General features: G+C 44.2%; 2 protein-coding genes across 3 annotated transcripts; both read left to right on the plus strand.

The window, feature by feature from the left end:
* The first annotated feature begins 58,374 nt into the window (after positions 1-58,374).
* Positions 58,375-120,833, plus strand: LOC141091346 (retinol dehydrogenase 7-like). Of its 2 annotated transcripts, none has more exons than XM_073576885.1 (6): positions 58,375-58,522; positions 60,555-60,883; positions 76,332-76,590; positions 91,603-91,766; positions 99,068-99,310; positions 120,316-120,833. In XM_073576885.1, exons 2-5 carry the CDS (start codon positions 60,571-60,573, stop codon positions 99,286-99,288), a joined length of 957 nt encoding a protein of 318 aa, XP_073432986.1. In that variant the 5' UTR covers positions 58,375-58,522; positions 60,555-60,570; the 3' UTR covers positions 99,289-99,310; positions 120,316-120,833. The 2 variants fall into 2 exon arrangements, with proteins under 2 accessions (XP_073432986.1, XP_073432988.1); XM_073576887.1 differs by having other exon boundaries at positions 58,404-58,515.
* On the plus strand, positions 67,383-69,838 carry LOC141091345 (uncharacterized). The gene is made up of 2 exons (XM_073576884.1): positions 67,383-67,782; positions 67,887-69,838. The coding sequence occupies exon 2, from the start codon at positions 68,487-68,489 to the stop codon at positions 69,498-69,500; it is 1,014 nt and encodes a 337-aa protein (XP_073432985.1). The 5' UTR covers positions 67,383-67,782; positions 67,887-68,486; the 3' UTR covers positions 69,501-69,838.
* Positions 120,834-122,488: the final 1,655 nt, after the last annotated feature.

Below are 122,488 nucleotides of genomic sequence, written 5' to 3' on the forward strand. Positions count from 1 at the left end.
CTTACCAGCTGAGTTTCAAGTGGGGGAGAAAAAAAAAAAAAAAAAAGGTGGATCAGTTCTGAGTTTAATGAGGCAGCGTCCTGCTCCCGTCAGCGCGCAGGCGCCTGTATTAACTGACGGAAGTGCCATGGAGTTGCCCTTACTAAGCATCTATTTCCACTGCGCACGCGCCCAAATGTTTTGCCAAGAGTTCAGTACTTCCTCCTCTACTCAGTACTGAATCAGTAAAGGTGCGCAAGCACAATGATCTCCAATACACAGGCGCCTGCAGCGGCAAGAGGAAAAAAAAAAAATTCTCAAGCAGCGTGCGGGCGCCCAGGAAGGATCCTTCCCCTCAAGGAGACCTCAGGCCGATGAAAAATGCGACTTTATTTGTGCACTCAATATCACGGCGCCCATATTTAATAGCGCAATCGTCCTTGCTAAGAGCACCATAGGGATATAGAAAAAATCATATGTCACATCAGTACATCCAAGCGCAGGCACCAAAACTTAATGCGCTAAAAGCGCTACCATAAGGTGACGCATAATGTGAATAAGGCCACAATTTAATGTGTCAAAAAGTGGTCTAGACACTGGCACAACATGACAGTAATAATAAACTTTATCTATTCACTCAATATCACGGCGCCCAGATTTAATTGCACAATTGTCCTTGCTGGAAGCACCATAGGGATATAGGGAAGATCATATATCACATCAGTACATTCAAGCACAAGCACCAAGGCTTAATGCGCTAAAAGCGCTACCATAAGATGACGCATAGTGTGAATAAAGCCACAATTTATTGTGTCAAAAAGTGTTCTAGACACTGGCACAACATGACAGTAATAATAAGCTTTATCTGTTCACTCAATATCATGGCGCCCAGATTTAATAGTACAATCGTCCTTGCTGGAAACACCATAGGGATATAGGGAAAATCATGCATCACATCAGTACATTCAAGCACAGGCACCAAAGCTTAATGCGCTAAAAGCGCTACCATAAGATGACGCATAGTGTGAATACAGCCACAATTTAATGTGTCAAAAAGTGGTCTAGGCACTGGCACAACATGACAGTAAAACTATATCTGTTCACTCAATATAACGACGCCCAGATTTAATAGCCCTTGCCAGAAGCTCCATAGAAATATAGGGAAAATCATATATCACATCAGTACATTCAAGAGCAGGCACCACGGCTTAATGCACTAAAAGTGCTACCATAAGATGACGCATAGTGTGAATACAGCACTTAGATGTGATAGCACAATTTTCCTACTCAGGGCGTCATAATAATGCAAACTAAAAGGGGTACCGAAGGGACTTTGGACTACCACCATGATATTCCAAAAAGTGAGCTGCTACAGACGTGATCTGTTTTTCTTTGGTTTTATCAACTCTAGCCGTGGCTATATTAGAGAGATGTTGTTGGACTCTCCTGCGCAACTCTTGTGTGGTTTGACCCACATATACCTTAAACGGATCAACCTTCTCTTTAGTATTTTCTTTAGTCCTAATTTCATCCTTTAACCGAGAAAGGAGAACCCGGTCATGCTCTATTTTGTGGCTTACTGTAGTTGTTAGTCTTTCCTAAACGGAGGCACATTTGGATTATTATTGATTATGGATTCAAATACCAGAGAGTTAGCTTGGGGGAAGCAATTGACGGATATATTTGATTCAGTGGATACTGTTTCTGGGATTAGTGCAATAAATGATGACGGTTTTTTGGGTTTAACTTCTGACATTACCAATCTGCACAAAAGTCTTACTAAGACATTTTGGAATGTCAAAACGCTAGAGGAGTATAAGAAATTAAATTTAGTACCTCGAGGATTAAGGGTGCAGATCTTCCCTGCTTGGGAAGTAGCCCCAGATTTTAGGACAACATGGGAACAGGGCCTTCAAAAATGCTCTTTTTTACTTATAGACATGTTAATAGAGCATGACCGGGTTCTCCTTTCTCGGTTAAAGGATGAAATTAGGACTAAAGAAAATACTCTTGCTACCTATGACAAAAAAGAGAAGGTTGATCCGTTTAAGGAGCGATTAAAAGTGAACATAGATAAATTTGAAAAAGACATCATACGAGGTAAAAAGTCCAAATTCCATAGGGATAAAATGGACTATGAGGATCAGAAGGCGTATAGATGGACACATCATGGAAATAAACGCAATAGAAGTGGTTATAAACAACAGACCAAGAAAAGGGAGGAATTGGTAGAGAAGTCCAACTACGCCTCTAGCGATTTTTTATCCTCAGACACGAGTGACCGCGAAAGCGGCACAGACGGTGCAGAAGGAAACACACCAAGACGAAAGAGGAATATGGGACGATACAGAGAGTGGTCACCGAGTTTCAAGCGAGTGACTCGACACAACAACCGACGATGATGGGAGAGCATAATCAGCAGGGGCCAGAACAAAACATGGCATTGGGTGAGTTGAGGATCATTAATCTCACCTCGTATGTGTTGTCAACGATGGAGAGGTCAGTACTGTCAAAGGGTCTTACATTTTCACCCATGAACATGCTGGATAAGTTTGAACTGACTAAAGATCTTTTCCTCTTTTGTAGGCAGCTGACTTTTAAAATGCTATATCAAAATCCGTCAAAAATTAATGATGTACCCGATAATGATAGGCAAGTACTTCGGGACCTCCTTGATCTCTTGGAAGAAAATGAACATAATGATGGGAGGCGAAAATTTACAGGTAGGTTGCCTTCTCAGGCAACTCCCTCATTTGCACTCTTCCCAGCCATACAAATCTTCTTTGAGAAGACTAGTAGAGATATTCAAAAATTGAAACTAGATAAACACGGTCATAATAACTTTTCGAAGGGAGAGAGGAGGGCGCTATCTGCTCTAAGGAATAATGATACATTTGAGATCAAGCAGGCTGACAAAGGGGGAAACTTGGTCCTATGGCCTAAGGATATGTATATGGATGAGGCCAGGCGGCAATTGACTAATATTCAACATTATCAAGCCCTTCCCTCTGATCCCACAGCGATTTTCAAATCTCATCTAGATAGATTACTCTGTAGGGCATATCAATATGGGATAATAGATAAAAAAGAGAAGGACTTTCTAACAGTAAAACATCCAGTAGTACCAACATTTTACATGGTGCCCAAAGTTCACAAATCCCTGCAAAAACCACCTGGGAGACCGATTGTGTCGGGTATAGGAGGATTATACGAAAGGTCATGTGCATATGTTGACTTTTTTTTGCAGCCTATAGTACAGGGACTGGACTCATATATCCGTGACTTGGCACATCTTATCCAGTGCCTGGAACCCTTGGAACTTCCAGACCACATCCTTCTGTCAACTTTAGATGTCGAGGCATTATATACGAGCATAAAGCATGACACAGGTATTTCGGCGGTAGAGTATTTTTTGGATTTGTTCTCAACAGGGCACAGGGGACATGATACCTTTGTTTTGGATCTTTTGAGGGAAGTACTTGAAAAAAACTATTTCATTTTTGATAGAGTTTTTTATAGGCAAGTTTCGGGTACCGCCATGGGTGCCAGATGTGCACCTTCGTATGCGAACCTGTACATGGGATGGTGGGAAGATACTCAAGTGCAGACAAAATCAGCCTTCCAGTGCCACTTGCATGGATGGTACCGCTTTATTGACGATATCCTCATCCTATGGACAGGCTCGAGGGTAGAATTTGATTCTTTTGTTGAGGAACTTAATAACAACAGCTGGAATATACGCTTAACCTCCTGTGTTTCCAACAGCTCGGTGAATTTTCTTGACTTGAAAGTCATGATTCAAGATAATAAGATAAGCACGACACTCCATCGGAAGAGTACAGCGACGAATAATTTTCTTCACTACAAGAGTTTTCACCCAGCCCACTTGCGTAATGGGATCCCGAAGGGGCAGTTCTTATGATTAAGGAGGAACTGTAGTCGGCTGGAGGACTTCCAAAAAGAATCTCGTGCTCTAACGGAGCGTTTCCTGGAACGTGGTTATCCACGAAATACGGTGTCCAGAGCGTATGAATATTCAAGGAACTGTACGAGAGAAGACACCCTGAGGCCTAGGGTAAGAACTAATCTAGGCACAATAAATTTAATAACCAAATTTAATAACCAATGGGGTGATGTTTATAGAATTTTGAACAACAATTGGGATATTCTTTGTAGTGAGAATAAACTAAAGAATTTTATCTCTGAGAGGCCTAGGATGATAGCAAGGAGAGCAACAAACCTTAAGGACTACCTTACGAATAGCCACTTTAGACGCTCCAAAACTAAAATCAGATGTGGTAATTCCAACAAGGGATCATTCCCTTGTGGTAATTGTACAGTATGCCCACTGATGATTGTGACTAGGGGGCTCTCAATACCAGGTATACCTATACAGGTCCAGTCTAGGGCATATTTCAATTGTCGTTCGCGCAATTTGGTCTATGCACTGGTTTGTGGTTGTAATAAGGTATATGTGGGTCAAACCACACAAGAGTTGTGCAAGAGAGTCCAACAACATCTCTCTAATATAGCCACGGCTAGAGTTGATAAAACCAAAGAAAAACAGATCACGTCTGTAGCAGCTCACTTTTTGGAATATCATGGTGGTAGTCCAAAGTCCCTTCGAGTCATGGGGCTGGAAGGAGTTCAGATAAACATCAGGGGAGGTAAAATTACAAATGAGCTATTGAGACATGAAGCCAGATGGATCTTTGAACTCAAAAGCTTGGCTCCAGGGGGTTTAAATGAAGAGCTGCTGTATACAGGGTTTTACAAAGAGAGTTAATTTACTATCTTCTTATCTCCTTTGATGACCAGTTTACAGTGGATCTAGAAACACTGATTCCTCCCGTAAACCCCCAGCCCCATGACGTTTTCTTTTCTTTTGTTTTGTCTGCAGGGCTCTAGGATTGGGATCCAAATCTGGGGGAATATCTCCTGAAAGATACGTGATGATGAAGTTGATTTGGACAGAACAACTACCAACTCGTTACATCTTGGATAATATTTGGACATTTAAGACTAATTGTCTTGTGATGATTATGTTTCTTATTGATGGTACACAAGTTGTGGTCTAGTCCTTGTATTATATCGGAACTTCATATGGATGGACCTTTGATACTAAAATAACGCATGCTTATGTCTGACTCACATGCTCTGTGTCTCAATATGTCGGTCATCAATATCTACAGGAGAATTTCGTGTAGATGGATAGCTTTTTTAAGATTAGCTAAGTAACCCTGTTAGTATATTTTTGAGAAATTATTCTGTATCTATATGGGGTGATATCAGAGCCTGGTTTCTGAGTGATTTAAAGTATAGGAGTGTGCTTGAGTTCATCAAGATAAATTATGAACATATAAATACATAGATTTCATAATTTTATCATAGTGAACATTATTTGCGACTGAAATATTTGGGGGTACCCCTTTTAGTTTGCATTATTATGACACCCTGAGTAGGAAAATTGTGCTATCACATCTAAGTGCTGTATTCACACTATGCGTCATCTTATGGTAGCGCTTTTAGTGCATTAAGCTTTGGTGCCTGCTTGAATGTACTGATGAGATATATGATTTTTCCTTTATCATTATGATGCTTCTAACAAAGACGATTGTGCTATCAAATCTGGGCGTCGTTATACTGAGTGAACAGAAAAAATTTATTATTACTGTCATGTTGTGCCAGCGTCTAGACCACTTTTTTTTTTTTTTTTCCTATACAATAAATTGTGGCTGCATTCACACTATGCGTCATCTTATGGTAGCGCTTTTAGCGCATTAAGCTTTGGTGCCTGTGCTTGAATGTACTGATGTGATATATGATCTTCCCTATATCCCTATGGTGCTTCCAGCAAGGACGATTGTGCTATTAAATCTGGGCGCCGTGATATTGAGTGCACAGATAAAGTTTATTATTACTGTCATGTTGTGCCAGTGTCTAGACCACTTTTTGACACATTAAATTGTGGCCGTATTCACACTATGCGTCATCTTATGGTAGCGCTTTTAGTGCATTAAGCCGTGGTGCCTGCGCTTGAATGTACTGATGTGATATATGATTTTCCCTATATCCCTATGGAGCTTCTGGCAAGAGCTATTAAATCTGGGCGTCGTTATATTGAGTGAACAAATATAGTTTTACTGTCATGTTGTGCCAGTGTCTAGACCACTTTTTGATACATTAAATTGTGGCTGTATTCACACTATGCGTCACCTTATGGTAGCGCTTTTAGCGCATTAAGCTTTGGTGCCTGTGCTTGAATGTACTGATGTGGTATATGATCTTCCCTATATTCCTATGGTGCTTCCAGCAAGGACAATTGTGCTATCAAATCTGGGCGCCGTGATATTGAGTGAATAGATAAAGTTTATTATTACTGTCATGTTGTGCCAGTGTCTAGACCACTTTTTGATACATTAAATTGTGGCTGTATTCACACTATGCGTCATCTTATGGTAGCGCTTTTAGCGCATTAAGCTTTGGTGCCTGTGCTTGAATGTACTGATGTGGTATATGATCTTCCCTATATTCCTATGGTGCTTCCAGCAAGGACAATTGTGCTATCAAATCTGGGCGCCGTGATATTGAGTGAATAGATAAAGTTTATTATTACTGTCATGTTGTGCCAGTGTCTAGACCACTTTTTGATACATTAAATTGTGGCTGTATTCACACTATGCGTCATCTTATGGTAGCGCTTTTAGCGCATTAAGCTTTGGTGCCTGTGCTTGAATGTACTGATGTGGTATATGATCTTCCCTATATTCCTATGGTGCTTCCAGCAAGGACAATTGTGCTATCAAATCTGGGCGCCGTGATATTGAGTGAATAGATAAAGTTTATTATTACTGTCATGTTGTGCCAGTGTCTAGACCACTTTTTGATACATTAAATTGTGGCTGTATTCACACTATGCGTCATCTTATGGTAGCGCTTTTAGCGCATTAAGCTTTGGTGCCTGTGCTTGAATGTACTGATGTGGTATATGATCTTCCCTATATTCCTATGGTGCTTCCAGCAAGGACAATTGTGCTATCAAATCTGGGCGCCGTGATATTGAGTGAATAGATAAAGTTTATTATTACTGTCATGTTGTGCCAGTGTCTAGACCACTTTTTGATACATTAAATTGTGGCTGTATTCACACTATGCGTCATCTTATGGTAGCGCTTTTAGCGCATTAAGCTTTGGTGCCTGTGCTTGAATGTACTGATGTGGTATATGATCTTCCCTATATTCCTATGGTGCTTCCAGCAAGGACAATTGTGCTATCAAATCTGGGCGCCGTGATATTGAGTGAATAGATAAAGTTTATTATTACTGTCATGTTGTGCCAGTGTCTAGACCACTTTTTGATACATTAAATTGTGGCTGTATTCACACTATGCGTCATCTTATGGTAGCGCTTTTAGCGCATTAAGCCTTGGTGCTTGTGCTTGAATGTACTGATGTGGTATATGATCTTCCCTATATTCCTATGGTGCTTCCAGCAAGGACAATTGTGCTATCAAATCTGGGCGCCGTGATATTGAGTGAATAGATAAAGTTTATTATTACTGTCATGTTGTGCCAGTGTCTAGACCACTTTTTAACACATTAAATTGTGGCCTTATTCACATTATGCATCACCTTATGGTAGCGCTTTTAGCGCATTAAGTTTTGGTGCCTGTGCTTGGATGTACTGATGTGACATATGATTTTCTCTATATCCCTATGGTGCTCTTAGCAAGGACGATTGCGCTATTAAATATGGGCGCCGTGATATTGAGTGCATAGATAAAGTCGCATTTTTCATCGGCCTGAGGTCTCCTTGAGGGGAAGGATCCTTCCTGGGCGCCCGCACGCTGCTTGAGGATTTTTTTTTTTTTTTTTCTTGTCGCTGCAGGCGCCTGTGTATTGGAGATCATTGTGCTTGCGCACCTTTACTGATTCAGTACTGAGTAGAGGAGGAAGTACTGAACTCTTGGCAAAACATTTGGGTGCGTGCGCAGTGGAAATAGATGCTTAGTAAGGGCAACTCCATGGTACTTCCGTCAGTTAATACAGGCGCCTGCGCGCTGACGGGAGCAGGACGCTGCCTCATTAAACTCAGAACTGATCCACCTTTTTTTTTTTTTTTTTCTCCCCCACTTGAAACTCAGCTGGTAAGAGTGATTACTAATTGGATAGGTATATATAAAGGATCTCAACAGAACATTACACTGACCTTGAGAAAGACACATCACTGTGTCGATACGCGTGGGTTTGGGGGTCCCATGTAACCTACCCGGTAGCTTGTTCATCCTCAGAAACCAGGTGATATCATGCTAGGGAAAGGGACTTGTTAATGTATGTTTATTTGTGTTGGCAACATGATAAGTATTCAATTTTCTATTTATGGCATATGTAGAATTTCTATGTAACCATAGTAGTTATTGATAATATGGTATTTTTGATCCAAGGTCATGATTGTCATTACAATTGATTTGATAGACCCTAGGTTATGGTAACTAGCAGATACCTGGCATCATACTGAATGGTTGGCCTTGGGACCCATAGTATTTAACTATTTATCAAAATGACCCATTGTCTTTGTTTTGTTATCAGTGTCTGATTGTTCAGACTTTTTAATTGTTTTTAACCCCTTCACCCCCAAGGGTGGTTTGCACGTTCATGACCGGGCCAATTTTTACAATTCTGACCACTGTACCTTTATGAGGTCATAACTCTGGAACGCTTCCATGGATCCCGGTGATTCTGACACTGTTTTCTCGTGACATATTGTACTTCATGGTAGTGGTAAAATTTCATTCAAATAACTTGCGTTTATTTGTGAGAAAAATGGAAATTTGGCGAAAATTTTGAAAATTTCGCAATTTTCCAACTTTGAATTTTTATGCCCTTAAATCACAGAGATACAGCACACAAAAAACTTGATAACTAACATTTCCTACATGTTTACTTTACATCAGCACAATTTTGGAACCAAAATTTTTTTTTGTTAGGAAGTTATAAGGGTTAAAAGTTGACCAGTGATTTCTCAATTTTACAACACCATTTTATTTTTAGGACCACATCACATTTGAAGCCACTTTGAGGGGTCTATATGATAGAAAATACCCAAAAGTGACACCATTCTAAAAACTGCACCCCTTAAGGTGCTCAAAACCACATTCAAGAAGTTTATTAACCCTTTAGGTGCGTCACAGGAATTTTTTTGAATATTTAAAAAAAAATGAACATCTAACTTTTTTTCATAAAAAAAATAATTCAGGTTCAATTTTTTTTATTTTACCAAGGGTAACAGGAGAAATTGGACTGCAAAAGTTATTGTGCAATTTGTCCTGAGTACGCAGATACCTGATATGTGGGGGGGAACGACTGTTTCGGCGCATGGCAGAGCTCAGAATGGAAGGAGCGCCGTTTGACTTTTTCAATGCAAAATTGGCTGGAATTCAGATTGGACGCCATGTCACGTTTGGAGAGTCCCTGATGTACCTAAACAGTGGAAACCCCCTACAAGTGACCCCATTTTGGAAACTAGACCCCCCAAGGAACTTATCTAGATATGTGGTGAGAACTTTGAACCCACAAGGGCTTTACAAAAGTTTATAACGTACAGCGGTACAATTAAAAAATCATATTTTTTCCACAAAAATGATCTTTTCACCCTCAATTCTTATTTTTCCAAGGGTAACAGGACCCTAAAAATTATTGTGCAATTTGTCCTGAGTACGCTGATACCCCACATGTGGGGGTAAATCACTATTTGGGCGCATGGCAGAGCTCGGAAGGGAAGCAGCGCCATTTGACGTTTTTGGCTGGAATTGAGATCGGACACCATGTCGCGCTTGGAAAACTCCTGATGTACCAAAACAGTGGAAACCCCCCACAAATGACACCATTTTGGAAACTAGACCCCCTAAGGAACTTATCTAGATGTGTGGTGAGCACTTTGACCCCCCCAGTGCTTCACAGAAGTTTATAATGCCCGGGCGTGAAAATAAAAAATTTGTATTTTTTCCACAAACATGATCTTTTAGTCACCATTTTTTTATTTTCCCAAGGGTACCAGGAGAAATTGGACCCCAAAAGTTGTTGTCCAATTTGTCCTGAGTATGCTGATACCCCATATGTGGGAGAAAACTACTGTATGGGCACACGTCGGGGCTCGGAAGGGAAGTAGTGACATTTTGGAATGCAGACTTTGATGGAATGGTCTGCGGGTGTCATGTTGCCTTTGGAGAGCCCCTAATGTACCTAAACTATTGAAACTCCCCACAAGTGACCCCATTTTGGACACTAGACCCCCCACGGAACTTATCTAGATGTGTGGTGAGCACTTTGAACCCCCAAGTGCTTCACAGAAGTTTATAACACTCGGACGTGAAAATAAAAAAATCATTTTTTTCCACAAAAATTATATTTTTGCCCCCAATTTTTTATTTTCCTAAGGGTAACAGGAGAAATTGGACCCCAAAAATTGTTTTGCAATTTGTCCTGAGTAGGTTGATACCCTACATGTGGGGGTAAAACACTGTTTGGGTGCATGGCAGAGCTTGGAAGGGAAGGAGCACCATTTGACTTTTTCAACTCAGAATTGGCTGGAATTGAGATCAGACACCATGTTGCATTTGGATAGCCCCTGATGTGCCCAAACAGTGGAAACCCCCAATTCTAACTCCAACCCGAACCCCAACATGCCCCTAGCCCTAGCCCTAACCCTAGCCCTAACCCTAACCCTAACCCTAGCCCTAACCCTAATGGAAAAATGGAAATAAATACATTTTTTTTATTTTATTATTTTTCCATAACTAAGGGGGTGATAACGGGGGGTTTGATTTACTATTTATGGCAGTTTTTATTTTTGGCAGCTGTCGCACGCTAAAAGACGCTTTTTATTGTAAAAATAGTTTTTGCATCACCACATATTGAGAGCTATAATTTTTCCGTATTTTGACCCACCGGGTCATGTGAGGTCTTATTTTTTGCGGGACGAGTTGACGTTTTTATTGGTACCATTTTCGGGCACGTGAAATTTTTTGATCGCTTTTTATTCCGATTTTTGGGACACAGAATGAAGAAAAACCAGCGTTTCATGAATTTCTTTTGGGGGGTGCGTTTACACCGTTCCGCGTGCGGTAAAATTGATAAAGCGGTTTTATTCTTCGGGTCAGTACGGTTACAGCGATACCTCATTTAGGTCGTTTTTTATGTTTTTGTCGGTTTTATGCAATGAAAACTATTTTATATAAAAAATAATTATTTTTGCATCGCTTTATTCTGCGAGCTATAACTTTTTTATTTTTCTGCTGTTGATGCTGTGTGGCGGCTCGTTTTTTGCGGGACAAGATGACGTTTTCAGCGGTACCATGGATATTTATATGCATCTTTTTGATCGCGCGTTATTACACTTTTTGTTTGGCAGTATGATAATAAATCATTATTTTTTGCTTCGTTTTTTATTTTTTAAGGGGTTCGCTAAAGGGGTTAACTAATAGGACAGTTTTATAGGGCGGGTCGTTACGGACGCGGCGATACCTAATATGTGTACTTTTATTGTTTTGTTTTTTTTTATTATTTCCAAAAAATGGATTTATTGGGGGAATATTTTTTTTTTCTAATTTATTTGGCGATTTTTTTTTTTTTTTTTTTTTTTTTTTTATTATTATTTTTAAAAAAAATTTTATTTTTTTTTTTACTTTATTAAATAGTCCCAGGTGGGACATCACTGTCCTGTGACAGATCGCTGATCTGTCACATCACAGATCACTGTGACAGATCAGCGATCTGACACAGGCACTGCAGAAGGCTTCCTCATGCCTGCGCTTTGCAGGCACTGAGGAAGCCAGCTTCCTAAGGCCCCCGTCGCCATCTTGGATTCGGGGGCCTGGAGGAAAGGAGCCCCCCGCAGCAGCGCTGCACATTGCGCTGCCGTGGGGGGCTCAGGGAAGCACGGAGGGAGCCCCCTCCCTGTCGATGCTTCCCTTTAACTCCCGGGACACCGCGATCATGTTTGATCGCGGTGTGCAAGGGGTCAACGTGTCGGGGGCGGTCCGTGACCGCCCCTGACACATTGTGCCGGGTGTCAGCTGTGATAATCAGCTGACACCCGGCCGCGATAAGCGGCACTCACCACGTGGGCGCCGCTGATCGCGCCCGACGTACTATCCCGTCCATGGGCATAGGGGCCCAGGTCCCATGGACGGGATTTACCGTTGGATGTCAGGAAGGGGTTAAACAAAGTGTCTGTTTGTTGTGTCCATTAATAAAATTGATACTTTTTGATTATCATATCCTTGTGGTGATCCCTATTTGTGTGCATATACTTTTTTTTCTTTGTGTTTTCATGTCAATCCATTTATATGCACTAGGTGATCCCACCTAAATTGACATTGTGGATGGTGCCCGTTTATTCTATATCTTGTCAGCTAGCGATATCACTGCACAGGCACGAGATTTTGTTCAACTATGTGGATGAGGCCAGACGTCATCCACATCAGTCACGGCTGGAGGACAGCATTTAGCAGGGAAGATGAGGAACAGGAGCTGCGGCAATGCCATTCATCGTACCAGACAGTTCGAATTTGCATACCTTGCTGGAGCATTTCTAAAGTCTTTTTTTGAGGGAAGTACAGGGGAGTGAAGACATAATATACAACTTTCTGAAATGCAGCACAGGAGCTGAGGAAGGTGATGGTATTGGTTCAAATATGAAAAAAACTGGTGACTTGAATCTATATCCTGCTTTTTTTTAAAAAGAACAGTTCATCTGCAGAAATACTCTGTACCATTTCCTCCCCAAATATAAAATTTATCTTTGTGTCCCAAATGTAAGAATAATATACTATGCTCCCTAAATATAAAATATGATACTATGCCCTGAATATAAAGTGAATAAACTGTACCCCTAATATAAAATGAATATACTGTACCATTGAATATATAATATACTGTACCCCTGAATATAAAATTGAATATAAATTAATATATTGTGTCTTCGAAGTATATCAAATATAAAAAATATGAACACTATGCATTTTGAGTAAAAAACATACAGTATACAGTAAAGAATGTTTCCCCAATTTAAAAAAAAAACTATATAGATTGTGCCCCCTGAATATGTTTATATAATATTTATGCATATACAGTATACTACTAGATGAAGAGCCAGGAGTTGCCCGGGCATAGTAACTAACTGTGGTTAGTTATAGCAAATAACGGCGGCAGTTAAGGGGACTTATTCCTCCTTCACCTCATGCTCTTTCTTTTTACTTAGCCTCCTCCTGCACCCCATGCTCCTTGTTAATATACAGCTTTTCTCTGCAGCACAGCTTTTATATACACACAGTGGCAGGCAGCGTCACCGGGCAGACAGCGCTGCCCGTCCCCTGCATGCCAGCACTGCCCCATCACCTCCATACCAGCACTGCCCCCTCCACTCCATGCCAGCAGTGGCCCTCCGCTGCTCGCAGGTCGTTCCCGTTAACCCCTGTTAGGCCTACAGGGACCCGTAGCGGGGCATGGCTGTGACTTGCGCCTTCTGCACAGGTTTACGCCTTTTCCTGCTGGCGTACATGATGTTGGTGTTCATGTTGCTGCTCTTCTCCACTGACAGTGGGGGCTCCGCTTGTGTGTGGTGGGTTTCTTTCCTCCTTTCTGTCAGGCCAGCAGCTGGTGCACAGATCCAATCCCGGGTCTGGAGATTTTCTGGGCTTTATGTCGCAATCATCACATTGGTGGCGGCGAGCAGTGCAGACAGAGTGAACCTCCAAAGAGGAGCCGCCCCTTGCCACCTGCTGCTTTTTTCCTCTCTTCCCTGCCTGAATTCTCAGTAGATGCGAGATCCTGGGTGGCTAAAGGACTTGTGATGATGTCATGGCCATGTGACCAATCACTTGCTTGGGAGGAGAAGTCAGACGCAGGGCTGTGCTGGTGCTGGAGTAGAAGTGTCAGCTCGTGTCACAGAGCAAGGTCTGACATCACATCACTGAAGAAGAATAGTAACCTCGTATACATGGGATCAGAGGGTCCCTGCAGCAGAGCTGTGTGTGCAAAGTATGTGAGGCCAAGCTGTGTGTCACAACTGTGTCGCTGGACCAGGGGCTCTTTCCCTGTGGCTATGTGGAGTGGCCGGGGCTCTGTGGAGTGGGTGTGGCTTCATACATACACACACACATACAGTTGTGGCCAAAAGTATTGACACCCCTGCAATTTTGTCAGATAATACTCAGTTTCTTCCTGAAAATGATTGCAAACACAAATTCTTTGGTATTGTTATCTTCATTTAATTTGTCTTAAATGGAAAAAACACAAAAAGAATTGTCCTAAAGCTAAATTGGATATAATTCCACACCAAACATAAAAAAGAGGGTGGACAAAAGTATTGGCACTGTTCGAAAAATCATGTGATGCTTCTCTAATTTGTGTAATTAACAGCACCTGTAACTTACCTGTGGCACCTATCAGGTGTTGGCAATAACTAAATCACACTTGCAGCCAGTTGACATGGATTAAAGTTGACTCAACCTCTGTCCTGTGTCCCTGTGTGTACCACATGTGCTCACGTTGCGGATTCTACTACTTATTGATGCCTCTCCATTATTAACCGGGCTTAATGTCCCCTTCCAATAGCAAGGTTACCCCATATCCCACCACTACACAGGAGTGGGAAGAGAGGGGCTAAGTGCCAGAATTGGCACATCTTAGAGATGCGCCATTTCTGGGGCGGCTACGGACTGGTATTTGTAGCCGGGGGGGCCAATATCCATGGCCCCTTCCTAGGCTATGAATATCAGCCCGCAGCTGTCTGCATAGTCTTTCTGGCTATAAAATATACGGGGACTCCACATCATTTATTTTTTTTGGGTCCCCCTATTTTAATAGCCAGTAAAGGCTATGCACACAGCTGCGGGCTGATATTCATAACCTGGGAAGGGGCCATGGGTATTACCCCTTTCCCAGGCTACAAATATTGGCTCCTGATCGTTGGCTTTCTGCCCCTGGTGCAGAAAATTGTGCTGGAGCCCATGCCATTTTTTTTTCCTCTTTTTTTAAAATTTATATGGCTATATATCTTTAGATATATCTATGTATATGTCTATAGATATATCTATGGAAATATCTCTGGACATATTATGCTTCAAACATAAAGATACCAAATGAAAATTTATGGTGAAGAATCAACAACAAGTGGGACACAATTGTGAACTTAAACGAAATTTATTGGCTACTTTACATTTTTGCAAATTCAAAAACTGAAAAGTGGGTCGTGCAATATTATGTGGCCCCTTTACTTTCAGTGCAGCAAAGTTACTCCAGAAGTTCATTATGAATCTCTGAATGATCCAATGTTGTCCTAAATGACTAATTGTTCTGTCCTCACTAATTGAAGCAGACTTCATGTAGCTTATACAGGCAGCTAAACCGCTATACCGGGGTCCAATAAGGAGACTGTAGGTTGAATCTGTATTTTATTGAACGTTGTGGTATATTGATGCGGTGAAACTACAAACAAAAACATATATATACACTGAGTCAATACAGGGTACATCAGGGATACATATAATACATAATACTGAATCAACATCTGCACTACTAGCTGAGGAGGGGAAAATTAACTAGGCAGGCTAATATGGGACAGAGATTAGATACCGGAAGCATGTTTGCTTACCAGCAATGCTGTCACAAGGGGAGAAGAGAAATGAGATGCTTCCAGGATGCAGGTTGAGAGAAAATGGATAACTGGAGGGAAAATGGGGGCTGGACTAAACCATAATCCTTTGCAAAACTTACCAGGGTGCCTTGCAACCTTCCCAGAATACATTGTGAATGGAGGGAAAATAGAAGGAAAATGAAAGTAAAATAGAATAACACTGCGGTTATGACTCTGGCCACTAGATGGAGCCAGAAACAATGAAAATATTAAATCTATGGAAGAAACTGAATATTCTGGATATTCACTAGTAATATTATCAGATAGACAATCAAAGATTATGAATTAAGTGTCGGAGGCAGAACACTCCCCGTCTGGCATTAAGCGGATGTCACTATTCTTATTCTCCGAAGACAACAATAGGACCAGCTCAGTTACTGGTCTGGAGAATGTCTTAAGTTCATTCCCTTTGGCCATCCTAAGTTAGACTTTGCGGACTTTGCCATCCTTACTCGGGAATGTTGCAGTCACTAGACCAAGTGGCCACTGGTTCCGACGGGCCTGACAGTCTTTCAGCAACCAAGGACGAGGTCATCAATCTTCAGATTAGGCCTGGTAGATTGCCATTTTGTCCATAGCTGCAGGGTAGACAAGTACTGTTTGCACCACCTGTCCCTGAAAGTATTTGCAATACTTTGTACCTGTGTCCATTGGCGCTTGTAGACGTCCTTAACGTTGAATCCTCCTGGAGGGGCACTGGATAGTCCTGTTTTCTGGGTGAGGAGAGTAGCTGGAGTCAATAACAAGGGATCCTCAGGGTCATAAGGGACTGGAACCAAGGGCCTTGCATTGATTATAGCTGCGGCTCCTGCCATGGAGGTGGTTAGGCCTTCGTGGGTAAGTCTCGCTGCTCCTTCCTGAAGAAGAGTGGAGTCAAGAATTCTCCATACTAGACTAATCATTCGTTCCCAAGATCCACTCATGTGTGAGGAGTGAGGTGGGTTGAATGACCATGTGCAACTTTGGTCACTTAGGAACCTCTCGAGAGTCTTGTAGTCTAGATTTGAAGGTATTCCCAATTCTTTTGCTGCACCAATGAAGTTGGTACCTCTGTCTGAACGTATATGTTTGATAGGACCACGGATGGCAATGAAACGTCTCAAAGTTGGTCAGCCATCTTTTGGGTCTGAGTCGAACCATGAAGCTTACAGCAGGCGTGGCTATGTAGCTGAGGAGGACAGACGCGTGCTGCAAGAGCTCCTGACCATCCTGCCTCTATGTTGGATTTACTGCCTGTCTACCGCGACATACCTGGCAGCGCTTGGAGTCCCTGGGTACCGGGACCCCCCTGGAACTCCGCTGGAGGGCGCAGGACGGCTCCGGTGAGTTTGAGACCTGGAAAACCAGGGCGGATGGCGGGGCCCACACGAGGCGGCGGCCATCTTGGATGCACGCTCTATCAGAGGGAGCAGCTGCATCCAGCTTCGAGCACTGCAGCATCACCAGACAGCAACCTGTATCCTGCGGAATCAGGGGGATATGCGGTGAGTGCCCTGAAAAATGGGCCCTGCATTACCCCACCTCTTACTAATAGACTCACTGGCCTGTTAGTGACATTACTGTGGGGGAAATTGCTCTCCCTCCCACCACTGCTGTCTCTGAAGGTGGATCTCTCCCCCCTCGCCATAAGAAGCCTCAGTGATATGGTGTTTCCATGTTTCCATCTGCACAGATTCTGCTCCCAGGCTGTAATTAGTAAACCTGGTTCCTGCTGTGTATATAATTGCAGTGGAAGGAATCCTGGACTACACATTTCTAGTAACCCTGGTGTATCTCACTGCTCTTAACCATGAATCGATCTAAAGGACCGACGGCAGCAGAAAAACTAAAGGAATTTGTCAGACCCGACCCTTCTGAGAGTGCGCGTTTTCTAAGAAATAACTATTCACAACCTCAGGGTAAAAATCATCCCTCAGGGGGTGGAGAGGAGACTGAGGAGGAAGAAATGACTCTTAAACAGGCATCTGAACAGTTGATGCAGGCTATCTCCCTCACTAGGACATCCCTGATGGAGAAAATAGAAGATGTCTACACTGAGGTGGGGAGACTCCGTCAAGATATGCAGGCCATGAGGAGACGCATCACAGGGGTGGAGACAAGAGTGTCCCAGGTGGAGGATACCATTACGCCAATGGAGGCCAAGTTAACCAAGGTAGCGGACTCTGTGAACACCTGGAAACAGAAGGCAGACGACCTAGAGAACAGAATGCATCGGAATAACATCCGTGTCATCGGTCTGCCAGAACGCTCAGAAGGTCAGCACCCTGAGCAGTTCCTGGAAGGCTGGCTTAAGGCCTCTCTGAGAGATGAATTCTCCTCAGTGTTCGCTATTGAGAGGGCCCACAGAGTTCCCACAAAGCCTCTGCCTCCAGGAGGCCCACCTAGACCCTTCCTAGCACGTCTCCTCAACTGTAAAGACAGAGACACCATTCTACGCCTTGCAAGACAGAAGAGTCCCATCAAGTTCAACAATGCTGTGATCTCAATCTTCCCGGATTTCTCCATGGAACTCCAGAAGCAACGTGCACAATTCATTGACATCAAGAAGCGGCTCAGGGAAAGGAACATTGTATACTCAATGATTTATCCGGCTCGACTTCGGATTGTCCACGGGGGTTCCTCCTGTTTTTCACGGATCCAATGCGCCTACTTTCATCTGGATCCTTTAACTACAGGCTTAATTGGAACTCTCCTGGTGAGCACTTAGATATCAACAATACCGGACACTGCGCTCAATGATGGTATCCCCTTGTTTACTTTTCAATAGGGGTGCGGGACCTTGCTCCTATACCGTTAGATTTATGTTCTGTTTTCTTTTTTTCAAAAGCTTTAGTTTTAGCTTTAATTGTTACTTAGGTAGAATTTGCAGCCAATGGAAGTCCTGTTATCTATGTGATGGCCCTGAATTCTACTCGGGCATCGATGCGCAACATGTCCAGATAAGTGGAGATGAGTTCTGAATTAATATGCATGACATGGAATGTGAGGGGTATCAAAACCCCCAGGAAAAAGATTAAAGTATTCTCACAAATCAGGCACTATCACCCTCACATTGTGGCTATGGTCGAGACACACCTGACCAGAGATACAGCTCGGAACGTACAAAAACCGTGGGTTCAGTGGTCTATACACGCATTTCACACCAGCTATTCCAGGGGAGTCTCACTACTAATACACAAGGACGTTAGATGGGAGGTCCGGGAGGCCCGGAGAGATCCTGAGGAGCATTTCATATTTGTGTATGCAGTGATCAACTCTAGGAAATATGTTATTTTGTGTGTTTTTAATCCCCCTCCAGCTGGTACGTCAATTCTCCAGAAGTCATTGAGTTTTGCTTTGAATTATCCGGATGCAGATGTCATTTGTATGGGGGACTTTAATCTGGTTATGAATGGTCGCCTTGATAGATTGAGACTGGAGGATGGGATACATAGTGGGACCCCGTCAACAGCTACATCCCAACTGTCACAGTTTATAGAAGGTAGTGGATGGCTAGACCTATGGAGAACGCGCCACCCCGAGAAGAGGGAATATACTTGCTATTCATCCACTAAGCGTTCCTTATCTCGCATAGATTACATTTTTGGATCCAGCGGTCTGGCAATGTGGGTAGATAACATTGAGCATGGTAGTAGAGGGATTTCAGATCATAGTCCAGTCATTCTTAAACTTAAATATGGCCCACCAAGTAGTAGGATAGTATGGAAATTAAACCCTTTATGAAGCTTACAGCAGGTAATGCATTTGTAGATGACACTACTGATGAGTTTCTTTGCACCAACAATCCACAAGCCAGCAGTTCTGATGGCTCTTTCTGTAAATAGTCTTTATTGGTGTTTGACTAGATTGTGGTAGTGTTGTACGATTAAGTAGGCAACATGACATTTTCCGGGAATGATAAGAGGGAATTTCTCCTCAAACTCCATGCTAGCTTCTTTGAGTCGGCCTCCTACTCTCAACAGACCGTTGATGTCGATGAATGGGTCGAGTTTTCTCTATGCACTGCTCGCTGGTATTGGAGCTTTGTTAATGAGATATTGGATTTCCACAGAGTAGGTTTCTCTCTGAACTGTGGAGATGATGTGGTTTCTGGAAGATTCCAAGTTGGAGGCAACATAGGTGTTTTTACAGAGATGCCAACCTTTACATTTTTCTGTGTCACAAGCTCTGGTGATCTTGAATGAGCGAGCTATATGACTTTGGCAGGTAATGGCTCGAGTAAGTGACTTCCAACCTGAAAATGTATCAAATCTGTGGGATCCAAGCTGGATAGTAGAAGTCATTGTATGAAGTGTAAACACCTGAGGGCGGATTTCAGCATCTGAGTCCTCTCCCACTAGTTCAAAGGAGTCCGGACAACGTTCCTCAGTGTACAATAGTTTTGGTCCTGAGAGCCATGTTGTGCTTCCTAGTTGACTTGCGTCAACTGCTCTAGTCGCATGATCTGCAGGGTTTTGGTCCGTGGGAATGAAATACCACTGTTTTGGATGAACTGATCTCCTAATTCGTAGCACTCTGATGTTGACATAAACATAGAATCATCTGGTTTCATTGTGGATGTATCCCAGGTCTGAGTAGAACTTGGCTTGTGTCAGGTCAATATCCATCTCGGATGCGATGAACTCTGCTAACTCAATGGCTAAGACTGCAGCACAAAGCTCTAACCTTGGTATAGTGTGCTCTGGTTGTGGAGCAAGTTTGGCCTTCCCCATAACAAATCCAATGTGGCTCTGACATTTAGAGTCTACAGTTTTGAGATAGGCAACAGCAGCAATTGCTTAGACAGAAGCATCTGCAAATACATATAGTCTTAAGCTTTGTATTTCTGTAGACTTCACAGGGGTATATGGTTTTGGAACATTCAGGTTGGAGAGGGCTGCCAAAGAGTTCTTCCATACTTCCTTCTGGATTCTCTTATCAGGTGGTAGAGGTGCATCCCAGTCAGATGTTTCCTTAGTTAAGTCTCTTATTATGGCTTTGCCTTGTATAGTAACAGGAGCTGTAAAACCCAAGGGATAGTACAGGCTGTTGATGGTAGACAGGACACCTCTGTGTGTGAAAGGCTTTTCTTCCTGGCTGACCTGAAATTTAAAGGTGTCTGACTGTAGATTCCAGAGAAGCCCAAGGCTGCATTGCATTGGTGTGGGGTCTGACCCCAGGTCCAGGTCTCTGAGACCGTTACACAAGTCTTGTGAAGGGAATGCTTTCATGAGTTCTTGGCTGTTTGAGGCTATTTTGTGAAGTCTGAGGTTAGAGAAAGCAAGCAACTCTTAGGCTCTCCTGAGAAGACTGATAGCCATGCCTTCAAATGAGACTGCCATCAGACAGTCATCAACATAAAAGTCTTTGTCATGATCCCAGTGCAGGTTTTGGCCTGCACGTCAGGGGTTAATGTCTTGAGCCCAGTGCAGGCTTTGACCTGCACACCTTGGGTTAATTATTGTGGCCTCTCTTTGGTTCAGGGAGAGCTTCTTATAGCCCTGGGAAACTCCAATCCCCGTCAGTTATACTTTTGCCTTTGGCCGAGTGTGTTGACCCCTGTGTGCCTGTGCCTGTTCGTTGTCTTCTAGCTTGCTTATATGGTTCTGACCCGGTTCTGTCCCCCGTTGTGAGTTTGCCTGTTGATTCTGTACTGTGCTACCCTCTCTGTGAATGACTCCTTGCCTGTGACCTTACTATTCTTTGCTCGCCTCTCTTGTACTTTGCAGCTATCTCCGTGTATGACTCATTGGCTACATCCTGACTCCCCGTTCTGTCTATCCTCTGGTTTTGTCATGCTATCTCGTGCTTTGACCCCAGCCTGTCTATGCCCCATGGTAACTTTGTCCCGTAGTTACCCTGTTAGGAGATTTCCTGCAGCTCCTAGCTCTCTGAGGCTTAGGCCACGCCCACAGCAGTCACGTGCTTTAGGTCCTGCTGGTCTGAAGCACGCAGCTTCTCTGCTGCTGCCTGCTCCACAGGTATCACTGAGCACAGTTTGTCTTACTCACGACACGCGCACTGGTTCAGTGAGCAAGTGCAGTGCGGTGTTCCTGACATTATAACTGACCGTGAACTTTTTTTTTTCTCTCCTCACTTCTGCAGCATGGACCCAATGCATGCTTTATCTGAGTAGGTGAAATGCTTGACTCAGTCGCTGCAGAAGCTACAGTTGTGGCCAAAAGTATTGACACCCCTGCAAATCTGTCAGATAATACTCAGTTTCTTCCTGAAAATGATTGCAAACACAAATTCTTTGGTATTATTATCTTCATTTAATTTGCCTTAAAAGAAAAAACACAAAAAGAATTGTCCTAAAGCCAAATTGGATATAATTCCACACCAAACATAAAAAAGATGGTGGACAAATGTATTGGCACTGTTCGAAAAATCATGTGATGCTTCTCTAATTTGTGTAATTAACAGCACCTGTAACTTACCTGTGGCACCTAACAGGTGTTGGCAATAACTAAATCACACTTGCAGCCAGTTGACATGGATTAAAGTTGACTCAACCTCTGTCCTGTGTCCTTGTGTGTACCACATTGAGCATGGAGAAAAGAAAGAAGACCAAAGAACTGTCTGAGGACTTGAGAAACCAAATTGTGAGGAAGCATGAGCAATCTCAAGGCTACAAGTCCATCTCCAAAGACCTGAATGTAGCTGTGTCTACCGTGCGCAGTGTCATTAAGAAGTTTAAAGCCCATGGCTGTAAAAAAAAAATGCGCATTCTTGTACAATACTCAGGACTAGTTACCAGATAAAAATATAGTGGTTTATTTGGATTCTTCCATCAAAGAAAAGATTATTACAGAAAAACATAAAAATAGGTGAAGAGATTGTCCATTTGTTCATAGCAAGGCAACATGTATTCTTCTTTCTCTGGGATCCCACATGGCAAATGGCGTCTGTCTCTCTTGTTACATATCAGCTGTCCATTCAATGCTATGTCCGTGCAGAGATGACATCCTTGCGTCTGTGTCTCATGATGGGGAGGGAGCAAGAGCGACCCCTAGAGTAAGCCCCCACCTTAAATATACATCTTTCAAAGCACGTGGTCTCCACATATGGAGTTGTCCTTTTCCATGAGCTAACCTTACAAAAATAGCCTATGTAATGTCAGCTAAAGCAATGTACAGAACTGCGTGTAATAAGAAATTATCAGATTATTAATATTTAACAATTCCCCCTTTTGAGGGAGTCAGATATTAATTGGAACCCTCAAAATATAATGAGATATTCTTTCTTCTTTCCTTCTTCTTTGAAAAAATAATTTAATATCAATAATAATATCAGATTATTGTTATATGCACTTAATGATGTGAATTCATGTTATGGTAAGCCGTGAACAATATTCATATAAAATATGTATAATTATACTTCCCTAAGTCTAAATTGAAGCACCTCAGGTCCAGTCATCATCATCTGATGTCATCTGGTCTTCATTTAGATGTCTTCTGTCTTCTTGGTTCTTTTAAAAACACAGTTTTTCTATAGCATATAGATGTTGTAGAAATCGTGTTGTGTGTCAAGTCAAAGTCCATAAATTCAAATGTTGTTAAGAAAACAAAGTCTATAGATGAAATGCAGCTTTAATATCTGTGCAGTGTCACCTTTAAAAACCTGGGCTTACATTGGCTCGCCTTGGATATTTCTGGAATCCTCCATCGGTACTGGTCTTTGAACAGGTGTGACGTCTTTGGTCAGCAAAGCAAGGGTTAAAATGACTCTTCCTTGCTAAACATAGCACCATTACCAGTCCTTAGTCCTAATGCACAGGACACGTGTCAGGGTTGTAGCTTCCTGACAATTACCTTCATTGTTCACCAGCTTTACAGGTGATTGGAAACCACTGGAACTTGATAAAAACGTGATAACACAGTTCATCTCAGCATCATAGGATCATCGTCCTCTGGTTGTCAGGTTAGACATTTTAATTATAACTGTCAGTGGTGGATACTGCACTTGTGACGGTCAGTGGTGGATACTGCACTTGTGGCTGTCAGTGGTGGATACTGCACTTGCAATTAACACAGTCTATTACTCAGAAATCATAGCTTTGTTACCTTCTGGGACTTCTGAATAGCGTTTTTCTTCTTGCAACTGGTAAGAATCAATTGAATTTAGAAATATGAAAAGTCTTTATTAACGTAATTTCAGTATCTTGCTTGAAGTCTTCATTCCCTATTCGATACCAAATCTGGTTTCCTAACCTATAATATCACAGCGTACCATAGCAATCAGTAATATCCATATAATTATTATCAGAATTTGTACCGTATATGGATTTCAATGTTTGAAATAATAAACCAATAATAAGTGATAATACATTATTAACCACATTCTTCATGTGATAGAACAATTTTTTTATGTCATAGGTGTAATTACCTTTTTCAACCCATAGGTGTCAGTGTGTTTTATGTAACAAGTGTTTTCATCTCTATTAATAAAGAATTTATTTATTATACTAATAATATGTAGGAATGTATAGCCATGAACCAAAATAAGAATATATGAATGAGTGAATGAATGAACTTGAAAGAATTGTTGTATATAACTCAGAATTGAAACATTTTCCTTTGTAATGGAACCATATCATCACTATATTTAATGAAGCAATATTCTCATGATAGATATTACTTTATTAAATATTGATGGGTTTTTTTCTTGATTGACACAAAAAATAAAAATTTAACATTAAATAAAAAATAGAATAATAAAAATTGAAAATGAAGAATAAAAATAAGAATAAGGCCTTTATGTTGATACCAAATGCAGAGTAGTTATGTCCTCAGTAACGTATACCCTTAATATTTCCATGATCTGGATTATTTCATAATTGTCATAAACTTGTGTTACCAAAATATTCAAATTAAGCAACTTTGCATGTAATATTCTTCTTAGTGTAAAGAAATGACTCTTTATAATACTTCATGTTATTATACCCAATACTTATACCCTTGTACCTTATTTATATTTTTTTCTTTATTAAAATGTGTGAAGAAGAGGTATTAATCAAATATGATGATGTAGTCAGGATCAAAAACATATTTCCCCTTAATACCGAAAAATATTGTTTTATGAAATAATTCATTTATCAAAACGAAAATTAAAAATAATTAATTTATAAATTGTGAATATTATACTTGCGTTATACCATTTATTTGTCTGAAGATGTGTAACCATTAAAATTAATTTGAATATCATAAAATTATCCTTTGGAAAAATTAATCTAAATGTAGATTTTCTTAATAAACCATTTTGATGTGCGATTGCACTTATCCACAATTAACTAAATCAATAAATAATTACTAAAGAAATATAGAAATATATGTTGTGCAGCATTAAATATCTTAATATTCTAATAATTTAACTGATCTGTATATTTCTCCTAAAGACAAAGTTTTGTTTTTTTTTCTCTTGCATACAGAATCCTGAGGCTTCACATACATCAAACATATCACATTACTCCTAAGCAGCTGTTAAGGGCTGGCGGAACACACCAAATAATAAGATGGTGTTTAGGTGCGTTCGCAGCCCGAGGTCCACCGTGCAGATGTGTTAACTGCTGCTCGGTAATGGCGGACGCGATATGGCGGTGAAATAACGGCACACACGGGGTTAACCTCATCCAAGGTGTACCGAGGCGAACTCTTATGACTTAGAGCCGCACTACCGCAAATAATAGATGCCGTAGCCTGTTTTCGCTCAGAGCTCGGCAGAGTAAGCGCTAGCGTAACGTCACAGAACTCAGCCCTTAGCAGGACTGAAGTCCCTCTAGACCGCTAGCACCCGGCACCGCGACTGCGATACCAACAGGGATCAAATAAATGGCGTGTGCAAGTGTGCAGACGGCCAGTATGCACTGTGGCCTACAGGCTAGCCACTAGCAGGCACTGACTCAGTCTCTAAACCCTAACAACAGACGTATCAAAGGGTAGGGGTTTCATAATGAGTCAGACACCAGATACATGCATCCATCATCATACACACCAAACTATTTGAGTCTATCTTAGCGCATGGCCGAGCGGCCATGCGAACCTTTTATAGCCGCAGGCGTCCGTGATCCTCCTTGCTTCTCGGATGGGCCAATCCGAACACGAGCAGGACCTGAGCACATAACCTTTGATCTCCAATGGGAGATCACTCCACAGGCATGCTCAGTGACCCGACATGAGGACTTAGTCCCTGGAGGATCTTGCTGCTGAGCAGCATGCGTTGCCAAAGCTGAACCAGGGGTGGCAGCAGCAAGCAAACCCACGGAGCTGGTCTGGACAGAGCGCCGGGACCGACGAGTTTGCTGAGCAAGCTCCTCTGCGGCTGGGGAGGAATGGGAGACCGTCGGAGGCAAGGCTCGGGATTCCCGCTGTGCAGCGCCGGAAATCCGACGCCTAACATTACCCCCCCCCCTAGGGCCCCCTCCTCTCTGAGCCTCGCTCCGCTCAAACTCCGCAATGAGAAAAGGAGCGTGGATATTCTCCACCGGCTCCCAGGTCCGGGCCTCTGGACCATGACCCTTCCAATCCACCAAGTAAAACTTTTTGCCCCGCATCACCTTGCATCCCACGATGGCATTGACCTCAAACTCGTCAGACGACAGATCTGATGTTCTGGCAGCTGGCTCAGAAAACCAGGACATGTGAACTGGCTTGAGGAGAGACACATGAAACATGTCCGAGATAGCCAAGTGTGGTGGAAGGGCTAGACGGTAGACCACAGGATTAATCTGCTCGAGGACCTTGAAAGGACCGATGTAGCGTGGTGCGAACTTAGCGGATTCCACCCGCAGCCTGATGTTACGGGCAGAGAGCCACACTAAGTCGCCAGGGGCAAAGGTCAGAGCAGGGCGCCGGCGAGTATCAGCGGAGGACCTCATTCTCTCCTTGGAGACCCGGATAGCATCCTGTGTGCGGTCCCAAATGTCACGTGCTTCCACCGCCCAGTCTGCCACCCTAGAGTCGGTGGATGACACGGGCATGGGCACGGGGACGCGCGGATGCTGACCATAATTTAAGAGAAATGGGGTCTGACCGGTGGAATCGGCTACCGCATTGTTCAAGGCGAACTCCGCCCACGGCAGTAATGATGCCCAATCATCCTGCCTAGCCGAGACAAAATGTCGCAGATATGTCACCAGGGTCTGGTTGGCTCTCTCCACCAACCCATTCGTCTCGGGATGATAGGCCGAAGAGAGATTTAGCTCAATGCTGAGCAGAGAACAGAGCTCTCTCCAGAACCGAGAAGCAAACTGGGGACCCCGGTCGCTGACAATCTTATCCGGCATGCCGTGTAGGCGGAAAACATGTTTAATGAACAATGCTGCTAGGCCTGGTGCCGATGGTAGCCGAGAGAGTGGTACTAGGTGCACCATCTTGGAGAAATGATCGGTGATCACCCAGATGACGGTGCTGCCACTGGACTTGGGCAGACCCACCACAAAGTCCATACCAACCATCTCCCAGGGCCTGTCCGCAACCGGCAGAGGATAGAGTAACCCAGCGGGCCGCTGCCGAGAGGGCCGATTCTGGGTGCAAGAGACGCACGCCTGAATATAGTCCTTGACGTCACGGGCCATATGCGGCCACCAGTACGTCCTCGCCAGTAGTTCAGTGGTCCGTTTGATCCCGAAATGACCTCCCACTCTGGACGAATGAGCCCACGAGAGGACCTCCGGTCGCAGATGGACAGCGACAAAAGTCTTGCCCGGAGGTACAGACTCAAGAGCAATCGGAGCCACGGTCCTCAGGCTCTCCGATGGGACTATCAGTCGAGGCTCCTCCTCCTCCTCTGATGACACCACAGAGCGAGAAAGAGCATCGGCTCGGACGTTCTTCTCCCCGGAGAGAAAATGTAGTGTGAAATGGAACCAGGAAAAGAACAAGGACCATCTGGCCTGACGAGAATTCAGCCGCTGAGCCGTCTGCAAATAGACCAAATTTTTGTGATCGGTGAACACCTGGAAAGGATGGCGAGCCCCCTCCAGGAGATGTCTCCATTCTGAGAAGGCCAGCTTCATTGCTAGCAACTCCCTGTCCCTGATGGAATAATTCCTCTCCGCCGGTGTGAAGGTCTTGGAGAAGAAGAAGCATGGGTGCTTCCGACCTTGCGAGTCCTTCTGGAAAAGGACCGCCCCAGCACCGACGGAGGAGGCATCCACTTCTAGAATGAATGGCTTATCTACATCAGGGCGATGTAGAATGGGAGCGCTAGCAAAATGGGACTTAATGGAGGCAAAAGCCTTGGAGACAGTCTCCGACCACAGTTTGGGGTTCGCACCCTTCTTGGTGAGGGTGACCACGGGTGCAACCAAAGTTGAGAAATGGGGAATGAATTGGCGATAGTAATTTATGAACCCCATAAAGCGCTGCACCGCTTTGAGAGAATGGGGTTCCTGCCAATCCATCACCTCCTGTAGCTTGGCAGGATCCATGGCCAAACCCTGGGCTGAGATGATGTAACCCAGGAAAGGCAAGGACTCCTGCTCAAACACACATTTCTCCAATTTGGCATAGAGGGAGTTGGCCCGCAGGAGATCGAAAACTTTGCGAACATCTCTCCGGTGGGAGTCAATATCTGGAGAAAAAATAAGAATATCATCCAGATAGACTACTACCGAGGTGGCAAGCATATCCCGGAAGATATCGTTCACAAAATCTTGGAAGACGGCTGGGGCGTTACATAGCCCGAAGGGCATCACTAGATATTCATAGTGCCCATCTCTGGTGTTAAATGCCGTCTTCCATTCGTCCCCATCACGGATGCGAATCAGGTTATAGGCTCCCCGCAGATCAAGCTTAGTAAACACTCTCGCTCCCCGTAGCCTATCAAATAGTTCCGATATCAGGGGCAGAGGATACTTGTTCTTAACGGTTATGGCGTTACGTCCCATGTAATCGATGCACGGACGTAATTCCCCATTCTTCTTTTGGACAAAGAAGAATCCCGCTTCCGCCGGGGACACCAACTTCCTAATGAATCCCCTTGCCAGATTCTCCCTGATATACTGCGACATGGCCTCTGTCTCTGGGAGAGATAGGGGGTATACTCGACCCCGAGGAGGCTCAGCGCCGGGCAAGAGGTCAATAGGACAGTCGTAAGGGCGGTGCGGCGGAAGGATCTCCGCCGCCTTCTTGGAGAAAACGTCTGCATACTGCCGATATGGCTTGGGAAGCGAGGAGAGATCTGCAGGAACCTCAGAAGTAGCGACCTGAATGCAGTCCCTCAGACACCTACCCTCGCAGGACTTACTCCAAGCGAGGATTTTCCCCGAGGACCAGTCTATGTGGGGAGAGTGGGCCCGTAACCAGGGAACCCCTAGGAGGACCTGGTCGATACCTTCTGGCATCACAAGGAGAGACAGCATCTCCTGATGAGACGGAGACAGTGAGAGTCTCAGTGGAGCCGTCTGGTGGGTGATTTGGGACGGGAGTGTCGCCCCATTCACCAACCTAATGGTGACTGGCTGAGGTAGCAAGACCAGAGGGACTGCGTGTTGTTGAGCGAAGGCAGATGACATAAAGTTGCCCTCCGCCCCAGAGTCCACGCAAACCTCCACCATCAGAGTGGAAGACTCAAACTCTAACGCCCCTTTAAACAGGAGCTTGGAGGAGAAATTAGCTGTGTCTAGTAGGCCCCCTCCGATAACCACTAGACGGGGGCGTTTCCCGGCCGCTGTGGGCACTGGTTAGCGTGGTGCCCAGTCTGCCGACAACGGAGGCAGACTGGGGGTACCCGCACGGACTGGACCCTGTGCGGGACACCTCCATGGCCTCTGGAGGCTCAGGCGGTGGGCCGAGGGGTTCCAGCGGTCTGGCAAAATTTGGAGTCAACTTATAGCGTTGGCGGGACCTGGAGCGCTCCAACCCTCGCTCAGTGAAGCGAACGTCAATCCGGGTGGAGACTGTAATGAGCTCCTCTAGGGTGGTGGGCACCTCCCTGGTGGCCAGGGCGTCCTTGACATGATCAGCCAGGCCTCTCCAGAATATGGGTATGAGCACCTTATCTGGCCACTCCAGCTCAGAGGCCAGAGTTCTGAAGAGGATGGCATACTGGCTGACCAAAGACGAACCCTGGGTTAGCGCCAGCAACTGGAGTGCCGTATCATGTGTGACCTGAGGTCCCAGGAACACCTGTTTCAGAGCGACCAAGAAGTGGGTGGCACTCTGTACCAGGGGATCCCCACGCTCCCACAGTGGAGTGGCCCATTCCAAGGCCCTGCCCGACAGGAGGGAGATGATAAATCCCACCTTGGCCCGCTCAGAGGGAAATCGTGTAGCCAGCAGCTCTAGGTGAATGGAGCACTGACTCACGAAACCCCTACACGAAGCACTATCCCCTGAGAACTTCTCAGGCAGCGGGAGGTGGGACAAGGTCGGGGCAGGACTGGCCGTGGAGACACGAGCGACAGCCTCTGTAGCTGCCTGAACGGCGACCAAGGTAACATCCGCAGCTGAGGTGGAACGCTCTAGCGCTGCCAACCTACCCTCCAGCTGCTGGATGTACCTATGCAGTCGTTGTTCATCCGCCATTATCGGCCAGACCCTGGCGCTAAGATAATGTTAAGGGCTGGCGGAACACACCAAATAATAAGATGGTGTTTAGGTGCGTTCGCAGCCCGAGGTCCACCGTGCAGAGGTGTTAACTGCTGCTCGGTAATGGCGGACGCGATATAGCGGTGAAATAACGGCACACACGGGGTTAACCTCACCCAAGGTGTACCGAGGCGAACTCTTATGACTTAGAGCCGCACTACCGCAAATAATAGATGCCGTAGCCTGTTTTCACTCACAGAGCTTGCCAGAGTAATGGCTAGCGTAACGTCACAGAACTCAGCCCTTAGACAGCAGGACTGAAGCACCTCTAGACCGCTAGCGCCCGGCACCGTGACTGCAATACCAACAGGGATCAAATAAATGGCGTGTGCAAGTGTGCAGACGGCCGGTATGCACTGTGGCCTACAGGCTAGCCACTAGCAGGCGCTGACTCAGTCTCTAAACCCTAACAACAGACGTATCAAAGGGTAGGGGTTTCATGAGTCAGACACCAGATACATGCATCCATCATCATACACACCAAACTATTTGAGTCTATCTTAGCGCATGGCCGAGCGGCCATGCGAACCTTTTATAGCCGCAGGCGTCCGTGATCCTCCTTGCTTCTCGGATGGGCCAATCCGAACACGAGCAGGACCTGAGCACATAACCTTTGATCTCCAATGGGAGATCACTCCACAGGCATGCTCAGTGGCCCGACATGAGGACTTAGTCCCTGGAGGATCTTGCTGCTGAGCAGCATGCGTTGCCAAAGCTGAACCAGGGGTGGCAGCAGCAAGCAAACCCACGGAGCTGGTCTGGACAGAGTGCCGGGACCGACGAGTTTGCTGAGCAAGCTCCTATGCGGCTGGGGAGGAATGGGAGACCGTCGGAGGCAAGGCTCGGGATTCCCGCTGTGCAGCGCCGGAAATCCGACGCCTAACAGCAGCTGCTCAAACACTCAGTCACTGTCACTCAGACTGTGTCACATATAAGTTTAAGCCAAATTATCCCACATACAGAGGTGTGATGAATACATGTATTTTAACCCTAATTATCAATGCGCATTGTAAACTATTAAATTTAGTATCTTAATATTTCTTTGAATATTCCCCAAATACACATAACAACATAAAAATATATGTTGAATTAGCTATACACTTGAAACTTTAGGCCTGGGAAAAAAATTCCTTTGATTTGCAAAAGCTGAGACCCCTTAAAATTCTTTTCACTAAGGCTATAGGGACATGGTATACTCACCTGCTGTAGTTTGTCATGTCAAGCCATGCAGTAAAGGCATACACACACAGAACACATTTAAAATGCAGTTAGTTATATGAATATTATTTAAGTGTTAAATGTATAAAATCATGCAATTATTACAACTTCCTGTGTAAATAAAGGCATAAATCCTTGTAAGAGAATTTTTCCCAATTAAGTCCTGCTTTGAAATGAAAATTCTAAGGAAAAATAAAAGAGAAGGTTAATATCATATTCATAATTCTAAATATAATTACTGGAGTAGATTTTAATTTTCACTAAAAAATACCATTCTACAATCTCTACTTCTACAAACACTCTATATATACTGTATGAATATGTATATCTACAAAACTATAGAACTACAGAATTATACTCTATAAAATAATTACATATAACTGACTAATACATTGTGTAACACTTTTACACAACATTTAATTACATTTTTAACCAATTCCTAAACCCATACTTATTTCCCTGTAAAATATGTCTTGAAATATTTTTGCTATTTTGAAATTAACGGATCCTCTGAGTAGCTCAGATAATGGACTGTTCAGCTCACAGTTGAAGTCACTCTCCACCTGCTTCTGTCCGTCAGATTCCGATGGACTCTTCAGCTCACAGCCAATGGTCTCACTCACCACCTGCTTCTGTCTGTCAAATTCCGCCATCTTTTTTACAGAAAGATCAGAACTCATCTTTACATACGGCTTATAACAAATATGTGATTTTCTTCGTTCTTCATAGATTTGATTTTGGGGAAAACTCAATTTAGAAGGCTTTGATACAGGCTTCTGATAACATTTTACTTTGCCTGTCTTCACAAAATTAGCACGATTTCCTTTCCTTTCACGATTCTCGTGTTTTCTGGCAAAATCAAGGGATTGCGCACATTCAAATAAAGAATCTTTTTGTGAGGCAATAACACGAGATGCAGGATTTAGAAACCAAAATTTGGTTACAAAAGTCTTTATGAGGGACTGTGTTTTGACATTCTCACTCAGCATTCTATACAGGCGTTCATATATGGACATGAATGTAAAAGTGCATTCCTTCCGACCAATCCTTAATTTTTGAAGAATATCAATATCTGGATAATTTTCATTTGATGCACAAAAAATCAGAATTTTTAATCTGTCTTTATCATTTAAGTTCTCATGTGTTTCACCAGATATCTTTAAAGATAAACTCCTAGCAAAATTTACAGGAATCCACATTTTAAACACCAGATTTATTTCCTCGTTAGTTAAATCAAATTTGTCAACACAGCTTTCAAAAACCTCAGAGTTTCTACAAACATGGATTTTGTTATCATATGCAGGAATGATTTTCCATATTTTTAACAAATTTTTCCTTACTTTACTTCGGAGTTGGACCTGGGAGTCGTCTATTTTTAGTGGTCCGTCTTTCCCTTCTACAGCATCTACATCAGTTCTGAAGTCTCCTCCTACTTCTTCATCTTGTTCCACATCTGCAAGGTCACCTTGAATGGCTGCTACAGACACTTGATTACAGTCTTGTTCAATCTCCCTAACTTTACAGCCAATCTCGGGAACATCTGCACAACAATCATTTTTGGATTTCTCTGACACAGATCTATGAAATATATCTACCATCTATAGAATATTTTTTAATTTCTCTATTGAATGACACCAGCTTAGAATCTAACTTCAGATTTTCCACTTCACATTCTGCATATAAGCTGAGCCATAATACGTCCAAATTAGACTCGTCTACAGACTTAAATTTCAATTTACTCTGCTTAGAAAAAGAAGTAATGACATCCATTTCTTACCTTGAAATATCTCAGCTTGTAGTTCCTTTGATGGACAACGCTGGGCTCTTGTCTTCACACGTCTACCTTCAGCACGTCTGGCACTTGTAGTACTTCTCAATCCATCTGGCAATTCTTAGTCCTCACTTCTATGTTCTGTCTGATTCTTGTGACTTGTCCATAATAATGGAGTTTCTGATAACTTGCACATATGACGTTAGCAAAGTTCATTCTCCCTTTTGGGCAAGTTGAGGGAAATCCACAAAAGTACAAAAATTCACATCTGGCTGGCTCTCCAATGTAAAAAAATGCGTATTCTTGTACAATACTCAGGACTAGTTACCAGATAAAAATATAGTGGTTTATTTGGATTCTTCCATCAAAGAAAAGATTATTACAGAAAAACATAAAAATAGGTGAAGAGATTGTCCATTTGTTCATAGCAAAGCAACATGTATTCTTCTTTCTCTGGGATCCCACATGGCAAATGGCATCTGTCTCTCTTGTTACATATCAGCTGTCCATTCAATGCTATGTCCGTGCAGAGATGACATCCTTGCGTCTGTGTCTCATGATGGGGAGGGAGCAAGATCGACCCCTAGAGTAAGCCCCCACCTTAAATATACATCTTTCAAAGCACGTGGTCTCCACATATGGAGTTGTCCTTTTCCATGATCTAACCTTACAAAAATAGCCTATGTAATGTCAGCTAAAGCAATGTACAGAACTGCGTGTAATAAGAAATTAACGGATTATTAATATTTAACAATGGCACTGTGGCTAACCTCCCTAGATGTGGACGGAAAAGAAAAATTGACAAGAGATTTCAACACAAGATTGTGCGGATTTTGGATAAAGAACCTCAACTTAGGCCGGGGTCACACTGGCGAGGAATACGGGCGAGTGAGAGGCGCTAAAAGCACGCATTAGACATGGACAAATGATTCTCTATGGGGTCACTCGCACCAGGCGTATATTTCTCATCCGTATCCTACGCTCCATGCCAATCGCAGCATGCTGCGATTGTCAGCGTACTACGCCCATAGTACGCCAATGCAAGTCTATGGGCTCGCAAAAAATACGGATTACACACGGACCAGACGTGTGACCTGCGAGCAATACGCAGGTCTTTTGGCTGGTGACAGGAAATGGGCCAATCCATCATCAGGAAGCCTAGACATGCAAATGAGCTCAAAAAGTGCTCCAGACATCCAGGGAGTACGCCTCCACGGAGTACAGCAGCAGCATGGCGTCCACGTACATAAATGTGGAGATGCTCATTGTCCTGGTGCAGGAGCGTCCCAAAATCTGGGACCAACGCGATGCAAATTATGCAAACCGGGCAAGAAAGGAGGCATCATGGAGGCGCATCTGTCGCCAGATTTACCATGACTTTTGTGACCGACCACATGAGGAGCAGCATAAAATTCGTAAGTACAACGCAAAACATGAGTAACCTTAGCGCGCAACAAAAAAGGAATATAGAATCAGCACCCCCCCTTCCTGTGCATGTACTTTTTGCCTCATGAGGCCGTTAGATTTGGATGTGACACGTGGCTTCACACAGCCATAATTTGGGGTTAGGCCACAAGCTCCTCATACTCCTAGACAAAATAATTATTAAGTGTAGCAAAAGAGACCCTGTGTATCTGCCCAATTACATATGCCACCATGGGTAGAAAGCACACCCCAGAAGGCCCCATGCCTAGACTACTGGTAGAAAATGTGACCTCTCAAATATGTGAATTTGACAATATTTCCTGTCACATTGCAGTGGAAGATGTGATGAAACGCTGGCGAAGCATCCGGGACCAGTACCGCCGGGAACGCCAGCAGTGGTCCAGGAGTGGGGATGCTGGATATGTAAAAAGGAAGTACATCTATTATGACCGGCTCTCCTTCCTCACCCCAATTCTGGATCTGAGACCGTAAGTAGATACCTCACACCACATTACACAAATACTTTACAGGGCCAAAAATATTGATGTATTTTTGCCTCTGTTCTATTTCATAACAGAACTCAATCCAACCTTACGGATCGAGGAATGGCCTCAGAGGCAGAGCCCATAATAGATCCTGTAGGGGATGAGGTGGTTGGCCCATCTTCTCCCCCTACAAGAAGGATGGCAGAAGATGAGGCATCACAGGACAACCCAATGGCTGCCCAACACACAACACCACCAGGACGGTCTGCTGCTGCCCCATCACCCATCCTGGAAGAGCCGGGCAACTTGAGCAGCAGCCCAACTGGCCAGACCAGGGCATCCCCACAGGCTGCTCTTACATCACGGCGAACACGAAGAAGGCGCCAGGTCACTATTCAAGAGAGCAAGACCAATGTGGACACAGGGGTGCTCAATTATTTATCAAGAGTAACTACAGATGATGGGGAGGAGACCTACTCACGTAGCCTCACCCTTTATCTCCGTGCCCTTAGCCGTGAGGTCAGGCTCCGTATTAGGGGATGTTTTCAGATCCTGCTTGATGCAAGCACCCCCCCCAATACCCCATATGAGTTATTCGAATATCTGGAGAGGTGGCAGCTCTCCCCCCAAAATCTAATGCGCATGAGACCATCCACACAGATGCTTGCTCAAGCAGGGTCCGAACATCCCCTAATACGTGGACCTACACCTCAACCCCTTCCTCCCACTATCCAACCTTCTATTCAGCAGCCACAAATGTCAGCCTCTAGCCAACCCCACCAATATGGCCACTTGTACCCACCCAGTGTTGGAGGCTGGTCCCAACCTGGTTGGGGACGATATGGCTATCTTGGTGGGTATGAGCCACGTGCCTACCACAGCCAACAAGATGCCCCTCACCATCATCATTACTCTGGCCAGTATCCCCAACAGGCCCAGGAGGCAGGACAATTCCAGCATCATGGGCAACAGTATGGCCCCACACAGGGCGACGTTGGCCACAGTGTCCAGCAGCACCCACAGGCTGCTCTTCCACGTTCCCCTTCCCCAACCTATGAGGATTTATAAGTCTGATGGCCGTAGATGTCCAGTGCGGTTTAACTGGTGCTCCAAATACAAAGGAAAAAACAGGTGTTCTCCATCACCAAACTTTGTTACCTAATTTAACATTCTAATTTTTTCACAATGTTTTCCAATCATATTAAAGAATCCATCATGACAGGCAAGGCTACCTCACGCCTTTCAGACAGATATTACATGTGTGTACAAGAGAGAACATTTCAACGCGCTATACTGTAAAGTCAAATGATGAAAATACACTACTCACTTGCTAATGCCTAGGAAAGGCGTGCTGGCCTTAGTGAAGTAGTCACCTTTTTTGCTAGCAATCTATAGTAAAACAAATCAAGGCAACCAGCCTTCAGAATATCACGCTCTCTTTATGTCTTAAGAAGTGAGTTTTGTTTTTTCATCCTTTCCAGTATAGCATGGTTAAATATTCTCTGTTCTACAGACAGGTAATATCTGTCTGAAAGCCGTGAGGTAGCCTTGCCTGTCATGGTGGAATATTTCTATGATTGGAAAACATTCTGAAGAAACGTGAGTGTTATCTTTTAGCATTAATTTTGTTGATGGAACTCGCCTATTTTTTTCCTTTCTAGTTTAATAATCTCATGCAGCAATGTTGTTATTGCCTAATGTTTTTTTGGGTTATGTTATGTAATGTTACTTTTCAAAAAAGTTTAAGAAGGCACAAAGGGCCATTTTGCCCATTGCCAAAATGTTCTTATGGCAATATTATGTTTGCCTTTAAGCAACCAAAAAAAAAGACAAAACTAAAAATTTGTCTACTATAGTTAACGTCTCTGTGTGATTTTTCAAAAACCCTGTCAACATACTAACATACACTAACCAATGCAATGAAACAGTTATAGAATCATAAGGGGTTGAGTAATATATATTTAGACACACTTAAAGAAACAAATTATAACATAGACACAGCATGCTCTTGCCAAGAAGTTGCCTCCTCAGGTGAGATAAAGTAATTAGTGAAAATATCACGCACTTTGAGGCCAGAGAGTGGTCTACATTGAGGGTTCATAGGTGGTCTCACCCTGCGCACATTGTCCGGCCTACGCACAACACCATCAGAGGAGGAACAATCATGTATCCTGGTAAAGTTATGCAGAACAACACAGGCTTTCACAGCTTCATTCACATTTTGTTCACTCAACTGAATGGCAGACTGGAGTACCCGCCATTTGGCACAAAGAATCCCAAAGGAACACTCCACCAGTAGCTTAGCACGTGATAGGCGCAAGTTAAAAATTCTGCGCCTGTGGTCAAGGTTGCGCCAGGGATATCGCCTCATGACATTGCACGATAACTGAAACGCCTCATCTGCCACAAGGACATAAGGGACTGATTCTTCAGGGGAGCCTGGTAGCTGGCGTGGTGGTGGTAGATCCAACTGGTTGGTGCGTAGCCGCCGAGCCATTATGGAAGTATTGAAGACTCGAGAGTCTCCCATCCTTCCATAGGCCCCAATGTCAACAATTATAAACTTGTATTGAGGGTCTACCAGAGCCAACAATACAACAGAAAAGTATTGTTTATAATTGAAGAATTGGGAACCAGAGTTCGGCGGCTTACGCACCCTGATATGTTTGCCATCCAGGGCCCCAATACAATTTGGAAACTGGCAGTCCTCCTCAAAGTCCCTTGATATCCTCAACCAGTCTTCCATCCTGGGCTCGGGCATGACCACTTGATGGAGTTTTGTCCAGATTTCTGTACATGTAGACGTCACTATGCCTGAAATGGTTGATCTTCCAATGAGAAACTCATGGTGGAGGGCGGCATAAGACAGGCCAGTGGACAGGAAGCTGTAGAACAACATAAATTGATAAGTTTAGAATGCATAAAGTCCAAAAACATCAGTTACATGCCGACCAAACTTGGTAGGAATTGAGATAGAATAACACACACGTATTTGGTTGCACAATGACTAAGTGATATGCAGGACATATTAGAGCTAACATTCTGATGTGTAAGTTGAAACATATTTGGAGTAAGATGAGTGCATAAAACTTTGTCCAAGAAGGCAAAAAAACATACTTTAGCACACACATTATGAACATAGAGAATGTCGTTGTGTAGTACATACCGTATTGTGAGTAGAAGTCGCTCCTCTGCAGATATCGCTTTGCGCATCCTTGTGTCCTGAAAGGTTATCCCAGGGCGCACTGTCTCCAAGAGTCGATCAAATGTGGAAATGCTCATGCGACAGTACTGGTAAAATTTCTCAGGATGCTCCTGCAGAGAAGAATAGAGGCGGTGAAAATGACCTCTTGTGAGTCGTTGCCTCAAAAGTTGATGGACCCACATGCGTCTCCTCCTCCGCGGATCCACTATCACTGGGTATGGTTGGCCAAAGCACCGTGACAAAAGCCAGTTAAAGAGAACCTGCTCAGTTGTATTGAATCTCAGAAGGTACCATCAGCTAAATTGGGACCAAAGTTCATTGGTCCGTACGAGATTATGGAGATAGTCAACCCAGTGGCATAAAGGTTGCGTCTCCCCGCCTCCTTAAAAATATCCAATGTGTACCATAAATCCCTGTTGAAACCCATAGGGTATGTCAAGGAGGATTCCGAGTCTGTTGTCCCTCCAGTGTTGGTGGAGGGTCACTTGGAGTATGAGGTCGGACATATTGTGGACTCTCGGTGGGTGCGCCGCTCCTTGCAGTACCTGGTCCACTGGAAGGGATATGGACCAGAGGATCGCTCATGGGTCCCTGCCCACTCTGTACATGCAGATCGCCTGGTTTGGGCTTTCCATACCAAAACCTGGGGAAGCTTGGGGGTCCAGAGGCCCCCCGTTGAGAGGGGGGGTACTGTCATGATCCCAGTGCAGGTTTTGACCTGCACGTTAGGGGTTAATGTCTTGAGCCCAGTGCAGGCTTTGACCTGCACACCTGGGGTTAATTATTGTGGCCTCTCTTTGGTTCAGGGAGAGCTTCTTAGAACCCTGGGAAACTCCAATCCCCGTCAGTTATACTTTTGCCTTTGGCCGAGTGTGTTGACCCCTGTGTGCCTGTGTCTGTTCGTTGTCTTCTAACTTGCTTATAAGGTTCTGACCCTGTTCTGTCCCCCGTTGTGAGTTTACCTGTTGATTCTGTACTGCGCTACCTTCTCTGTGTATGACTCCTTGCCTGTGACCTGACTATTCTTTGCTCGCCTCTCTTGTACTTTTCAGCTATCTCCGTGTATGACTCATTGGCTATGTCCTGACTCTCTGTTCTGTCTATCCTCTGGTTTTTTCATGCTATCTTGTGCTTTGACCCCAGCCTGTCTATGCCGCTTGGTAACTTTGTCCCGTAGTTACCCTGCTAGGAGTTTTCCTGCAGCTCCTACCTCTCTGAGGTTTAGGCCATGCCCCCAGCAGTCACGTGCTTTAGGTCCTGCTGGTCTGAAGCATGCACCTTCTCTGCTGCTGCCTGCTCCACAGGTATCGCTGAGAACAGTTTGTCTTACTCAGGACACGCGCACTGGTTCAGTGAGCAAGTGCAGTGCGGTGTTCCTGACAGTCTTTTTCTATGAATTGTCTGACATCTGTGTAGGGAAGGTGACCTGACGGACGGACTGACTGGTCAGATTTCAAATGGGAAAACAGCTAGGAAAGTGTAGGTGACATGCAGTACCTTGAACTGACATTAGAGGGCAGGGAGGAGTGTGAGCATAGGACTTGACATCAGCTTAGGGCTAAGAAACCGTTGGTCATGGGGGCGGAGTTATAGGGAACCAGGAAAGTTATAAATTTGACAGGAGGGTTCCAGAAAGTTCCAGTTCCCATGGGGAGCTCAAGTGACGAGGAGACTGTGACAGTTGTGGCACTGTGAGGAAAACCCAACCAGGGGGACTGAGGAGAGAGAAAGTCAGGGGGGTGGTTCTGATACGAAGTACCGCAGTAGAGACGAGGCTCCGGGTGTTGGACACCGTGTTTGGAACGACGTGTGACCAGTATCATTACTGTTGGTGTACAGGCCTACGGCAGCCACAGTGGCAGAGCTGTCAGAAGCGTCACAGAGTGAAGAAGGGGATGGTATATATACGTCCCTGGAGAAAGCACGGTGTCCCCTTGTGTACTGTAACCGGAGTGCTGTGAAGGAAGTGCGGTGTACTGTGAGGCCGTCTGGCGGACGGCGAGAGAGAATAAACTTGGACCTGTTGCACCCGAAACTTGCCTCCAGCTTGTGTCTGTACGTCACTGCGTGGTATACAGAGGGACCATCGCCCAGCCCACGACTCTACATCTGATCCGTATTCTGTTTCTCCTTCTTGAGCTGACCTTTTGAGTCCATAAATGGTGACTGCAAGTGAAGGCCTATTGCCAAAGATGTGCACTCTCATGCGGTACTCTGTGACCTCTTTAGTAGGATCATTGTCTCTATACCAGAAGAATCTTAGGAAGTTCCTGTCTCTCTCTCACAAGGAAACAATGGAACATTTGCTGAATGTCAGCGATGAAAGCAATGGAATCCTTATGGAAGCGCATAAGTACTCCCAGCAGTTTGTTATTGAGGTCTGGTCCTGTCAGTAGAACATCATTCAGGGAGACATCATCAAACTTAGCACTGGAGTCAAATACCACCCGGTTTCTTAGGGTGGTATACTCCGAACATGGGTAGGAACCAACATTCTTCAGAGTCTTTGAGAGTGGGAGCTGGTTCTGCATGACAGTTCTCAAAAATCTTTGACATGAAGGAGAAAAATTGATCTCCCATCGTTATAATGCCTGATTTCTGTTGTTCGGTAGACGTGGTCTGTGGGTTCTGAAGGGGAGCGGTGCAACCTAGCTGTTGGTCTCATCTTTTACGAGTCCCTTGTCCATTACCTCTAAGAACAACTTGTCCTCTACCGATATTGCTACTTGGTTGTCTTGCTTAGTTCTCTGGAAGACTGTGCACCCCAACTGATCCTCATAGCTTCCTGACACCACACTGCTGTCATGAGTAAAGTCTATTAAATGATTGGGTAGTTCCTTGACATGGAACTCGTTGTTGCAAGGTTGAAACAGAGATGGGCGTCCTTTCTCCAATGTATTTGTTTGCATACTTGTCATAGAAGATAGGGCGTGCATATGTCCCAAACATACATTTCCTATTATGACCCATCCTAGGTCTAGCCTTTGGGCATAGGGAGCATTGTGGAGTCCATTGTTGTGACTTCTCACTTTATGAACCTGTAGCATATCTCTTCCCAACAGCAGTATTATCTATGCCTGATGGTCGAGTTCCGGTATAAGATGTGCTATGCATTGTAAGTGAGCATGATGTATTGCCACATCTGGTGTAGGGATTTCAGATCTGTTGTCTGGGATCTGATTACACTCGATGATTGTAGAAAGTGGTAGGCAGAATTCTCCGTCTAAGGACTCAATTTGGTAGTCAGTGGCTTTCCTGCCTGCTGTTGTCACAGTACCTGCACATGTTTTTAATGAGTAAGGAGTGCTTGGTCCTTTGATGTTGGATAGGTCAAAGAATGTTGATCTAGCCAGAGATCTACTACTTTGATCATCCAAGATAGCACGCCCCACTTTTCAGTTTTTGAATTTCCACAAAAATTTAAAATAACCAATAAATTTCATTCAACTTCACAATTGTGTCCCACTTGTTGTTGATTCTTCACCAAAAATTTACATTTGGTATCTTTATGTTTGTGGGAAAAGGTTGAAAAGTTCCAGGGGGCCGAATACCTTAGCAAGGCACTACATCTATCTATATCTAACTTGCCCATATCTATCTATCTATCTATCTATCTATCTATCTATCTATCTGTGTGTAGTGCACTGTGGGTTGGACAAATGTAAAAGAAGAGGTTGGACAAATGACATCACAAGTCCTTTTTTTTGTTAAATAATATATCTTTACATAGCTTACAAAAACGCAGACAAATCCGCAGGCCAAACCGCACTGAAAAAAAGCATCAAAATCGCGGCAAAAACGCACCTGCGTTTTCTGCCAAGAGCTGTTTTTTTTTGTGTAGAAAAAAACGTGGGAGAATTTGCACTGTGTGCACATACCCTAAGAGTGGCTCTACCCATGTGAGGGAGCCTGAGACATTTTCAGTTAAGAGCTCTACCCTTTGACCTCTCTATGGCACAATGTATGTTTAAAAAAATTGTGGCAGAGATGATGGCTCATATTAGGGAACAAGACACACTGATCATTCCATATCTGGGTGATTATTTGATTAAATGGAGGTCAGTAGAACCATGCAACACCCAGATTCTAAGAGTCAGGACTATCTTAGCAGAGTTAAAAGTACAAACCTTTCTAGGTCTCATACTGGACTCAATAACCCAGAAGTTTTATCTTCCAGAAGAAAGGGAAAGGAAGTCCACCTGTGCACAATCTAAGTTTCACATGGTTCAGTATATACACACCTTTTCTTGCCACAGAAGCTGCAACATCATTAACCCCTTAAGGACCTGGGGTATTTCCGTTTTTGCATTTCCATTTTATGCTCCCCTTCTTCCCACAGCCATAATTGTTTTATTTTTCCATCAATATAGCCATGTGAGGGCAAGCTTTTGAGGGACGAGTTGTACTTTTGAATGACACCATTGATTTTACCATATCATGTACTGGAAAACAGGAAAAAAATTCCAAGTGCGGTGAAATTGCAAAAAAAAGTGCAATTCCACAATTGTTTGTTGGATTTTTTTTTACCATGTTCACTAAATGCTAAAATTGACCTGCCATTATGATTCTCCAGGTCATTATGAGTTCATACACATGAACCATGTCTAGGTTCTTTTTTATTTAAGTGGTGAAAAAAAATAGAGTTTGCATTTTTCGGGATCTGGGGCTTATTTTTTGCATGCCGATCTGATGTTTTCATTGATTCCATTTTGATGTAGATACGATCTTTTGATCACCCGTTATTGCATTTTATAGCAATATTGCAGCGATCAAAAAAACATAATTCTGGCGGTTTGATTCTTTTTTCGCTACGCTGTTTACCGATCGGATTAATTATTTTATATTTTATATATTGATATATCAGGCGGTTCTGAACACAGTGATACCAAATATGTGTTTTTTTATTGTTTTATTTTGTATGGGGCCAAAGGGGGGGTGAATAGAACTTTTTTAAAAAAAACATTGTATTATTTTTAAACTTTTTTTTATAGAATCGTAGAGTTGGAAGGGACCTCCTGAGCCATCTGGTCCAACCCCCTGCTCAAAGCAGGATTCGCTAAATCATCCCAGACAGATGTCTGTCCAGCCTCTGTTTGAAGACTTCTATTGAAGGAGAGCTCACCACCTCTCGTGGCAGCATGTTCCACTCATTGATCACGCTAAGGCCGGGGTCACACTAACCTGCGCAAAATACGGTCCGTAGTTTACAGACGTAATACGGATGAATGACCCCTAAATAGTGCTCTGTAGGTCATCCGTAAGCAAGGTGCGGTCGCGTTTTTTGTTTTTTTTGTCGCATGTGAGCATCCGTATGTAATCCGTATGGCATCCGTAGGCAATCCGTATGGCGAGATTTTCTCGCAGCCTTGCAAAATGGACATTTAAATAGTTAGTAGGCCTCAAAACCGTTAAATCATTAGCCTGACATGTATTTATTGGCTCAGGAACAGGTGGCAGCCTCCATTCTGTCCATTTGTCACCTTGCCTTCACTAGGTGTGTTGCTGTGGTATGTGCAACATGGCAGACAGTCTGACTTTCAACACAACTGAGCAGGTTCTCTTCAACTGGCTTTTGTCATGGCGCTTTGGCCAACCATACCCAGTGATAGTGGATCCGCGGAGGAGGAGACGCATGTGGGTACATCCACTTTTGAGGCAACGACTCACAAGAGTTAATTTTCACCGCCTCTATTCTTCTCTGTGGGAGCATCCTGTCAAATTCTACCAATACTGTCGCATGAGCCTTGCAACATTTGATAGACTCTTGGAGACAGTGCGCCCTGGGATAACCTTTCAGGATACAAGGATGCGCAAAGCTATATCTGCAGAGGAGTGACTTCTACTCACAATACGGTATGTACTACACAACCATATTCTCTATGTTCATGATGTGTTGGGCAAAGTTTGAATTTTTGCCTTCTTGGAGTAAGTTTTAGGCCCTCATCTTAGTCCACATATGTTTCAACTTACAGACCCGAATGTTGTGTGGAATATGTACTGAATATCACTTACTCATTGTGCAAAGCAAGATGTGTGTGTTATTTGCTCTGAAATCTTACCAAGTTTGGTATGTATGGACCTGTTTGTTTTGTAAATATGTGCATTCGACAATCATCCTTTTCTGTTGTTCTTCAGCTTCCTGGCCACTGGCCTGTCTTATGCTGCCCTCCACCATGAGTTTCTGATTGGAAGATCAACCATATCTGGCATAGTCAGGTCAACATGTATTGAAATATGGACAAGACTATATCAAGCCATCATGCCCGAGCCCAGGATGGAAGACTGGTTGAGGATATCAAGGGACTTTGAGGAAGAATGCCAGTTTCCAAATTGTATTGGGGCCATTGATGGCAAACATATCCGGGTGCGTAAGCCGCCGAACTCTGGCTCCCAATTCTTCAATTATAAACAATACTTTTCTGTTGTATTGTTGGCTCTGGCCGACCCTCAATACAAGTTTATAATTGTTGACATTGGGGCCTATGGAAGGACGGGAGACTCTCGAGTCTTCAATACTTCCATTATGGCTCGGCGGCTACGCACCAACCAGTTGGATCTATCACCACCACGCCAGCTACCAGGCTCCACTCAAGAATGTGTCCCTTATGTTTTTGTGGCAGATGAGGCCTTTCAGTTAACACGCAATGTCATGAGGCCATATCCCCGGCGCAACCTTCACCACAGGCGCAGGATATTTAACTTGCGCCTATCACATGCTCGGCGACTGGTGGAGTGTTCCTTTGGCATTCTTTGTGCCAAATGGCGGGTACTCCAGTCTGCCATTCAGCTGAGTGAACAAAATGTTAATGAAGTAGTGAAAGCCTGTGTGGTTCTTCATAACTTCACCAGGATACATGATTGTTCCTCCTCTGCTGGTGTTGTGCATAGGCCGGACAATGTGCGTAGGGTGAGACCACCTATCAACCATCAACGTAGACCGATCTCTGGCCTCAAAGTGCGTGATCTTTTCACTAATTACTTTATGGCACCTCAGGGGGAACCTTCTTGGCAAGAGCATGCTGGATCTATGTTGGCAATGTTGGTTTGATGTGTCAAAATATATATATTTCTACCCCTTCTGAATCTATGACTGTTGATTTGATTTGGTAAGCGTATTTTGATATGGGTTTGGACAATTAAGACAGAGACGTAAAGTGTAGTTGCTAGAGTTGAGCGACTTTTGGTTTTTTAGGGTCGCGTTTCGTTTCGTGAAACCCGACTTTTCCAAAAGTCGGGTCGAGCAAGATCGTCCGATTATAGGGAAAAGTCGGGGTCGTCCCGAAACACGAAACCCAATGTAAGTCAATGGGGAATAAAAGTCGGCAGTGAGAGGAGGACAGGAAACACACCTACAGTGCCCATTTGAATGCCAAAAGCATCAATTCTTCTTACTTAAGCTTGTCAACCTTAATTAACTTCATCATACAAGTTACGCACTGAAAAATGGGGGTTATTTGGCTAAAGTTGTGGGGGGGGCTGGCTCCAGGTTTTCATGTGCCCTGGGCGAAAGAGCGCCCCTTTAACACATACCACAACTCATCATGCTCCGATACGGCAGAGAAATAGCGGTATAGTACAATGAAAAATACTTCACTTTTTACATCTCATGACAAGGCCCATCTATTTCTCCATACAGAATCATTGGTCCCATATAATGTTTGAAACAGTATATGATGAGCTCCACATAATGCTACAGTATATGTTGGTCCCCATGGATGAAGCTCCACTGTCTTATGGGCCCAAATAATGCTCCAAACATAATGGGCCCCATTTCTAATGCTCTAGTGTATAATGGGCCCTGTAAATGCTGCTCCAGTGTCTGATGTCCACCTTTGGAATGTTCCAGTGTATGGTGGGCCCCATCTATCATTCTCCAGAGTATAGTGCTCCCCAAAAATTGCTGTCCCAACATTGAAAACAATCAAATAAGTCTCCTCGCTAGGGAATCCCTGTACTAGTCTGGACTCCTCGTCGTCCCCATCTTCCATCTCACTGCACAGTATTTCAACCTTGCAAGTGCTGTGATCCTGAGCAAGCAGGGGGGGGCACACTCGTTGGCGACGGCACTGGCACAGGGCCTCTGATAGTACGGTGGTGTGTCTGATGGCGGGTGGGCCGAACCTGCACTTTCATCTGCAGCTTCCTCTTTGTCACCGTGTAAGATGGAACTGTATATGGGAAGGGTAACCTGAGTTTCATCAGGGTCAGATTCAGGCCGTGTAGTGTGCGAGGGGAATGTAGTGGTCTGGGTCAATGTACCAGCAGATTCATCGAGCAGTGGCTGGGCATCAGTGCACTTGTGTCGCCCCCAGGAGTACGGTCGCCACAGTGGCATTACCTTCTTCCTAGGGAGTGTGATGTCATGCTTGGGAGCAACGAAGGATCTCTCTAGCAGGTTAACTGATTGGGCGGCGTTATTCCCACGAGTCATGACCCTCCAAACAGCGTTCATGAAGGCAAAGTGTTTGTTTTAAGTGGGCAGTATGGTTGCAAAGCTGAACCTTAAAGGAATGTCCAGAAGGGCACCACCAGGAGTGGAGCCTACGGTTAAATTCGACTCCACCTGGGAAAGCTCAACCATGCCAGCTACAGAACAGATGCACACATTGCAAGCTTAATTCCGTTAACGAACGAGACTCCGTCATGCCCCGCGGTCCGAGTCCGGCTTACTAGAGGGACACGTGAGGCTCTGGAACATGAGATTGGCCAATAACTGGTGTGTCATGCCCTTACATGTCCGTGGCTGCATGTGCGCTACACTGAAAAGGCCAGCGTTTGTCGCTTACAGGTGCAGATAACCCGCTGAACAACGTTAGTGATGGGGATCACTGATTACAATTATTACCCGCGAACAATGATTTCCCAGTAAGTGCAGGTCAACTGCAGTTCCGGAATTAGGCCTAACCGTCATTCCTGAAAAAATGAAAAACTTACGTGTGCAAACCACAGGTGCTGTAGCTTGCTTAACAGCTCGCCAGCCGTTCTCACGCCCAGTATGGATTACACGTGATTGCACAAAGGTTAGAAAGGGTACCGTATCCCCAGATAACATGTATGGATAGCGTACACATTCAAAATATATGTCTCAGGAGGCAGGCTCAGAGGGTGTTAGGCCCAGTATGGATTGCACGTGATTGCACAAAGGTTAGAAAGGGTACCGTATCCCCGGATAACATGTATGGATAGCGTACACATTCAAAATATATGTCTCAGGAGGCAGGCTCAGACGGTGTTAGGCCCAGTATGGATTGCACGTGATTGCACAAAGGTTAGAAAGGGTACCGTATCCCCGGATAACATGTATGGATAGCGTACACATTCAAAATATATGTCTCAGGAGGCAGGCTCAGACGGTGTCAGGCACAGTATGGATTTGACGGCCCAGATTACACAGCGGAGGAGCAGGGAGAGGTAAAGATTGCAAATGCTGGGGCCCTGCCCAAGCAAGGGGGGCCCACTCGTGGGCGTCGGTACTGGCACTGGGCCCCTCATAGTACAGCGGTGTGTCTGACGGCGGGTGTGCACCACCACCGTCAGACACTTGATTGCACTATGAGGGACCCTGTGCCAGTGCCCGCGCCCAAGAGTCGGCCTACCCACCTGTCCAGGGCAACGGCACTCGCACGGTGTCGTGCGCTAGGTGGTGACCCCGGCCATGGGGGGGGAGGCAGCACAGTTAGGGAGTTTTAGAAAGTGGCATATGTTGATGTTGGACATTCAGCTGATGCAAAAGGCGAAATAGGTCAAGTCCCAGGAAGAGGTGGACCAAAGCAAGCCATTTTTCTGTCACCCTATGTGTCATCAGGGGAAGGTGGGACAAAATCCTTGGAAACCCATGCATGGTTCATTTTAATGAAGGTTAGATCATCCACATTTTGGGTTGACAGACGGGTCCTTTTTTCTGTCAGGATTGATCCAGCTGCACTGAAGACTCTTTCCGATAGCACACTTGCAGCTGGGCAAGCGAGCTCCTGTAAGGCATATTGTGCCAATTCAGGCCAGGTGTCCAGTTTAGCGGCCCAATAGTCAAAGGGGAATGACCTGTGTGGGAGAACATCGATATGGGAGGAAAAGTAGTTTGTAACCATGGTTGAGAACTGCTGTCTCCTGTCACTTTCCATCGATGCAGTATTACCAGTTGTGTGAGCGGTATTTGAAAAATCAGTCCACAACATTGTCATGAAACCCCTGTCTCCAACGCCACTTCTGCTGTGTGCACCACGAACACCTCTGCCAAGCTGCCCCCGGCCCGTACGGCTCGTGTGAGAACCATCACCGCTGCTGTGTGCTGGGAATGCCTCAAGCAACCGATTTACCAGAGTTGCTTGTTTATTAGCCAATATTAGGTCAAGGTTCTCCTGTGGCATGATGTTTTGTAATTTGCCTTTATAGCGTGGATCCAGGATGCTGGCCAACCAGTAGTCGTCATCGTTCATCATTTTGGCAATGCGGGGGTCCCTTTTTAGGATCCGCAAGGCATAATCTGACATGTGGGCCAATGTTCCCAGTGTCAATGATGCACTGCGAGTGCTGGTTGGAGGAGCACTTTCTGGCAAATCCACATCCCTCCAGTCACGCACAAACCCTGTACCAGACCTTGCCACGCCAACATTTTCACTTGCCCCACGAGATGCATCCTCCTCCCCTAAGTATTCATCCCCATCATCATCCTCCTCCTCCTCTTCTTCCTCCACCTCGTCCAGGAGAGGTCCCTGAGCAGACAATGGCTGAATGTCATCAAGGATTCCCTCCTCCTCTTCCTCCTCATCAACATTGGCTGCAGACGCCTGCTCCTTAAGGTGCGTCAAAGTTTGCATGAGCAGACGCATAAGTGGGATGCTCATGCTTAGGATGGCGTCGTCTGCGCTTACCAGCCGTGTGCATTCCTCAAAACACTGAAGGACTTTACAGAGGTCTTTCAGCTTCGACCACTGCACACCTGTCAACTCCATGTCTGCTCTCAAAGTGCCTGGCCGTGTATCCTCCCACAAATGCATTATGGCCTGCCTCTGCTCGCACAGCCGCTCCACCATGTGCAGGGTGGAGTTCCACCTTGTTGCAATGTCGATAATGAGGCGGTGGTTGGGAAGGTGGAGCAATCGCTGCATCTTCTGCATACGAACGGAGTGTACAGGCGACCGGCGGATGTGCGCGCACAGTCTTCGCACCTTCTGGAGCAGGGCTGTTAACTCCGGATAATTTTTGAGGAAGCACTGCACCACCAGGTTCAAGGTGTGAGCCAAGCAAGGTATGTGGCTGAGTTTTGAAAGGGCTATGGCTGCCACAAAATTACGGCCGTTATCACTAACTACCTTGCCTGCCTCAAGATGTACACTGCCCAGCCATGACTCAGTTTGTCGCTTCAAGTACTCGGCCAGCACCTCGGCGGTATGTCTGTCGCCCAAACACATCATCTGCAACACAGCCTGCTGACGCTTTCCACTAGCTGCTCGATAGGGGGACACATCGTGTGCAACAGTGGCAGCTGCAGATGGAGTGCTCGTACGACTGCGCTCTGTGGACGAGCTTTCGCTTCTGGAGGAGGAGGAGGAGGGTGGAACGCCTACAGCCAACTGTTTCTTATACCGTGGGCTAGGCAGCACTGTCCCACCACCGCTGTCCCCTGTGGACCCTGCATCCACCACATTAACCCAGTGCGCAGTGATGGACACGTAACGGCCCTGGCCATGCCGACTGGACCATGCATCAGTTGTGAGGTGCACCTTTCCGCTCACTGACTGCTTGAGTGCATGGACAATGCGGTCTTTCACATGATGGTGGAGGGCTGGGATGGCTTTGCGAGAGAAGAAGTGGCGACTGGGTAGGTCATAGCGTTTTACTGCATAGGCCATGAGTTCACGGAAAGCTGTGCTTTCCACCAACCGAAAGGGCATCATCTCAAACGAGATTAGTTTGGCAATGTGGGCGTTCAAACCCAGTGTACGCGGATGAGAGACTGAGTACTTTCTTGACCTACTCATAGTGTCTGGGAGGGTGAGCTGGACTTGAGAGCTGCATATGGTGGAAGTAGCGGTGGACAGGGCGGACTGAGAGAGGGTTGATGATGGTGATGGAGTTGGTGTTCTTTCTGATGGCCTAGAATCAGTCTTTCGTTGATATAACAGTGGGATTCCCTGACTGCTGTGGCCTTGCAACGACACCTCAACATTTGCTGCTGTGCTAACCGGTGGGCTTACAGTGGGGGAAACAATGTAGCGTTGATGACTACCTTCGTTGTGATCAGTTGCACATGTGGCACTTGAGGTTTGGTGTTGTGTCCACGCTTGCAAGTGCATGCTGGTTAAATGTCTAAGCATGCAACTGGTATTCAAATTTTTCAGATTTTTCCCTCGGCTAAAGGTCTTTGCGCACTTCTTACAGATAACCTTGGCCTGATCATGAGGATTTTGTTCAAAAAAGTGCCACACTGCACTCTTCCTACTTTGGCAGACATTTTGCGGCCTAGCACGCTGTGATCTTTTGACCCTCTGGACAAGCTGTCCAGCAACTCTTTTGATGTTTGGAACCTGTCTTTGGAGTGCTCCGGGCCTGCCAGATAACAGCTGTTGCGATGTCGATGTCTGCTGTGGATGCTCCTCATCTGAGCTATTGGAAGCAGCACCCTCTTCCCCCAATGGATGCCAATCTGGGTCAACAACTGGGTCATCCATCACCTCCTCTTCTATGTCATGTGCACCTTCCTCTGTGTCACCGTGTATGGTGGTATAGTGTGCGGGAAGGGGCACCTGAGTCTCATCAGGGTCAGAATCTGGCTATGTACACTGCGAGGACAATGTAGTGCTCTGAGTGAATGTACCAGCAGAATCATCCATCAGCGGCTGTGCATCAGTGCACTCCATGTCAGATTCATCTTGGCCTGGGTAATTCACCATTTGACTTGATAATCCAGGCATGGTATGTGAAAACAGCTCCATGGAGTAATCAGTAGTATGGCCTGTGTCATCCTTCAATCTTGGTTGGGGTGAAGGACACAAGGAAAGGTGTGGTTCATGAACATGAGCCTCCAATGACGACTCAGTGCTTTTACTTTTTACAACTGAAGAAGAGGAGGCGATAGAGCTGGAGGCTGAGTCAGCAATGTAAGAAAACGTTTTCCTGATGCTCTGGCTTTAAAAGCGGTTTGCCAACTCCTAGAAAACTAAGCGTTCGAGGCCTTATGTAGCCAGACGATGACGCAGGCTCAACACCTCCTGCATTCGGTCCTATTTTGCTCTTGCCACTACCATCAGATCCACCACCAACACCATCATTACCAGCTGCCAACCCCCGCCCAATTCCACGGCCTCTTCCACCAGCCTTCCTCATTTTTGGTAGAAATGTAGACAAAATCCAACAAACTATATAGTATGTAAAACAAGGTGTCTATAGGACAGGGGAGATTTTGAATTTCTGCACACACTTTTGGACACTGGACACTTTTGGATTGTGTGAGGCCCACTGATATCTGAGCGCTATGTGACAGGCTCGATGGCACAGCTGTGACCTAAGTGACTAGAGGATAAGTGAGATTTTGAATCTCTGCACACACTTTTGGACACTGGACACTTTTGGATTGTGTGAGGCCCAATGAATATCTGAGCGCTATGTGACAGGCTCGATGGCACAGCTGTGACCTAAGTGACTAGAGGATAAGGGAGATTGGATTGCTTTTAAAAAAGCAGTTTGCGGAGCAGTGGGTAAACAGCAATGCCAGCCTGTCAGGAAGCCTTAGAAGGCAGCCCAACAACCAACACCACTGATACACCACTATATAGCCTCCCCTTGCACTGCACACACAGTGACTGGTGTGTTGTGCAGGCCAAATCGCTAGCAGCAGAAGCAGTTTTTTGGTCTTCTTCCCTGCCTAACGCTCTCCCTACAGAATCAGCAGCAACCTCTCCCTATACTGAGATCGTCAGAAGTAAGATGGCGGTCGGCGTGCACGCCCTTTTATACCCCCTGTGACGCCCACCAAAGCAAGTCAATCACTTGCATGCCCTTCTGAAAGATGGTGGTGACCCGTGCCTATGTCATCACGTTGCCCACAGTGTCCGTGGATCCTGATTGGCTGAAAAAGAGCGCAAAACAAACTTTTGAAACGTGACTTTGGCGCGTAAGTCGCCGACCTCATCCTAGGGTCGGGTTTCGTTTCATGAAACCCGACTTTGCCAAAAGTCGGCGACTTTTGAATTTTTTCGACCCGTTTCGCTCAACTCTAGTAGTTGCCAAATTTTTACTTTTGGCTTTTTTTTGTTTTTTTTTTTTAGTTTGTAAGGCAAACATATTCTTGCCCTATGAAAAACTTGGGCAATGGCACAAATTGGCCTTTTGGCATATTTCAACATTGTTGTTCAAACAAAATTACAAACATATCCTACAACATACATAGTGCAATAACAACATTGCAACTTTACACATTTGTAATCCAAAGTAAAAAAGAGTAGTTATCCATCATTAAAATGAGCTACACAAGATAATACTAACATTTATTCTGAAGGTTTTCAAATCATATTAATAAGCCACCATGACAGGCAAGGCTACCTTACGCGTTTCTGACACATATTACATGTCTGTAATAAACACAATATTTCACCGCACTATACTGGGAAAGTCAAAGGATCAAATTAGAAGACTGACTTGATAATACATAGAGAGAGCGTGATGGTCTTGAGGCTGTTTGCCTTGATTTTGGAATATAGTTAGCTGGCCTAAATTGGACTAAGAGAATATGGACAGCATGCCTTTTCTATGCATTATCAAGTGAGTACTCTATTTTGATCCTTTGACTTTGCCAGTATAGCCCCGTGAAATATTGTATTTTTTACAGACATGTAATATGTCTCAGAAACGCATAAGGTAGCCTTGCCTGTCATGGTGTCTTAATCATATGATTTGAAAACCGTCATAAGAAATGTTAGTATTATCTGTTTTAGCTCATTTTGCTGATGGAGAAAACCTCTTTTTTACTTTGCCTTGGGATTTTAACCACCAGTTCAAACACACTGGACATCTCCTCCCATCAGACTGATTAAGAACACTCATGTACAGTATGGGTTTACTAATTCCATGTTTTTAGCCACTTATAAATTGTGGAATGTTGGGGAAGGAGAAGGTGGAGGAGCAGCCTGTGGTTGCTGCTGGCTACTTTGAGCAACATCGCCCTGTGTGGGTGCATACTGTTGCCCATGCTGTTGGTACTGACCTTCCTCCTGTGATTGTTGGAGGTAGTGGCCATAGTAATACTGCTGAGGGGCATCTTGTTGGGGCGGGTAGGCCCGTGTCTCATACCCACCAATATAGCCATGTCGTCCCCAACCAGGTTGGGACCAGCCTCCAACACTGGGTTGGAATAAGTGGCCATATTGGTGGGGTTGGCTAGAGCCAGAAATCTGTTGCTGCTGTTGTGAAGGTTGGGTAGGAGGAGGAAGGGGGTGAGGTGTAGGCCCACGTATTAGAGGATGTTCAGACCCTGCTTGAGCAAGCATCTGTGGGTGGTCTCATGCGCATTAGATTTCTGGGGGAAAGCTGCCACCTCTCCAGATATTCGAAAAGCTCATATGGGGTATTGGGGGGGGTGCTTGCATCAAGCAGGATCTGAAAACATCCCCTAATACGGAGCCTGACCTCACGGGAAAGGGCACGGAGATAAAGGGTCAGGCTACGTGAGTAGGCCTCCCCCCCATCATCTGTAGTGACTTTAGATAAATAATTTAGCACCCCGGTATCCACATTGGTCCTGCTCTCTTGAACAGCGACCTGGCGCCTTTTTCGGCCTCGCCGGGATGTAACAGCAGCCTGTGGGGATCCCCTGATCTGGCCAGTTGGGCTGCTGCTCAAGTTGCCTGGCTCTTCCAGGATGGGTGATGGGGCAGCAGCAGATGGTCCTGGTGGTGTGGTTTGTTGGGCAGCCAATGGGTTCTCCTGTGATGACTCATCTTCACCCATGCTTCTTGTAGGGGGAGAAGATGGGCCAGCCACCTCATCCCCTACAAGATCAATTATGGGCTCTGTCTCTGAGCCCGTTCCTTGATCCGTAAGGTTGGATTGAGTTCTGTTGTGAAATAGAACAGAGGCAAAAATACATCAATATTTTTGGCCCTGTAAAGTATCTGTGTAATGTGTGAGGTATCTACTTATGGTCTCAGATCCAGAATTGGGGCGAGGAAGGAGAGGCGGTCGTAATAGATATATTTTCTTTTAACGTAGCCAGCATCCCCACTCCTGGACCGCTGCTGGCGTTCCCGGCGGTATTGGTCCCGAATGCTTCGCCAGCGTCTCATCACATCTTCCACTGCAATGTGACAGGAAGTATTGTCAAATTGACATATTTGATAGGTCACATTTGCTACCAGTAGTCTAGGCATGGGCCCTCTGGGGTGTGCTTTCTACCCATGGTGGCATATCTAATTGGGCAGATACACAGGGTCTCTTTAGTTGATGTATGAAATAGCTACACTTAATAATTGGTTTGTCTAGGAGGATGAGGAGTTTGTGGCCTAAATCCAAATTATGGCTGTGTGTATCCACGTGTCACATCCAAATCTAACAGCCTCATGAGGAAAAAAGTACATGCACAGGAAGGGAGGGTGCTGATTCTATATTCCTTTTTTGTTGTGCGCTAAGGTTAATCATGTTTTGGCTTGTACTTACGAATTTTATGCTGCTCCTCACGTGGTCGATCACCAAAGTCATGGTACATCTGGCGACAGATGCGCCTACATGACGCCTCCTTTCTTGCCCGGTTGGAATAATTGGCATCACGTTGGTCCCAGATTTCGGGACGCTCCTGCACCAGGACTATTAACATTTCCACATTAATGTAAGTGGACGCCATGATGCTGCTGTACTCCGTAGAGGCGTACTTCCTGGATGTCTGAAGCGCTTTTTGAGCTCATTTGCATGTCTAGGCTTCCTGATGATGGATTGGCCCATTTCCTGTCACCAGCCAAAGACCTGCGTAATGCTCGCAGGTCACACGTCTGGTCCGTGTGTAATCCGTATTTTTAGCGCACCCATAGACTTGCATTGGCGTACTATGGCCGTAGTACGCTGACAATCGCAGCATGCTGAGATAGGCACGGACCGTAGAATACGGATGAGAAATATACGGCTGGTGCGAGGGACCCCATAGAGAATCATTTGTCCGTGTGTAATGCGTGCTTTTAGCGCCTCTCACTCGGCCGTATTCCTCGCCATTGTGACCCCAGCTTAACTGTCAAAAAGTTTTTTCTAATGTCTAATCTGTGTCTCCTTTACTTGCTTCAAGTGTCTCCATGGAAGACTAGAAGCTGCAATCAATCGATTGCTTGTGCTACATAGAGCAGGGCTGCAAACCTGCTCTATGTAGCAGAATTGCTCACTTTTTATGAGCTCTGACCCCTGGGCGGCGCTCATAGCTATCCGGCTATGACAACCAAAGGGGTTGCCTGCAGACCCCGGGTTGTCATGCCAACCTATCGTCAACCCCCAGTCATGTGACACGGGCTACGATAGGCGGTGTTAATGACGCTTGCTGCGCGTGCATGTTAAATGCCGCTGTCAGAGTTTGACAGTGGTATTTACCATGTTAACAGCCGCGGGTTGATTGTGATTCCACCTGTGGCTTTTAGAGGCACATGACAGCTGATCAGATCATCTGTCATGTGCCGGAAAAGGTGCGGGCTCATCGCCAGAGCTCACACCAAACAGGGGGAGGTGTCCAATGTCGGATATGCTGTATCCATCATTGGATGTTAAGGGGTTAAACAAGAGGCACCATTAACCAAACAACTCCATGAAGACAAAGGAGATCTCCAAACAAGTCAGGGACAAAGTTGTTGAGAAGTACAAGTCAGGGTTGGGTTATAAAAAAAAAAAAATCACAATCTCTGATGATCCCCTGGATCACTATCAAATCCATTGTCATCAAATGGAAACAATGTGGTACCACAATAAACCTGCCAAGAGGGGGCTGCTCACCAATGAAAGGAGGACATTAACTAGCACAGAGACCAAAGGTACCCCTGAAGTAGCTGCAAAGTTCCCAGAAAGAGACTGAGGTATCTGTCCTTATGATCACAATAAGCCATGCACTAAATAGAGGTTGCCTTTATGGAAGAGTGGCCAGAAGATAGAATTGTAAAGCTCATTTTGAGTTTGACAAAAGACATGTGAGAGACTCCCCAAATATATGGAGGAAGGTGAGGTGTCAGATGAGACCAAAATTGAACTTTTTAGCAATCAAGGTAGACACTATGTCTATGTCTGATGCCAAACAACATGACTCATAACCCCAAGAACACCATCCCAACAGTGAAACATATTGGTGGCAGCATCATGCTGTGGGCATGTTTTTCAGCAGCAGGTACAAGGAAAATAGCCCCCTTCTAGTGGAAGATGAATTGTGCAAAATACAGGGATATTCTTGACCAAAACCTGTTTCAGTCTGTCAGTGATCTATTTGAGACTGGGATGCAGGTTCATCTTCCAACAAGACAATGGCCCAAAGCATACTACTAATGCAACAGTCGAGTGGTTTAGGGGAAACGTGTAAGTGTTTTGGAGAGGCCTAGTCTTAGCCCAGACCTTGATCCAATTGACAATCTTTGGTCAGACTTGAAGATTGCTGTTCATCTGAGGAAACCAACCAACTTGAAAGAGTAAAAACAAGTTAAATGCCAAGGGGAGTGAATATTTTCACAAGCCACTATATTACACCAAGATAGCGAGTGTGCTGCTTGTGAGTAATAGAAGAAACACGCATGGAATTGGCAATATTGAGTTTAGCTAGATCAGGACAGGGATGAAACACATGGAACAAGATTGATCAAGACTGGGGTTGTTCTCACCGGTATTGATTACGGGGTGTAGTCAGACACTGGTGATTTTGGAAGAGGTGTTTGCCTTTTCATGAAACTGAAGTGTCCGATGAGTAACGTGCGCCTCCATGCGCTAAAACAGAAATCTCTCCAGCTAGGTACTGGAATAAGATTTCTGACAAAGAAAATGCCACAGCTCTGGATAAATTAGACAAGATGTGGCATCACCCCCCCACCCCCCGCCTCTGTTACCCATCTAGCCCCAGCATTTCCTATTTCAGGGAAGCTGGTAGAAATTGGCGTGAAGATGCCAAAAGTCGCAAAATCTAGGCACAATTCCTATACTGTCATATAGTAGTGGTGCCGCCTACTATAGTTATTAACATTTGTTCAAATAATGTTTTAATGATAAATACAGTAAAATAGAGAATGGAATGCAAAATATAACAAAAGCTTTGTGGATTGAGATTCTCACAGTAGGAATATCATGTTATCCATGTAATAACTTGTGTAAAACATTTTCCAGCATTCCATCTGTACGTGTGGAAACAACCAACATGTCAGAGCAAAAATATTTAATTCTGCAATTTTTTTCAGTTGCAGATTCAGTTAGTGAAAAAAAAATAAAATCGCTCATCTGCACTGCGCAACTGAAAAACATTGATCTGAGTGTGGTCCGTTTTTTTACGGACAGAACTTGGATCGAAAATACGGTCCTGTTAACAAGCCCTAAAAGGGACCTCTATCAGGATCTTCTTTTTTGGATAATCTTTTACTGTATGATGGAAAACAAAGATTGCTGCCGCTGAGTTTTATTCACACATGAGGCAGCAAAAACAATACTATTTGCCTATATTTAAGAATGGGTTAAAAATTGGCTTTATACCATTAGACATTATTACACTATTGATATCTAAGTTAATGATCATTTCAGTGAAACAGCTCCCAAAGTAGAAGATTACCTTTGTATGAAAGGTACAGCAAGTATATGGCACTCACCCATCCATTTTAACCTGACTGTGTGACTTTTTCCAGCAAAGTTATAGTGGTGGTGCCAAAGGTTTCAATGTGTTTCTTGTGTCCTTGTATGTTTGTATAAAATGCCTACATCTGAACTGTGCCAATACAAACATCACCTATTACATATAATCTTGGGTCAATGTTCATTCGGAGAGACATACAGTCTTCCGCTTTATACTTCTCCCTTTTGGATCCATTCCAAGTTTTTATGCTAAAGCCAGCCCTGAGTAAATGCAGCTTGACCAATTGCACAGTATAATGTAAAAAGCTGAAGTCCATTACTCATTTCCTGTTTACTGAAATAGATCAGTTCTGTTCTCTAACCATATAAGATCCCAAGAACCGGAGGTAAAAGGTAGGATTAATCTTTTATAAGTTCCCGTATGGTCAGTATTCAATAATAGCAGCATAAAATGACCACAAAGGTCTCACAATGTCATCATTCAGGTCGCACGTTACCTTCGACATATGCATAAAGTCTTTTCCTGTGACATTATGGTTGTTTCCACACATACAGCTCAAATGTTTGTACAACATTTTATACAAGCCAACTCATCGTTAATGTGGCATTGTTTCTATTCTATTTTTTTATACAGCAAGATGCGTTTTTAGACACAACTGAAACACGTTTGCAGCATTTCTTCAAATTAAGTTTCAAAGATGAACACAGTAAAAGAGTGAATAAACCTTATTGTAAAATATAATATAAGGATTGTAGATTATTACACTTCTTATAGTAGGAATACTATTATCTAAGTTAAGGGGTTGTATGGCTTTGGAGTACAAGTCTGCAGTCACTCTATGTGAATCGTTATGCTGTTAGAATTCTCCAGTGCTTTAAGTTGGCAGTTATGCGACCGAACGTATGTGATTTGTATACTTTCAGACACATTCCGACTAGATGTGTCCATCCCCACTCAATTCACTTGTATTGAGGGAAGCAACACACGTCTAGTCGGCTCATGACGGTATGCACCCGACGCGATTACTGGAGAATCCTCACAGTGTGCAGTGCGTTCGCTGTGAGGATTCATAAGTCACATTATGTATTTGGGGTGGGATGTTATTTGAATGGCTCAGGCTAAGTGAACACTGCATTCATGTACTTAGCTGAAAGCATATTTTTTTCGTGATGTTATGCCATTTACCAGACAGAGGTCAAAAGAGTGTTTATGTAAGAGGATGAGCCGAGACAGAGTCAGCGGTATCCGGTGCCCTTTGAGGCCGGAACTATCGGGACTGTCACCACTGTTGCCGGGGGAGGGTTCTTCTGGGAGGGAAGGACCGTCACGCTGGACAGCAGGGGGCACAGGGAATATAAAGAGGGCAGAGCGCAGGAACGAGTCAGACTTGTCGAGGAAGCGACAGGAGACTGGAGAAGGTTGACTCCTTCTCCGCTGCTCCAGCTGACAAAAAAAGTTTTTTTGTCACCAATCATTCAAGAATTTAGGTGCATTTAGTTTATATGAAAAAAGGGGTTGCACTCTATTGTGCTAAAGCATGTCAATGTGAAATATGAATACCAATATGGATTTTGAATATTTAGAAAAAATGAATGAGACGCTTCGCACAAAATTTGGCCAAATAATGTCTGCCCAGCAACCATGGCCAAGTTGGTCTCAAAAGTGATGGGTCCCTGACCTGAGTGAACACCTCTCTTAGGCCGGGGTCACACTTGCGAGAAACTCGCACAAGTTTCACGTCTCAATACCAGGCACTGCTTCCGGCACTCAGACCGGAGCGCTCAGCTCACACTCCGGTCCCAAGTGCAGGCGGCAGTGCCAGGTATTGAGACGTGAGACTCGTGCAAGTTTATCGCAAGTGTGACCCCGGCCTTAGGCTGAAGTCAGAATTCCTTGGTGAATGTGGACCCCTCTCTCAGTAAAGCCTGCATTTATTGGTTGGTAGGGACCCTTCAGTAATTAAAATCACCACATGGTGAAGGGCACGTGCTCGGTCAGTTAGCTAACATAGAAATAACATAAGCCTGACTGGCACATCCAAACTAGTGTGAATAGGTGCATACCAGGAGCAGCTACACCCATATACAATATAAAAAAAGGGTTTGCACTCTATCGTGCTAAAGCATGTCAATGTGAAATATGAATAGCAATATGGCTTTTGAATATTAGGAAAAAATGAAAGAGACACTTTGCACAAAATTTGGCAAAATAATGTCTGCCCATCAACCACCGTTAAGGTGCATTTAGCTTAGTAATCACGCCACATTCAGCTAGGTGCATATTATTATTTGTCCAAGTGCGACCCAACAAAACATCAGATCGCACCTGGACCAATGTAAGTCTATGGAGCTATTCACACGTCTGATTTTTTTCCTCGGACACATACATTTCAATAATTTTTCTACTGTTTTCCTTTTTATTTAGAATTTCTTCTTCCACCATGTGGCTCCTTGTGTTGGCATTGTTGGGTTTGTTACTTGTATACAGATGGTACAGACAGAGTCAGATACTGGAGAATCTCTCAGATAAATACGTCTTCATTACCGGATGCGACACTGGATTTGGAAACCTGCTGGCCAAGCAACTTGATAAACGTGGAATGAAGGTTCTGGCATCTTGCCTGACAGAGAAAGGGGCTGAGAAATTGAAAAAGGAAACATCAAGTAGACTGCAAACAACAATACTAGATATTTCTGACAGCAAGAATGTGAGTTCTGTAGTTGACTGGGTCTCTCACATTGTTGGAGACAGAGGTAAGTTATATAAAGAAATCACAGCAAGGCCTTATACTCCTTTGCAAGAAAAATGGACGAATGCAATCTGATAAAAAAAAATCATATTGAAATTAGACTAATGTTATTCTATGATTGCCTGATCATCTACAATTTTTTTCTCAGTTCAGATCAGACAGAGAAAAAAATCATAGCATGCTTTGCCATGTATATCAGACGGTACTCGTCAATGCAAGTCAATGGGTGCAAGAAAAAACTTGCACGGGACAGGGACCAAGCGTGTGGCATCTGAATTTTATGCATCATCTTCTAGAAAACCTGAGTAAAGTAAATTCACTGTGTGACCCATGAGAATAGAATAGATAAAATAGATATATACATAGAATAGATACAGTGGGGCAAAAAAGTATTTAGTCAGTCAGCAATAGTGCAAGTTCCACCACTTAAAAAGATGAGAGGCGTCTGTAATTTACATCATAGGTAGACCTCAACTATGGGAGACAAACTGAGAAAAAAAAATCCAGAAAATCACATTGTCTTTTTTTTTTTTTTCATTTTATTTGCATATTATGGTGGAAAATAAGTATTTGGTCAGAAACAAAATTTCATCTCAATACTTTGTGATATATCCTTTGTTGGCAATGACAGAGGTCAAACGTTTTCTGTAAGTCTTCACAAGGTTGCCACACACTGTTGTTGGTATGTTGGCCCATTCCTCCATGCAGATCTCCTCTAGAGCAGTGATGTTTTCGGCTTTTCGCTTGGCAACACGGACTTTCAACTCCCTCCAAAGGTTTTCTATAGGGTTGAGATCTGGAGACTGGCTAGGCCACTCCAGGACCTTGAAATGCTTCTTACGAAGCCACTCCTTCGTTGCCCTGGCGGTGTGCTTTGGATCATTGTCATGTTGAAAGACCCAGCCACGTTTCATCATCAATGCCCTTGCTGATGGAAGGAGGTTTGCACTCAAAATCTCACGATACATGGCCCCATTCATTCTTTCATGTACCCGGATCAGTCGTCCTGGCCCCTTTGCAGAGAAACAGCCCCAAAGCATGATGTTTCCACCACCATGCTTTACAGTAGGTATGGTGTTTGATGGATGCAACTCAGTATTCTTTTTCCTCCAAACACGACAAGTTGTGTTTCTACCAAACAGTTCCAGTTTGGTTTCATCAGACCATAGGACATTCTCCCAAAACTCCTCTGGATCATCCAAATGCTCTCTAGCAAACTTCAGACGGGCCCGGACATGTACAGGCTTAAGCAGTGGGACACGTCTGGCACTGCAGGATCTGAGTCCATGGTGGCGTAGTGTGCTACTTATGGTAGGCCTTGTTACATTGGTCCCAGCTCTCTGCAGTTCATTCACTAGGTCCCCCCGCGTGGTTCTGGGATTTTTGCTCACCGTTCTTGTGATCATTCTGACCCCACGGGGTGGGATTTTGCGTGGAGCACCAGATCGAGGGAGATTATCAGTGGTCTTGTATGTCTTCCATTTTCTAATTATTGCTCCCACAGTTGATTTCTTCACTCCAAGCTGGTTGGCTATTGCAGATTCAGTCTTCCCAGCCTGGTGCAGGGCTACAATTTTGTTTCTGGTGTCCTTTGACAGCTCTTTGGTCTTCACCATAGTGGAGTTTGGAGTCAGACTGTTTGAGGGTGTGCACAGGTGTCTTTTTATACTGATAACAAGTTTAAACAGGTGCCATTACTACAGGTAATGAGTGGAGGAAAGAGGAGACTCTTAAAGAAGAAGTTACAGGTCTGTGAGAGCCAGAAATCTTGATTGCTTGTTTCTGACCAAATACTTATTTTCCACCATAATATGCAAATAAAATGAAAAAAAAAACAGACAATGTAATTTTCTGGATTTTTTTTTTCTCAGTTTGTCTCCCATAGTTGAGGTCTACCTATGATGTAAATTACAGACACCTCTCATCTTTTTAAGTGGTGGAACTTGCACTATTGCTGACTGACTAAATACTTTTTTGCCCCACTGTAAATAGAAAGATGTCAGCCACATATTTAATTAGTACAGTGTTTTGTATAGTTACTGTTCATGTATTTAGCTAATAATTAAATATAACTTAAAGAAAAAAAGTCTGGGGTTCTCTGAGATTTTAATAACCAGCCGAGGAAAAATTGACAACTGGGGACAGATGTTTCTAGCCTGGGAAGGAGATAATAAACATGGAGCTTCATAGGTTATAAATATCAGCTCACAGCTGCATACTTTGCCTTTAATGGTTTTTAAAATGGGGGACTCCAATAAAAATGATGTGGGGCCCCCTATAATTAATAACCAGCACAGGCTAGGCAGACAAATGAGGGCTGATATTAATAGGTTAAGAAGAGGTCACGGATATTGGCCCCCTGCCAGACTAAAAACATCAGCTCTCATCCGCCCCAGAATTGGCACATCCATGAAATATGCCAATTCTGGTGATTACTTTCCACTCTTCCCACTTGCCCTGGTGTAGTGGCAAACCAAGTAATAGTATTGGGGTTGATGTCAGTTTCGTATATGCAGAGATTAGTAATGGAGAGTCATCTATAAGTCATATCTATTACTAACCCTATAGCTAGATTTTGAAAAAAAAACCTTGCCAGAATAAAGACCTTTATTAGCAATGAAGACACTGACACCTTTATTTGAAATGAAAATGAAAAAGTAAAGTTATACTCACCTTTATGACTAATCCACTGAAACCCATGTCACCTGTAAATGTAAAAAATTATAAAGCACAATATTCCTCACCTGTCCGGCGAGAAGATAATCCCCCGATCCCCTTGTCACCTGTAAAAGATACAAAATAATAAGCAACCATATTTCTCACCTGTCTGACTAGAAGGTAATCCAGTTGTCCGATGATGAGTCTAGCTCTGTTATATCTAGATGTCATGCTGAACATTGGTGTAAGAAGGGGCCTTGGTGTCCCAGCCTCTTCCTACAGAAAAATTGTCAGCTTCTACCAGCGTACCTGTTCGGGGTTCTGGCTCACCAGGAATTTCACTGTGGTGCAACACAGCTCCTGCACACTCAGCTTCTGTGCACAGGGTAGAAAGAACGGACTCAGATACCAGTTCAGATGCCAACCAAACAATTTTACTTTTCTCTTCAATGATCCCGGACACATCAGTTACATTACAGTCCATACAGCATTCCTCCTGCACTTTCCCTTTCCTGTTTTCTTTGTCCTCATGCACATTACGGGGTAGTAGCGTCCTAGGCGGTACCGCAGTATCACTTCTGTAGGATCTCAAGACATAGGGGATCCCGTTCATCCGTTTCGCCCTGGATTTGCAAACTTCAGCCCTATTTAAGATCTGGAACATGGTGAATATTCTGCGCCCTGCATGACTTTTGGATCACGAATTCCTTCCCATTCCAGCTGCTGTCATAAACTGCAATTTCTGGGGTGCTCCAGTCTTATCCAGCACCCGTCTGACTGTACCCGTACTTTTCTTCTTCAAAACGTTATAAGACAGATCCAATGAACATAGTTGGTGGAAAGAATAACCAAGATTATGTGAGATAAAGAAAAAAATCCCACAAAACCACCATCATTTAGGGACAGTATATGACCAACTGTAATGATACAATCACAAACAAAAAGTCAGCACAGTCATCAGGTCAAATAGCAAATAAGATCAATTTTATTAGTATAAAAAGTATACAGACAAACGGGCAAAAATTGGGGCTAGAAGATGGAACGTGATTATTACAACCACAAACAGGAGGCCCAGGATAGGTCCGTCAGAAGGCAAGTATACATAGACATCATACTGGTATACAATATATATATATATATATATATATATATATATATATCACAAAGCTCCTCTATAAATGCACAGTGGCAGCAAGTGCAAGGCACCCAAGTCAGACATGTATGACAGGGACCGGACATAAGCCGCATCCGCAACCAGGCTAATAGCACTGCACGATATTAAAAATACATACAAGTACCTTGTAAGGAGCAGAACACCTTCCCAGACGGTCCTATCCGCTATGGTGTCCTGGGCTTAGAGCCCTTGTGGACACTTCGGGTGTGCTCAACCTTCTGAACTGTTCCTACCTCCTACACTTGCTTAACCCATAGCAGCTCCTCCTACAGTTAACCCTATGTAAAATTCCTATAGCTATACATAGCAAGACCCACTAGTATACCCCCATCTAGTGGCCCACTACAGAACTACACGTACCCATATCTAGAAACTCTATGCTAATAGTGCCCTCCACTATTGAACCCAAAGGATGCATCAGCTTACCCTATCCTATACATTTATTTGTAGAACATAATACAACACAATATATTACAATATGTACAACATGGTAACACATATATTGTGGCAGTACCAATGAAACAAACAATGGTAATACACCATAAGTGTAGCAGTACCAGGAATAATTGCATATATATACATTAGCACTTCTTAAAGGGGCGACATTAAAAGGGACGTCTCACTTCACTCCCCTACATTGGCATGATGTGAGCATTCATCCAGGCAGCCAGCCGTGACACTGAGCTGTGTTTCATCGCACAGCATCAGTGTTTTGCGGTGACATGAATAAGGTATCCAGAGTTCATAGCCGATAAACTCTGTTCTCCTCACTGAGGTCACTGCTAGAACATGTGAACTTACTCAAGCTAGTGGTGATGTCAGTTTTTTTTCTTATTTTCCATTGTAAAATCAATGGTTCAACTCGAACAGCAAAAAATAAGCCCTCACATAGAAAAAGCTATGGCTCTGGGAACAAGTGGAGCAAAAAAAGGAAAACACAAAAGCAGAAACACTCCTTTATCACCATGGGTTTGAGACAGTGACCGATGTTGTGATGAATGGCCGGTATGTGTCGCAGAGGAGGAGGACCTCTGCGCTGTAAGCCCGAAATGTTGCTCTGGGACCTGTAGTTCCATGAGGCTTGTTTAGATTATAAGGGGCTGGGCTAACAGGGTTAGCCGGAGAGCTGGGCAGGACTGGCTAGCCACATACCTTCCATCCAGGGGTGAGTCTCATATGTTATAATGAGACTGTGGTGTAATCACATGGTCTCTGTGTTGGAAGGTCCTGCAAGAGGACAGGTCTTCCTGAATAGCATATCGTGAGGCCTTGTACCTGCAGAGCTTGTGATGGCACCTGCATGGGGAAGCTACCAACCTTCTGAGGGTCTGGAACTGTTGGGTTTAACCTGTTGAGCAAATCATCGTCCAGGACAGTGATCCCAGTAAAGCAGCTTCCCTGGAAGTTGGGACTGACAAGAAATCAACGTGAGAAGCGGTGCTCATGGAAGGTTTCCTCAGGCAAGGTGGTTGTAAGGCTGGTTTCACACTAGCGCTTTATCGCGCAGCGCATCGTGCGCTATCGGGCGCACGCGCAATGTTCCCCTATCTCTAACATGGCGTGCGCAGTGTTTAGCGAATGTACGCGCTCATCAGCGTTTGCGTGCGCTGTGCATTTTCCAGGTGTGCGTCCAGACGCGCCATATGCTACATGTGGCATCCTTTGTTCCGCCCAACACCGTTAAAAAATTGTGCGCACACGTGTGCGCGGTATGCGCAAAAAAAAGCAATGCAGTCTATGGGGTCGCTGGCATGCGCTTGAATGTGCGCACGTCAGCGCTTTTTGCATGCACGCGATTTCAGTAAACAATGTCTAGACACTTGTTTAAACCTCCCCCTAAACAAGCAACATTGTTTGGGAGGAGTGTAGATAAAACAAGTTGTTTTCAGGGCCACACCACTACAGCCTTGAAGATAAGAGTAGCTACAGACAGCAAGAGAAGAGCAGCTACAGACAGTCTTGAATAGAAGACCAGACAAGAGCCTTGAATTCAATCTTCAGCAGCCAAAATGTGAGTATTCTTCAACATAATGTCTGTGTGTCCTGTACAATTTATTATGTACTATTTTTTTTTTGTTTAAATTTCAGCATGTCTTCTTCTGGATCGGTCTATTCGCCATCCCGGCAAGAACTGGCCCAAGCAGATCATGAGGTGAGGATCTTGCTGCCTTTGGGTAAGTATACCTGCTGCATCTAGAAATGTGTAATATTTTTTTTTTGCAGACATCGGACATGGCAAGTGATGCCAAAGAGCAGCCTGAGCGGGAGCAGCCTGAGTGGGAGCAGGGTAGCCAAGTCCCGGCGAGGAGACGTAATGTACGTATATAGTATTTCAATGTTCCTTTGTTGTTGTTTTTTTTGGGGGGGGTCCTGATTTTCATCTTCTATCTTCCTTCTTTTATTTCTATTTTTCTATCTTTTTTAGCCTCCAAAATTTCAAAGATTATCATTTTTTTTGTTTTGTTCTAAGTTCAACAACGGGATGAAGACGTGTACATTAATAACGACGCCCTGATCCGCCTTGTTGAGGAGCGTATCCCATTGTGGGACAGCCGTGACCAGCAGAACAAGGACACAGTGGTGACCCGGCGGCTCTGGAATGAAGTAGCCGCAGCGATGATGGAAGGCTGGGACAGCGCATCTCCAACTGCAAAAAAGGCGTTCAGTAAGTATAAAGCTGCTCTGTGATGCTGCATTGACTCTTGGTCTTGAAGGTACTGGTGTGTTTGTTGCAAGATATATTCTTGCATCAAACACATCAGTCCCCTCATGATCAACAGTGATTGCTTTTTGTATAGAATTATTTTGTGATGCCGCATTGACTGTTTGTAAAGTTCACTTAGGTTTGTGTGCTGATAATGATGCTGGCATCAGTGCATTGCATAATGTTTAATCTTTGTTTTTCCAACAGTGAACAAAGTCCGCACACGTTGGCGCTCGATGAAGGACCGCTTCAACACTGATGTTCGTGCTGAGGGACAGGTTCGCAGTGGTTCAGCGGCAAGGACCAGAAGAAAATATCGTTATTATCGTGAGTTGGTGTTCCTGAGACCGGTTCTTGCCACCAGAGCGTAAGTCAAATTTTTTTTTCTCATTTTTAACCTGTCCTTTTCTATTCCACAGCTGATGCTTCTTGTAAATGCATGATAGTAATGTATTTCCTTTCTTTCCACAGCACCTGGAGCAGCACCCTGCAACCTGTCCCTGGAGCGGCCCTTCATCGGATGACCTCGGACCCGTCCCAGCCATGCGACAGCCAGGAAGCATCTTGCAGGTCAGCAACACAGACTGCTGATGACCATGAAGCTGGTCAATCAGGTGTTCCCCTGTCCTAGGTCTCTGCCACTGGTTATGCGGGCACTACCCGCCAGCGGCAGAGGGCCTTGGACAGGCCTGTCATGCCCGAGTTCATGCATTTGAGCGAGGCCTTTCAGGCCAGCCTCAAGGCGCTGCCCGCCAGAGTGGAAAGCAGTTTTTCCCTGATGGAACGCAGTTTTAACCACATGGAACACCGCTTCCACTCTGTCGACCAGCACCTTGACCGTCTGGAGGCCGACCTCAACAGACCAGCGCACCATTTTTTCAGTAACATTGAACAGGGCATGGCAGAACACCTTAGTCCTGAGCAACAGCTGAGTGTGTTACAGGCCTGCAACACTGCTTACTTGCAGGCTATGCATCAGAATGGTATGTGCAGCAGTCAGTGGTGTCACTTCCAACAGTGCCACCACTGACTCGCTGCACCTCACTACCGAATTCTGCTGCATACCACTGCATGACCACCTACATTCCAAGCCAAGCCGGACACCACTACACCACCCCAAGTCCGAGTGCTGCTGGACACTCCTCCGCCACCACCACTATGGCAAGCGCTGCCTGGAGCACCACCACCGCCACCGCACCACCTGCTTTGAGCACCGCCGCCACTGACACCTATTCTCCAGTTCAGAGTACCACCAACATTTCTCCGTCTAGGAGCACCGACACCACCACTCCTCATCATAGGAGCACCGCCACCACTCCTCATCATAGGAGCACCGCCACCACTCCTCATCATAGGAGCACCGCCACCACTCCTCATCAAAGGAGCACCGCCACCACTCCTCATCAAAGGTGCACCGCCACCACTCCTCATCAAAGGTGCACCTCCACCACTCCTCATCAAAGGTGCACCTCCACCACTCCTCATCAAAGGTGCACCTCCACCACTCCTCATCAAAGGTGCACCTCCACCACTCCTCATCAAAGGTGCACCTCCACCACTCCTCATCAAAGGAGCACCGCCACCACTCCTCATCAAAGGAGCACCGCCACCAATTCTCCTCTTAGGAGTCCCACCAACACTTCTCCTTCTCGGAGCACCAACATGACTTTGTCTCCTAGGATCACCGCCACCACCACTTCATTGAGCGCTGACACAAGTTTGTCTCCTTCTCGGAGCACCTTCACCGCCGTTACTTCTAGGAGCACCGGCACAACTTTGTCTCCTTCTAGGAGCACCGCCACCGTCACTTCTAGGAGCACCACCACCGCCAGCACAGAGCATCAGAGGGGTGACCCACATTCCATCTTTTACAGGTCAATGCCACGGTCCACCAGCTCAAGGCGGTCGAGCAATGTAAGGCGGTCACACGGTGGAAGTCGGTCCAGGCAGGATACTCCTGCGCCAAAGAAGTCAAAGAAACTAAAGACTTTGTTTGTCCATCCACCCTCTTCTCCTAATGTGTCTCAACCTGCCTCCATGTCCATCCCAGAGCTCCCCCCAGCACTTTCTTGGCCATTCTCCTAGAACCCCTTCCTCAACTTCCAGCCATTCCTCGTCTCTCCACACCCCCAAAGTATCCCAATGTTCCCCCAAAAGTGATTCATAATAAAATTGTTTTTTGTTTTGTTTTTTTTTAAATAAATGTGCAATACTGCTTTCAAAAATATGGTTTGATTAATTTGTCTTTTGCCGACTACTCACACTGCGCCATACACTTAGCGTTTTTGACACCAGATATCTCCATTACTGAGACATGTTTCTTGTGTCAGTCTTGGAGATATGTGTTATCAGAAAAACAAATCTAGATGACTTGTATTTTCACCACCAGTCTCTTCAGTCTTCTATTGCACAGACTGAATGGAGTCGGGTTTGCCAAGTCCAGTCCTCAAGGCCCACCAACAGATCATATTTTAAGGATTTACTTTTTTATTGCTCAGGTGAAGCAGTTTTCACCGGAGCAATGGAATTCCTTAAAACATGATCTGTTGGTGGGCCTTGAGGACTGGATTTGGGGAACCCTGCTCGATTCAGTCTGTGCAATATTAGAAGAATGTAGAGACTGGTGTGGAAAATACAAGTCATATAGCTTAGTGTTTTTGACAACAGATATCTCCATTACTATGTGTCTTGTGTCAGTCTTGGAGATAATTGGTGACAAAAAATCAAATTTAGATGACTTGCATTTTCACCACCAGTCTCTTCAGTCTTCTATTGCACAGACTGAATGGAGTCGGGTTCCCAAAGTCCAGTCCTCAAGGCCCACCAACAGATCATGTTCAAAGGAATACCATTTTTCCGGTGATAACTGCTTCACCTGAGCCAAAAAAAGGAAATCCTTAAAACATGATCTGTTGGTGGGCCTTGAGGACTAGAGTTTGGGAACCCTGAAAAAGAGGATGGTGTTGAGTGAAAGGCATATCTATTCTTACCTTGCCTATTTTTTTTTATTACCATCATCATTTAACTATTTTTGAGACAAGGCAGGGGACTGAAGATATACCTTGTAAATAACCACATACTCTATTACGTGTGTGCTGAATAAACTGATGACATGATGGTGAAAATAAATGTTATATTTACTTCAACAATACCCTGGCCTTGTATCTTAACGATTACACATGAGTTTTAACCTGCAGCATTGCTTCAGTAGACATATATTTGAAGCAGACTGTAGCGATGCTGCAGTTTAATGTGTATTCTCCTGCCCATGTGTGATAACTTTGTGAAGTCGTCCTCGCTTCAGCATGACACCAGGCCTGGGTATTGTAGAAGTTGTATAAACTTTATTATGTCTCCAGTGTGCTTTCAAAATCAAGCCAAAGTGGTGATCCTACAAATAATATTTATAGTCACAGGGTCATGTGTCATAAAAAGTGAAGGATGCCAGTGCATCCACAAATCACTATTTGTAAAATCGGCCCATGTGACACAAATATTAGTTGTATTATCTCCACCATCGCTGAAAATTGAACACACACTGTAGAGATGATAAAGGTCAAACAACTTGTGTGTGTGTATGTATAGCCACCTGGTCAGGATTACTAGTAAATTCATGATGCACAAAACACAGCATCATAAATTCACTGATACACCTGGCCACTCGATAATAGTATTGGGAGTGTAAAAACACAGAGTGCACTCAGTACAGGTATCAAAACAGTTTTTTTATTAACATACCAACAAGAAAAAATTTTTACACCATTTGCTTTTGCCATTCCACCCGTCCTACATCTGAGTTGAAGTAGGCCGCAAAATTGGTCCCTCATTTGCCCAACTTCAACGGATGACCTGAGATGGTGCTGAGTAAATTCAGGCAATGGGTTAGGAGCAACATCATCAAGATCTAAGTTCGAGTGCTCTCTAGCCATGACAAAATTATGTAGAACCACACAGGCCTTCACCACCTCATCCACTGTTTCCATTTTCAGATTAATGGCTGTGCCGAGAATGCGCCATCTGGAGGTCAAGTATACCAAAGGCACACTCTACAGTTCTTCTGGCCCTGGTCAGCCTGTAATTTAAAATCTTTTTGTTGTGGTCCAAGTCCCAGCTGGAGTAGGGTTTAAGCAGGTTTTGGCACATCTGTAATGCCTCATCCCCAACCATTACAAAGGGCTGTGGGGGACCTTCAGTGTTGGGAAGGGGCCGTGGCATGGGGAAAGTGAACTGGTTGCCATACAACCTCCGGCCCATGTCCGAGTTCTTAAAGGCCTGGGAGTCATTCCCACGGCCAAATGCACCAATGTCCACTGCAATAAACATACAGTCTGCATCAGAAATGGCCATGAGTACTGTAGAGAAGTACTTTTTATAGTTGTAGTACTCAGATCCAATTCTTTTTGGCTTGATAATCCGGATGTGTTTCCCATCAACCGCTCCCAAACAGTTGGGGAAATTGCAGACTGTCCAAAATTTTTTGGCGATTTCCAACCACTTTTCTGCAGTGGGCAGGGGCATGAATTCTGGACAGAGAATGTTCCACAAAGCCCGGCAGGTGTCTGCTACAATTCCAGACAACGTGGATATTCCAATCCGGTACTGGAAGTGGAGTGAAGAGAGGGTCTCTCCAGTAGCCAGGATTCTGGGAAACCAAGAAAAAAAAGTTATTATTTATGTATATGGATTTTTAAAACACCAAAAATAAACTAAAAAAATCATAAAAATACATCTGCAGCCTTTGTTCACTACATGCCATAAAAAAATACCGCAGCCTTTTGTTAACTACATGGCAGAACTATAATTCTGCCAGATTTGGAATAGTACATGTCACAACAAAGAAAATTATGCAGGCATTGGTTTTGCAATACTACGTACCGTAATGTAACCAGGAGCTGTTCCTCAGGAGTAATCGCACGACGGAGCTGCGTGTCCTGTCTCCGGATGGCTTCTTGGACACGACCAAGCAAGGTTTCTTGGGACATCCGGGTGTAGTCAGTAAATTTCTCCGGGTTTGCCTGTAGCTCACTGTAGAGGGTGTGGTACGCTCCACAGCTCTCCCGGAGTTCAATAATGGGATGTATCCACAAACGCCGCCGCTGCCGTCTTCGCTGCCTCTCTCTCCCTTTGTTGATGGCAAGCAACTGCATAAGCCTGAGCCATCCTGATGTCCAGATCCAAGTCAAAGTAAAAACTCTTCCAGCGCAGATCCATGTTTCACAAAGGAAAATGCAAGCAAATGTGAAGAATTCAGCTGTTACAGGGTCTGTATAAAGAATTCCTATAACACTTGCCCACTGCTGTACCATTGGTGGAGTATGTTGCAAGAATTTTTCAAGGATTTTTCTCCTGTGAAATGTGACACCTAGACTACCATTGCGCATAAAAAACGCAAACGCATGTAAAAACGCTTACAAACGCATAAAAATGCTGCGATTTTTTGCTGTAATGCGCACGATAATGCTACAAAAAACGCAGCGTTTGCACGCGTTTTGGCATGCGTATCATGTGCGCTCGAAAAGCTGCGCAAAAGGGTGCAAGTGTGAAACTAGCCTAAGAAAGCCAGAGAGGCGTATCTGCTACATGAACAGATTGGTGCCTTACTATGTTGTGTGGATGTAACGAAACATACTGTACTCTTTCCAGTTTATGCTGAGTCTAAATAAACCAGAGCATCTGTTTAAGTGAGAAACCATTCCTGTGTGACTTAATCCCATTGCCAAGCGGGTGTCCCCCAACACATACAGTGAGCGCTATCGTACAGGAGTTAGTAACCAGTAAAAGCAAAGTATACAGTCAAGAGCTGATATTAATAGTATGGGAAGCTCCATGTTTATTACCCCCTTCACAAGCTAGAAACGTCTGCTCCCAGCTGTCTACTTTCCCTCAGCTGGTCATTAAAATTTCAGAGGACCCTACGCTATTTTTTGCAAAAATTATAAGATTTATAAGATGTGCCAATTTTGGCACTTAGCCTTGCTCTTCCCACTTGCCCTGTAGTGGTGGAAAGAGGGGTAATAGTTGGGGGGTTGATGCCACCTGTGTATTGTCAGGTGACAGTCAGCCTTGATGCCCCCTTTACTAACCCCATAGACATATTGTATAAAAACACACACACCCTGAATAAAGTCCTTTAATTGAAAGAATGACAGACTCCTTTAATAAATCTTAATTAAACCATACACCATCGCACATTCCAGTGATGCCATTGTCCACTGCAAAAGAGTTTAAATAACAAACAACAATATTCTTCACGTGCCCGCAGAGAAGATGATAAACCTTTTTGTCCCATGATGGGTCTACCTACGTTACATCTAGATGTCAGGCTGCATGGTTGCATGATGCGATCATACAGCCTGTCATCCAACAGAGACACTGAGTAGCATCTGCTACTGCTGCTCTGTGTCTCGTGGTGAACTCCTATAACCCGTCTGATGTTACCACGAGCATAAGAAAGTTCTCACGCTCGCGGTGCCATCAGAAAGCTTCTGGGTAGAGATGGGCGGACACCTGGATGTTTGCGTTCAGCGGGTTTGGCCCAACAGTTACAAAAAGTTTGGGTTCAGACACCTGAAAATGCAAAGATGACATTAACCCCCCAACTATTACCCCACTTGCCACCACTACAAGGCAAGTGGGAAGAGCAAGGCTAAGTGCCAGAAGTGGCACATCTTTTAGATGCATCTTTTCTGGGGCAGCAGAAAGCTGATGTTTTTGGCCTGGGGGGCCAGCATCCATGGCCCTTTCCTAGGCTATTAATATCAGCCTGCAGCTCTCTGCCTAGCCTTTGCTGGATACTAACTAGTAGGGTGACCCTGCATCATTTTTTGGGGGGATCCCCCATTTTAATATCCAGTAAAGGCTAAGTACAGTTCTGAGCTGATATTAATAGCCTGGGAAGATCCAGTATTAACTTCTTCCCAGGTTATAAACATCTGCCCCAAACCATCAGCTTTCCCTCTGCTAGTTTGTCTATCTATCCATCTATCAATTATATATATATATATATATATATATATATATATATATATATATATATATATACAGTATATATATGTACAATGCTGTGCAAATTAATTGGGACAAAGCATTTTTTAAGTAAAATCATAAGTTGGTTACCAGTCAGTGATTCAAACCAGTTTTAACTGCTTTGAACAGGCACTCGCACCTGTTCAAAGCAGAATCACTGACTGGTAACCAACTTACAATTTTACTTAAAAAAAATGCTTTGTCCCAATTAATTTGCACAGCACTGTATATACAGTATATATAGATACAGTATACATGTGTGTGTTTTGAAGAATATTTCCTTTGATAACGATGTGTAAATGACAGAGAATAGCTCTATGTAAAAGCTCATGTTAAAATCAAATTGCAATTGGATAGCAATCACTGCATTCAGATGTAAGTCGGATGCTAAGCGGGAAAAATTAGATTGTACTCGCATAAACAACGCATGACACTTGTGCGATTCTCGACAGTGAGAATCGGACCAATTTTTTATATGTTTAGTGTGACTCCATAACTCCAGCCCTACAGAGGCAATTTTAATGGGAAAAAAATATGTTAGGCCGGGGTCACACTTGCGAGTGTGATGCAGTCTCTCGCAACAATACCTGGCGCTGGCACTCGAGATCGGAGTGTGCGGCTGCATAGAAATACATGCAGCTGCACACTCCGGTCATGAGTGCAGGTATTGATATGAGAGACTCTCATGAGTTTCTTGCATCACCCTTGCAAGTGTGACCCTGGCCTAAGTGATGCACATTGCTTCACTATGCACTTAGGGCACTCTAGATGCTACAAATACTGTGTCAGGTTCCCTTTAAGGCTACTTTCACACTAGCGTCGTGTGACGTACGTCGCAATGCGCTGTTTTGGAGAAAAAACGCATCCTGCAAAGTTGCCCACAGGATGCGTTTTTCTCCATAGACTTGCATTAGTGATGCATTGCGACGAATGGCCACACGTCGCATCCATCGTGCGACGGATGCGTCGTGCTTTGGCGGCTGCGACGTACAAAAAAATGTTACATGTAACTTTTTTTGTGCGTCATGTCCGCCATTTTCGACCGCGCATGCGTGGCCGAAACTCCGCCCCCTCCTCTCTGGACATTACAATGGGGCAGCGGATGGGTTGAAAAACTGCATCCGCTGCCCCCGTTGTGCAAATCTTTCACAACGTGCGTCGGTACGTCGGCCCGACGCATTGCAACGGGCCCGTACCGACGCTAGTGTGAAAGTAGCCTCAGAGCAGAGACAGACGACTGTAGATCTGAGAGAATTGGGCAGATTATGAATGGTAAATGCCATTCTGATTAGAGTGTGATCCGATTCTCTCGGGCGAGGTAGAAGATGGGGAAAAAAATTTCTCCGTCTCCTCCATTCTATCAGTCTGTGAAAATTGGATTGCACTCAGATGTTATCCAACTGCAGTCCAATGCTTTCCACAGGCTGTCTTGCATGGCCGATTGCAATCCAAATATCAGATCAAACTCAGGCAAGCAGCGATTATTTTTCCTCTGACAGATTGAGTCAGATGAAAAAATCAGGACATGTGCACAGTCCCATAGACTAACATTGGTCCAAGAGCAATCCAGTGTTTTGTCGGATCGTACTCTAATCTGAGCATGGGTGACATAATAAGACAGATTTTCTCGGATGGATAAAAAATTGGTCGTCTGCACCTGCCCTGACTTTCAGTGTCCTGAGTGTGCAATGCTGCTTTAGACATTTTAAAAATTTTACATAATTTGTTATAATTTGTTCAAGTGCAAAAGTAACAATAAGAAGTTTTGGGTTGGAAGCCATACTCTAGGTTGTAAAATGTACCCATACAACTCACAATTTTCATAGTTGAGATCCTGCTAACATTTTAAAATAATAGTATTTTACATTTTAAGCTTTCATGTTTTTCTAGGACTTTGGGGTCTGGTGAATAATGCCGCCATTCCTGGTTCAATGGCTCCCCTTGGATGGCAGAAAAAAAATGACTTTGTTAAAGTTCTTGAAGTGAATGTACTGGGGATGATTGATGTGACACTGACATTACTGCCACAGGTCAGGAAAGCCCAAGGAAGGATAGTCAATGTTTCCAGTATTGCTGGCAGACTGGCTCTTATTCCAGGTGGTTACAATATCTCCAAATATTGTGTGGAAGTTTTCTCCGACACCTTAAGGTACTGTAAATATATTGATTTTAAAAAAATTGATTCTCTTGTTACTGACAATAGACAAGAGAAATTCTGCAGTGGAGAAGTGAATGCCAAGTTTACACCGCTTTTTAGCTCTACTGTATGCTAAGCTTTGCGCCATTACATTTGAAGCCAACATTTCAGGCATAAGTTAGGAGGATCTCTCAGGAAGCAATGGCGTCACAATTGTTTTCACAGGGGGTGCAACTGGGCCCATGGGTGAGGAGGGTCCTTTAGGTACAGCGCTATTTTCAACTGAAGACGTATCCCTGAATGCACCTCCAGTTGAAAACTACTGTGGAGAAGAGAGCCACTGGCTCCCTGCCGTGCACTGCCGAGCCCATAAGATGCCTGAAGCTTCAGAGCATGCTGGAGTCAAGTTGCAGGCAGGGCTCATAACATAACCCCAGCATGTAATATAACACCGGCAGGCTCTGTAGTTGTGGGCCTTTGATAGGCCTGTGGCTGTAGAGTAAGTGCTTGGCAGGGGGCCAGCCATGAGAAGGAGGAAGAGAGCAGAGCCGCATGATGTGGGAATGGGGACAAGTGAGAGATTTACTTGTTTTTTTTAAAAGGTAGTGTGAATAGCACTATTGGGGGCCTACAGAGTCATTACAATGGGGACAGGGCCAGTGTCAGCACCCGGCGCACCTGGGCAAGTGCCGGGGCCCTGGTGAGATGGGATATCGTACGTAGCTCCCAACCGTCGCCGCCACGCCACCCCATGCACAGACCCCATCCTCGCCCTCCCAGAGACCCACCGGCCACCGCAGCCCTGATAAATCCCAGCAATGACATCGCTGGGCTTCTCTGCACACACAGAACCTGTGATGAGGTCACAGGAGGGGAGGAGTCAGGGTTCACATGATCAGGGGCCTCAGTGTATGGAGGACGCTGCTGTCTGTGCTGGTTGTCATCGTGCTGGGTGAGGGTAAGTTTATGTGTGGGGTCAGGAGGGGTTTACAGTGTGGATGTAGCAGAGCTGTGTGTGTACGGAGCAGAGCCATGTGTGTACGAGGTGTACGGAGCAGAGCCGTGTGTGTACGAGGTGTGGGGAGCGGAGCCGCGTGTACGAGTTGTGGGGAGCGGAGTGCGTGTGTACAAGGTGTGGGGAGTGGAGTCGCATGTGTATGAGATGTGGGGAGTGGAGCCGTGTGTGTACGAGGTGTACGGAGCGGAGCCGCAAGAGTACGAGGTGTACGGAGCTAGCCGCGTGTGTACGAGGTGTGGGGAGCAGAGCCGTGTGGGTACGGAACGGAACCCTGTGTGTGCAAAAAGTGTACAGAGCGGAGCAGAGCCAGGTGTGTACGGGGTGTACAGACTGAAGCCATGTGTGTGCAAGGTGTACGAAGCGGAGCTGTGTGTGTACGAGGTGTATGGTGGGGAGCAAACTGTCCCGGATCCAGCTTGACAGTCCCGATTTTGAGAGAGAGACTGCCCCAGCCGGGAGTTTACTTTTCTCGTGGACACAGGAGTACACGGTGAAGCCCCAAGGAGCACTTTAAAACTCGCACGTGACGTTCTACCAGAAGTGACGTGCCAGAAGCTGACCGGAAATTAGGTAATTTTGGGAGGAGATTGTGACAAAACCATGGAGGCACTTCAGGGAATGCTTCAGATCCATCACCGTGTCCTCCTCCGTCAGTGTGAACAGCGGGATCGCCTTGGAATCGAGGATGCTGGCTGTGGGAGCGGATCATGATATGTCCTACATCAGGAGGCTCAGGTGGGCACTACAATGGGAGCCGGGCTGCTATGGTATCTTTATAGAATCTTTCTTTCTCTCTGTTTCTTTCTCTCTCTCTGTTCTTTCTTTCTCTCTCTGTTCTTTGTCTCTAATCTTTTTTTTCTTTCTGTCTATGTGTTCTTTCTCTCTCTCTGTTCTCTTTCTTTCCCCTCTTTTTCTTTCTCTGTTCTCTCTCTTTCACTGCTCTTTCTTTCTCTACTCTGTTTTCTTTCTCTCTGTGTTCTCTTTCTTTCCCCTCTTTCTTTCTTTCTCTATGTTCTTTCTTTCCTCTCTTTCTCTCTCTGTTCTTTCTTTCCTCTCTTTCTCTCTCTCTGTTCTTTCTTTCCTCTCTTTCTCTCTCTCTGTTCTTTCTTTCTTCCCCATCTTTCTTTCTCTCTCTGTTTTCTCTTTCTTTCTCGCTCTCTCTCTGTTCTTTCTTACTTTCCCCTCTTTCTTTCCTTCTCTCTCCCTCTCTATTCATTCTTTCCCCTCTTTCTTTCTCTCTCCCTCTCTGTTCTTTTTTCCCCTCTTTCTTTCTTTTTCTCTCTGTTCTTTTTTTCTGACCACACTTTTTTCTCTGTTCTTTTTCTTTCTCTCTGTTCTTTCTTTCTTTCTTCCCCTCTTTCTTTCTCTCTGTTCTTTCTTTCTTTCCCCTCTTTCTTTTTTTCTCTCTCTCTGTTCTTTCTTTCTTTCCCCTCTTTCTTTCTCTTTCTCTCTCTCCTTTCTTTCGCTCTGTTCTTTCTTTCCTCTCTTTCTTTCTTTCTCTCTGTTCTTTCTCTCTCTCTGTTCTTTCTTTCCTCTTTCTCTCTCTTTTATTTCTCTCTCTCTCTGTTCTTTCTTTCTTTCTCTTTCTTTCTCTCTCTCTGTTCTTTCTTTCCCATCTTTCTTTTTCTCCGTTCTTTCTTTCCCCTCTTTCTTTCTTTCTTTCTTTCTCTTTCTTTCTTTCTCTTTCTTTCTCTCTCTGTTCTTTCTTTCTTTCCCCTCTTTCTTTCTTTCTTTCTTTCTTTCATCTTTCTTTCTTTATCTCTCTCTCTCTGTTCCTTCCCCTCTTTCTTTCTCTCTATCTCTGTTCTTTCTTTCCCTTCTTTCTTTTTCTCTCTCTCTTTTCTTTTTTTCTGTCCACTCTTTCTTTCTCTCTCTAATCTTTCTCTACCTCTGTGCTCTTTCTTTCCCCTCTTTCTTTCTTTCCCTTTTTTGCTCTCTCTGTTCTTTCTTTCTTTCCCCTCTTTTTTTCTTTCTTCTTTCTTTCTTTCTCTCTCTGTTCCTTCCCCTCTTTCTTTCTTTCTTTCTTTCTTTCCCCTCTTTCTTTTTTTCTCTCTCTCTGTTCTTTTTTTTCTGTCCACGCGTTCTTTCTCTCTCTAATCTTTCTTTCTCTGTTGTTTCTTTCTCTCTCTTTCTCTCTTCTTCCTTTCTTTCTCTCTGTTCTTCCTTTCTTTCTCTCTGTTCTTTCTTTCTCTCTCTGTTTTTTCTTTCTCTGTTCTGTCTTTCCCCTCTTTCTTTCTTTCTTTCGTTCTTTCTCTCTCTTTCTGTTCTCTCTCTGTTCTTTTTTCTCGCTCTCTGTTCTTTCTTTCTCATCTTTCTTTCATACGTACACTACTAATCAATAGCCTCCTTCACACGAACATGTTTTCCCACAGAGCGTGTGTCTGTGTGGTTCACATGCGTGTCCGTTTGATCCACATGGAGACAAGTCCATTTTTGTGTGGCACCACAGATGCCACACGGCATGAATCGTGGTATGTGTTAAGGGGGGGGCCACTGGGACTCTTTCGCCCGGGGCCCTCAAAAACCTGGAGCCAACCTTGATGGGGGACAAATGGGGGGTCAATATTAATTTAGTGAGGTCACATAGGGGGACAATATTACGGTATGTAGGTCACATGGATAGCACAATAAATGTTTGGGGCTCGCTAATACTATAAGTGGCCACATAGGGGGGAGACATTATTAATACATGGGGGCCACATATGGGGAAACGATTAATGTATGGGGACATTATTAATGTATTTGGCTACAAAGGGTAGTATTACTATAATATTGAGGGCACAAAGAGGGACGTTGCACCAGTGTGGGGAATATAGGTGGACAATACTGTTGTATGGGTGCCACTTGTGGGGCAATTCTACTATATTTCAGCACAAAGGGGACATTACTGAATGAGGGAAAAAGGGGAACATCACTAGAGAAATGTATTTTATTTTGGAGGATACTATTAATGACAGATATAAGAAAGGTATTTAAACTGTACAATTGGGGGAAAATATGGGAAGATTGCTGAAGAAATGCTAAGGGATAGATGTGTTACACGTGTGTTACATTTTGATAAGACAAGTTCTGACAGGGAAAAGTCAGAGCGTTCTTTGCAGAATAAAGAAGCAAAGGGAAAATTAATTACGGTACATCAAGTGGAGACATCACTGGTGTCACTGGATTTACCTGTACTATATATTCTGATGCCTTCCACTGTACGGTCCTTGTATGGGGGGAGTATTAGTGTTAGCATAATGATTTTTATTAATAATCAGTGTAGTGGTATTAATCAGTCACTATTAACTGATGATATTTGGCCATTGTTTGTCCGCATTATTTATTTCTGTTATGTGGTATTATTGTATATTGGTCTTGTTATCGTGGACTTTGTTAAGTAATAGTATGGGGTAATATATGTTACTTGTAAACTGAATGACTGTTTTATTTAGCAGCATAAGAAAATTATTTCATTGCCATTGTCAAGTTATTTCATTTTTCTCTATGGGGAGCTTATCATAGACACTAGATATTGTATACCTGAAATCTACATACCTCTGCAACATGCTGGTTGGGGGGCTTGTTCAAATTTTGCATTTGGGGGAAGATAGGAGTCTACAGTCATGGCCAAAAGTTTAGAGAATGACACAAATATTAATTTTTACAAAGTCTACTGCTTCATTTTTTCTAATGGCAATTTGCATATACTCCAGAAAGTTATAAAGAGTGATCAGCTTAACAGCAATTACTTGCAAAGTCAATATTTGCCTAGAAAATTAACTTTATCCCCCCAAAACACATTTCAACATCATTGCAGTCCTGCCTTAAAAGGACCAGCTAACATCGTTTCAGTGATTGCTCCATTAACACAGGTATGGGTGTTGATGAGGACAGGGCTGGAGATCAATCTGTCATGATTAAGTAAGAATGACACCACTGGACACTTTAAAAGGAGGCTGGTGCTTGGCATCATTGTTTCTCTTCTGTTAACCATGGTTATCTCTAAAGAAACACGTGCAGTCATCATTGCACTGCACAAAAATGGCCTAACAGGGAAGAGTATCGCAGCTAGAAAGATTGCACCTCAGTCAACAATCTATCGCATCATGAATAACTTCAAGGAGAGAGGTTCCCTTGTTGCCAAAAAGGCTCCAGGGCGCCCAAGGAAGACCAGCAAGCGCCAGGACCGTCTCTTAAAAGTGTTTCAGCTGCGGGATCGGGCTACCAGCAGTGCAGAGCTTGCTCAGGAATGGCAGCAGGCAGGTGTGAGTGCATCTGCACGCACTGTGAGGCGGAGACTCTTGGAGCAAGGCCTGGTCTCAAGGAGGGCAGCAAAGAAGCCACATCTCTCCAGAAAAAACATCATGGACAGACTGATATTCTGCAAGAGGTACAGGGAGTGGACTGCTGAGGACTGGGGTAAAGTCATTTTCTCTGATGAATCCCCTTTTCGATTGTTTGGGACATCTGGAAGACGGCTTATTCGGGGAAGACCAAGTGAGCGCTACCACCAGTCTTGTCTCATGCCAACTGTCAAGCATCCTGAAACCATTCATGTGTGGGGTGGCTTCTCAGCCAAGGGAATGGGCTCTCTCTCAGTCTTGCCTAAAAACACAGCCATGAATAAAGAATGGTACCAGAATGTCCTCCAAGAGCAACTTCTCCCAACCGTCCAAGAGCAGTTTGGCGATCAACAATGCCTTTTTCAACATGATGGAGCACCTTGCCATAAAGCAAAAGTGATATCTAGATGGCTCAGGGAACAAAAAATAGAGATTTTGGGACCATGGCCTGGAAACTCCCCAGATCTTAATCCCGTTGAGAACTTGTGGTCAATCATCAATAGACGGGTGGACAAACAAAAACCAACCTTCAAATTCAGACAAAATAAAAGCATTGATTTTGCAGGAATGGACTGCTATCAGTCAGGATTTGATCCAGAAGTTGATTGAGAGCATGCCAGGGAGTATTGCTGAGGTCCTGAAGAAGAAGGGTCAACACTGCAAATATTGACTTGCTGCATTAACTCATTCTAACTGTCAATATAACCTTTTGTTACTCATAATATGATTGCAATTATATTTCTGTATGTGATAAAAACATCTGACAAACACATATAAAAACCAGAGGGCAGCACATCATGTGAAAATATAATATTTGTGTCATTCTCTAATCTTTTGGCCATGACTGTAGTTACGCCACTGTCTGGAAGACTGCAATATAGTTGGATATATTCTTAGTGACCTGACAATATGGCACAATATAGGTCAAAAGGACATTTTTTTATGTGAATGGACCCAGCAAGATATGTTTCAGAGATCGAAACATGATGTCAGTCTATAGATTTTCATAGGAAAAAATTGTCTGTAACTGTCAGAACATATAATGTAAGGCTTGGGAGACACAATTTATCCAAAGCTGTGGATAAACATGAAACAGTTTTTCAAGCTTTGCCGTCTGCATGGTTAATGCCTATTATCACCTACTTTTGAAAGCATCAAAACGCTTTTTGTAGCCAGACAAGAATCATTCAATTCTTGTTTAAGGGATTTCCATCCATTCTTCCTTGGAACATTCTTCCAATTCTATTAGATTCCTGGGTCGTCTTGCATACACTGCTATTTTTACGTCTAGCCACAAAGTTACATTGATGTTCAGATTAGGGGACTGTGATGGCCATTGTAAAACCTTCAGCTTGCACTTTTGGGGTAGTTTATTGTGGATTATTATATGCTTTTAGAATATTTATTCATTTCCAGAAGCCATCCTCTGTTCAATTTCAGCTTTTTTTTAGAGATGTGTTATGTTTGCATGAAGAATTTGTTGAAATTTCATTGAATCAATTTTTCCTTGTACCCGAGAAACATTCCCCATGCCATTGGCTGCAACACAACCCCAAAGCATGATTGATCCACCCCCATCCTTAATGGTTAGTGAGATGTTCTTAAATTATGTGTCCTTTTTTCTCCACACATATGTTTGATCATTGTGGCCAAAGAGTTCTATTTTATCATCATCAGTCCACAGTACTTGTTTCCAAAATGCATCAGGCTTGTTTAGGTGTTCTTTAGCATACTTCTGATGCTGAATTTTATGGTGAGGATGCAGGAGAGGTTTTCTTCTGATGACTCTTTCACGAAGGCCATATTTGTGCAGATGCATCTGAACAATGTACCAAACCTCCAGAGTCTGCAAAATCTTTCTGAAGGTCTTTTGCAGTCAAGCAGGGGGTTCTGATTTGCCTTTCTAGCAATCCTACGATCAGCTCTCATTGAATTTTTGCTTGATCTTCCAGACCTTATATTGACTTCCACTGTTCCTTTTAACTGCCATTTCTTAGTTACATTTCAAACTGACAAAAGGGCAACTTGAAAAGGCTTTGTTATCTTCTTTTAGCCTTCTCCCGCTTTGTGGGCCTCCATCATTTTCATTTACAGAGTGCTAGGCAGCTGCTTAGAAGAACCCACGGCTGCTGTTTTTTGGCACAAGGTTTTAGGAAGCTGGATTTTTATAAAACTGCAAAATTTGCATCTCCTGGCCTTAACATAATCTTACCAAAAACTGAGAACTCTACTTAAAAATTTAACAAACTTTATTGAAACAAAAAATGACAGTACATGATAAAATAAAAGAAACACATCATGCAGCATGGCCATACAGTTTTACAGAACACCTGAAATACAATTTACCATAAATTAAATTACATATTATTTTATTGCTAAATGTTAGCATATGGAATTTGTAAGTCTAAATGGGGTTTGAACATAGTGTGGCAGGGCTAAGGGTCGTGTAATCGATGGGAGATATGTGCCTCATAAATGGCTTGTCTCTATAATGTAAGGCATAAGTAAAGCATACCAGATATGGTTATTGTTGTTGTTTGAAGGACCTGTGGTGAGGTCACAGTCAGGTGACCAATCAGCTGCTGGGATCATGGGTGTGGCTACAGCCTTATAATGTGGCCTGTTCCTGAACCAGGGAGCTGTATGTGGGGAGGACTAAGCCTCCCATGTGTGCTGAGACTCCTGCTCTGAGTCTACAACCACGGACATTTTGTGTTATTTTGCCTAAGCTAAAGGCTACTTTTTGGTGTTACGCTGCCTTGTGCGTTTATGACGTGAATAAACCGCAAGCACTGTTGAAGAACCTGTCTCTTATTTGTCTCCCGCTGCACCTAAGCGAGTCACATCCCCACAATAGTTTCATGAAAGTAGATGCATATTGTCACGACTCTGTTGTAGGGTATCCCAGGGTAGGTATTCTTTTCCTGTCCCTAATTCTAGGGGCGCCATAGCTATCCCTTTTCCATGTATAACGTCTAATGGTGAAGATGTCAGGCCCAGGTACCTTGCTGAGCTCCTGAATCCATCCTCAGTCTGTTCCCCTCCCCTCACTCAGGGAAGAGGGGAGTATTAGTGTATGGCTATACACCAACCATACTAACAAGGTAATATGAACAGGGATAAAGGAAAATACCAATCATACAAAAATGCACACACAAACAACTGAGGGAGACATCGGGGAGTGAAGGATGGGAAAAACCAAAGTAAGAGAAAGAGAGGATTTGCACACAAGCAAAACCTAGCAACAGTCTTAGATAAATCCACCAAACGCCTTTGCAAACAACACACCAACAACTCCTGAACCATGCAGCATTGAAGCTATGTCTGACATTTCCTCATTGCCAGAGTCTAGTATATATATGAGAGGAGAGTGGCCAACAGCGAACAGCTAAGAGCCTTAGGGTATGTTTCCATGGTCCGGAATCGGCAGCGCTTTGGATGCAGCACATGCTTGCTCCATCAAAAGCTCTGCCGGCTTTGTACGCGCGGTGATTCAGCATGTGTTCATTGAACATACTGTATGCTGAATCACCGCATCCTATACATTAGACTGTGTTATTTATCTTGTGGAGACTGAGTGTCTCTGCAAGATAAATAGACATACTGCAGTCTAGAAAAACATGCTGCATGTCCGGTTATTCAAGTCTCCCACCTGCGTCTTTGAACATAAAATCCCATCCACTATGCTTTAACATCTGGCCGCTGTGGATTGGACGCTGCAGCTGTACACAAATACTGAACGTGGAAACATACCTTTAAGGCAGGTAAGCTTCCAGGAGCTCCCAACTGAGTAGATTAATCCCTGTACTGGTAGAAGAAACCTGCACCATTTAATGAGTGTTCCATTCCCTGATGACACCGCATCTGCAGTGAAACATGTCGGGTGGACTAAGGCTATAGTGTGATTGTCCCTCTGTCAGAAAGTTGGTGACTTCCCTGGTGTCACCCACACCAAGTATAGGTGTATAACTTACAATATGAGATGGAACAGATTAGGAACAATATTTTAGTAATACCCCACAGAAATTTTAATATATAAAAATAAAAGTTACATTTTTATGATCTATTAGTGAGGGATTTCAGTATGTGGTTCACCCCTTTTTGTTAATATATTGGGACTTGCCAGGCACTGGCCACAGGGAAGAAGCCCCATTTCAAGGTCCTTTCTACCAAAGACATTTTGCACTGTAGTTCCCCTATAGTGACTTCATACCAATGAATCCTTCAGGTTTTTTGCTCTCTTCTATAAGTAATAGAAGGTCTTGTTGGAACATATTTCCCCAGCACAGGATCAGTTGTAAGAATGGACCAATATTTGTCAATTGCCCTCCTCATTTCACCCCAGTGATCGTTATACGAAGAAATAAATATTACCTGGTTCTTGTCTTTACTTTTCTTCTTTGGTACCAGGAGATTTTCTTTTTGCAGTTCTTTTCACTGTAAAATCTCTGTAGAATGGCTTTTTACCGTACCCTCTCTTGGAATTTAGTTGACAGGTCCTCAGCCTATTGAAAGAAAACCATATTGTTAGAACAGTTCCTCCTTATTCTGAGGAACGGTCATATAGGTATCCCCTCCTTACTTGATCTAGGATGAGCTGAAGTGTCATACAGGAATGAATTAACTGCAGTGTCCTTGTGGAAAGTTTGAGTTTCCACAAGACCAGTTTCAGCCGCTGTAAAGCAATCAATCCAAAAATTCAATGAAGTGCTGACAGTAGTTACAAGACACTTTGATGTTGTGGCCATTATTATTTAGATCCCAATGAATCTTTTGAGATCACATTCCTTTCCTTGCTAGATCAACAGAATATTGTCGATGAATCTCGACCATAGTAAAACATTTTCAATCTGTTTCACTGGATTGATGAAGAAAATCTCCCTCTCCCACAGCCCCAGAAACAAACTTTTCTAATGATGATAGTCAACAAGCCATAACCCTAACAGGCTAATTACCATTGTGGAACTAATGGATTAAAAGCATCTCTGTGGAAAGGTGAGGAATACTGTTGTTTGTTTTGTTTACCTCTTTTGCAGATGACGAGGGCATCGGGGGGAATGGGCGAGGTTGTAAGTATGGTTTAATTAAGAATATTAAAGGAGTCTGTGTCATTCTTTCAATTAAAGGACTTTTTTTCTAGGTGTCTGTGTTTTCTTACAATTTGACTATTGATGCCTCTCCATTACTTACCACTGGGCTTGATGTCACCTGACAATACAAAGGTGACATCAACCCCCCAACTATCACCCCACTTGCCACTGCTACAGGGCAAGTGGGAAGAGCGAGGCTAAGTGAAAGAATTGGCTCATCTTAGAGATGCACTTTTTCTGGGATAGCTGAGAGCTGATGTTTTTAGCCTCAGGGGGCAGTGTCCATGGCCCCTTCCTAAGCTTTTAATATCAGCCCGCAGCTGTCAGCATTACCTTTGCTGGTTATTAATTGTAGAGGGACCCCACATCATTTCTTTTAGGGTCGCCCATTTTAATAGCCAGTAAAGGCTGATTATACAGCTATTTTAGCTGATATTAATAGCCTGGGAAGCTCCATGGGTATTACCCACTTCCCAGGCTATAAACATCTGCCCGCAGCCGTTGGCAATCCCTCTGTTGGTTACGAAAACTGCACGGGAGCCCACACCATTTTTTCTGAAAAATAATCTTTTATTAATTATATATATGTACAGTAGGCTGCACACTGTACTAATTGTATTCGTTACTGACATCTATTCTATTTGTATTTACTGTATATAATCCATCTCTTCTATCCTGTCGGCTCCTGCAGTAATTTTACAGAACACGGCAGATGAATTACCAGTTTTTCTTTTATCTCTCTATGTAATACATATATAACCTGTCAGCGTGATTTTACTGTACGAGCGCATGAATTGCCGGTTTTTCTTCGATCTATCTATCTATCTCTCTATCTAATATACACTGCTCAAAAAAAAAAGGGAAGACTCAAATAACACATCCTAGAGCTGAATGAATGAAATATTCTCATTGAATACTTTGTTCTGTACAAAGTTGAATGTGTTGACAACAAAATCACACAAAAATCATCAATGGAAATCAAATTTATTAACCAATGGAGGCCTGGATTTGGAGTCACTCACAAAATTAAAGTGGAATGTAATGTTCTTAAAGCAAGTCAAAATGATGCTCAGTAGTTTGTGTGGCCTCCACGTGTCTGTATGACCTCCCTGTGCCTGTATGACCTCCCTACAATTCCTAGGCATACTCCTGATGAGGTGGTGGATGGTCTCCTGAAGGATCTCCTCCCAGACCTGGACTAAAGCATCCGCCAACTCCTGGACAGTCTGTGGTGCAACGTGACATTGGTGGATGGAGTGAGACATGATGTCCCAGATGTGCTCAATTGGATTCAGGTCTGAGGAACAGGTGGGCCAGTTCATAGCTTCGATGCCTTCATCTTGCAGGAACTGCTGACACACTCCAGCCATATGACGTCTGTCATTGTCCTGCATTAGGAGGAACCCAGGGCCAAATGCACCAGCATATAGTCTCACAAGGGGTCTGAGGATCTTTTCTTGGTTCCTAATGCAAGTCAGGCTACCTCTGGTGAGCACATGGAGGGCTGTGCGGCCCTCCAAAGAAATGCCACCTCACACCATTACTGATCCACTGCAAACTGATCATGCTGAAGGATGTTGCAGGCAGCAGATCACTTTCCACGGCATCTCCAGACTCTTTCACGTCTGTCACATGTTCTCAGTGTAAACCTGTTTTCATCTGTGAAGAACACAGGGCGCCAGTGGCGAATTTGCCAATCATGGTGTTCTGTGGCAAATGCCAAGCATCCTGCACGGTGTTGGGCTGTGAGCACAACCACCATCTGTGGACGTCAGGCACTCAGACCATCCTCATGGAGTTGGTTTCTAACGGTTTGTGCAGACACATGCACATTTGTTGCCTTCTGAAGATCATTTTGCAGGGCTCTGGCAGTGCTCCTCCTGTTCCTCCTTGCACAAAGGCAGAGGTAACGGTCCTGATGCTGGGCTGTTGCCCTCCTACAGCCCCCTCCATGTCTCTTGGTGTACTTGCCTGTCTCCTGGTAGCGCCTCCAGCATCTGGACACTACGCTGACAGACACAGCAAACCTTCTTGCCACAGCTCGCATTGATGTGCCATCCTGGATGAGCTGCACTACCTGAGCCACTTGAGTGGGTTGTAGAGTCCATCTCATGCTACCACGAGTGTGAAAGCACAACCAACATTCAAAAATGACCAAAACATCAGCCAGAAAACATTGGTACTGAGATGTGGTCTGTGGTCCCCACCTGCAGAACCACTCCTTTATTGAGTGTGTCTTGATAATTGCCGATGATTTCCATCTGTTGTCTATTCCATTTGCACAATAGCATGTGAAATTGATTGTCAATCAGTGTTGCTTCCTAAGTGGACAGTTTGATTTCACAGAAGTTTGATTCACTTGAAATTATATTCTTGTTTAAGTGCACCCTTTATTTTTTTGAGCAGTGTATCTATATATATATATATACACACTCACATATACACTCACTGGCCACTTTATTAGGTACACCTGTCCAACTGTGTGTTAAGACTTAATTTCTAATCAGCCAATCACATGGCGGCAACTCAGTGCATTTAGGCATGTAGACATGGTCAAGACAATCTCCTGCAGTTCAAACCGAGCATCAGTATGGGGAAGAAAGGTGATTTGAGTGCCTTTGAACGTGGCATGATTGTTGGTGCCAGAAGGGCTGGTCTGAGTATTTCAGAAACTGCTGATCTACTGGGATTTTCACGCACAACCATCTCTAGGGTTTACAGAGAATGGTCCGAAAAAGAAAAAAAATCCAGTGAGCGGCAGTTCTGTGGCCGGAAATGCCTTGTTGATGCCAGAGGTCAGAGGAGAATGGGCAGACTGGTTCGAGCTGATAGAAAGGCAACAGTGACTCAAATTGCCACCCGTTACAACCAAGGTAGGCAGAAGAGCATCTCTGAACGCACAGTGCGTCGAACTTTGAGGCAGATGGGCTACAGCAGCAGAAGACCACACTGGGTACCACTCCTCTCAGCTAAGAACAGGAAACTGAGGCTACAATTTGCACAAGCTCATCGAAATTGGCCAGTAGAAGATTGGAAAAACGTTGCCTGGTCTGATGAGTCTCGATTTCTGCTGCGACATTCGGATGGTAGGGTCAGAATTTGGCGTAAACAACATGAAAGCATGGATCCATCCTGCCTTGTATCAACGGGTCAGGCTGGTGGTGGTGGTGTCATGGTGTGGGGTATTTTTTCTTGGCACTCTTTGGGCCCCTTGGTACCAATTGAGCATCGTTGCAACGCCACAGCCTACCTGAGTATTGTTGCTGACCATGTCCATCCCTTTATGACCACAATGTACCCAACATCTGATGGCTACTTTCAGCAGGATAATGCGCCATGTCATAAAGCTCGAATCATCTCAGATTGGTTTCTTGAACATGACAATGAGTTCACTGTACTCAAATGGCCTCCTCAGTCACCAGATCTCAATCCAATAGAGCATCTTTGGGATGTGGTGGAACGGGAGATTCGCATCAGGGATGTGCAGCCGACAAATCTGCGCCAACTGTGTGATGCCATCATGTCAATATGGTCCAAAATCTCTGAGGAATGCTTCCAGCACCTTGTTGAATCTCTGCCACGAAGAATTGAGGCAGTTCTGAAGGCAAAAGGGGGTCTAACCCGTTACTAGCATGGTGTACCTAATAAAGTGGCCAGTGAGTGTATATATATATATATATATATATATATATATATATATATACACACATATAGGTGTGTGTTTTGACAAATTTTTCCTTTGATAACAATGTGTAAATGACAGAGAATTGCTGTATGTAAAAGCTCATGTTAAAATCGCATTGCAATCAGATAGCAATCGCACTGCTTTTGGATGTAAATTGGATGCTAGTTGTGAAAAATCGGATTTTACTCGCATGACACTTGCATTACACTGGTGCGACTCTTGGCAGGAAGACTCAGACCGATTTTCCATACGTTTAATGTGACGCCGGCCTATGGCCAGGGTCACACTTGTCTCTTGCCTCAATATCCGGCATTGCCACCGGCACTCGGGACGAGAGTGTGCGGCTGGATGTCTTTCTATGCAGCTAAATGCTCCGGTCCAAACCACTGTTGGCAGTGTCGGGTATTGAAGCGAGAGACTCGAGGGAGTTTTTCGCATTGTACTCGCAAGTGTGACCCCGGCCTATGATTGAAATCCTGAGGCTTTCAGAATAAAAGGGATTAAAGTTTATTTCCTCCTGGTTGTCGGGCTTTCACTACGGTGGCAGTGCAAATTAACTGCATATTTTTAGGTTAATAGCATTTTTTGTCATGACATGTTCCCTTTAAATCTCATCCATGTGGCACAGGAAAAAACCTGCCATGTAAATTGATCAGCTTGTCAACTTTTCCATGTGGACTTCAGCGATATGATGATTTATAGTGAAAAATGTTAATGTACCAACAAGCAAACAGTGAGCCACCTCCTTAAGCCTGCCTAGTAAAGGAACAACCTATAATTTTGGAGTTATTTTTCAAGAGTTCGATAAAAGTTTACAGAAAGTTAATATGCTCTAGTTTTTTTTGTCTTATCATTTACTATGCACTTGAATATTTTATTCACACATATGTATATTCATGTTTTCAGGCAGGAACTTGATGATTTTGGAGTAAAAGTTTCAATAGTGGAGCCAGGGGCTTTCAACACAAGCATGACTATTTTGCCTCTTATTAAGAAGAGCATAGAGGAGAAATGGCAGATGTTACCCGCTGAGATCAAAAAGATCTATGGAGAAGAATACTTTATGAAATGTAAGGTTTTTTTATACTCTGTTCTTGAACATTTTATTATGAAGGTGAGAATCAAATCGATCTTGCAAACTGAAAAATATAAAAAGTGTAGTTAATTGTGATTTTTTTTATACACCACCATATAAAAATCATATAGAGTGTTAATACTCTTAACTTATTTATTTATTCAGTAGGAAATATATGCAACTGCATAATTATATATTTCCCTATATTGGTTAATTTGTTCAGCAAGACAGTGTCAAGCCATGCAATAATCAACAGTTTTTGTTGGATACCATAATGCAAAATACTTCCACAAATGTGGGCCATTGATTGCAAACAAGATTTGGTATTTTACACACCCAAAAAAGTAATTTTCAAAACAAATTCATTCAAGCCAATGTTGCAAAAATGAGTAAACCGTAATAAAAGTCTTAGGAGTAAAGCTAAAATTTAGACAATTAATTAAAAAAATTTCGACCTCAAGTCAGTGGAACTATTCATTAAACAGGGGTCCACAAGACAGTTTACAATAAAAGGGTGTTATTAACAAAGTAAATCCCATCTCATTTCATGCTGTCAGCCATGGCACCACATGGAAGAGAAATGTCGCAAGATCTGAGAAATAAAATAATTTCTTTACAAAAGAAAGATGAAGGCTACAAGAAGGTCAGCACATCTTTATTTATGAGTCAGAACACTGTAGCAAAAGTGATTAAAAAATTTAACAAGGATGGACTTACAACCATCTCACAGACATTTAGGACAACTACGGAAGTCAACACCTAAACAGGATCATCTTCTGATGAAAAGAGTTGAAGAAAATCAACATGCAAGTTCACCTCAATTAGAAGAAGTAGAAAGCCAAACTGTGGTGAGTACTTCCCATGACACATGGTGTCTAGAGTATGACATGGTGATAGCTGTGTCCTTATGTGGAGCTGCATGAGTGCTTCATTGATTGAAAATTGAATTCACAAATGTATTGCTCTATATTGAAACAGAAGATGCTACATTCACTCTGTGCCCTTGGTAGATGTGCATTTTTCCAACATGATAATCGCGCAAAACACATATCTAAGGACACTGCTGCATTTCTGAAGTAGAACATGGTGAAAGTGATTCACTGGCCAAGTATGTCTTCTAATTGGATCCCAATTGACCACCTATGGAGAATTCTGAAGAAAACAGTTGAGCATCACTATCCATCCAGCATTCAAGCTCTAAAAGAGGTTGTTCTTAACCCCTTCACACCCGGTCCTTTTTTCATTTGTGCATTTCTGTTTTTTGTTCACCTTCTTCCCAGAGTCATAACTTTTTTATTTTTCTATCATGTGCTGCATATACATTTTTCGGGATCTGGGAATGGGTGAGGGTTTATTTTTTGCACACCTAGCTGATGTTTTATCAATATCATTTTGGAATAGACAATATTTTGATTGTCTATTATTGCATTTTATTCCAGTATTGTGGAGACCAAAAAATCGTAATTGTGGCGTTTTTAATTTTTTTTTCATTTCGCCGTCTATCAGTCTGATTAATTAATTTTATATTTTGACCGATCGGGTGTTTCTGAACGCAGTGATACCAAATATCTGTATTTTTCATATTTTTTATTGTTTTATTTTGAATGGGGCAAAAGGGTGGTGATTTTGAAATGTTATAATTTTTATATTTTTTAAAACTTTTTTTTTTTCATTTTTTACATGTTTCAATAGTCTCCATAGGAGACTTGATGCTGCAATCTTCTGATCTCTTGTGCTATATATACAGCACATGTCGTGACTGGATTAAATAAAAGAAAAAGATAGATGTTGCAGTATTGTTGTCCACTTGTTAATTCCATGCCTAGAAAACTTGGAGCGGTCCTTAAAAATCATGGAGGTCATACAAAATACAAGTATTTTTTGATGATGGGTGTATTCATTTTTGCATTAACCGGTTCCCGACCTGTGACACAGCGTATGCATCATGAAAGTCGGTGCCAATCCGACCTATGACGCATACCCTGTGTCATGAATTCAAAGCCCCCCTACGGATCGGGTGGCCGGGGTCAATGAAAGGTCACCTAACTCGCAGATACTGGGGGCTTTGTAATTCACCAAAGGGGGCGTGGCTTCGCCCCCACGTGGCTACGATTGCTCTCATTGGCTGTTAAAAGTGAAACAGCCAATCAGAGCGATAGTAATATTTCATCAATGAAAATTGATGAAATACTACAATCCAGCCATGGCCGATGCTGCAGTAGCATCGGACATGGCTGGAGACACCGATTCGACCCCCCCCCCACCGGCGATCGCCCCCCCGCAACTGAATGACAGCAGCGATCTGCCGCCGCTGTCATCATCTGCCCCCCCTCCAAATCCCTCCGCTCCCCGCCAGCTTCCGATAGCCCCCTCACCCACTCTCACCACCCCCGGCACCTACTAAGTCCCCCTGTCGCTCCCGGTGTCCGGCGGGTCCGGTTCATGGGCGCCGCCATCTTAGAAAATGGCCGAATCTGCCGGCTGCAGATTCCATTATTTCATTTTGATCACTCTCACAGTGATCAAAATGAAATAAAAAGTAAATGAACCCCCCGATTATCACCCCCATAGGTAGGCATAACTAATAAAATAAGGAAAATATTTTTTTTTTCCATTAGGGTTAGGGTTAGGGTTGGAAAGAGGGTTAAGGTTGGAATTAGAGTTAGGGTTAGAATTAGGGTTAGGCTTGTGATTAGTGTTATGGTTAGTGTTGGGGTTAGGGGTTTGTTGGGGTTAGGGTTATGGATAGGGTTGGGATTCGGGTCAGGGATGTGTTGGGGTTAGGACTGTGGTTAGGGATGTGTTGGGGTTAGGGCTGGAGTTAGAATTGAGGGGTTTCCACTGTTTAGGCACATCAGGGGGTCTCCAAACGCGACATGGTGCAACCATTGATTCCAGCCAATTTTGCGTTCAAAAAGTCAAACGGTGATCCCTCCCTTCCAAGCCCCGACGTGTGCCCAAACAGTGGTTTACCCCCACATATGGGGTATCAGCGTACTCGGGAAAAATTGCACAACAACTTTTGGGGACTAATTTCTCCTATTACCCTTGGGAAAATAAAAAAATTGGGGGCTAAAAAATTATTTTTGTGGGAAAAAAATTTTTTGTTCATTTTCACGTCTCTGCATTATAAACTTCTGTGAAGCACTTGGGGGTTGAAAGTGCTCACCATACATCTACATAAGTTCCTTGGAAGGTCTAGTTTCCAAAATGGGGTCACTTGTGGGGGGTTTCCACTGTTTAGGCACATCAGGGGCTCTGCAAACGTAATGACGACCGCAGACTATTCCATCAAAGTCTGCATTTCAAAACGTCACTACTTCCATTCCGAGCCCTGACGTGTGCCCAAACAATGGTCCCTCCCCACATACTGGGTACCAGCGTACTCAGGACAAACTGGACAACAACTTTTGGGGTCCAATTTCTCCTGTTACCATTGTGAAAAAAAATTGCGGGCTAAAAAATCATTTTTTGAGGAAAAAAAGATTTTTTATTTTCACGGTTCTGCGTTATAAACTTCTGTGAAGCACTTGGGGGTTCAAAGTGCTGCTCACCACACATCTAGATAAATTCCTTGGGTGGTCTAGTTTCCAAAATGGGGTCACTTGTGGGGGGTTTTCACTGTTTAGGCACATCAGAGGCTCTGCAAACGTAACATGATGCCCGCAGACCATTCGATCAAGTCGGTATTTCAAAACGTCACTACTTCCCTTCCGAGCCCCGACGTGTGCCCAAACAGTGGTCCCTCCCCACATATGGGGTATCATCGTACTCAGGACAAACTGGACAACAACTTTTGGGGTCCAATTTCTCCTGTTACCCTTGTGAAAATAAAAAATTGCGAGCTAAAAATTCATTTTTTGAGGAAAAAAAAAGATTTTTTATTTTCATGGCTCTGCGTTACAATCTTCTGTGAAGCACTTCGGGGTTCAAGGTGCTCACCACACATCTAGATAAGTTCCTTGGTGGGTCTAGTTTCCAAAATGGGGTCACTTGTGGGGGGTTTCTACTGTTTAGGCACACAGGGGCTCAGCAAATGTAACATGACGCCCACAGACCATTCCATCAAAGTCAGCATTTAAAAATGTCACTGCTTCCCTGCTGAGCCCCAACGTGTGCCCAAACAGTGGTTCCCCCCCACATATGGGGTACCAGCGTACTCAGGACAAACTGGACAACAACTTTTGGGGTCCAATTTATCCTAGTACCCTTGTGAAAATAAAAAATTGCCAACTAAAAAAATTTTTTTTTAGGAAAAAAAAGATTTTTTATTTTCATTGCTCTGCATTATAAACTTCTGTGAATCACCTGGGGGTTCAAAGTGCTCACTATGCATCTAGATAAGTTCCTTAGGGGGTCTAGTTTCCAAAATCGGGTCATTTGTGGGGGAGCTCCAAAGTTTAGGCACACAGGGGCTCTCCAAACACGACATGGTGTCCGCTAACGATTGGAGCTAATTTTCATTTCAAAAAGTCAAATGGCGCTCATTCCCTTCTGCGCCCTGCCGTGCACCCAAACAGTGCCCCCCCACATATGGGGTACCAGCATACTCAAGACAATCTGGGCAACAACTTTTGGGGTCCAATTTCTCCTGTTACCCTTGTGAAAATAAAAAATAGCGTGCTAAAAAATCATTTTTGAGGAAAAAAAATGATTTTTTATTTTCACTGCTCTATGTTATAAACTTTTGTGAAGCACTTGGGGGTTCAAAGTGCTCACTACACATCTAGATAAGTTCCATAAGGGGTCTAGTTTCCAAAATGGTATCACTTGTGGGGGAGCTCCAATGTTTAGGCACACAGGGGCTCTCCAAATGCGACATGGTGTCCGATAACGATTGGAGCTAATTTTCCATTCAAAAAGTCAAATGGCGCTCCTTCCCTTCCGGGCCCTGCCGTGCACCCAAACAGTGGTTTATGACCACATATGAGGTATCGGTGTACTCAGGAGAAATTGCCCAACAAATTTTAGGATCCATTTTATCCTGATGCCCATGTGAAAATGAAAAAACTGAGACTAAAAGATAATTTTTGTGAAAAAAAAGTACTTTTTTTTTTACGGATCAATTTGAGAAGCACCTGGGGGTTCAAAGTGATCACTATGCATCTAGATAAGTTCCTTTGGGGGTCTAGTTTCCAAAATGGGGTCACTTGTGGGGGAGCTCCAGTGTTTAGGTGCACAGGGGCTCTCCAAACACGACATGGCAAGCGCTAAATATTCCAGCATATTTTCCATTCAAAAAGTCAAATGGCGCTCCTTCCCTTCTGAGCCCTGCCGTGCGCCCAAACAGTGGTTTATGACCACATATGAGGTATCGGTGTACTCAGGGGAAATTGGCCAACAAATTTTAGGATCCATTTTATCCTGTTGCCCATGTGAAAATGAAAAAATTGATGCTGAAAGAAAATTTGTGTTGGAAAAATTAAAATGTCCATTTTTTCCTTCCACATTGCTTTAGCTGCTGTGAAACACCTGAAGGGTTAATAATCTTCTTGAATGTGGTTTTGAGTAGCTTCAGGGGTTCAGTTTTTAGAATGGTGTCACTTTTGGGTATTTTCTGCCATATAGACCCCTCAAAGTGACTTCAAATGTGAGGTGGTCCCTAAAAAAAATGGTTTTGCAAATTTTGTTGTAAAAATGAGAAATCACTGGTCAACTTTTAACCCTTATAACTTCCTAACAAAAAAATATTTTGCTTCCAAAATTGTGCTGATGTAAAGTAGACATGTGGGAAATGTTATATAGTAACTATTTTGTGTCACATAACTCTCTAGTTTAACAGAATAAAAATTAAAAATTTGATAATTGTGAAATTTTCAAAATTTTCACCAAATTTCTGATTTTTTCACAAATAAATGCAAAATTTATCGACCTAAATTTACCACTAACATGAAGCCCAATATGTCACGAAAAAACAATCTCAGAATCGCTAAGATGCGTTGAAGCGTTCCAGAGTTATTACCTCATAAAGGGACACTGGTCAGAATTGCAAAAAATGGCCAGGTCATTAAGGTCAAAATAGGCTGGGTCATGAAGGGGTTAACTAATTAGAGTGAAATTGAAGATTTTGTAATAAAAATTATATTATTAATCTTACTTTCATTTTATGGGTAAAAAAAGAAATACTATAGAACTCAGTCTTGACAAAATTTTGGAAATTGCTCTTGTATTCGGTAAGATATTGATTAACATCTTACTTTTCAAAGATGATGTACTCATTTATGCTGAGCACTGAAAATAAAGGGATTGTCCAGCCTTATTATGTTCATGTCCTATTCTTGGAATCACCAATCAAATGTTTTCAGCTCCAGGTGGATGTAAACTGTGAATGGAGCGAGAATAGCATGGCTGTGTACCCTGTCTATTGGCTGTTGACAAGGCTTGCAGCTCAGCTCCCATTCTGAATAGGAACGAAGATGCCGTTTTCATCAACGGCCATACTACACAGCTATACGGAGACATGGTATTCCGACTGATTACATCCCGCAAGAGCTGTAGACAGTTTATTGGTGGGGGAACACCCAACAATCTGATATTGATGAACTTTCCTTAGGATTAGAGATGAGGAGATATTTTAAAATTTTAATTTGCCGAATTTTTCCCCAAGACTTCTATTTTTGTCATAAACATTTGTGTGAATCTAAATACTGGAACGCTCATCATTGCTCAGGAAATACACATGGGGCATAAAGAGTGAATCCCACTGACCATAAGAGCTTGCACTTTACAGGCGAGAGAGGGAGGACCCCACTGACTGTAAGAACTTACACCCTCCAGGTGGGAGAGAGAGGGAATCCTACTGATCATTAGAGCATATACTCTAAAAGAGAGTGACTTACCCAGTGATTTTGGAGATGGAAAATGACTAGTGTAAAAACTGTGCTCCACTGGGAACTATTAATCTGTAATGGCCCAGGTACTGACCACCTCTGTACAAGGTATGGTAATCCGTAAGATATCACAGTTGCAGGGAATTATGGGGAGGCACATGCAGCAATGCAAAGTAACGTTAGTCAGCTCTCTAATGCTTCAGCAGTATTCTAAATGGTGCCGGGTAACCTTTTTTTGCCAACCTAATTACATAATGTTCGAATTTGCTTGAAACCACAAATTTCAAGCAGTTCAACTCAAACTCAATCCTCCACTGGTCAATCCCCTCATCTCTATCCCGTATAGGTCATCAACATCATAAAGCTGGACATACCCTTTAATAGATAATATTTCCAAGATCTTGGCTCATTTAGATGAGATACTGCAGAGTTTCCATTCATTATTATTTTCATTGTATGTATGCAGTTCGACAAAATATGGAGCAAATGGTGACAACAAGTTCTGCCAAGAACTACAGGGTAACAAACTGTATGGAGCATGCACTGACCGCCTGCCATCCCTGGACAAGATACTCTGCTGGATGGGATGCGAAACTATTGTACATCCCCCTTTCCTACTTTCCAACATTTATTATGGACTACTTGGCATCATTGAAAGCACCAAAACCTGCTCAGAGAATTAAATGATGCACAGGATAACATACATGAGGTGGGTGATAATCGGCGCACTCTAGGTATTTGTAAAAACCTAGTCCACAAATACATGTTCATGAGAAGTTGATGACCCCAATTTATCCCTTTACTGTGACCAGTAAAAAGATCATTCCAATCCAAGTGACCTTCACAAACTTCTCCAGCTCCATAAAAATCCCATTTATGTCTTTTTTTCTTACTACTAATACTGATGCACTATTTCTACAGTATGAGCTGTTTGAGAACCTTCAGTTAAGTACAAATAGAGGAAGTATTGCCTATTCTGGACACAAGGTGTCTGCCATCCTGACATGTGACATACAAGCCCTCTCTTGGGAAATCAGACATTATGTGTCACCAACCGGGGTCCCTCCTTGCCCTGGGACCCATTCAGCAATCTCCACTAATATAGCTTAAGCCTCCGTCAGACATACGGTTTTATCATGTACGAGTAAAAAAGAGAATTTTAATCAACATTTGATCACAATGTGGTCCAAGTGTCATCCTGTTTTTCTCATACATGGAGTGGAAAAAGCTTCTCCAACTTCTCCTATGCGACAATCCATGAAAATCGGACTGCACGTGGATGGTATCCGAATACGGTCCGATTTTTTTCACGGAACCATAGACTTGCATTGTCGATATTTATCAGACCCTCAGATGAAAATTGGACATGCCTTCGTGATTTTTCGCACATCTCGGTCCACGTGAAATCACACACGTGACTGGCCATATATACTATCATACAGAAAAAAAGGCAGAGATGCTTACCTGCCAAGGCCTCCAAACAAAATGCACTATCAGGATGCAGTGGACCCATATAGTTAAGATAGCGGCAACACAGGTGCAAGAATACCGATGAGACAACCGCTCACATCCTACCAATCCATGGAGGGGGCGGCTGCTTGGTATATAAATGCACAATGAAGGCTTGTATGCGGCGCTGTTCACACAATGGCAATGCACAGCATCCAGGTTAACAGCCTATTAGTTACGCCCTTCTATTAGATCAGGCGGGCTGCCCAGCGCTATCAAAATGCATCCCATGTGAATAGACACCACAGTTTACAAGACCAAATGGGCCCCACTGCACCCCAAATATTATTATTATTATAAAAATGTTAAGCCATTTTTGATATACTAATACTTTTCTTTTGTTTACAACTGATTGCCCTGACAACAGCAGAACATATGATGTGCTTACAAGTTCTGTGTTAGAGCTGGCGGAACGCACAAAATTATAAAATAATAGTAGGTGCGTTCACAGCCTGGGGTCCACCGTGCAGAGGTGGTACACTGCTGCTAGGTAATGGTGGTGTGGAAAGGTCACACATGGGTTACGTCATCACCCAGTGTGAACAGGAGCGAACTCTGTTAACTCACAGAGCCGCACTACCACTGAACATAAATGCCGGGGCCTGTTTAGCTCACAGAGCCCGGGCAATGAGCGCACAGAAACCGGCCACAGGACTCTACCCCAAAGGACACAGGGTTAGAGTCCCTCTAGGCCCACTGAGCGTGCGGCATCGCTGCCACGAACGCCGCTAAAGACGCTGGCTATGGAGTGTGGAGCACTTGCACTGCGGCGTGTGTGGCGCCCCTGAGGCTCAGTCGCCACAGAGGTACTGCACCTTCTCCTAAGGTGTGGTGCCCCACCATCCAGGTAAGTTGGAGGCTCCTGACCACACTCCAAAACTCGCACCCCACACAATAGAGTAGTTCAGCAAAACCACATTGCGGCTCTTTGCTTAGAGAGAAGCAGAGCACCTTTGGTGTTTCCCTGCTTGGAACACTAGACGTGCTGGGAGGTGGGTGGAGTTGAGAATACATAAAGGAGCGGGATGGTTTAGGATTACAGGTCAGTCAGTCAGACGGAGGGTATGAGAGAGGAAGCCACTCGGAGAGGAGTGGGGATCCCTGGAAGTGGGATGGAGGAAGGAGTGCTGCAGCTGCCTCAGTGATCTGAGCCAGCTGGCACAGGAAAGGAAAGAAGGAGAAAGACATTGAACTGAAGCCTGGGCTTCCATAGGAGGGAAAGACAAGTACGGAACGTAGGAGTGAAAGGGAACACAGAGGACGTGGGTTAGAGGAAGAACCCTGCCTAGAAGTTCTAAGCGCAAGGCCGGGGCCCGGTCCCCGAGGTTGTATGGACACTAATGGTTCTGCAGCAGACACCGGTGGAGTAGTGGGCTGTAAATGCACTACTCCCATCTAAGACTTGAGGGTACAACAGCAACACGGATAGAGAGCCGGGACTTAGGAGTAGAGAGTCCCCGAAGCAGGCTACAGCTGTCTGCCGTACAAGTAGAGTTCTTGGGAACATCTGTCAGGAGGAACTCCAGTGTAACTCAGTACTAGGAGATCTTCACACTTAAAGGCGCTATAGAGGAGACATTCAGAAAAGGCACATAAGTTGGCGGAGTGTGGAAGGGAGCATTCCATTTTGCTTGGAGGTTGACTGAGTCCCTGACCTGGAGGACACGGCACAGAAGTGGGCACTACAAACTGAGTAAAGCTTTGGAACTACATGCCCTGGGGTCCTCCATTTCTTCCTGCGTCCATCTGCCTGGCACTGCTACATCCCCTGCATCAAACACTACACCATCTAAGTGTCTCCACATCTACACTGCCCTGGGACAACAGCCCTGCCTGTGGAGGGATATAACATCATTGCTGCACCATACCATCTGTCCTGGAGGATCTGTCTGCAGCGTCGGCTTAACACCTCCCTTGCCGAACACCACAGGTGGCGTCACGGACTATTCCATTAACTACATTCCACCATTCACATCTTCCTATTACTTGGGCGCCCAGGGCCACGGTCCGGGTCACCGCTGCCCTGACACGTCCCGCTGATACCGGCCCGGTACCGAGTACTCCATGGCCCAGGGAGGGCGACCAACGTGCCGAGTCACTGATGATGCCTAATGCCTGACTCAGACTCTGACCTACCTACACCTAAGCCTGGGCGCTAGCAGGCTAGGCTGCACAACACATGCATACCAAGGGTAGGGGTTTCATAATGAGTCAGTCACCAGAGACATTCATACGTGCATTCATCACTCACTCCTTATAGTCAGAAAATACAGTCTATCCTAGAGCATTGGCCGAGCGGCCATGCAAACCTTTTATAGCCGCGAGCGTCCGGGACCTTCCTGGCTTCTCGGATGGGCCAATCTGAACAGGAGCAGGACCTGAGCATGTGACCTTCAATCTCCAATGGGAGATCACTCCACGGGCATGCTCAGTGGACCAACAGGAGGACTTAGTCCCTGGAGAGACTCGCTGCTGACCAGCATGCATTGCTATAGTTGGCCCAGAGGTGGTAGCAGCAACCAAACCCACAGAGCTAGTCTGGGCAGAGCGCCGGGACTGACAAATCTGCTGAGTAACCTCCTCTGCGGCTGGAGAGGAATGGGAGACTGCTGGAAGCAAGGCTCGGGATTCCCGCTGTGCAGCTACAGGAACCCAACGCTTAATACTCTGTCCTACTGAGCTTGTAAGCACTGTTTTGAAGCTGGTCAGGATCGCTGGTGAGCGCTGTTACCTCCTGACAGCTTCAAGCTTACAAGCTAAACAGCAGCAGTAGTCGGTATCCTACTGACTAAAATTTCTCAGAAATAGTTGCAAATTTCAATAAGAAGTAAATTGCAAAATCGCTTATTTTTGCAAACACCATCCTGTGTTAAGGCTGCTGACCTTTATTATGTATAGATATGTTTGCAGACATTATTGGCGATGGTAGAAACTTTCTGACAATACCCACTCACACGTTCCTCCTATGTTTGTGCAATAATGTCATTTATATCCTGTGTAAATATCAAGGCATCACATTGGAATTTGTATGTATATCATGAGCCTTTCGGCAAAACACATCAGACTCAACTGACTGTTAGGACTCGCTCACACAAGCATATAGCAAGCCATCTGAGAGAACAATATCAGCACGGTGCGAGTGCATCTAATAATTGGATGACACACCCATACAAGTCTAAATCAGACTGCATCCAAGGTTAGTCCAATTACCACAGACACAGACAATGGAGAAGATGGAGAAATTAAGTTCTCCATCTTCTCCATACCTGTGATGCAATTCTGTTATGCGAGTGAATCTGATCACAATTTTGGTGCATGAGATATGGCAGTGTGAACATACCCTTAAAGTAAGTAGCAGGGACCTACCCAATATACAGATCATAAAGACATGTAGATCTTTTGTGGAAGAGATTATCTTCATGCGTCACTGACAAGGGAACCAAATCATCCATTACAATGGCAGAATAGCACATGTTGCAAACAGGTTTATGTACATCACACAAAACATATGTTGCTTTTGGTAGAATTTCTTATGAACAAGGTATATAATCGGACTATGCTTTCATTTTGGAAAGTTATACTCATAGGAGTCAGTGATGAAACATCTGTCCTCCAGGAGACAGGTACAATGTTCTTGTACGAAAAAAAATCAAGTCAATAAACCCGCAGTCAAGTTGTGACTTGCAACTGCAATTTGATCAATACGGGTAGACCTGCCACATGGTGGTGTGCAGCTTTCTTAAAGCCCAACAGGAGACACTGCTCATTTGTTACCTGAAATTTCCAAATTATTTGCTTGATATATTGTTTTAATCAGAACATTTGGTAAACTGATCAGTTCTGGCTAGATATGAGCATACCGATCAGGAGGACACTGGTCCAGTAGCCAAGTCAATAGTCTGTGGTTGCCACATTGGAGCCTGGCGAGCTGCCTGCTACGTTCTATCATCCCAGCGGCACTTATAATTAGCAGGTCCGGCACAATGTTACGCATGGGTCACACCAGGCCAGGCCTACAAATCAGAAGGACGAATCGGTTTGTTCATGTTTAGCTCTGACAAATGAAATCTTCAGAATTGGTTGGAATAATTTTTTTTAATTGGAACCTGTTACTAGATATTTACTATGTAGTCTGAGAGCAGCATGATGTAGAAACAGAGACCCTGATTCTAGTGATGTGCAACTTACTAGAGCACTTGCTGTAGCTTTGTTAAAGTCACTGTTTTACCATCAGGGGACTATCACCAAAGGACTAGTAATCCTGCTGTCATGTAGTCCTATATATTAATGAGCTCTTTTAATCCCACCCTCACCACTGATTGGCAGGTTTTGACCTATGCGCAGTGTACTCAGAAAGATGGCAATCAGTGATCTGGGCGGTGTTAAGCCCCCGTTACACATGGTGATATCGCTAGCAATATCGCTGTAAAGTCACCGATTTTGTGACGTAGCAGCGATATTGCTAGCGATATCACTTTGTCTGATACTTACCTCCGACCGGCTCCCCTGCTGTCTATCGCTGATCGCGCGAGAACGTCCTGGATCATTTCTCGTTGGGCGCTTCCTGCTGGGCTTCCTGTGGCGCCGACAAGCGACGCGTGGACACGGGCGGGAGGACGTCAGGATCGCCGCGTCTGACAGGTAAGTAGCGACCCCCGACCCCTGCTATGTCGCTGGTGAGATCTGCCTGTGTGGCAGCTCACTAGCTACCACTTAGTGATGCACTAGCAATCCATATCGTTGTCAGCATCGCTGGTGCATCGCTAAGTGTAACGGTACCCTAATACAGAGCTCAGCATTCAGAGAACTGCTAGCTCTGCAGGAGAGAAAACAGTGATTGTATGAAAATGACAGCAAGCAGCTCAGTAATTAACACATTGCTGGAAACAAGATGTCAGAACCTACATCATGCTGCTCTCAGATGGCGTAGTTCAAATCTTGTGACAGATTCCCTTTAAGATTAACACAGCTAACTGGACAGCATCAGCATGTTCTTGTCCATATTATACAGTGATTTCTGCCCAAAACGTTAGTTCAGAGGTCACAAAACCAAAGAGAAAATCTAACCATTGTACGGTCGTGTCAATGAGCCCTTTTAATGCAAATCTGCTTTTGCTTATGCTAGGAATGCTCGCTGGATATTCTGAGCATATTTATGTCTGGCTCATATTTTAGCTTGCCTTAGGCTAGTTTCACATTCGCGCTTTCTAGCGCAGCTAAGCCCCGCCCCCGCCAGCTCCCTGCCCGCCCCTTCCGGTCATCACCGCCTTCTAGCGCACATGGGCGCTTGCGATCTGCGCACCCTATCTTTAGCATAGGGTGCGCAGATCGTGCGCTGGCCGTGCGCTAGCAGGATTTTGCCGTGCGCTGTGCACTTTTGAAGGTGCACAGTGCGCGCCGAAATGCAACATGCACACGGCGCGCACACGGGTGCACCTTCAAAAGTGCGCAGCGCACGGCAAAATCCAAATTTATTGTTGCGGATCCGCCATTTTTTTTCCCATTGAGATACATTAGTGGCGGATTTTGGCGGATGGTCATCCGTTACATCCGCTATTCGGCGGATCCGCCATATTCCTGGCGGATTCTGTCTGAGGTGGACGGAGCTTGCAACGTTTTTTTGCGCCATCAAAATGGCGGACAACAGCGGATCCGCTGTCGTCCACCATGCGGTAGAATGGGCGCCTATGGGAAGCGGATCTGCCGGGATCCGCTATTTTGCGGAATCCGCTGGCGGAATCCGCTAAATCGCACTGAGCATGCTCAGAAAAAAAGATACTTTTCCAGACAGTGTTGCATGTCTGTGTGTGTGTGTGTATTTTTTTTCATACTTTAATTTTTTTTTTCTGTTGCATGTGTACTGCATTTTATTTTCATACTACTGTAATTTTATTTTAATATTTGCAAGTATGCTGTGATTGTGTTCTGTGTGTATTGTATATTGTATGTGGTGTAACTGGTATTGTATGTGGTGTAATTGGGCCCAGACATCCGGCAACAGACACACTGAAGAAAAAATTAATAAAAACTGTTTTTAAAAGCAGTCTGTAGTATCATTTTAAAACCAAGTAAAATTAAGTATGGTTATGTACAAAAAAGGTACATTACTTTTTGGTTTTTGGTATACAAGTGTGCTTATACTCTCAAGTGAGAGATTGGAATTTACACATTCAAACACTTGGGTTTACTCTCGGTGAGATATTTTCATGGAATTCACACATGCAAACACAAAGTGTGGGTATACTCAGGAATTACACACCTTCAATCTGTGTGGTTACACTCTCAGTGAGAGTTTTTCAGGGAATTAACACACATGCAAACACAAAGTGTGGGTATACACAGGAATTACACACCTGCAAACACAGTGTGGTTACACTCTCAGTGAGAGTTTTTCAGGGAATTCACACATGCAAACACAAAGTGTGGGTATACACAGGAATTACACACCTGCAATCACAGTGTGGTTACACTCTCAGTGAGAGTTTCAGGGAATTGCACACCTGCTATCACAGTGTGGTTACACTCTCAGTGAGAGTTTCAGGGAATTGCACACATGCAATCACAGTGTGGTTACACTCTCAGTGAGAGATTGTCAGGGAATTTACACATGCAAACACTTAAAAGTGTGGGTATACTCAGTTTCAGGGAATTACACACATTAAATACCAATGAAGATTTTTTTTATGTTACTAAATTTTTCTTTATACTTTCTGATCATTTCAGGAAGGACCACACACCCGCCAGTCCTCAGCAGACCCACCACGCCGCAGCAGACCCACCAGGCCGCAGCAGACCCACACAAAACCAAAATTTATTTATTTTTTTTTTTTTACAGTCTTCACAATCTGGTGCCCGCACAAGAGCAACTCCCAGGACATCCCAGCGTCGTCAAGGTGATGTCTCGGGTGGTTGGCAAACGATAAGTAATCCTATTTGGACAATTGAGTAATGAACCTCATGTGTTTGAATTGAATGTAATTTTTTTGTTTTTATTTTTTTTTCTTCACAGGTTTCACAGCGTGCTCCCCGGAGACCAATTGAGGAGGGTCTCATAATCAACACTGATGACCTCATCCATGAAGTAGAAACACAGGAGCCTGTTGTGAGCTCATTTTCGAGTTTGCCTCTGGCTTCTGGTGAGGGTTATGGAGCTGGCTGTGCTGACAGAGGAGTAGTGAGTTCTCTATCTGGACTCCCTCTGTTGGTGAAGGGAGGTAATAAAGCTGATCTAAATGGCAGAGACCGGCCACCTAAGGAAGAGGACTGCGATTGGACATCAGGAGTTTCCGATGGGATTTAAGGCAGCCAACTCCCTAGTTTCTTGCTGGTGATTTTTCATGACTGTGGCTCCTGGTTTTCAGTTTGGTTCCTGCCTTCCTAAAGCTAAGTTTTCTCTGCTATTGTTCTTTTGAGTTTTTGTCTGGTTTACTTAGTTTTTGTGTTCAGCCAGCACTGGCTGGGACTGGGCTGAATCCCCATTTTGTCTCTGATCAGTTGATCTCTTTTGCTCTGTCTTCAGAATATACCTGAGTGCTGATATAGTATTTTGAAGTCTAGCGACTTCAGGGCCTTTTTCTATCAGACGTGTTGGACATTCTTTTTGGCAGGGTTTTTTGCGTGATTGCAGACTGCAGCTATTCTTTCCTTTCTAGTTAGCGAGGGCCCCATCGTTTGCTCAGCCTATTTTTCTACCTGTGTCTGTGTTTTCATCTTGTTTCACCGACCATACATGTTGGGGGCTGTCTATTGCTTTGGGGTCTGCTATGGGGCAGTTTAGATTTTCCCTTTCTTTCTTTAGGCTTATTTAGTTCTCCGGCCGTGACGAGGCGTCTAGGACCACCTTAGGCACGCTCCACGGCTACTGCTAGTTGTTGTGGTTAGGATCAGGGGTCTGCAATCCGCTAGTTACCAACCTCTCCGGTTTTCTGGGCTTAGCTTGCTTTTTGCTTTTTCCTCCTCGGTGACTCATTCATAACAGAATCACCAGCCATACCGTAGATTCAAGGGTACTCAAAAGCGGGAGAGAATTGTAAAAAAAAAAAAAAAGTGTCAGAATTTTTTTTTTATATGTATATTTTCTCCTCTTTTTCTCTGGGGCCGTAGGAGGAATATTTTTTTTGATGGAGATTAAGCAATTGTCTGATCGTGTGGAGCAGCTCGCTGCTGAAGTGCGGGGAATTTCCGCCTATCTCACTCATTCACGTGCTGTTGAACCAAGGATCCCTGCTCCTGATGTGTTTTCTGGGGATCGGTCTAAATTTTTGAATTTTAAGAATAATTGTAAATTATTTCTTGCCTTGAAGCCTAACTCATCGGGGAGCTCTGCGCAGCAGGTTAAAATTGTCATCTCCTTGCTGCACGGCGATCCCCAGGATTGGGCGTTTTCTTTGACACCTGAAGATCCTGTTTTGACTAATGTGGATGCATTTTTTCAAGCCTTGGGGTTGTTATATGATGAACCTAATGCTATTGATCAAGCTGAGAGAGCCCTATTGGCATTGAACCAGGGTCAGGATCCTGCAGAGTTATACTGTCAGAAATTCTGAAAGTGGGCGGTCCTTACTACATGGAATGATAGTGCATTGGCAGCTCTCTTTTGGAAGGGTTTGTCTGAGACTTTAAAAGATACTATAGTGGGATTTCCTGTTCCCTCTGATCTTGATGATTCTATGTCATTAGCCATTCAAGTTGATCGGCGTTTACGTGAACGCAAGACTACACGGGAGGCGCTGCCACATTTTGAACAAATGTCTGAACCTATGCAATGTGATGGAGTTTTGTCTAGGGCGCAATGTCAGGTGTTTAGAAGGCGTAATAAGCTGTGTTTATTCTGTGGAGATGCCTCTCATGTTATTTCTGTCTGCCCTAAACGAGACAAATGTTTTGCACACACATTTGCTGTGGGTGGTGTACAACCTAAGTTTCTTTTGGCAAGTACTCCTATCTGTCGGAGTCCCACAAGGTTCAGTCCTTGGGCCCCTGCTGTTCTCTATTTACACCTTTGGCCTGGGACAGCTCATAGAATCTCATGGCTTTCAGTATCATCTCTACGCTGATGACACACAGATCTACATCTCTGGACCAGATATCACCTCCCTACTAACCAGAATCCCTCAATGTCTGTCCACTATTTCATCCTTCTTCTCCGCTAGATTTCTGAAACTCAACATGGACAAAACAGAATTCATCATCTTTCCCCATCTCACGTGACCCCCCCTACGAACCTATCAATTACAGTAAATGACTGCCCACTCTCCCCAGTCCCACAAGCTCGCTGCCTCGGAGTAATCCTTGACGCTGATCTCTCCTTCAAACCACATATCCAAGCCCTTTCCACTTCCTGCCAACTTCAACTCAAAAATATTTCACGAATCCGTTCATTCCTCACCCAAGAATCTGCAAAAACCCTAGTCCATGCCCTCATCATCTTTCGCCTTGACTACTGCAACCTCCTGCTCTGTGGCCTCCCCTCAAACACTCTCGCACCCCTCCAATCTATTCTAAACTCTGCTGCCCAACTAATCCACCTGTCCCCCCGCTATTCCCCAGCTTCTCCTCTCTGTCAATCCCTTCACTGGCTCCCAATTGCCCAGAGACTCCATTACAAAACCCTAACCATGACATACAAAGCCATCCACAACCTGTCTCCTCCATACATCTGTGACCTCGTCTCCCGGTACTTTCCTGCACGCAACCTCCGATCCTCACAAGATCTCCTTCTCTACTCCCCTCTTATCTCCTCTTCCCACAATCGCATACAAGATTTCTCTCGCGCATCACCCCTACTCTGGAACTCTCTACCACAACATATTAGACTCTCACCTACCATCGAAACCTTCAAAAAGAGCCAGGAGACCCACCTCTTCCGACAAGCCTACAACCTGCAGTAACCACCGATCGACCAAACCGCTGCACGACCAGCTCTACCCTCGCCTACTGTATTATCACCCATCCCTTGTAGATTGTGAGCCCTCGCGGGCAGGGTCCTCTCTCCTCCTGTACCAGTTATGATTTGTATTGCTTAAGATTATTGTACTTATTTTTATGTATACCCCTCCTTACTTGTAAAGCGCCATGGAATAAATAAATAATAATAATAATAATAATAATCTGCTCCTTATCCACATTTTCCGTGAAGGCTTTTGTGGATTCAGGAGCGGCCTTGAATCTAATGGACTTGGATTTTGCTAAACGTTGTGGTTTTCCTATGACACCTCTGCGGACGCCTATTCCTTTGAGGGGTATTGATGCTACTCCTTTGGCGAAGAATAAACCTCAGTTTTGGACCCAGGTGATAATGCGGGTCGCCCCAGACCACCAAGAAAATTGCAGATTTTTCGTGTTGCATAATTTAGATGATACCATTGTTCTGGGTTTTCCCTGGTTGCAAATCCATAATCCAGTTTTGGATTGGAAATCTGTGTCTGTGGTGAGTTGGGGTTGTCAGTGTGCTCTTGGTGACACTCCTGTTTTCTTCACCTCTCCCCAGTCGCATGATGTTCCTGACTATTTGGCTGATTTTTATGATGTATTTAGTGAGAGCAAGTCTGCGTCTTTGCCTCCTTATAGGAGTTATGACTGTGCAATTGAGTTGAGACCTGGGTGTAAATTTCCCAAGGGTCGACTTTTCAATTTATCTGTACCCGAACACGAGGCTATGTGATCTTATATTAAGGAGTCGTTGGACAAGGATCATATTAGACCATCCTCTTCGCCCTTAGGTGCTGGGTTTTTTTTCGTGGCCAAGAAGGATGGTTCATTAAGGCCTTGTATTGACTATCGTTCCCTCAACAAAATTACGGTTACATTTCAGTATCCGGTACCCCTGATTTCTGATTTATTCTCCAGAGTTAAAGGTGTTTGCTGGTTTACTAAGCTTGACCTCAGGGGGGCGTATAATCTTATTCGCATCAAGCATGGGGATGAATGGAAGACGGCGTTTAATACTCCGGAGGGACATTTTGAGTACCTGGTGATGCCTTTTGGGCTCACTAATGCCCCTTCTGTCTTCCAATCCTTCATGAATGGTATTTTCCGGGATGATGTTTTGATCTTTTCCAGGGATTGGGATCCTCATGTGGAACATGTTCGGACTGTGTTCCGGATTTTGAGGGAGAATTCCTTGTATGTTAAGGGATCGAAGTGCCTTTTTGGTGTACAGAGGATTTCATTTTTGGAATTTATTTTGTCTCCGTCAACTATTGAAATGGACCCGGCCAAGGTACAGGCCATTTATGCTTGCGTTCAACCCACTTCTTTGAAGGCTCTCCAGAAGTTTTTGGGTTTTACTAATTTTTATCGTAAATGTATAGCTAATATTTCTGGTATTGCTAAACCACTGACTGATTTAACTAAGAAGGGTGCTGATGTGCTGAATTGGTCTTCAGAGGCTGTTTCGGCCTTTCAGGAGCTGAAACGGAGGTTCACTTCTGCTCCGGTTTTGCGGCAACCTGATGTCTCACTTCCTTTTCAGGTGGAGGTAGACACTTCAGAGATTGGTGCAGGAGCTGTTTTGTCCCAAAAAGATCCGGTGATGTCTAAAATGAATCCCTGTGCCTTCTTTTCCCGAAAGTTCTCCCCATCTGAACGCAACTATGATGTGGGGAATCGGGAATTGTTAGCCATGAAATGGGCATTTGAGGAGTGGAGACATTGGTTGGAGGGAGCTAGACATCAAGTTGTGGTCCTCACTGACCACAAGAATTTGATTTACCTTGAGTCGGCCAAACGCTTGAATCCTAGACAGGCTAGGTGGGCCTTGTTTTTTACGTGTTTTTATTTTGTGGTCTCCTTTCTTCCAGGCACTAAGAATGTTAAGGCTGATGCCCTTTCTAGGAGTTTCTTTGCTGATTCTCCTATTGTGACCAAGCCTACTACCATTCCTAGGTGAGGGGGTAGTTCTTTCTGCCATCTCACCCAATTTGAGACGTGCTCTGGAAGAATTCCAGGAGGACAAACCTGAGCGTTGTCCCATAGGAAAATTGTATGTTCCTGACCAAAGGAGGAAGAGAGTGATGTCTGAAGTTCATTGCTCCGCATTGGCTGGTCATCCAGGTATTTTTGGTACCAGAGATTTGGTGAGTCGGTATTTTTGGTGGCCCGCCTTATCTCGTGATGTCAGGAACTTTGTGCAGTCCTGTGGGACTTGTTCCCGATCTAAATCCTGTTCTCGCTCTAGTGGGTTGTTGATGCTCTTGCCGGTGCCTAAGAGGCCATGGACCCATATTTCAATGGATTTTATTTCTGATCTTCCTGTCTCTCAGAGAATGACTGTTATCTGGGTGATTTGTGATAGATTCTCTAAGATGGTCCATCTTGTACCACTCCCAAAGTTGCCATCTTCCTCAGAGTTGGTACCCTTGTTTTTACAACAGGTGGTTCGGTTGCATGGGATTCCTGAGAACATTGTATCGGACAGAGGAGTTCAGTTTGTTTCCAGATTCTGGAAAGCCTTTTGTTCCAAGCTGGGAATTCAGCTGTCCTTCTCCTCTGCGTTTCACCCTCAGACCAATGGGCAGACGGAAAGAACAAACCAGACTTTGGAGTCCTATTTGAGATGTTTTATATCTGCTAATCAGGATGATTGGGTTTCATTTTTGCCCTTGGCCGAATTCACTTTAAATAATAGAGCTAGTTCTGCCACCTTGATGTTGCCCTTTTTCTGTAACTTTGGGTTTCATCCTCGATTTTCTTCAGGGCAAGTGGAATCTTCAGCCTGCCCAGGTTTTGACACTGTGGTAGAGAGAATGCAGCAGATTTGGGACCAAGTAGTGGATAAGTTGTCTCTCTCTCAGGAAAAGGCCCAGCGGTTTTCTAACCGGCATAGGACCATTGGTCCCCGGTTTAAAGTGGGTGATATGGTTTGGTTGTCATCAAAGAATATCTCTATGAAGGTGGCTTCTCCAAAGTTCAAGCCAAGATTTATTGGACCTTACAAGATTTTGGAGATTTTTAATCCGGTTTCTTTTCGATTGGCTGTTCCTGTTACATTTAAGATCCATAACATGTTTCATAAGTCGCTGTTAAAGAGATATGTTGAGCCAGTAGTTCCTATGGCTGCACCTCCTGACCCTGTATTGGTTGAAGGTAATGTGGAATATGAGGTAGAGAATATACTGGATTCTCGTCTGGATAGACGGAGACTCCAGTATTTGGTCAAGTGGAAGGGTTATGGCCAGGATGACAATTCTTGCGTCTTTGCCATTGATAATCATGCCGATAGATTTGTTAGTGCTTTTCATCGGGCCCATCCTGATCGGCCCGATGGCATGGATGAGGGTCCGGTGACCCCTCCTCAAAGGGGGGGTACTGTTGTGAGCTCATTTTCGAGTATGCCTCTGGCTTCTGGTGAGGGTTATGGAGCTGGCTGTGCTGACAGAGGAGTAGTGAGTTCTTTACCTGGACTCCCTCTGTTGGTGAAGGGAGGTAATGAAGCTGATCTAAATGGCAGAGACCGGCCACCTGAGGAAGAGGACTGCGATTGGACAACAGGAGTTTCTGATTGGATTTAAGGCAGCCGACTCCCTAGTTTCTTGCTGGTGATTTTTCCTGACTGTGGCTCCTGGTTTCCAGTTTGGCTCCTGCCTTCCTAAAGCTAAGTTTTCTCTGCTATTGTTCTTTTGAGTTTTTGTCTGGTTTACTTAGTTTTTGTGTTCAGCCAGCCCTGGCTGGGACTGGGCTGAATCCCCATTTTGTCTCTGATCAGTTGATCTCTTTTGCGCTGTCTTCAGAGTGCTGATATAGTATTTTGAAGTCTAGCGACTTCAGGGCCTTTTTCTATCAGACGTGTTGGACATTCTTTTTGGCAGGGTTTTTTGCGTGATTGCAGACAGCAGCTTTTCTTTCCTGTCCTTTCTAGTTAGCGAGGGCCCCATCGTTTGCTCAGCCCATCTTTCTACCTGTGTCTGTGTTTTCATCTTGTTTCACCGACAATACATGTTGGGGGCTGTCTATTGCTTTGGGGTCTGCTCTGGGGCAGTTTAGATTTTCCCTTTCTTTCTTTAGGCTTATTTAGCTCTCCGGCCGTGACGAGGCATCTAGGACCACCTTAGGCACGCTCCACGGCTACTGCTAGTTGTTGTGGTTAGGATCAGGGGTCTGCAATCCGCTAGTTACCAACCTCTCCGGTTTTCTGGGCTTAGCTTGCTTTTTGTTTTTTCCTCCTCGGTGACTCATTCATAACAGGAGCCGCTGTGGAACATGGGAAACCGTTTTCATGCCGACCAACCGACCACCCGACGGCTCTGGGATGAGGTGTGTTCCGAGGTTGTAGCGAACTGGGAGGAGCTCGATGCGAGGGCCAGGTATTTAGTGCGTAAGTATTACAATTTCAGTAACTTATATTACAGCATGTGAAGTGTTGAATACTAACCACTTTGTTTTTTTCCTTCACAGGTGACAGGGTTATCACACGGTGGCGGTCACTCAGGGATCACTTCAAGAGGGACTTCAACAAGGAGATGCAGGCCCCAAGTGGATCGGGAGGACGCAGGAGCAGCTGATATAAATACTACAGAGCCCTGGCATTCCTCCGGTCGACGATGGTGACCAGAAGGTAAATATTCCACACACCATTTCTGTAGTACAAATGTTTACATGTTTAACCAATTTTTTTTTTCAGCACAGTTAAATTAAATATCAATATCTTAATATATATATTTTTCTCTTTTTTTAGCACCGTCTGCACACTCGGGAGCCTGCATCTGAGTTGCCTCCCTCTGGAGTGATCCCTTGTGAGACCGCCCCCGGTGACCACATGGAGGTATCCAACCCCTCTCTACCTTCCCTCTTGTCTCGTCCCTCTATCCCCTCCACCAGCACTGGAGCAGCAGGGCACACTTCATCACATGAAGCTGCTGGTGACGACTTGTACCCTGTTCCCCACCCCTCAGACACTGCCGCAACATCTCAACCAACTTTTGGTTCTGGCCGGCAGCGTCTGAGAGGTCAGGAAATGATGACCTTGTCTGACTGTTTGAGTCTGAACTCATCTGTCCAGCATGGTTTCCACACTTAAGGACAACAGTTATCTTCTGGGTTGACCATGATCAATCAAAGTATCATGGAACTCAGAAGATACATGGAACAGATGAATTCAGAGTCAATCCAGACGCCGAGACATATTTTTTTTCAATCAGTTGTCCGGCAAATGGAAGGTTTAAGTACTCACCAACAGATGCGTGTGATGCAAGCCTGTCACAATGCTCTAGTGGGAGTATTGTCCGAAGCATCCCAACCTCCCCATGTCCATCCTCCCTTTGTCCATCCTCCCTCTTTTCATCCTTCCCCCGTCCATCCTTCCACCGTCCATCCTTCCACCGCCATCCATCATACAATCATCCCTCCTCCTACCACTCCCTCTCCTTTCTCTAGTTCCCCATTCCATTCTTCCCAGTACCTTCATTCCCCACTGCATTATACCCCAGTGACCTCACCATACCCACCCCCACACACACCTTCAATGTTCCCACAAACCTCGTCTGTCCATCCACTCCCGTCCCAACCTCATGTTTTCAACCCCCCTTCCACTTCTGATCCTCACCAACTCCCTTCCCAGTCCTCCACCCCCCCTCGATGTGGTCAATCCTGTTAACCCCTCCGATAGTATCTCAACCCAAAACTACCAGCATTTATAATGTTGTTATGTATTTTCAAAAAAAAAAAAATTAAAAAAAATTTTCTAACAAAAAAGTAAAACGTTTTCTTATATAAAATTTTGAAAAAAATTTGAGAAATAAAAACAATTTTTTCAAAAGAACTTTATTGTGTAGTTTCTTTGTTTTGTTTATTTCTTGGTAAAGGTTGAAAGTACACCGGTGGTGTAAAAAGGTCACAACACTTGATAACATTTAAAAGTACACTGGTGGTGAGGTAAAAAAAAAAACACAACACTTGGTAACATTTAAAAGTACACTGGTGGTGGGGTAAAAAAAACAAAAACACAACACTTGGTAACATTTAAAAGTACATCGGTGGTGTAAAAGGTATAAAACACATAACTTGGTACACCACTGTGTAAAGGTAAAAAAAAAAAAATTGGTAACATTTCACAGTAAACCGTTGGTGTAAAGGTTAAAACACAACACTGTTATTACCCACAATTGGTATAAAAAAAAATTATACCATGCCATCTTGCCAGTCAAGTTGTCCCTCTGGTGTCAGAAAATAATCTGCAAATGTGTCCCTCATTCTTGCCACTGAGCCAGTACTCCGAACAGTTGGCTGCTGATAATCCCACAAGGTGGTTTCAGACAGATTTTCTTCCATGGAAACAGGTTCCTTTGAAAGTACAAAGTTGTGCAGGATGATACAAGTCTTCACCACCTCATCCACAGTCTCTGTTTTCATTTTTATGTCCGTTAACAGGACTCTCCATTTGGCAGTTAAAATCCCAAAAGCACACTCCACCACTCTTTGCGCTCTGGTCAATCGATAGTTATATATTTTTTTGCGGTGTGTCAATCCACGACTACCATATGGCTTGAGTAGGTGTTTGGACAGCTGAAATGCGTCGTCACCAACGCACACAAATGGCATTGGTGGGCCTGTTGTTCCAGGGAGTGGTCTTGGAGGTGGGAAGTCAAAATTGTCTCCATACAAACGACGGCCCATTGCGGACATCTTGAAGACCTGAGAATCGTTTGAACGCCCATATGCACCAATGTCCACGGCAATAAATTTGCAGTTGGCATCTGCAATGGCCATAAGTACAATGGAGAAGAATTTCTTGTAGTTATAAAATTCTGATCCAGATCCGATGGGTTTCACAAGCCTGCTATGCTTCTCATCTACAGCACCAACGCAATTTGGAAACTGGCAGATTTGTTCAAAGTTGTCGGCAATTTCCAACCACCTCTCCTGTGTTGGCTGTGGGATGTATACCTCCTGTAGACAATCCCACAATGCCCGGCAGGTCTGTTGTACAATTCCAGATATCGTTGAAATCCCAAGCCGGAACTGGTAATAGAGGGAGGTGAATGATTCTCCAGTTGCCAGGAAACTTGTAAAAAGGGAAAAAAGTAAAATTAATACAAACTACAAGCCATAACAATAAAAGTCTGCAGAATCTGAAACCATTTAAAAAATAGATAACTTACCGAAGGGTCACCATCAAACGCTCCGCCGGTGAAATAGAAAACCGCATGTATGTGTCCATTCTCCGGATTTGTTCTCCAACACGCTCCAGCAATATTTCAAACAAGTCCTGCCTCATGTGCACATAGTTGAAGAACTTGTCCGGATTATCCTTCAATTCCAGGTATAGTGTAGAAAACACGCCACGGGTAAACCTCTGCACATTTATCGGATGAAACCACTGCCGTCGTCTCCTCATACGCAGGATTTGCAGTCTTCTTTTCTCCCTCTGGAGAGCAATAATTGTCAACCGATTGCAGTGAAGATCAAAGTCCACACAGAAGCTGTTAATACTCGCAATAACTCCTTCCATCGCTGCCACTAGCTCTAAAACCTTTCAAAGATTTTGTATTACAACACTCTAGATATAGTTTTCCCTAGTTTCCAGGATCCAATCACATTTGGGAGCATTCTCCAAGCACCAATCATATTTGGGAGCATCCCATTTTGGAGGTGTGGAAAAACGGATCCGTCAGAAAACGGATCCAACGGATGGAAAAAACGGATGCTAGCGGATGGGACGGATACGCTTTTTGATGGATCCGTACAAAAATCCGTATAGCGGATCCGTAAAAAAACGGATCCGTACCATCAGCTGGCATCCGTTTTTACACATTTTTAGCGGATCCGCCATTTTCACTTTTTGGCGGATTTTGACTGATTTGAAAAAACTGAAGCGTGAAACAGGCCTAAGTAGTTTATCTTTCCATGTGTGGCGCCCCTGAGGCTCAGTCGCCACAGAGGTACTGCACCTTCTCCTAAGGTGTGGTACCCCACCATCCAGGTAAGGTGGGAACTCCTTTCCACGCTCCAACTCTCGCACTCCACACAACAGGGTAGTTCTGCACAACCACATTGCAGCTCAGTGCTTAGAGAGTAGCAGAGCACCTTGGGTGGTTCCCTGCTTGGAACACTGGACGTGATGGGAGGCGGGTGGATTTAAGACACATAAAAGAGTGGGAAAGTGTAGGATGTGAGGTTCAGTCTGACAGAAGGTCAGTCGGGTAGGAAGTCACTCAGACAGGAGTGAGGATCCCTGGATGAAGGGATGGAGGAAGGAGTGCTGCAGCTGCCTCAGTGATCTGAGCCAGCTGGCACAGGAAAGGAACAGAAGGAGAAAGACGTAGAACTGAAACCTAAGCTTCCATAAGACAGAAAGACAAGTACGGAACGAAGGAGTAGAGAGAACAGAGAGGACGTGGGTTAGAAGACGAAACCTGCCTATAGGTTCTCAGCGCAAGGCCGGGGACCGGTTCCCGAGGTTGTATGGACTCTTATGGTTCTGCAGCAGACACCGGTGGAGTAGTTGACTGTAAATGCATTACTCCCATCTAAGATTTGGGGCACAACAGCAATCGGATAGAGAGCCGGGACTCAGGAGAAGGGAGTCCCCGAAGCAGGCTATAGCTGTCTGCTGTACAAGTAGGTTCTTGGGAACATCTTTCAGGAGGAACTCCAGCGTACCACGGTACTGGAGATCTTCACACTTGAAGGCGCTATAGAGGTGACGTTCAGGAAAGGCACATAAGTTGGCGGAGTGTTGGAGGGGAGCTTTCCATCTTGCCTGGAGGTTGACTGGATCCCTGACACGGCACAGAAGCGTGCACTACTGAATGTGAGTAAAGATTGGAACTACATGCCCTGGTGTCCTCCATTCCTTCCTGCGTCCGTCTGCCTGACACTGCTACATCCCCTGCGCTGGACACTACACCACCTAAGTGTCCTCACATCTACACTGCCCTGGGACAACAGCCCTGCCTGTGGAGGGCTATACCATCATTGCTGCACTACACCATCTGTCCCAGAGGATCTGCATGCAGCGTCGGCATAACACCTCCCTTGCCAAACACCACAGGTGGCGTCACGAACTATTCCATTAACTACATTCCACCATTCCATTCCCCCATTACTTGGGCGCCCAGGGCCATGGTCCGGGTCACCGCTGCTGTGACACATCCCACTGACACCAGCCCGGTACCGAGTACCCCACAGCCCTGGGAGGGCGACCTACATGTGTTATATGTTTGACTAATAAACTACTTAAAGGGAACGTGTCAGATGAAAAAACGCTATTGACCTGCAGATATGGGGTTAATCTGCAGCTTTACAGCGATTTGAACCTGCCTGACGCCTGCACTTAGAGCCCTGCTGCCAGTAGGAAATTAACTTTATACCTCCCGTCATTACTGGAGTTTCAGTCATGGGGGTGGTGCTAGCGTGGGTTCAGTCACCACTCCGTGTATTGAGAACAGCGGCGGTAACCACGCCCCCAGCACTGACTGACATTAGACCTGGCTGTCAGTCAGTGTTGGGGTGCGGTCACAGCCACAGCTCTCTATACACATAGCAGTGACTGAACCCACGCTAGCACCACCCCTGCGACTGAAAATGATTATTTTTTTTACTGTTCATGTTTCACACCAAATAACCTGTTTAAGATTCCCCGTTACAGTGAAAAACATACGGTACTGGCACAGCTGCTCTGGGGATGCTAGGACTCTGCATCTCTGCTATGGCGGCCAAATTAATGCTATGTGGCTGGCAAGTAAAGACAGAAGTCATAATAAACCGCTTCTGTCTTCTCTCTGGAGTAACCAGTTCTGTCTGAAATCCGGAGACTCACCCTACTCCTGTTAGACTGGCAACATAGCGCTTACCCCATACTTTCAATTTACTATGACGCAGCATTAAAGCCCATGACCAAGGGTCTTTACGACCCATGGCGCTCGGTCGTTATCAGTTGAAAGTCTCTAGTGACATATAAAATGTGTTTTGGAATGAATCAAGTTTTCCTCAATTTTTTTGTAGCATTTTTCCGTAGGCTAAAAGGAAACAAAATGTAAAAACAGGAAAGCTACATGTAGAAAATGAGACTGCACAAAAACCACCATTAGAAACAAATGTGAAAATGATGGAAAATTGCATGTCGCTATTTTTACATGTTTTTCATGCAGTTTGAAACATCAGGAAATTGGGTGAAAGATGTCTAACTATTCCCACTGCTAATATATTAGATGTATAATATTAGATGATATATAATATATTTATAATGTCTTTTTTTATCTTTGACAGATGAGTTGATTCTCGGAATATCCCTGACCTGCAGAATTGCTAGCTTCACAATTATAAGATATGAAGCCGTCTTTGTACATGGAAGTGACAGAATTTTTTTCTTCTTTATTGAATGGCACAATTGAGCTTTAATTCGAGACTATAATAATAATTTCTTTCACAAAAAAGACCGGTACTCTCATGAGATTGCCCCATGCACGTATCATCAGGCTCCCATTGTATTTTCCATCTGATGTTTTACTAAAATGATGCTTGAAAACTAATGGAGAAATTGGTCTGGGACCGGATGCTTATTATGCAGTTCTTTTGCACAAATGTGTAATTATTTTCTAGGAAAAATACTTCATTTTCTAGTACAATTTAAAAGGTGACAACATTTTCAGCCATGACTGTATATATACATGTATATAAGCAAAGCACACACACATGTATATACACACAGCTAACACATACTGTATATGTGTGTGCGTATATATACAGTGGGGAAAAAAAGTATTTAGTCAGTCAGCAATAGTGCAAGTTCCACCACTTAAAAAGATGAGAGGCGTCTGTAATTTACATCATAGGTAGACCTCAACTATGGGAGACAAACTGAGAAAAAAAAATCCAGAAAATCACATTGTCTGTTTTTTTTTCATTTTATTTGCATATTATGGTGGAAAATAAGTATTTGGTCAGAAACAAGCAATCAAGATTTCTGGCTCTCACAGACCTGTAACTTCTTCTTTAAGAGTCTCCTCTTTCCTCCACTCATTACCTGTAGTAATGGCACCTGTTTAAACTTGTTATCAGTATAAAAAGACACCTGTGCACACCCTCAAACAGTCTGACTCCAAACTCCACTATGGTGAAGACCAAAGAGCTGTCAAAGGACACCAGAAACAAAATTGTAGCCCTGCACCAGGCTGGGAAGACTGAATCTGCAATAGCCAACCAGCTTGGAGTGAAGAAATCAACTGTGGGAGCAATAATTAGAAAATGGAAGACATACAAGACCACTGATAATCTCCCTCGATCTGGTGCTCCACGCAAAATCCCACCCCGTGGGGTCAGAATGATCACAAGAACGGTGAGCAAAAATCCCAGAACCACGCGGGGGGACCTAGTGAATGAACTGCAGAGAGCTGGGACCAATGTAACAAGGCCTACCATAAGTAACACACTACGCCACCATGGACTCAGATCCTGCAGTGCCAGACGTGTCCCACTGCTTAAGCCTGTACATGTCCGGGCCCGTCTGAAGTTTGCTAGAGAGCATTTGGATGATCCAGAGGAGTTTTGGGAGAATGTCCTATGGTCTGATGAAACCAAACTGGAACTGTTTGGTAGAAACACAACTTGTCGTGTTTGGAGGAAAAAGAATACCGAGTTGCATCCATCAAACACCATACCTACTGTAAAGCAAGGTGGTGGAAACATCATGCTTTGGGGCTGTTTCTCTGCAAAGGGGCCAGGACGACTGATCCGGGTACATGAAAGAATGAATGGGGCCATGTATCGTGAGATTTTGAGTGCAAACCTCCTTCCATCAGCAAGGGCATTGAAGATGAAACGTGGCTGGGTCTTTCAACATGACAATGATCCAAAGCACACCGCCAGGGCAACGAAGGAGTGGCTTCGTAAGAAGCATTTCAAGGTCCTGGAGTGGCCTAGCCAGTCTCCAGATCTCAACCCTATAGAAAACCTTTGGAGGGAGTTGAAAGTCCGTGTTGCCAAGCGAAAAGCCAAAAACATCACTGCTCTAGAGGAGATCTGCATGGAGGAATGGGCCAACATACGAACAACAGTGTGTGGCAACCTTGTGAAGACTTACAGAAAACGTTTGACCTCTGTCATTGCCAACAAAGGATATATCACAAAGTATTGAGATGAAATTTTGTTTCTGACCAAATACTTATTTTCCACCATAATATGCAAATAAAATGAAAAGAAAAACAGACAATGTGATTTTCTGGATTTTTTTTTCTCAGTTTGTCTCCCATAGTTGAGGTCTACCTATGATGTAAATTACAGACGCCTCTCATCTTTTTAAGTGGTGGAACTTGCACTATTGCTGACTGACTAAATACTTTTTTTCCCCACTGTATATATATATATATATATATATATATATATATATCCTACGTGTCACATACAGCATGTTAGTGTGATCTCATTAGTATAATAATGTCGG

The sequence above is a fragment of the Dendrobates tinctorius genome, unplaced genomic scaffold (genome assembly GCF_039654945.1).
Source record: "Dendrobates tinctorius isolate UK_male_01 unplaced genomic scaffold, ASM3965494v1 ptg000051l, whole genome shotgun sequence".
Lineage (NCBI taxonomy): Eukaryota > Metazoa > Chordata > Amphibia > Anura > Dendrobatidae > Dendrobates > Dendrobates tinctorius.

What these genes read in the sequence shown, in the direction of transcription:
- LOC141091346 (XM_073576885.1), top strand. Translation starts at nt 60,571, where the DNA reads ATGTGGCTCCTTGTGTTGGCATTGTTGGGTTTGTTACTTGTATACAGA. An exon ending in GTTTTCTCCGACACCTTAAG is followed by an intron (nt 76,591 to 91,602) that starts GTACTGTAAATA and finishes TCATGTTTTCAG; the next exon opens with GCAGGAACTTGATGATTTTG. An exon ending in AGAAGAATACTTTATGAAAT is followed by an intron (nt 91,767 to 99,067) that starts GTAAGGTTTTTT and finishes GTATGTATGCAG; the next exon opens with TTCGACAAAATATGGAGCAA.
- LOC141091345 (XM_073576884.1), top strand. Translation starts at nt 68,487, where the DNA reads ATGACCACCTACATTCCAAGCCAAGCCGGACACCACTACACCACCCCA.